Source organism: Corvus hawaiiensis, chromosome 1, assembly GCF_020740725.1.
Source record: "Corvus hawaiiensis isolate bCorHaw1 chromosome 1, bCorHaw1.pri.cur, whole genome shotgun sequence".
Lineage (NCBI taxonomy): Eukaryota > Metazoa > Chordata > Aves > Passeriformes > Corvidae > Corvus > Corvus hawaiiensis.
The window spans coordinates 40,164,657-40,283,098 of record NC_063213.1 but is presented as its reverse complement, the minus strand read 5'-3'; the positions used below and the strand labels follow the sequence as shown (position 1 = coordinate 40,283,098).

General features: G+C 38.1%; 1 protein-coding gene, 1 non-coding gene and 1 pseudogene across 12 annotated transcripts; 2 read left to right on the top strand and 1 right to left on the bottom strand.

The window, feature by feature from the left end:
- Window positions 1-4,916: 4,916 nt before the first annotated feature.
- Window positions 4,917-99,014, bottom strand: SLC4A7 (solute carrier family 4 member 7). Of its 11 annotated transcripts, none has more exons than XR_007203162.1 (28): window positions 98,803-99,010; window positions 62,980-63,061; window positions 51,661-51,804; window positions 49,308-49,443; window positions 48,129-48,289; window positions 45,723-45,911; window positions 42,639-43,007; window positions 37,123-37,238; window positions 36,285-36,344; window positions 35,537-35,694; window positions 33,485-33,572; window positions 31,763-31,909; window positions 30,259-30,362; window positions 28,549-28,723; window positions 25,998-26,131; window positions 25,194-25,439; window positions 22,782-22,887; window positions 20,813-20,974; window positions 19,765-19,878; window positions 19,149-19,310; window positions 18,640-18,891; window positions 16,352-16,420; window positions 15,746-15,919; window positions 15,264-15,395; window positions 14,425-14,516; window positions 12,563-12,670; window positions 7,422-9,374; window positions 4,917-6,508 (listed from the first exon to the last, which is right to left on the bottom strand). XR_007203162.1 is itself a non-coding variant. In XM_048301550.1 (27 exons), exons 1-27 carry the CDS (start codon window positions 98,848-98,850, stop codon window positions 9,293-9,295), a joined length of 3,810 nt encoding a protein of 1,269 aa, XP_048157507.1. In that variant the 5' UTR covers window positions 98,851-99,010; the 3' UTR covers window positions 4,917-9,292. The 11 variants fall into 11 exon arrangements, 9 of the variants coding, with proteins under 9 accessions (XP_048157507.1, XP_048157526.1, XP_048157561.1 ...); XR_007203161.1 differs by having other exon boundaries at window positions 4,917-7,496; window positions 7,657-9,374; XM_048301550.1 differs by having other exon boundaries at window positions 4,917-9,374.
- On the top strand, window positions 78,410-78,843 carry LOC125321496 (annotated as a pseudogene).
- On the top strand, window positions 78,925-78,995 carry TRNAG-GCC. The gene has a single exon. It is a non-coding gene; the product is annotated as a tRNA-Gly (tRNA).
- Window positions 99,015-118,442: the final 19,428 nt, after the last annotated feature.

Sequence of the window (118,442 nt, the reverse complement as noted above, 5' to 3'; positions counted from 1 at the left end):
CCCAGAGAAGCTGTGGACATCTCTGGAAGTGTCCAAGGTCAGGTTGGATGGGGCTGTGATCAACCTGGTATACAGTGACAGGTGCCTCTGCCACAGCAGAGACTTGGAACTCGATGATCTTAAGGTCCCTTCCAACCCAGACCATTCTATGAATCAGTGATCATACAGTCTGCCAAAGAATAACAGAAATTTTCGGCAGTTTAGAATCTAGGTCTTCTGAATGCCTTAAACCAATCGTGTCTGCTTTCCTTGCAGTGGGATACACAGCTTCTTTTCACAGATGAGCAGAGCTGTATGGCACGGCCTCATTAGGGCCATTATCACACAATAAATCCCTGCAGACAAACGTTCAATCTGTAGGTCTGACTTTCCACAAAAGCCCTCAGCTCGTCACTTGCACGGTACACAACACCTGTTCGCTGACAATCTTCTAAAGCCCTAGAAACATACAGAAAGACACAGAAAGAAGATATTCAAGAGGAATCTCTTGCTGCACCAAAAGCAACTACACTGATGCAGATCCTTCTCTGAGTAAAAAAAAAGAATGGTCAGGAGCAGGCTAAGGCTGTAGAATTATCCTAGAGAATTACATATAGCTGTAAGCATATTGGTCGAGCACTTCCAATTTAAAAAACAAGAATATAATACCACTGTCTGATCCTTTCTACCTATTTTACTGTTCACTAAACATAGACTGCTTGGACATTCCCTTTGGTGTATCTTTAATGGGATTTTCTGTATCAAACCTGATGGGCTCCTTTTCTTGCCGTGCAGCATAGAATTCCTCTACTACTGATTTTTATTTGTCCTCCTCCTAAAGGCAAAGCAGAAGAAAACTGGCCATGAAACAAAAGCGTTGTAAACTACCAGAAGCTGCTCCTTCCCAAATGAACATCATTTTCCCAGTTACACAATCTCGCATCACAGAACTACCCAAAATGCAACTGTTGACAGTATGAATTCGTGCACTGTATTAAACCCCTCTCAGAAGTTGCCTGTGAGCCCAGTCCACCCATTTCTAGTCTTTTAAACAAGCCTTTATCCTACCACAGGGAATCATTGATCTGGATCCACAAGAAACTTCTCTTGTCTCTACCATGCATCTGCTCAACAAAGTTATTAAAAAACACCTCAGAACACTTCTGTGGCACCAGTTATTACCAGGGAATGCATATAAACAGGATCTACTCTACCAGTCAGCAGACAAAACCACTGAGTTCAAGCTAAACCAAATGCAGTTTGCTCAAAGCATTTATTTCCTTTGCTTTAAGACTATTAAAAGTTAAGAGAAACCAGGTACATCACTAAGCACATTAAGAATCCTCATGCGTAAGAATTTCCATGTATTGTTTCAGTGATATAAGAATATCGTCTCCCCAATACCCCATCCATTTGGGATATTTCTGAATCATGACATAATGCAGTAAGTACCTTACACTTGCACAGTAGGAAATACTGTGAAACTCACAAATTGTCTACTTGATCATGAGTACATGTGCACAAAGAACAGATTTCAGCCAATTAAAGAGCAACCAAACCACACACAAATAACTTGTCCATGAGCAAACAGAGCTAAACCTTAAAATTTGCAGCATTCTGTGAAATCCTTGGGTTAAATCTCTAAACCACAAATGAAGGATTCCCAGTATGGCTAGGATTTAATCCAGAACTGTTAGGTCTTTGTGATTATTTAGAACATTTTACAACTGTCGACCAACCTTGTTTTAGGGCTGCCATTTCAATTCTTTTGCTGTTTGCTCTACCTTGGTAAAGATAAAACAGAGTAACAGATGACTAATATTTTAAATGTTTGTTGTCATTACAGATCCAGAAGACACTGTGCAAAATTGAACCTGATAAACATCAAGCCAAATTCCCTTCACTGCTGCTGAGAATGAAGGGACACTGCTCACTCAAAGATACAGCCCTCACCCAGCTCTGCAGACTCACCCTGAGGTTACCTCTCTGTTTTCCTAGAGGCCAACGAGTCAGCACAAGTCAGTAAGCCCTTCAAGAAAGAGGCCAGCTCTGGCCACAAACTGACCCTGCACTGACCTCTTTAGTCTGTCCTCCCACCATCATCTCAGATGCACAGCTCACTGGATTGGGAAACCTGATTCTGGTTACAAATAATCTCTCCTACTTTAGCCCTGATTACCTTGTCTCCAAAGTACTTCTACTGTACAAGGGCAGGGACGATATGCAGAAAGGAGGATTTATCCATGCAGCTTAGAGTGTTATGTCCTTCAACTTACTATAGAGATTAAACTAATTAATTAACAGCCAGCTGCCAGTGAAAATGGTTTTCCCCTTTCCTTCCCTTCCCCCAGCAATTCTTCTTCTTCAGCTGATCTGACCCCAACCTGAGCCAGTTTAGAGAGCTAAACACACAGAAAACAATATACTTCCGTTTATATTGTTACTTTCCTACCAATTTAGCTCATTGTTACAGTGTCCTGATGAGTGTCTCTGCTGACAGGGCAGGAATGCACAGGTGTAAATCGAGGGAGAAGAGCAGAAAGACCCTTTCATCAGTAGCCAGTCATTAAATCAGGTATACTAGCACCATATCCTGGGTGAGGGACAGGGGTAGACTAACAGAAACAACTCCATTTTCCTTCTATCAGCCAGAAACCTGAGAGAAAACAGACATTAATATTCCCTTACCTATTCTCACAGTTATTTGACTCTCTTGAAGTCACCAAGTTCCCACCCCGTGTTTCTTCTTCACTCGTGCCAGCAGAAATTTCCATAGAGCCAGGCTATTCACTGTCCTCATAACTATCCCCCTGCTATTACAGCAGCCATGAGGAATGTGTAAGAAACACACCAAACAACACTCACTCAGTTGTGCCGGATAATAACTGAGATCAGACAACTCTTTTAAGGGACAGAAACACATTAAAAGAAAAACGTCTTTACAGCACGGTCTCATTTAATTCCATTTAAAGCAATGAAATTAGAGCAATATTAATGCATTCATTTTAATTGGGGATAATTACATTTAATTAGTTATGTTGATTCAATTACATAGGAAGAGAGATGCATTCTGATAGCACTGGAATGCAGGATAGGACAAGAAATGCTCCAAGAGCCCTGTCAGAAATGAAAGAATCCACATGATGAGAAACAGGAGACAAAGGTATTACCCCAGACTTGATCTGTGGCCCAGTCTAGTATCTGTCCCAGAGACATAAGCACATAAGCTTCAGAAGGTAAAAATAAGCCCCGAAATAAACAAAACCAAAAAGAAGTGTTGGAGGATAAATCTACCCCCACCGACTACAGGCTCTTCGATAAGATGATGTCCCACATTCCTTATAATCTTTATTAGCAAGAGCTACCACATATGGATAGTTTGTAAGCCAACTATTTGCTCAGTGTTCCCTTGAACTCCTTTCTTAATCATTCCAGTAGCCAAATTCGACTGTCTAATCATACACAGGATAACAGGCTTAAGGTGGATAAAGCAGCACTGGATATGTTGGCTTTAATAAGACTTTTGATTCTCTTGCTTAATAGGAATGTATCGAATATCCTATCTAATACCACAAGCTGGGTCAGATGAAGGTCAGGTGAAAATTCACTCCTTAAAAGAGCCATTAAAAATATATTATTGTCAAAACAGAAATGGATTTCAAACACAGTCAAAATGATAGCAAAGGAAGCATCAAAGGTGACGAAAAATTCCCAAATGGTACTTTTCCTTATCCAGTCTGACAGAAAAAAATTCTGACTGGCTTCCCCTCCGTTCTCAAAGACCACGGCAGTCATGATAGATCCCCACCAGTGATAGCCTGTGTCTAGGAAATTGTACTGAAGAACCCATACAGACAATCTTTGAAGAATATTCCTTTCATTTTATTAACTGAATCGATATGGAAATCTGTTTGCTATACACAAAAACTTCCACACACATATATGTATCTCAATCTTTCTTTAATAACTTCTTTGGAGATTCTCTAAAGGTTAACTAGTGTAAGGTTCCTGTTTTCCTGACAAATGAAAATATTCAAGCTACTGCTGTTTTGACGTTGTTTGGTTTTTTTGCTTTTTTTTGTTTTCCCTCTGTACCAACCAATTCCATAAATGGCCAGGCCTATTCTCAGATTCCTGGATCCACCAAATGTCAGTCTCTGGGCTAATTTCCAGAGCATAACTTTTCTCTGTTCAGTCTGCCTAAATCCACCCCGTAAACCTGCAGTTCACACACGTAAGAAAAAAAAAACGAAAAAAGAAAAAAAGAATAGGGGATTTCTGAGGTCTAGTGAGCAGCTCAGCATCAACTCGAGAGTAACACGGAGATCTTTGAAGTTCACCCTCTCCACCCTCGCTACCAGGCAGACCTTTATAGGGATTTATATCGCTATGACTTAGAGCCTCTGGGAATCCGAGATTGTTCAATGCCTCCTGAAAGCTCAGAGCTGCTCAAGGTGCAGGGCCGTGGAACACGTCATTAAGTGGAACGGGAGGAGCATGCGGACATTGCATCGCCTTCCCTATCGTTCCCTGCCCTCGACTCGACCCGCCCCTCCCTTGCCTTGCTTTGCCCTGTGTTCCCCTTCCTTCCCTCCGTTCCCGGCGGTGCCTCAGTGGCTCCCGCGCCCGCCGCGCGCTGCCCCCGCCCCGTCCCCCTCACGCCGAGGCGCGCGCCCGGCTCTGCTTCGCGGCCCGGCTCCGGCGACGCTCCCTCCGCCGGGACGGGACCTTTCGACCAATCGCCTCCCCTCTTCTTGAAGGCGCCGGGCCCGCCGGCCAATCGCGACCCGCCGTGCTGCGCAGTGCCGGGGTTCCCTGGCGACCGCTTTCGCCCGCGCCGTTGCCATGGGCACGGGAACGCCCCGGCCGGGCCCGCCCCGCAGGGTCTCACCCCAGCACCCCCCGGCCCCCGGCAATGAAAACAGAAGTGGCCTGAATAGAGTCCAGGAGATTGTTTATTGCTTTTACCAACTTTCTGAAACGTTACAAAAGATAATTTTATTCTAGCAGTAATTAAAACAACACAAAAGGCTGAATTTTTCACATTAAAGACAAGTCTGAGAATTGTGATTTCTGTATAAACTGAATATTGATTCTAGAGTTGGAATAATGTTTTCATTTGTTTTGGATTTGTTTATAAAGTAATAAAACGGCACTGTAATTAGAAAAGCAGTCATAAAAAATTCGAACCATACAGTATGTAATCACATTTCAAATAAAGAGTATTAAAATCAAAACTGCAGTTCAGCTGCAGAAACTGAACCTGGAAGACACCTTTGCACAGGAGCATCAGCAACAATAGAAAGGAAAATACTATAAATGATGTGTCTTTCCAATAAAATCATTTAGAAAAGTATCAATTTTCAAACTCATTCATTATTCCAAATAAATGTCAACAGATACTAAATTCAATATGGAAGTGTCTTCAGGTAAAGTTCAATGCCAACTACAAAGTCCTTTAAGTTTTCACTAAAAACATTATAAAATAAAATTGACAAACTTACTGAGCAATTTGCTTTATTTATAGCACTACACTTATGCTGACTCAAAGCTGTGTGCATCTACAGTATTAAAATTTGCCATAAAATAAATTACTGTTGGTATAAACAAAGTATTTCCCATGTTTTACTGTACTTGATAATTTTGTCCTAGATGAGTAATTAAAACATTACTAATCATAAGAAAGCAAAAAGAAAACTAAGCTCGCTGTGGTGCTCGCCTGACAGATGACATTTGTGAACTGAAAGTCATGAACCATTTACTTTATGATTTACAGAAGCTATGTACAAGACAAACTCTTTAGAGCGGTGCAGGCTCTGCGACGTGACACCCATTTGTTACAGATATATTTTACAGCCTGTCAAACCCCCTTTGCAAAGGGCACGAATTAGGAAGTGACCATATAAAGACAGAGATGCAGGTGAAGCAAATGATAACTTACGGGAGAACTTCCATTAAATGCAGAAAAAATGGTCAAGATACTTGGCTGAAAAAGATCCCAAACCATTAGGGCACCAAGTTCTACCCTGACAGGTTTTATGATGACAAACTTGGCAATTTGGAACATTTCAAGGAACAATCGTATAAAATATTATGTTATAGCTGCAAAATTAACCTAGGAGGAAACTCTCGTTCACTTGGGCATATGTAAACAGAATGAAAACATGTCACTGTAATACATATGAAAATAGTAAGAATGAGTTTTCTAGAATATAATTTAAACATAAAACTGCATTTTAAGTGATACATTTTAGATGATAATTTAAATGGAGTGGTCAAAATTAAGACCTACATTTAATGTAAACATTCATATTTATAAATAAATTAGAAAAAAGAAAAAAAGGAAAAAGAAGAAGGAAAAAAAAAAAAAAAAGAGGGACTTCCTGAGGTGGCTCTGCAGCCAGGTACACAGTAGCAACTAAGCTCCATTCCAGGAAACCAAGGCATCTATAAAAAGTGCAGGGTTGTACGTTTTCCTCTAACTGTTGGAATGGAAATCCATTGGCGTCGTTTTTACAGGGCTTAAGCCCTATGAAAAAAAAAATCAGTGCACAGCAATTATCACTGCTCTTTTGCATCCATTAAGGCAAAACATGTATCTACATACAATACGCTACATTCTTAGCTGTTTTAATACTATGTGTGATTTTAAAGCAGAGAAGGTATAAAAGGAGCAGTGAATCACTTAACCATACATTATCAACAGGGATTTATGCACTTAATACCAGACCTTCTCCTGTTCATATGGGAAGAAAGTGCAAATGTAACTATTGCCCAAGAACACTGGAACTAAAGGTCACTGTAAACTGGTTTGCAAGTCATGGTATTTCTGGCACTGATTAAAATATCTACACAATTAAATAAATACTGTGATTAGACTTGTGGGGCTTTGGTTTTGTTTCCTTTCAACTTTACTCAAAATATACCCACTTCCTGTAATATTGACTGAAACTTAACCCTTCTGAAGCAGAAGCCAAATACAAGGTGTACAGTACCATGGAACCCTGATTTCCAGCATTAAAGAGTTAGAAATCCAAGAAGCTTCTAGTAATTTTTTGGGTCTTTGGAAACTGTTGCAAGACTGTGAACACAAAGCGTAAAATACTACTGAGAGGACAAAAGTACTGTGTTGTGGGTGATGCTACATAAAATGCTCAAAATATCTCTTCCCTCCATGATTCAGAGCAAGAGGTACTTAGTAGTCAACTACTGACATGCAGATGGTGTTGTGTGGGGTTTTTTTAAATAAGGTAGAACATTTTGAGAAACCATGTGCTGTAGTTTCACTGTATCTCAGTTTGATCAGAGGGAAAACATGGGTTATTTTCTGAAAGAGCATGAAGTCAAACTAAGGCACAAGCTACACTACTATCTAAGAATGCAGGTCATTACACAGTGTTGGTCAAACTGGTAATGCAGACCTCACTTGCTTTGCCACTGACCTGAGCCTTTGTTATGACAGTTTGGATACCATTATTTGTATTGCTGTACACTACGATTTCCTTTCTTTAAACTGTCTTCTCAGAATCCAGTCAAATGAAAAAAGGAAAGAAAAAAAATGTTATATAATTGCAGCACATTTAAAGGGAACAGTAACAGTCCATGTAATGTAAATACTATTTTTAAATGTTTCTATTTATTCCCACTGATTGCTTTATTTTTGTAATATACAATTACCTTCTCTACAGGTGACACTTGGCTGAAGAGCACCAAAATTCCACCCCAAGTGGTAGTTTCAGATAAAGTCTGCCCTCCTCCAGAATCAGCTCCTTTTGCAATAGTTGAGAATTTTATCACTTGGTCCATGGTAAAACTCCCAACTCTGCCAAAAGCAGAATTAAGTAAACAGCATCTTCTAATATTAAATGAGCACAGATTCTAATTAAAGCCATTGTAATGCATCCAGAAAGGGCTAGTGGCAATTCAGAAGGTAAAGATATAACATTGGAAATTAAAGCAAAAAAAAACTAAGGCATAAGGCAAAAAAGAATTAAGAATGGACACTGTGCAGGTAAGTGATCAAGATTTTCATTTATATATAAAATTCTCATTATTTCAAATATTATAATGTTAAACACTAGAACTTGAAAATGTAAGTACAATAAATGCACTGACTGCATCTTTATCAGTGGAGTCCCCAAAAAATCCCATTTACTTTAATAAATGAATATTTATTTTTTCAATTCATCTTACATGATAAAAATTTATACTAATTAAAATAAATAAAGTGTTTAAAAATAAGTTGGTGTGCTATCATATATGCCCTTTACAATGGAGAGGATCAGAACTGTACATACAAATACCACAAGCAATTAGTAATTCATAAAATAATACTGATCACAAACCTATTCCAGAATTGAACTACAGCTAATTTAACCAAATACACAGTAAATTTAAAGATTTATTAACCAGGAAATATATTTGATGAAGATATGAAATACTCTAAAATCTTAGAGGTGAGTAAATCAGATTCTGAAAATCTATGGGAAAAAGTGTAAGCAAAAACAGGAAGAAAAGAATTCAAGAGTACTGACGTGGTGAGTACTTATAAATTCCTATAGACCAATTGCTGCCTGTAAATCCAATTTATATTGTGTAAACATGGAGTGTCCAGAATGGCAAATACTGACTTGGGACTGTAACTACCATTACTGCACTCATACTGCTACTGGACAATAATGAAAACTCAAGAGAATTCAAAACAAGAAAGAAAGCAGCACACCAGGGTATTTAGATACATTTTAAGGCTTAACTAACCACCTGACTTAGGGCTCTACGCCATTTCTGTAGAATAGGAGAGACATAATCCAGAAAACACTAGCATGGAGTGGAGACATAAAACACAGTAGTTCTTGTCAACAGCACATTAATATTTGTTCTATGAAACCATGAAAAAGTATACCCTGCAAAAACAAGCACTAATTGCCTGCATGGAAAACAAAACTTTTGTAGCACACATTATAAACAGAGGTATTGCAAAATTTTAAGCAATGTGGACCAGTAATCATCAGCAAAAGCTGATGTAACTTTTATGCACATATTGATTATTGAAAATAATAAGCATTCATTACAGTCTTCCTATTTAAAAATGAAAATAAAATTTCCAATAAAATAAATAGCTGAAGTGTGATTACCACTCATCTTATTTGTTGGGAAAATCTTTGCATTATGCAAGCATATCTACAGTGCCCTAAACAATGGCAGAAATTAAATATATGATGCTCCTTAAATTGGAAATCACACTTCCATGGTATAATATCCTACAGTGATATATATACACACACAAATACACGCAGTTCCCATTGGTTCCATTCTATAAAGATGTTTCAGCATCCACGTATCTCACAACACGTGAATTTTCCACTTCGATTTTCACACTTTCTGGTTTTTCAGGGCTGTTTGAAAACAAAGAAGAAAATGTAAGGTTTGGTTCACTTTACGAAAGATTAAATTTCCAACATTTTATACTTCACAATGAACACTAAAAGTATTTACATAAGGATGCTTTGATGATGATGCATTTCTATTGCATTCTAGTAATTGTTAAATACTCTTCACAGGAATAGTACAAACAAAGAGAGAAAACACCAACATCTCATCCATAAATGCCGTATCTAATTCCACTGCTTTTATTGATTAGAAACTGTTAATGCAAAGCATCTTTAAAAACAAACAAACCCCCAAGACAGCCTGCAAAACTGTCTAATTAAAAATACCAAAAAACACATAACAAGCAATATTACTAATACTTCTTTATTCTTGGGCAGGGAAACCATCTGTTCACAAGAATGGGAGAACATTTCAGTCTGTTCAAAAGGGGAAACCACATTTCCAACAACAGCAGAGGACAGTAAGAAACCTGTGTAAGTGTCCATTCAAGTGAAGCAGAAGACCCTAAAGACAACTGACACTCTTAGGGACACAGACACTGAACAGTCCCTGACTGAAGGACAATAAGGAATGTCCCAAAGTAGTTGCAAGTCAGTAGAAGACGAAATGGAACAGCATAACAGGGAGGATGAGTTTCAAAAGAGATGACACATCTGTAGAGTTGCTCTTTAAGGAAAAAAAAAATATTAGAAATTCATGCAAAGAAAACTTCTGAGTCTCCTTAGAAAATACAAGTGTGCTGGAACTCCACAGAGTCTGTAAACTAAGCAAGATGGCTGAGGTAGAAAGACAAGGCAATCAGGATCAATTCAGAAAAGGCAAAAAAAATTAGAAACTTATCTTTTTAAAAATATATTATTATTTATATATATATATATATATATATATAATAAATCATGCCAACCCACACAACACATCATCTGGAATTATAGAAGACATGCTTCCTTTGGATTGCATTAGTATTTGAATATAAATCTGAAAAAAGCAGTGCCTACAGAACCATTTTTACCACAGCACTAAATGTCTGTCTGTACCACCAGATGAAGACAGTTATGCAGAGAAAAACCTTAGCAGAACTGATATAGGTAATTTACTGGGAATTACTTTTGACTGACCAGTAGTGATGTCTCTGAATCTCAACAGCCTGAAAAGTGTAGCAAATACCTCAAAAGAGCAACCACTTGAGTTAAGGTTCAAGAAGCCTGCCTTTCAACATTTTCCAGATTAATGCAATATCAGACTGCCAGTTAAAAAGCTGGTTTCTGGCACCAGTAGTTTTTATTTTCCATTTGTGGTTTTAGCAAGTTCCCTACCAAGATGGAATTTTTACTGTACTAAGCTCAAGCAGGGTATTCCATAGAATCAAAGGGAAATATCTTACAGCAAAACATAACAAATAGATAGTATAATAAAGGCTAAGAAGAACAAAAACCACTGCAAACCAGTCAGAAGCCTGATTTGCTAGTGTTGCATATAATTCCATACTAACTCAACCTACTCAGGAAACAGGAAAGTGAGAGATGAAATTGTACTAACTTATAACTGCCTGAAAACCAAATCTCAACATCTTAATTCTCCTGGAAAAAGACATACAGGCCTGTATCTCTTCAAGCCTTATATACCAATGGCTTCCCAATGGCACTAGAGTCATCCACAAATTCTGTAATGGCTTTCTGAGAATTTAGCAAGAAAAATTAAATAAGGAGGGTATACTGACACACATGCTCTATTATCGCTTTAATGCCTCTATTATTTGTCTTCTTGATGGTCTTGCTTGTGTGGTACTCAAGTTTTAAAAATGTTTTAATTAAACATGTGTTTAACATTTTAAAAATGTTTAAACAATACACCCTAGACATTCACTGGAAATAGTGCCTGCACTGATGAGTCTCTCAAGCTTTTCCTCTTACAATACCTCAAAACTCTGTCTCCTTCACCCTTGACTGACCTGCTGTCTGGCCAAAACAAAGCATCCTTCCATGCCTAGTTCAGAGCGATGCATGTGGTGAACAGACAGATGATATACAAGCGCTAAGTCACTACTAGTGTTTCCAAAAGTACCACAGATGGCTTGAACAGAGCCATGAACAGAGAGTATGAACACTCCAGCCTTGGACAGAGTATGAACACTCCCTCCTCACCATGAACGTTTTCGCTGAGATGTAATTTTATACAAAACCTGACAATTTTGTATCTCTGAAATATGTCTTCCTCCGACAGAATTGGCTGAAAGGGATCAACCAATAGAAAATGTATACAACAGACAACAGAATTGCTTAGGTTTAGTTTTCTGAGGCAAACATGCCCATTCTCCCCTTCCCTACATAAAAACTACTAAGCAACAGCTGCATGGATGTGGAACAGTCCAGAGATAGCAGTCCCTATAAATTACAAGCCTTTCAGGAAGTTGGGGATATTCCACTTAAGTATTCATGTTTTGGCTTGTTTTCCTTGATAAATTCAGGGAAATTCTTCCCTTGATAGATTCAGCCAGACAGGGAAGAAATTAGGATAGAATAGCAGAATGATTCATCACACACAGACTTTGTTCTTTGACGGGGAGCTCACGAGAGAAAAGGCTACTGGCCAGCACAGAAGATGCATGTGAGTTTACAAGGATTGTTTACAGCACTGAGGACTCATGATCTGTCCAGGTACTTCATTCAAGTATATTTCATATTCACTGAAGATAGTATCTGAGACAGGTTTAATTTTTAGATATTGAAAATGAGTTGAGGAAAAGCAAACCAAGCAACCTACCCACCCACAAAAACATTGGGCAGATCCTAGGGCAGCACAAAGCAACAGTGAAAGTGCTGGACTTACCTTTTATTCTCAGGGGCATTTGTATTGTTGAGGATCAAACCACTCCCATGCTCATATACACTCTAGTACTTAGAAACCCTAAGCTCACCAGAGTAGAAAACACTTGTATTAAGCAAATAAATAGTAATTTTAAAATTACTATTTAAAATAATATGTTTAATAAAATAGTAATGAAATAATTCCTTGTAGAAATTGATCAACTTCAAAGTAAAGAGGAAAAATTAAGCTCAAATTCTAAAGTAAAAAGTCAGTAACTCAGATTTATAAACCACATATACTCGGTTTTTTTTAGATACATTTCAATAAATACAAGTACAGTGCTAAACACAAGACGATAGTTAGACAATGTGTGAGTAATTATAGCTACCTCAGGTTAGCTCTGGTTACTTTGGCATTCTCAGTATTCATGGCAAGAGCCTTCCACTGTGCAGTTTTGGCCATTTCGTCTGATATGTTTACAACTGAGGGATCAGTGCTAAAGAACAAACATACTTTCTGGTTAGTATTCAATTCCTTGCAACACTATTATACTTACTGTCACTCATCATTTACATCAGTTGTGCCTTCTTTCAGTATTTACACAGCCACAAGTTGAGTTCATCTTTTAAAAGTATACTTCAACAAAAAACTGAAAATTTAACACACTAGCACTACCATAATTACATAGCATCTCAAACCAGTTTTTTACACAGATACCAGTAAGATATTGAAAATACTTGAAAAGTAACCTATACCTAACTTCAGAAAATTATTTTGCATGCCCAGAAATAATGGATTGAATCAAACTGCTGTGCTAAGGGTTTCACGAATCAGTTAAAACTTTAATCAAGAGCAAAAGAGCAAAGGTTAATGAGATTTTTTAAATTCAGGTGAAATTTGAAACTACTAAAAATCTAGACATGCAAATTATCTGGACAGATGACAAGTTTGTTTTTTTTCTTCCAAAGCCCTTATTAGACATTTTGCAAGGTTCTTTTGCCAGACCACTCCCCTCTCAATTGCTGCAGAAGATAAGTTTACCCTCAAAGATGGTAAGTTTTTAAAGCCTACTTCCACTTTTGTCCTCCACACAGTTACATGTACAGCAGACTTAGGTGTTGCCTGTAGGTCTGTTTTCTGTTCTGTTGCACATTTAAACTTCATAATCTACCCCAGGTCATCTGTAAGTTTTTCAAACGGCAGAAAAAACTTTCAAAGCCATTTTTCCTCAGGGATCCCCACAAGATACAAGGCAGCAGAGTACATACAAAACACATGCACACACAGTTGATGAAATCACAGTTCTACTGTGAGAGCAATTAGCAACTCAAATATGTTTTTTCAAAAAGCTTGAGCATTTTCATTTGAGTTGCTTAAGTCTGATTAAGCCTGCTCTCAGAATAGACAACAGCACTCGGCAGGAATATCTGTCTAATCCAAATTTCTGCCTATTCCCAGTTCTCATCAGGGTATATCTGGTACTACCCTAGATCCATAAGGAAGGCCAATTTTTAACCTAGGAACCCTTATTATTCAAGAGGAAAAGAAAATGTGTAAGCTATTTATCTGTGACATCTTCAGGTTGTGTTGGAACAGTTGAGAGTATCAGACAACTCAGCTAAATACAACCCCAGTAAGGGAGACACCAACTGAAACAAAATGCCTACAAAAGCTGAAAGAATTTCCATGACTGGAACTCCAGTACTTCCTTTTCTGGAAGAGAACCCATTCTCACATTTATGTTCAGAAAATAACTTTTAAAAGTAAAAATGGTTGCCTGTAAAACAGATTTTTTGTACCACAGAAATTACTGACTTCAGCCCTCACTTAGGTAAACCAAAGAATTACACACTTAGATTTCTTCTGAAAAATCCAAGTGGCTGGTAAACACATGGCTCAACTGATGCTATTAGTTGCTTAATGCTCAGTATTTCATGCACAGTAGCACACAAATATTCTGTAGAAACTGACCAAGGATGCTTCTTCACCTCTAGTACAGCTGGTCAAAATTGAGTCATCTGATCTGTTCAAGATGGTCATGTAAATTTATAGTTAAGATGCAGTTTTAACAAAAAATGCAATATAAAAGTACTAATGTAGCACCATGAGATAGATCTTCATATTTCCTAATCATGGCTAAGTTACAAGCTCAGGGAAAAAATTATTTCAACTCATACACAACCAACTTAATATAAAGCAAATTACAGCATCTGATACAAGAACCTTTAACAGACCAACATTATTTTATACCTGTATTTCAGGCTTTTTACAGGAAAATCCAGATTTGCTTCTCCATATGCGAGGTGTACACTGTCATTGTCTGAAAACATTCTCTCTGCTTCCTGTAAATTCCAAGTAAGAAGTTTGTAAAATTACTCGCAGAGCAGAAACCAAAGAAGTATCTCATGCTGACAGTTATTCCATAGGGGTAAGAGGCACTTCCCTGTAGGTACCACAGTTGAATGCAGGAGACAGAGCTTATGACCTTTCCTCTTAGAAGTGTTTTACTAAGACATGGGAGACTGGGGAAGGAGGGTGTTACAAGCCTCGCAAGGAATTCAAGCTAGGTGGTGTACAGCAAGGCAGGACTTTTATAGAGAAGTTACAGAAGTTATACTACTGTATTACTAGTAACTAGCAGTTGCTTTTTATGACAGCTTCACAAACACACATGAGCAAAATGTCCCTGACACTATGAACAGTTTTGTAACTGATCTAAGCAGAATAAAGAAACCCTACTCCACTATGTCACTCTCCCTCTCCTTTCTCTCCATTTTCTCTCCTTCTAATCTGATGAAAGACAAAAACCCCAACTTTTTTGTGCTAACAGCTGCTTCTTTCCACTTTGCTTGCTATTCATCACAAATAAGAATCATAGTTCATAATAGCATAATTGAAACAGTGACTTAATTCCTTAACCACCAGCAACGGTTCCTCTAATAAAAAATTTCCTCTCATCAGTGAAGAATTTCAAAACGTGTATCTGGTATATAAGGTCATATGCTCAGGTCACATAAAATTCTTTTAAATTGCTTTAAGTATTTCCTAATAATTCACAACATGCTCAGTTTGATTGTTTTCACACTTACTTCTTTCTCTTTTATCTTTTTGTCATCTTCTGTCTTCTTTTTACTTTCTGGCATAAGATCATCAAGCCAGCTAAGCTCTTTTTTGGTGAAACATAAATCCATGAGCTTGCGAATGAACACTAATGCTAGAACCTAAAGGGAACCACAGACGAAATACTTTATGTTAAACTGTTTAAATGAACAAAAAAGCACACACACTTTCAGTACACTTAGAATCTCTAACTGAAGCCCTTTTTCTAGTACTAGATTTTATCTTACCACAAAGTTAAATCATTTCCACTTTCAGTAGCTAGTCACAACTGAATTGCTTATTTTCAGGAAATCATAAGTCTTTGTTTCAAAAGTGAACAGCTTGTACTACAGGGTTTTTTTTTTTGTTTCCTTCCCACTCCCTTCTTTCTTAGGGCAGCAAACATCTTCTGAAGAGATCCTGAATACATGGAGTCTTGTTTTTTTATTAGCTGGCAAACCAGAAAACTTACCATCATAGGGAAAACAACAGCAGCTGCAGAGGCTTTAATCACCCACAACAAAACTAGACAAGTGAGCTGAACAACTGTGAAGATATGGACCTTCCAGAGTGGCACATAACGTAGATAAATCAGGTCAGGTTGATGTTTGGCAGGCATTCCAAACAGTTTTATACGGTCAAAAAACTGCATGGAAAATAAAATCATTCTTCAGTTAATTATTTTCTGCCTTTCCAGAAGAAAATAAACATTTTTAGGGGACTACAGAAATATAAGCTAATCCCAAATAAAATACTAATGGAGGACACTGAACATTCAAGTGGATGGAACTGGGGACTGTTTTGCTGGTGTTGTCCCCCCCTCTCACTAACAATAAAAAATTCCAGAATATTTCAGAAAATTCTTAGCTACACTACTGAAAGAATAAATAAAAAAGAACTGACAAGACACAGTATTGTAAGAACAAATACCTGAACGTGACACTCAGGAAATTATCCTACATGCTATTCAGACAATATGGGATAACTTTACTGTGGCTCACATAATGAAGGGTGTTACAGTTTCCTTTTCATTCAGTGTTAAACAAAAGCAAACTGCTCACTAAAAATCAGACTTTACCTGAATGCCTTTTAATGAAGATACTCCCATGTAAAGAAAGACACCGTACAAAACTGGCATTGGAATAAACTGGGGAGGAAAAAACACCCACAGGTAAAAGTGGAATCAACATAGCATAAGAGAGCAGTCCATATCAGTGAAAGGCACAGACGAAGTCATTTTTTACTTTATATTTTACTTAAGTGAAATCTGAGGGCCTTTAATTGAAAAGAATACATATGTATCATTGAGCAGCAAAAAAATCTAGAACTAACATGGCTATCACTAGGATACAAAAGAGGATAAAAAAGTTCTTCTGCCTTGACTGCCCATTCACTCAATTTCCTAGGTTGCAACCAAGATTTCTATTCATGCTAAGTATACTGCTTTATGTTGCTATTTGATAGGAACTGTATCAAGACTACTGTATTCTGTACAACTTCATGAAATTGCCATATTAAGTTTTACTTTTGAACACTTGTGTATCTGGAGCGGACAATACAAAAACCTCACCATACCAACTGAGCTATGAAAATCTGCTAATTATTCAGAGCTAAATTTTGCTCCAGTAAGAAGATCAATTTAAAGCTTATTAAAAATAACATTTACAATAATTTAAATTATAATATATAATAGACAGCTTATATAATTTTGTACAGTATGATTTTTATATTTTTATATAATTTAAAGCTTACTAAGATAACAAAGTTGTCCACTGGTTTCAGTGGAACTTGCATCAAACCTCTGCAGGGAAGCCTTCCTTGCTCCTGAATTCATTAAGCTTCCAAGTAAAGGACAGCCAAGCTACAATGGGAAATCTTAATAAAAACTGCTGCTCTCGAGACTGAACAAAAACCTTTATTTAAACAGTGTGGAATAAAACTATGCCTTAGGGATTCATTACTGCATGTGTGTGTGAGTGGCTAGTGTCTTCACTGTAAGTTCTATACTTTGATCTAGTATCTTCTACTGCATTAAATCAGTACAAATCCACACATGGAACAAAAGCACAGCAATGGCTCTGTTCTCCTTACTTCTTTTAAACAATAACAGTCATTCACACTGAAAAAGAAAAACATTTCTTAAAGAGCAAAGAGTAATAACTCCATTCCTATTAGCCTGGGTCCATAAAAAAAAGTATTAGTTTCTAAGAATCAGATGTTAAAATATGGGGTTTAAAACACTTTGCTTCAGCAATCAGCACTTTTAATTCCTGCTTTTGAGCAACAATAAATCTACTTCAGTATTTCTGCTTTTGATTCTGATTATTTGCATTATACAGCTGAGCTCTTGATAACTTTTTGATGAGAGATTGTCAAATCTGAATACTTAATTTTAGTAACTGCTATGGCCTTATTCTTTTCAGACCTTTACATTCTTTAATAGACATACAAATGGTCAACTATTTAGGATTTATAATATGTAACTACTTATTAAACTATAGCTGTATGTTTACAGGATTATTCTTTCCCATCATCTAAATTTAAGAAGCTACATTTCTTACGAAATTACTCGTGATCTGTCTTTGTTTAAATAGACTTTTACAAAGTTCTTTAAAGGTACCAGCAGTTATGCAATATCTGCACTTCTGGCAACAAAAAGACAGTTCTTTTGTTTCTCCTTTTAACTACTGGATTTGAAACAACAAAGCAGAAGTTGAACAGATTTTAGTAAATCTGAGCAAAAATCCAACTGAACTGAGTAATTTTCTTCCAAAAGAGTCTTTGAAAAGTGACTAGGAATATAAATTAAGAGCTAAAGTGTAATCTGATGCTACAACACAACCAGCAAAATCACCATTACACTGTGATGATGCATAAAATAATCTTGACACTCTAAAAATCAAAGGAAGTTTAATAAGCTGAAGAACAAGAAGTGAACAATGTCATTTCTCCCTTTTAAAGCAATGTTTCTGTTCCTTCTGCTATATTGTATTACTTCTACTCAAGTAACTTTACATCTTTATCACACTCCTTTTCTCTCTCCATTTATGTACCCACATAAAAACCACAGTTTTTAAGTAACATGAACTCAAGAAACTAAAAAAGAGCTGGCAAGAAAATCAGGTAACACAGGAAAAGCTGTTTTCTTCACTACTCACTACATTCCTAGCTGTCTCAGATTTCATTTTCTTGCATCCTTCCACATTGTTTGTATTCAACTAACATCTGTTGCTAAAAAAGCAATTTGAGAATGAGTCCAGGCATATCTTACTTAACATAACAGAACTTCCTAGCATTATGAAATGCTAAATCACAACATCGAAATCAAAGGCACAAAGAAAATATTTTGGGAAAACTGTCTTTTACCTTTAATACAGAGGTCATGAACACTGACATCCCCATCAGCACAAAAATCATCAATCCTGTCACTCGCTGTTCCCGGATTCCCAAAAACTTTGGTTGTTCTCCTGGTGCTGAGCATTCAGATTCAACTTTCAGGCTGTTAACATGACTTATGGACAGGACAGTTGCAGCAACAAACCACGGCAAGCCCATGAGAGAACATATTCCCAACATAATACCAACCATGAGCAGATCAAGATGATAACCACAGCCTTTCTGTAAAAATAAGCAAACAAATAACTTGATAAACTTTCTATTTATATGATATCATATTTCTAACTCAGCAGGTGAATAACCTACAACTACAAAAGTCAGATACTTTGAGAGTCTCCACAAAATTATATTTGCTCTTTATTAGTCCATTTATACATATATTTAGTAGCTGATGGTAATTTCACAAATTTGCAGAATGAATCTGATTTAAAATAAACCTGACGTACACAACATTAGACTTCCGTAAAAATTACTTTTACCTTCAGTTTATGCTCTTTCCTGTTTATAATAACGGCTGTTATTTGTTGATCCATGAAAATGAGAATGGTACAGAGTAAAGCAGGAAGAGCAGCAATCAAGAGTGTCCACCAAGGATTGCCTCCAAGAGGATCTATGAACCATCCTCGGTCTTTTCGGGTGGGCTGAAAAAAAACCCCAACCCATCAACAGTGAGAATTAAATGACTAAAACAGACTGCAGATTTTATCACCACAAACAGCTTAAATGAACAACAGATCATTCTCTTAAATATACATTTAGGTTGTTTTCCAGTGGCTTTGACCAAAAGACTGATTTGGCTGTTGCAAGTGAACATGACATTTATATGGAAAAAGTAAAACAAATCCATTCAGTTCCTTTATTTTTGTACATTTGCACAAAAGAATGCTTCCCTTTCATATTATTTCAGTAATAATATGAAACATAGTTTCTTCTGTCAGATGAAACATAAATCCAAAACAGAAGAGGAACTACTTGATCAACTGCATTGTAATCAAAAATGAGAAATTTCTGTTTCTATACAACTCCGTTTTTCTACTGTTCATAAAACTGCAAGCATTTTAAAAGTTACATTTTTCAAAAGTTTTTATTTCTTACTTCGAACTTCTCTGGAACAAGAAGCTTAGGAGAAGGTACTCCTACAAGATAGTCAATCAAAACCATGATTACTATGGTCAGAAACACTGCAAAGTCACTGATGGTAGAGCGCACCTATAAAGAAAAGACTTGTGTTAAGCCTTGCTTTTTCACCATTATAATTTGCAAGTCTGGAAAGTCGATTTTTTCCCCCATAAAAGGAGAAGTTTATTTATATTATACTACACCACTGAACATTATCCATTTTTTCTTGTTACTTTAAAATTCAGGGTGCCTGCCAGCATAGTATGAAGTTGCAGAAGACAAGTATTTTGTACAACTGTTCACTCATTTAAAGGTGGTCTACTGCAAGAGGCAAATTACTTCAAACAACTCCATCATCTTCCTCTCCCTTCAATCCCACTAGGAGGCTGGGCCATCACAGCTAGTCCTTGGTACCTTAGGTCAATAATATTCATACATTTCATGTTTTAATTGATAGCAGGTGGATAATTTGCAATACATTCAAATTACCAAAGATAACTTTAGTAAACATTAAAAAGACATTGTGGGGATGAGCTGAGGTTTATAGAAGACCTAACCACTTCATTTTGCCTAGCAGAAGTTACATAAATCACTATAAGAAGAATCATCACATTAGCATCTATTAGAAATAGTAATCCCCTGAGGAACCACTCAAAACCCAATAGACATCAGTAGTTTGGGGAAAGCAATCAACTGTTTTGTACGGCTAGGTGAGGAAAAGAGCAGTAATATTATCTCTACTAATGATACCTGGCAATACCCATTAATGTGCAGAGATGGACTACTTAGGTCCTTCAAAGTTTAGAATACCTTGTTGTAACTCTACCAAAATACAGAATAAGCACCGAATTTTCTGCAGATGATTTCTTTCCTCAAATGTCCTAAATTTTGTAATTATTAAATGATTTTTGGGTTTTAATTTCCTTTCCTGTCTTAAAAGAAATCTCTCAAGACAGAATTCAACTCCATTAAATTACACTGAGGTATGTATTACAAGATAACAATAGTCTCTAATCAGAATTACCTTAGTTGGGAAATAGCGTTTGGTCTTGAATTTCTTAAGGAAAGAGGAGAGGAAAAATGTTGCGAAAAATAGTATGACAGACCAGAAGAGAACATCTGGAATATATGGTCCGTGATGGCCACAAGCTGATCCACGAAACACACCATGAAATTCTAAACATTCCTGCAAAGAGAAAAACTCTTCATATGTCTATGTTTTACTCATTCAGTGCATTCAACCAAGCTTCCAACTTTTCTATAATAAATACACTTGAGAATGTTCATAATTCCAAAAAGGGGGTTCTTTCCTTTATCACTACCTCACCCGGAAAAAACCAAACGTGTGCTGTCTGTTCCAGAAGAGCCACAGTAGCCACCACTGATCATTTCAGGATGCCAAAATGCTGGGAGATGCCCAAGAAGAAAAAGCTTATTTACAGTCACAGTACTCCTATTCTGTTTTACAAAGCATTGCAAGATTGCCCAGGAAAAGCAGAATATCCAACATCGACTTTAAGCTAACGAACATAAAAAAGGATCTCCTCAGTTTCTCCCAACTCTTTGACTTTGTTTTGCTCAGTTAAAGGAAAAAACATACTCTTATAAAATAAGATTACCCAAACTATAAAAAAAAGTTTCTAGCAAATCATAAAGAATGGATTTGAATAAAAAAGGAAAACAAAGTCAGATGATACCTATCCAAAAGACTTACTGAAATGCAAAGCAAAAAGTTAAAGTAGACACATGGAGTACAAATAAACAACAAGCCAATAAATCAAGTAACTGGAAGCAGCACTGCCCCAACCTAATTAATTAATTAATTTATTGAAAATTTAACTTATGACAGAAATTCTTGCTATTACCAATCTACTTTGATTATAAGATAACACCAAATCCTGGATCAGTTCTGTCTCTCAGGTAAGACTAAAGATACTTTAGAGGATGAAAAGGCATTTAAAATAAATAATAAATATAAAGGAAATACAAAAACTAAGTTCAAAAGAAACTGCCATCCTAAGTGATTATGGTAAACTAGGAGCCATTGGTAGCACACAAAAAACAGTACTACTACAAGTCAAGTAAAGCACTGAGGTTTTACATGGAACTTCTGCTGTGACATTTCAGTGTGAATGTCTAAGCTCAGACACAAGGGGAGCCCATACGCAGCTCTCCACTGCCATTTTAGACAGCCTCAGATGGCCAAAGTAGGCACACAACCCAGCAAGCGTAACAAAAACCACAGCAGATCCAAATCATTCAAGATGTGTGTGGGAATCAGATGCCTGGGTATGCAAAGTGGCTGCACACAGCTGCATTTATTCCACTGCAGACCACCCAAGAAACTACTAATCAGCAAAAGCGTTTCTCCCCAAACACCTTCCAGAGCACTTCCACATGGTAACTTTCCTCCTCTTCACCTACCCAGAAAATTAGATATTGGTATAAAATATCCACTTCAGAAGTTAATGCTTTCAAGCCTATTCCAAACAGTTATTTTCAATTTCCAGTAATTATTTTCTTCCAAACAAAGGTAGTTCCTTTGATTGTTGCAGTTTTATACCAACATCTAACAAACTAATGAAACATGTTTGCTGCCACACTAACTACAAATTCCATCATCACATCATATTAAAAATATTTCTTTCAGAAACTGGAAGAAAGCAAACTCCTGTTTATTCACTGCATCTTATTCACCTGCAGAAAAATGACTGGTGCCTAAGAGCATTAAGGTAGCTACCTCAAGCAGACATTTACATTAGCATTTACTTCCCTGGACTCACTTATTTAGTCCTACAATGACTGTTTAAAGCCTTATGGAAGAAAAAAGAGAGTTCAAAAATACAGTTTTAAGGAAAACAGTGCAGGTTCAATTAAAAAGAGAAATCAGATGAAAAAATATTAATCAAAACTGGTACCATGCAGGTATTTATTTTTTATACATATGTACATACACACACACAGATACCTACACACAGCTTTCAGATACTCACGGAAACTGTAAGGTTACTCCATGCTATATCTTCCCTAGACATATTCATACTCCTCCACACACGCAATGTTTCATTACTTGGTTTCTCAGGCTCAGAACACACACATCTGAAAGGAAGAAAAAAAGTTTATATGCTTTTAAGCCATATGTGCCAAAATGCAGCAAAGTGAAGCAAATTCAAAAATCCTGAACAGTTTAAACCAGACTTTATCCCAAACTTCTATGGAAGAAGCAGAGAACAAGGCTTTTCCTTATATCACATGGCCTAGGACTATTGGGAGGGTGGCAGAAAAGAAGAATCAGGTCGCCCTCAAGTAAGACACCATGTTTGAGTATGTAGTGAGCTAACTGAAGATATAAATGCTTACAGTGCTCAGCTTTAAAGCGACTGTATACATACTTTTTAGCAATATTTTTGTAGAAGTAAAAATGCCCCTCCCTATTGCAGCATTCTGCAAACTTGCGCTGTGGAATCCTTCTGTCAGGCTGACAGAAGTACACATCAGATTACAAAAACCCCCAAAACACAACAGACTGAGTATTGATTTAATGGGATGTTTTCAAATAAAGCTAATCAAGTACACCAACTGGAAAGCTTAACATGTTAACATTTATGTAGAAGAGGAGAAAAAGGTAATAAGCAAGAAATAAGTCTCCTTTTTCTATGAGATTCACTGAAGACACTGAAAGCAACCCCAATGAACCATGGAAGGGAAGCTCTGCATCCTGATAGTGTGAAGGTAAAGAAGGACAAAACTTAACGTGCACGGGCAAAAAGAACCTAGATTTGAAAAGCACAGTGTTTGGGGAATTTTAAAAATACTAGGTAATCAAATTTTCTTTTGTTAACTGAATTCTAAAGTAATAGCAAAAGGAAGTGGGAAAGGAGTGGAAAGCTGTAATTCCTACAAAGTAGTTGCCAACACAGAATCATCAGAAGAGAAAGGAATTGCAACCATAAGCATGATGTGACAGAATGCATCATTAGTTGTTGGTCAAGGCAACAACATAAACAAGCATGCTGAAGGAAAACTGACAAATTTCTCAACAAAGGCAATGAAGATAAAGTATGCCACCATGTAGATAAGCAGAAATCCAGAAAAAACCACGGAGAAAAATGTAAGAGTATTTGAGATTGTCTTGTGGCTCAATTAACTGAACATGCTTGTTCTGCACCCTTTTCCCCACTGGAAGTTACAGACTGGGGAGAAAAAGAAAGTGAAAGGAGGAAAAAAGCAATTGTGAACAGCTGGATCCCCTACAGCTTTGTGAGAGAAAAAATACAGAACAAACCCAAGCTGAACACTGTGGCATGTCCCAAAAAACGTGTGACACCACAGAGCTAAACCAAATTAAAATCCCATCTTCCCCTCTCCACCCTCGTGGCCTGCCTGTGGCAAAACACGATCAGGTGGCAAGTGCCAGAAGACCTACAGTACAGTTTCTGCCAGATCAGTGAATTTACCATGCTCATACAGGAGTCCAGTGAGGACCCAAAGCCACTGAAACAGAGGGATGAGCAGCCAGTAGAAAGGGGAAAATAAGGAAATGAATATATTCCCACAGCCCACTCCTGGCAACGTGGCCTGCTCTTAACAGCTGTTAAGACAGGAAAGTGAGTGTAAATCTCAAGTGTGAACAGAATACAAGAAGCAGTCTGACAGGGTGTTTGCCCTTTTCCCCTGAAGGAAAGTACTGAAGAAACACTGAATGATTGTAAAAGTGACCAGAGATCTTGGAGGGGAAACACAGTAGTCCAAACCTGGTTTGACACTGCTAGAGGTCATGCTGTGTGCAAGATGATCACTGTCCTGGCCAGGCAGAGCAGCTGCCCAGGAGGACAGTGAGTCCTGCTCTCCAACTAGGGAAAAACTGCCCAGTGCAACAAGCAGGGACTCTCACCCCAAGTGCATGGACATGACCTCGTTGGGGGTCCCTCACCCATATTTTGACCACACAGGTACAACTAAAGCTGGAAGATGCACATCTCCAACAGGAAGGCAGCACTAGCATTTATATGATTTCATTTAAACGACGAGAAATTAGCAGTTTTTCTGAGCAACAGTAAGCAGGATCTCCATCTGGCAGGTGTGAGCTGGCAACCCAATTCATCCTATTTCATGAAACTACACCTCCTAGAAGTAGCAAGGCAGAAATCCTGTTCTGACCCTTAGTAAAGCTGCAGTTAAAGCGGGCTTTGTCATAGCCCCTTATCCCTTCCAACCACCCATAGCTAACACAGAAAATTCAATTCCACAGCATCCTGAATAGACTTTTTCTGAGGTTTCTCATGCCCATACCACCCTTAGCATTCCTCCTACCCTTCCTGGAAGTGGCACCCACTGCCATTCAGTAAACAATATGTCTCTATTTTCCTATTTATTTCACTAACAGATAGAAACTTGGTACTTACGAATATGAAGTCAGTTTATCCAAATCATTGTGCATATTGAAGGCATACACTTCTCCCAAATGAACAAGCTTTTCCAGTGCCTCATAAATAAATATGATGCATATAAGTGCTGCAAAAGCTTCCTCAGTAAATCGAGTGATGTAACACACGAGGCTGCTGGCATCTGTGGCTACAAGCACGATGCATAGAAATGCAGTCCACAGACCAATGCTAGTTCGCAGGGAGAGGTAGGAAAGACCATAATCCCTGTGTGAAGAAAGAAACAAAAGGCATTAACTGAGCCAAAACCCATCTGTACTATATTCTCTTTGAAAAGACACTGAGGCCAAGCTTTACAGATATTTAGCACGTTTCTCATGCTTGATATTAGCTCTGAAGGAAGCAGAAACTTTTTTTTGTCTCATCTCCCACCAAAGCAAAGCAACACTGCAAGGTGTTTCTAGGATTGACAGTGCAACTACCTAGCTTGAGAAGCATCATGGGGATGGATCTCTCCAGAACTACCCAGATGGTTTCTCCTAGAGGGCAGATCGATCTCTGCTTACCCCTGCAGAAGCAAAGCCAACATCTTCACACAGTCAGAATATAACTTTCATTTAAGTCCTTGCCATTTCTTATTACTGATTTTCTCATTCAGGTTTGCCAATGCCTCACAGCTTTACCAAACTGTATCAACTTCTCACTCTTGCCACTGTATTTACCTTCACGGACATACACATTTACTGCACACCTGCTTCCAATTACAGCCATTTTAACAGGCTAGAAAGTTAAAAAGTGCATCAAGCCAATATAAACATCACTTACCTGCAAAATTTAAATAATATTTTTTCAAATACTAGAACTGGTCCGGTGCTTCCCAAGATAGTAAGAGGTTGCCCAGCAAAGAGAGAATAGGCAATCCCAGTTAATGAGGCTCCAAAGAGAGACTCTATTGCACTCTGTTTGGGGGAAAAGAAACTATTGTAACTATGCTGCCTTTCAGGTTAGCATTTAGCATCATATCTGCATAAATACAGTCTTAAGATGCATTGACTTAGAAACAAGACAAGATGTAAACACATTGCAGTTAATATCCATGTTTGAGACAAAAATAACTTAACACAGTTTTGCAGTAACAATACCATGGACAAGATTTTGAAAACTTCACTCCCAAGAAACATAAAGCCATCCAAAACCATGAAAACAAGTTACTAGTCCTGCTAGCTATGGAGGAAAAGCATACCAACAATTATACAAATTTAAAAAAACTAAAAGAAACAAAAAAGAAAATAGTTACTTAACATGTTGTTTACAGAAAGAACTAATGGCCTCTGTAAAGAAAATAGATATATATATATATTGCAACATACCTGTACCAAAACGTGATACAGTGTGCCGTATCAAACCTGCATCAGTCAACCAAGCATTACAAAAGGAAAAAAAAAAACCAAACTGACAGGCATAGGTGCAGGGGAAATTACTGAAGAATACTGGTTTATGTATACATGACACCAAAAATAGATGAGCAGTAAACCAATGTCCCACCTGGTAATGCATTTCTTTTCAAGGAATTAAGGTATCTACTTCAGTTCTTGAATTAAATGTTTTACTGTAACATTTTCTGCTAAAAAACCCAGTTACAATGCACCTCAAAACAGAGAGGCCAGAATTTTAAATACTAAAATTATACTAAATTTACTTGAAAATAGTTAAATACACCACCTACCACTATGAGAAGTCATGGATTACAGATTCCTGTAATGGAATTACAGTGTTCCTGGTGGAACTTTTAAGCATTTGCTATTTTGAAATTATGCAAGCCTAAGAAAACAGTATTTATGCAAACTTGAGCTCCAGTTCAGGAAAGCATCTGAAAAATGTCAAAATGATTTGCTGAACTGGGGCTATTAAAAATGAAAATGAGTCCTTTGTTCATAATATTAGGAAAAAAAATATATAATCCCAGTCTCTTGTTCTATTACCTTTGAATTAGTGTTTTTGGTTAGTCAATGCATTAACCTTGGGGCTCTCAGTCAGGGTGGCAGGGACAGGAGCACTGTGGAGGTGATGGCCTCTGAGAATGCGAGGGAAGGTTTCAAAGACAAGCTGTGTACCTTACAATGTCAGCTACTGTGCTTGAACATGTGTGTGCAGTAACTAAATGTTTTATTCAATGATGCACACCAAGCATCTGAAGGCAGGAACAAACCCGCAAACAATTCCAGATAGCTAAAAGAAAGAAGGTGTTTGAGAATAAAGCTTTAAAAGGAGGGTACTTTCATTATTATACATGTTGTACGTTCAAAATTTACACTGACATTTTAGTAATCATTCCTACATTTAGAGTTGCAAAACCAGCACGCAGAAAAGACATAATTGAGTTCTGTATTTTCTATCAGCTTGAAGTGCTACATCAATAAACAAATATCAGAGTCAACAGCAATACTTGAAAGAGATAAAGCAGTTAACTAAATTTTAATATAATACAAGTTTAAAAACTTCATCTAAGTATCAAGAAGGATTTTGTAACACTATAAGCTTCAACAGAACCTCAACATTTGTAAAGGACATGTCTGAATACATCCGTCCCTCCCACAAAAGGATAGAACCTTGTTTCTTTGTGATAGATTTAAAAACAGAAAATACGCTTCACACTAGTTTACTCAAAAACCAATTGACACTAAGTTACTAACATTGCTGATATTAAGTAATTTTTCCCTGCTTCAAAAACTAAAGTGCAATGATATTCTGGTGAAAAAGGTGGTGGTTTTATCTACTGCCCAACTTAACACTACCAAAATTTTGTATGCAGACGGTTTACATTTGAGACATTTACAATGAAGAGTATTTTCTGCTGATAAACCTCAGACACTTTATTTTATTGTGAGCAACATACCATTAGTGCAAGCACAAACATATCCTGTCCGTTTCATAAATGGACTGCTGGCCACACACTGTAGGCATTATCATCCTCGTAGGCCTACTACTCAAGGCCAGTACATGTTCTTGGCTATCCACCTTGAGCCTCTGACTTTGCCTAAAGTAGGCCTAGTGGGATGGTGCACCTTTACTGCTATTTACTGCTCTTAAGCAGCCAAAAAGAAGGCAATGCAAGCCTTTTCTCAATTCATGAAGCCATTCATCCAATAAGGCAAGATAAACATTTTTTACCTCCCCTGTGCATCTTCTCCTGTTCACATGGGTTCCCCACATTTTCCATAGCAATTACCTTTTGGGGAAGATCTGCTTTGGGGCAGGCTAATCAAGTGCTGTGGGTAAATTCTTCAAATACAAGTATAAATAAATGAGACAAATGCACACAGTGACTTGCCTCTGAAGGTCTAAAAGCCTGGCCACTACCATTCTTTGTACTCACTATTCTGCCTTGTGTAGCTTCTCCCAGGAGCCCTCCAAAAGTGATTACAGGAGACATACAGGCACAGTATAGGAAAAGAATCGAGGCCAGGCACTGCAGGCTTAATGCATCCTTGAAGTCACTCAAGAAAAAAGGTGCTTTCCTTTGGATGTCAAGTATCAAACCACCAAAAAGCCTAAATAGGTGAGATGAAACTCGTCAAACTGTACACTAAAGGATTCTAGCTAGTTTAAAACTATGGGCTACACATGACTGCCAGTGCCTATTGCCGGCACAAATTAGCTATTTCATAATCCAGAATAAAGCATAACAATTAAAAACGTAAATGAGAATCTTATCTATTCCAATTCAGCAGTATTCCAAATATAATCAAGCACTTTACCCACATTTTTAAAAGCTGACTAGGTTTTTTTTTATATATATATGGGCTAGATACTGAAAAAATAACTTCGCAAACCATTTTACCTAAATGATGTTTAAGTCAAATCTGTCTTAGAATATTCAAAACAAGGAACAGAAAAAAATATACTAAATCTCAACCAAGATCACTGCATTGACACATTTCAATATTACTACTCCAACATATAGTTGTAGCTTTTTAATTTGAATTCTCTTCATACATATGATTATGTGCATAAATAAATTTAGGTCTATCATTTTTAACAGTGTTCTTATCTGAAGTACACAGATATTCTATAAATATAAGTATAAAACCAAACATATATAAGTTAGTTCAACTGGGTAAGTTATTACCAAGAATTTAAAAAGCAATTTAAAAAAATCTTAAAGACTCCAAAATACTAGATACTCATTTGCACTTAGAAAAATTTATTTTTAGTTATTAAAAAAACCCAAACATTCCAAAGAAAAAGAAAAGCCTAATCTACAGATAATTCTGTGAGCAGAAATGAACTTCTCAGCTCCACATACTGTCTACACAAACAGTAAAAAGTAATTAAAACAAAGCCACAATGGTAGAATTCAACACAAATGTTGTAAAGTCTTTCTCAGAAAAGTATGAAAAAGATGAATTTGATTTAGAAGTTTATTATTTTGGGATAACAACACTGTATATATATTCCAGAATTCTTCAGTTGATTTTAATCTCTACTTTCATTTCAGATATTAAAGTTTAATCATAACCAGGTATTTTCAATGTTGGAGACTTCTTTGGCAAATATTTCGGAATTAACAGAGAACAACAATAACTGAAAGAAACTCCTTCAATTTTATTTTATCTCTGCAAGAAACCTAACCAAAACCCAAAGCTAATCAATACCAAACTACTTTTTGCCACTTTTTATTTCTTAATTTTCCATTTCCTATACATTTAATAAAACAGATTTGCATTAATGGGATTTTTTAGTACCTAGCCCAATACTGAAAATTGCATATTCCTGCTTGTAATTATGATAATTGCATGCTCCTGAAGATTAAAATTTAAAACCCGTCTCTTAAAAGTCAGTTAGTTAAATAAGGCAGCATCTTATGTGAAATCCTTCGCAAATGTGTTGAGAAACATTGCCAGAGGCTTGAAAATACTTTAAGCAGATTGGCACTTATAGGCAAGAATCCAACACTTGAAAAGGACAAAGGATGCACTCTGACACTTACACTGTGACTTTTTAATGTTTAAATGTCAATCATTAAGGTGAAGATTTATCACTTTTATTTCTTTATGGTAGCTAACATTTAGGGAAGTGAACACACCTTCCAGTTCTCTGAAGTTCAGGTCCAGCATGATGGCCTTCTTCTTTAAGACCCTCTCCTGGAGGAGTAGATCCATTTGGAAATTTAGGTGCCTTCCTTTTCTCCTATAGAAGAGACAGGGGGAAAAAAAGAAAAAGGAAAAAAAATACTTTGAGACTGCTTTTACACTAAAAAGTATAACTAAAAGACAGCATGCAGAAATTCTGTGCCTTCCACACCCTTTTTCATATTCCCAGCTCATCACCAGTCCTCCATTTTCCAAACTAATCTTTAGCTGAGTGCAGGTGACTAGAACTGTACAACACTGCCCAAAAGACCTTATTAGTACCTTGCACAACAGCATTAATCTTCCCTATATCTACATGAAATAGATTCCTGAAATACAATGAAACAAAGCCTAGATTTTCAACATACAGTAGGAGGCTCAACCATGAGACAGAAATCTTTAGATCCTTTTTTTTCTTCAACCATTTCCAGAGCAGAAACATTTAACATGTAGCAGAAACTTACCTCTTTTTATGATAGACACAGTATTTAGTTGAAATATAAATGAGAAGTCATTCCCCTGCTGAGCAAGCTGCTTACCAGCTCCTCATAAATTTTTCAGCTGCGCCTGCCTTCCAAAAAAGCATGAGCCCTGCTTATTTTGAACACAAGTTACATGGTAACCTCAGGCTATTCATGAATAAACTGCACTGCTGTTACCCCCTTCTATTCCACCCACTCTGCCAAACCACCACTGGTCTCAACACCAATGTCAACCTTCTGAACCAAAAGCACTGGTCTCTCCCTTGCTTTTGATCCTGAAGGCTCAAATTCCTCTAAGTTGTAAAGAGGGAGAAGGGGAAGAAAGAAGAAAGTCTTTCTAAGGATCCACTTTCCTTAGCTGTCATTCCAAGCCTGTATCATCACAACCGAGCAATATGATCGATTTTTATCTATTTCACAAACATTCTGTGAACAGTATATGCTAGACAAAATACATTAAAGCATTGCAATCAATGCTGCATGCAAACAGAAGTTCTTATAAGAATTAAAATATTCTTTCTGATCATTGCTGGACTAGTAGTAAAATTTGGTAACATGAACCTCAAGTACAATTTCTCACCAATTCTCCCAGTTCTCACACGAACTCATTTCAGTATTTCAAAGGAAATATAGTACATAAAATTAACAGAAAACTGATTAACAGAAAACTGATTAACACCTTTTTTCCCCTTCTTCTTTTCCTTTTTTAAAATTTTTTTCTAACTTAAATGGACAATCCACTTTTCCTTGCAAAACAGATGTGGGGACTTTCCTGATGCTTTACAGCCATCTGGACAGGAGCCAGCAGTGTGGCTAGGTGGCAAGAAAGGCCAGTGAGATCTTGGCACGTGTCAAGAAGAGTGTGACCAGCAGGACTAGGGCAGTGATTGTCCCTCTGTACTCAGCAGTTCGAATGTTTCATTCAGTTTAGGTCCCCTCAGCACAAGACAGACTGGACCTTTATCTTTCCTTTTACCTGGGAAGGAACGCTTTTTGGTGGCTCAATTCGTATAGATGGATCCCACTCTCCTGGAGGCAGGACTGTCACTTGGTCTAAAAACTCATCAATTCCTGACAACAAATCATTTCGGTCTTTTGCTTTATAGGCAACATCATGGAAAACCTACAAGAAGAAAGTACTCAACGTTCATTTTTATTTTATTTTTCTGAAAGAGGAACTGATTATCATTATATAATGATTACACATGATTATTTTTAAAAAGACATGGAAAATATTTTGTGGGTCCTCAAAAGTTTGGCTTTTACTTTACTTACATACTTTTAAACTAAAAACTACCGGTATGCACATTCCTGTGGACCATAAAATATGGAATTTTTTTTCAAACTCAAAATTAAAATCAAGTTAATTTCTAAAATCAAATAAAAAGTTAATTTTCAATATTCAGAACATCAAGTTCATGTACTATTGTCTGAATAATTCTGCCCCACAGCCACTGTACCACTATGCTGCGCTAAATCATGACAAAAAATACTTCAGTTAAGCTTCAAACCAAATCACAAGTTTTTATTAAGAATAAGGACGCATTTTTACATATGTAGCTTAATTAAGTTTAGAAGACTACTTAAAAAGCACTTGAAATCAATCCTACTAAAAAAAAATGTACTGTTTTACAGACTACTACAACATGAACTCCAAGATGCATTTTACACACACAGAGGAAAAAAAAAATGCTATTTTGCTATAAAAAACTGCTTGCAGAAGATGATCCTAAATTGTTTCTGTACATTTGAAGCCTGAACTGTTTTTCTTCAAGTACCATTAAATCTGACCATTAAATCTTCTAATCTTAAAACAGATCTCTGCAGTCTATTCACGTGTTTTTAGACCATTGAATAATTTTTTTTTCTATTTCTGTGATCTAGAGTATTCCTAAAAATCAGATCAGCCTACCTAAAAAAGATCAGAAGCTGCAACTAAAGATTTTAATATTCAATTCTCACACTGAACAAGAACTAAATTCACAGACTAGTTACCAACTGCAAAATGACAAATTTCTTGTTTACATTCCCAAACTTCAAATTGTTCTAGAGTAAAAAGTACTTGCATTTCTGCTAGATAACCTTAAAAATTATCAGCAATTCAGCAGGTGGCGCTCAATGTGCAGTCAAAATTAAAACATCCTAATTTTGCTCAGTATGATGGCAACACTCTTAAAAAGTCCTGGTTCCTCCCTGAGGTCTTTAAAACCAATAGGGTTCTAAGCATATGACTTCAAAAGGCTATTAAAATTCTAATTTTACTTATTTGACCTTGCTTAGATTAAAAAAAAAACCTCATCATCAACCTATGATGACTCAATTGCATGCATTTTTAAAAGTTTGTGTCCTGAGCACTTCTGCTGTTGGTTCTGTCCTTTCTGACATACAGTGACTCATCTCAAATGCAGTTATATTTAATAGCTCTGTTAACCAATTTAACACAAAAATGAAATCTATACATCAAAGCCAAATTTTTTTTCAGAAATACATTTAGGATTTCTTCCAGATAGATAAGGAAGAAAGCTAATTTACCATTATCTACTTCACTAACACAAAAAAATAATGATGTTTACAGCTCTTCATTTAACTGGTTTGTGGTTTTTTTCTTTAACCTACTGGTCCAGATCATTTACTGCAATCAGTTGGTAAATACATTATTCTAGACTTTAACTACAAGCATTTAAAATAGATCACTCACATCATCTGTCATAAGTGTTGCTATTGATCGCCCAATTTCATGGTACTGTGGAGCTTTCCCTGCTGGTCCCAGCAACAAAAACAAAAATCTGTGGAGAAAGAACAGAGATAAGTATGGCTGACTCATTTGCATACACTCAGAGGAGGTCTTTCAAATTAATGTTTAAAGAAAATTTAGTGATGAAGTAAAAATACCATTTTCACCACTTCAGATCTTAAAAGACTGCTGCAACACTGAAAAGACTAATTTTAAAGTCATTATTGGAAGGAACTCAAACCCTGAAACAAAATTACTCAGACACCTTCTTAATTAAGACTAATTTTTCAATTCTTCTAATGCCTTAAACATAGTAGAAATCCACAGACTAGAGCTCAATGAGTATTTCCTCTGGATTCTAATCCTTTCTGACATTCCCAGTAGCAAAGACCCCTTAAGTGGCAGCCTAAGAGCTTTATGACCTGTCCTAGGCTCCCTGATGATCACCTTTTCATGGGAGTTAAACCCCCTCACCTGCTGTGACTGGGTGTGTCACACAGAGGATGCACCTGTGTACTGCTTGCAACGCTCTGGGCATACTCATATAGTCATATCCTGGTCTTGTGTCAGAGGAAAGGAAGGGAACTCGGATACTTGAACACTTAAGAAAGTAAGTGACATTCTGGGAAGCTAATCCAAGCTGGGGGTTGGGTCACAGCATATGTTAGCGGTGTCCATCTCCTTGCGCAGTAACAGTGCCTAACATAAAACCCACCAAAACCTTGAACAGGAGCAGCATTTTATAAATTCAAAAGGATACAAACCAAAGAGTAAACCTCAGGAATTTGTTTCACAACTGTCTTCCTGTATTCCATGAAAATGACATTCCCAAGCACAACACATCTGAAAAAAGTAGCGCCTTCTTTCAACTCATAGTACAAAAAGCTCAATTCTGTCTCCTTTGCAGGTTTACTACCCTAACTGAAACTGAGAGTGCATCTTCAGAATCCAAGTATGCTATTTCAGATCTGCAAGTCTACACCATTCTGAAAAACTTAGGACAGAATAATTTTAACTACAGTAATACAGTAATCTGTATGCAGAAATTTTAGGATTTCCCAATAAATATTATGAGCACTCCTGTCAACTACCCTCTGAAAATTCTCACATATATGTATTTTTGCCCTTCAAAAGAGTGCATAAGCTGAAAATCATGAAGATAAACAAACACTTTGACCATTTTAAAACATTAAAAACCCACCAAAAAACATAAATGTACAAATGTATGCCAAACACCACAGAACAGCCCAATACATCAATGTGCACAGAAAATGAAGCGTCCTCTGTGATGACTGATGAAATGATCTTCTACTTTCATCATGAGACCCGTATTTTGATATTTTGAACATCTGGGGTAAATATACCCACAGCATACTGGCAAGATCCTGGGTTTGAGGGAACAGTGGTGACTGCACCAGGTTGGATAGCATATCGCACACTGAAAACTGCTTCCATGTATTAGCTGCAGATTGATTACTCCAATGTCAATCATGTAGATTTGGGCATACAATAAAGAAATAGTTTTCCACCTAAATCATTCATACACAGAGCATTTGTAGAGAAAGAGCAGAGCTTCAGATTAGACAGACCTTCAGACTTAGTGTGCTCTTCCCCACTGACAAGCTGTGTCACACGAAAGGAACTATAACTAGCTTCATGCCCATCTTTAAAATGTCAACACGAAGTTGGAAGACTCATTGCTCTTACTTCAAGTCAGCTAGCAGTTTCAACTCCTGTACTTGCTTAAGATACCAATCTTTACATGTATATATACGTATATATGTATGTGTGTGTGCATACAGAGATACAGAGATAGATATGTATCTATTTTACGCATTCAGAGAATTTTGTGAATCTCATTCCTTCAAATTTTGCAGCAAATGACTGACAGTGTTAAACAAAACTCTACATTCTTGAGCTTAATACAGTATATATAAAAATTTACAGCTATTTGAGATCTTAAATATTATTATCTTATTGCAGAAGTAAAGCCAGACTTCTCAGGCATTTATTTACCGTGTAGGAACCGGAACCTCTGTGAGACCCGAGAGAAGCACAGCAGGGGAGAGCCTCACAAAAGCAATAATAGGTCTTTCTAAAAAATCTACTTCTCCCACTAACACATTTGATGCTTCTGCTCCTGAAGGAATTTTCCTCATGAAGTTCATATCAACCTATTCATACAAAGATGAAACAAGCGTTTATTCCGTTACATTTCTTAGCAGAAATTCCATAACATAATTATCAGAATTTACTAGACATTTATGCTACAAAGAAAAATTAAAAAGCAAATTAAATATCCCACAATACAGAAAAGACAAACACATTTAGAAGATGTCAGCCAGCCAGCCAAATAATAATAAACTATTTTCTATAAGTTAGAATTACTAACACCTAGTATATTCTAGAAGACTCCAAACTGCATAATCACCTTTCTAGTATTATCATGACAAACATTCCGTGATAGGACATAAATTAACAAAATCTATGCACAATTAAGTAAGGAGAGTTCATGTAATTACACATGGTTTCTAGAATGCAGTAAGTTATTTCACAGCTGTGTATTTCAAATATGTCATAATTTTGAAGAATAATTTGTATGTTTATCTTTTCATCCATAAAAAATATGACAGCTGAAAATGTTCACCTCCATTTCTGTACATCATTACAGAAGTGCATTAGAAAATGGTACAGCACATGAACTCTGTGTTCACATACACACACACACACAAGCACCAGTGACACTGCTAGCTAGAGAACTTACAGATGGCCTCTTGAGTCCCACACCAAGTGTGCCACAACTACAGTGCCAGGAGGCTGACTCCTGTCCAACAGGAGACAAGGCAGGTGTACACAAGGACAGGCCAAGCAAAAATATAAAAAACTGTGACAGAGGAGCAGGAATATATGGCAACTGCCATGATTAGATCAGAACTACAGTTTAAGTTAGCTTTCCTTATACAAAATTATTTAACTTGACAGAACAATTTTCTTACAGTGTTTCACAGTACAGATGACACTTCTGACTGAACTTTATAGTATCAGCCACCATGGAACTTGCCCAGCAAATTTAAATTATGAAAGAAATATAAGAAATTTACAGTCGATTTTTTTTACAAGGTTTCTTTCAGAAAGTGGTATTATATGTTCCTAATGATTAAGATGCACAACAACTTTTGTAGAGGAAACTTGTAATTCATATAAAGTAAATCCTTCTTAAAAACCCTCTTCACAAAAAAAAAAAAAAGAAAGGAACCAACAAAAAGTCCTAGGAAAAAAAAGTTACAACACAATCTACAAAACTGTTTTCATAAGAGCCTTAATAGCAGATGTGAAAATATCTCCATCTGCATGAGAAAGTACAGCAGCTCCACTCTTATGTTACCAAAATACTGAGAAGATCATCAAACAGTTCCCCCTGGGAAGAATTTCAAAACGTGTGACACATTTAGCCTAGATGTGACACAAGTTATCTCTCAGCACCTATTTCTTGTGTACACCAGTACACGTCTTAGTTGTAACTAAGGGGGAAGTTACAAGTATCACAATTTTTGTTACACAGTTAATTGATGCTAGAGACTGAGGTATTTAATGTTGCTTACCTTACTAAAATCAACTGTGCTGTTTTCTCTGCTTCCTCCTGTCCCCGTACCTTTAACATCTCCACTCTTCCCAGTGTCCAAATTTCCAGGTGCTGACTGTGGAGAAGCCAATAGCCCTAAATTAAAACAAAGGAGATAAACTAAAAATGGTGTAGGAAGTGAACTGAGTGTGCAACACTACCAAAACTCAATGTGGCAGCTTGCTTAAAGCAAAAGTGCACGTTATTCAGTAAGTGCCCTACATTAGTATCATAAATGCAACATTAACAAGTTGCTGTGTTGTCAAAATAATGACATAATTTTTAGAAAATTAAGTATTGCCCAAATGATGGCCATTTGCAGAACAGTCACCAGAAAACATCGGCTACTTTAATTGCAGAAAAAATAACTGCTGGCATTTCAGTCCTAACTGATTCAGTACCTAGAATAGAGCATCTTCACCATACTAAGAAGTCCTCGGACACCAAATGCAAACACCTCTAGTCTGCTGTATAGCAGTTACTGCAATTGTAAAAAGTGTCAGCAAGCCTCAGGCTACAACTACAAGGAATGTAGTCAAGTAAGTTAACTAAGCTGTACAAGTAAGTAGTGTACGACATGAAGGACAGACAGCTTGCAAACCACGGTTTCAATAAACAGACCAAAGCTCCCACTATTCATCTGGCCACATGTTACTATATGGAATATATATGCCTGAGCTGAAGAGGCACACACAATACTTTTCAAGTTCAACATACAGCTTCCCTCTAACACCTGCACCAAAACAGAACCATGTTCTGTATCTTGCTACACTGCCAGCAGCACTGAATTGCAGGTTCAGTAAAGGGTGCAAAAGGCAAGTAACCCAAGTGTTCATGCACACTGAATTCCATGTTGCATCATGGTTCTCTCTACCCAATTAACTTTTAAAAGCTGGTCTAGGCATGCATAACCAAGCCCAAATCCCACCTTTTGAATTACAGAACTTTTACTTGTTCAGTTTAACATGCACTAGAAGTGCATTTGCCCTTCTTGTCTACACTAGACCTTTCAGCTGCGGTGACAGAACATGCTTTCACATGCTTTCAAAACCACAGCTAGATAAAGACTGAAGCCTAAACATTGGAGAAACATGGAGACTGAAGCCTAAACATGGAGAAAGTCTGTATTTAGGTCAAGCATCTCTCTAGTCAAGAGATAAATGAAGCCCTCTCTGGCTACCATTAGGCTACTGTTCAATCATAACTACTGCCACATAACTACTTGAATACCCCCATGTTTATAATTTCTCAATTTTGACATTTTTTAGCATTTCAAATAACAATTGAATTCATTTTATTTCACCTCTGTATTTGTTTCTAAAAAACTCTTTCAAAAAGTCAACGAAAAACATGCAGGTACAAGCCTTTACTACTAATTTTCATTCTTACAGTTCATAAGGGACGTAAGTGGTGTGGGTAGTCTTTCCTGAAGCAAAAATCAAATTAAGTTAATAGGCTGTCATTTCCTTCATAAATCCTAACACACACAAGTAATGAGCTAACATAACAAAAACAAAACAAAAACAAAAACAAACAAAAAAAAAAAAACCCAAACAAAAAAAACCAAAAAACCACCAAAACAAACAAACAAAAAACCACCAAAAATGCATTCTACTCTTCTGCTCCAAGTTTCATGTGTTATTCACAAGAATCATAGCATCAACCATCTACAAAATCAGCTGACCAAAGTATTTAACTGCTTAGGAATTACTGCATTTGTAGAACTAGAAATAAATATTTAACAGTTGTTGCAGAAGAGCCGCATAATATAGAGTTTAGACATACAAACTTTTTTCACTTTTTCCCCTTCTCTGTAGTAATACAGGAAACTTAAAATGTTTTTAACTGATGAAAGATGAGCCATAATGCATCATTTTTGACTTTTTGGAAAAACACTGTGAACAAGAGCAAGCAGAGACTAGAACAAAAAGTGGAGAGAATCAAGGAGAAGGACAGAGAATAAGGATTCTACATATTAGCAGAAATATTTATTATTTCAGTACTAAAGTCATATTGATTCTTCTACAAGGTTTGCCTTCAAAATTTCTCCAATCAGTCACAGTTAAGGCTCACACATTTTGGCACTGACACAGGAACATTTCTCTGATCCTAAACTGTGTGTGAATAGTTTTCCTTTCTGTTGGCCCTGCAGTCGGACAGACTGCTGCTCTCACAAGACAATACTGCTCACAGGTTTTCAGACCTGAGCAAGCATTTCCACATTAGACTGCACTTCATTATGCATATCCATCAATCTGCTATTTGCAGGAAAACTCTGAAGAAAAAAAATTATCTTTGTTAATAGTGAAACACTTCTATTCCAATCTCACATTAATAAAATAACTTAGTTCCCTCTCTTCTACAGTTCAGTAGATGCAAACTCAAGGACAACTATGTAGTAGTACTTTTCAGACTGTAAGACAGAGAAATTCATTGTTACCAAGCTATCGAGGTGATCCTTAAAAACACAGTACTCTTCCTGATGTTAGTTAGGCAGATGTACCACTTGTCTCCTCCAAAAGACTACAGTGGATTGAGTCTCGAGTAATTTGGAATAAAACCTCATAAACTCAAGTTATTAAGTACTTACAACTACACCTTCATTGAAGATCATGTGCTTTTTCTAGCCAACTACAATTAGTACTAAAAATCTAATCAACAATATCTACAGAAAAAAGAAAGCAAGAAGAATACTTACATCTGTTTCATATAAAAACATGAGTAATATATGAGTTCAACACCTAAGCATGACTATTCCAAAATAATTGTAATTAGAAAAGCAAAAATTATGTAATACAAACCTTCTAAATATGAAGTTCACCATATTTGTATTTGAGGAAATTAAAATCAATGTTAAAATTAAATCCAATATAGCTCTAATGCGAAAAAAAACGTTCAAATTGCTACTAGAGAGCATATATGCAAACCTTTCTGAATTACTATTTTCAGTAAGCAATTACTGTAAGAGGAAAGCTGTTGTAAATGTTATTTTGCTCAGTTTTAAAGTACATTTATCAGTGGACCAAAAGACCTCTTAAAATGGGCTTTTTTGCTGTTGTTCACAGACATTATGAAAGCTCAGTGATGCTGGTGAATTAATAGTGTTCATTTTTAGCTGTGACACAGGTCACTTCCTAGCCCTTCCTATGGAATTCATTATTCAACAGTTCAAAGATGGGAAAACAAACACTGCTCTTCAACTAATGACAAAATTAGAAAAATTAAGACAAGCCTTTGTCTGGTTGACGTACTATGAACTGATGACTGGCTGATTGAAATTAAGTGGTAGGCCATAGCTATGTCTCTTCTCCCTCGTTTTACAGTAACTCACATTAAGTTCAGTAACCTTCCAGCTATTTATGAAGACTAAAAAATAAGTCTGAATAACATAAGGCCAATGACAGAGGCCTTGTTAAACAGAAGAAAGCCACTTACTTGAAAATTATCAGCGTTCCGAATGCTTACAGTAGGCAAACCCAACTCAATCATGCAGACATGGAAAATGTATTCAGATTGCAACGTTCTGAACTACCAGAGAGGTGATACAGACCATAACTTTTAGTGAAATGGACCAGGAAGATTTTGTTAAATTTAATTAATACCAGGAAGATTACTTCCTTGTCAGGGTTTTCTTTTGACTCTTGTCTCCCAAGACAGAGGTTGGTGCAGTGGCAGCCCAGAAGTCATAGTCTGAGAATGTCTTCAAAAGCATCTCTAAGGAAAAAATGTGTCTTTCTGCGGTCAGATGATTTCTTGAACTAAAAAAAGGGGGGAAAGCCCAGGAAACAAAAATATCTTCATTGTTGGTGTTTATCGTTCTCCAGAAAGACTTTTACTTATGGATTAACTGGGAAATCATCCCTTTCAGACCTCTTCTTTATGAGAAATATCCCCATGAGGAACAAAAGCAATTTGAACATGACTTGGAGATTCTAGCAGAAAGCTTTAATAAGCGATAATAATAGCATCATATACTTGGAGCTTTATTTATTTGCCTTCTCCTGGATTCTAAAGATCTTTTGTCTGGCATGCTGTCATTCCTGTCAGAGAAATGAGAACTGGAAAAACAATTACAGCTGTTATTTTACTTCTGATTTCTAAGCACCTTTGGAAGATGACCTTGAGAGAGTTATCGTCATGTGAATTCTCCTAATTTCCTATAAGGAAATCAGAAAAAGATTTTTGTTTGCTTTTCTGAATTTAAGTAATGATGAGGCCTCTATACTTCAACTGAAGATAAGAAACTATGACATAGTTTGGTCTTTCCTTTTCAGCGGCTTGGCTGACAATGTGAAAAGGCAGATAACCACAGCCTCTTCTCTGTCAGCATATTTTCACTGCTATATGTAACAGTGTATTCTTATTTATTAAACAAGTGAGGAAGAAACCAAGAAAAGCCTCAACTGATGGAAGAACTGAGTGAAATCAGCCCCTCCACTTCCAACACACACAGGCCTAAAGCAGACAAACCTACAGGCTAGATTTTGGCAAGACGAATTTCTAGGAAAGGGAGAAAGAGCCTGAAGGCTAAAAAGAAAGATGATCACTCCTTAAAAACAATCTGCCAAGAAGAATTGTGAAGTTTCTAAATAGGCGACAATTTTTCAAAACTAAAGAAAGTATAACAGTACATATGCAGAATGCATGAGTTATACAACTTTTACTAAAAACATTTCAAGAAAGGATGGAAAGTTCTAATGGCTTCTTTCAACTTATCTATACACCTACATACCTTTTTACATATAAAGAAGAATAGCTTTGAAGATAACATAATAATAAATTGCTGAGCTCTGACCTACAATTACAAGCTCCTAACTACTGTCTCCAATTTTGCACACCAAACACAAAACACTAATGGAGTGTCTGATGCCTGAAGCAGTGCACTAATGGAGAACTATCCAGAAACAGCTGCAGGTGAACTGAACCTGACAATTTCATCAGTTAACTACTGCTGGTTTTAACAGTAATGGTTTTTAAGAGAACAAAAGCAAAAATAAGAAGCTAATAAGCTTGAAGACTTCTTGATACAACTAAATTAATAATGCCACTGATAATTGTATCCTTCCTAATTCTTTTCATATTCACCTCTAATACTTTACCATGTTTTCAGCTGTACCTATCTCAGGATATCAAACACTGTTTTAAAACATTAACCACCAACAAAACCAAAGCAAAACCCACTATGGAGTAGGTGAGTGAAAGGAAAAGGCCACCATTTTTGACATTTTGCTTATATATTAAATATGAAAACCATATTTCTTTTTAATTACACAAATGAATGTTAATTAAAGAATTTTTTGCTTGCTTTAGTTAAAAGCTAAAAAGTTAAAAATGCCAAACAAGGAGACAGTCACAACTGAGAAGAAATAAACATGCAGGCAGAGGTAATAGTTATCGTATTTCTTTGTGCCCAAGTTATGTGCCAAAAACATCGCAATGCAAGTGATCCAGATGCAGAGAGCATCACACATGGACAGCTTAAATTTCAATAGTTGCCTGGTGTTTTGCCAATATTTTCCTCTGTCTTCTTTTCCTGGCTTTCCTGCACTTCTAAGTCCTCCTCAGGTGGGTGGATTACTACTGAAGGAATATCATCACTGGCAGGTGACACCAGCAATTCCTTGCCCTGAAGTGGACTTGGCTGGGCACTTGTGGTTGGCGGGAGCCTGCAGGTAGGACTGGAGGGTGGTGTGTTTTGAGGGGTGGTTACGGGGGTTGTACACCTTGAGGCTGCCGGGGTCCCAGCTCTTGAAGAAGGAAGAAGGTAACTGAGAAGAACTGACAAACGGCTGTCTCCTCTCAGGGAAAGATTTGAGGCAGAGAGACCTGTTCGCAAAGAGTGGCGGGAGGCTGAAAGGCCTTCCCCTGAGATAAAACAAATGGAACACCATGAGGCTTACAAAAGGGATATATTATATTATATTAAAACAAAACAAAACAAACCCACACAGATACAAATATGCATTAACAATTTACATAGTAAATTGCAAGCTTTACGGGCCAAAGTGTCATACTCATGCAAGTAAGATACAAGATAAGAGCAAATCTGATTTCAGACATTAGAAAAGTCAGAAATTACTGAGGAGTACTAATTAGAATGCCAAAGATCTGAGGGAGAAGATATTATCTTAAGTCAGAGTTAGATTTGTTAATAAAAAAAATTTATCTCCTGAAACTGACTCTTAAATTTTTCTGGAATTTCTTATTCCAAATTGTCCAGCAGCTACTGTTACTCCATCCAAAAAATAAAATAAAAAATCATTAGCAACCAGAACATTACAAGAATTCAGTTAACTCTATCCATTATACACAAAGAATTATTAATTTTTAAAAAGCGATCATGACCAAACATATCTAAATGTGTTAAATGCAACTGTCCTCCAATAAAAGTCTTGTTTTACTGAGAATTTTCCCAGGCATCTGTAGCCTACTGTGTATTTTTGAAGAGGGCACAGAAATCAGATACACAGCCCCTTCTCCATACCCTCTTGCTATGACTTACCAGTAGCCCCATATGCCTTAAACCACACATTTCTCAAAAATCCCTTTTTAGTTTTCTTGCTCTATTTTCCAAGTCCCACTAACGTCATACGAAGAGAACATAGTCTTGTGAGGGTTCCCTCAGACTGGAGTTTGTAATGGATTTCAGTTCTTCCTTAAGCCGGAAGAGAGACTGTTTGTGCTCATATTAGTGTTTCCATTAAAAGGTTTTGTGATACCATTTCTCCTATTTGCCACAAACACTTTTCCTGGGACAACCAGTCTCCTTGAAAACATTAATGATGACTTCTCCTACAATTGCTGAAATCCAAAACATGCCAGTTTCATGTACCATGCCATCAAGCAAGAAAACAGCAAACTAGACACATTTACTCTCACATTTATACCAAGCACTACAGAGACTAGTCAGTTGAACAACCCCAGAATAATTAACAGGAAGGAGGTGCAGAAAGCATGCCTAGGTAAAGGTCACATACATTCCCCTCCCCACAAATAATGAAAGAGTGGATCCTACAGATACAAACCTGATTTAAGAACAAAAGCCTCAAAACTCAACTATTAAAACATCAAAACTGCAGAGCAGTAAAGAAAATAGGACCAATAGAGCAGACTTGGTTGATTTTGCCTACATTCATCACTACAGTAATAACTAGACTTCCATCAGTATACCTGTGATAAATCATGCACATGAGATGTCCTAACACACACATACCCCCAAGGAGCCTAAGAACTAATATGCACATATGCATGTTTGGTTTACCAGTTTATTAAATAGCATAGGATTATAAAGAGAAAAGTAAATCAGTATATGCTGACAAGGAGTTCATCATACTATACAGTTTTCTTATTTCAGCATATATCCCATAACTTCTTGTAGAAAGTGTATTAATAATAAAGTGCCCTAAAAAGTGGAAGTGATACATGAAAGGTAACTGACAAGAAAGAGATCCCAAATACAAAATTTGGGGATACAGGTGTTCAAGGATAGGCAAAACCAAGTCTGTGTGTGTGAAATTTTCACATTTGCTGAGCAAAACATGAAAGTCAGGAGTTACAGAAGACATTACGCTCCTACATAAATTAGCTGCATTTTCATTCCTGAAAAAAATAATTCTGAAACTATTAGAGAAATATTTAAGCACATATCATATATTCATTGGCTAACAAAAAATATCAGCAAGCTCAGGCATTCACGGGAGAATACTCCAGCGTATGTAGCTCCTAACAAGCACTTAACTAAGTCAAACGTAATCTAAGCAATGAGGCATCTTTCAAGACAGAAAAGGAAGATCACTTCAAGGACTAATTCATGAAATCAGAATTAAGTTTTCACCAGACTAAAAAATTTCATTTGAAATTCTGTATGTCTAATAGAGGCTCCATAAAAAACACAATACAAGTAAGCTGCTCTGGAGTACATATTCCTATTTGGGATTTGAGACTGGATGTCTAAGGCAAATTTTCAGGAACTGGTTCAAAAAAGGTATGATGCAGCTTCTAAGAACATTGCTAATACCCTTCTTGGGTTTGGGATTTTTGTTTCCATTAGACCCTTCTCTACAAAACAAGATAAAAATAAACAGTGTCCTAGCTAACAGTACTACCTTCACCATTGGCATAGCGAACTTCTTGTCAAACAAACATACAACACTGGCTTGAAACACAGCAATTGTCAGTATCACTGAACTCATGACATGATCACTAACTCTCTTGTGCAAAGACTGTATAAGCAAGTAGGATCCATCTGACACATGGATAAAGTTATGCCATGATGCTGAAATTCTTCAAACATTGCACATTTTATTTAAGCATATACTAAAAAAACATTAGGACCAATGTAGGTCTATTATTATACTTCAAAATAATAATGCATGCTATGGTATACAGGCAGGAGTAGAATATTTGAGTAAATTAAAAAATAACATCCACAGCCACACATCACACACACTCTTATTGTTAGTTCTTTGCTCATCAAGAAGGAAACACTTATCTGTTATTACCAGCTGACCTTTCCTTCATCTCCAAGTGAGAACATCAATTACCAGGTTAGTAGGAACTGGATGCTACAACTTATCTCACCATTTCGTTCAAGCAAGTGAGGGTCAGAATGTTTCTTGCCTATATCTGCGAAAGACCGAACCAGAGGGATCCGACTGCTGAATTTTTTCTCATTCTGATGATGGTGCCTCTTTAGAAGAGCCTCTCTCACATTCTCTCTCATGGATTCATCCAGCTGGCCAGAGGCAATCATGCTGTCCAAAACCATATCTACATAATAATAACAAAAGAACAAAGAAGAAAATTATATAGGTAGCTATCAAATCTCTCTTTCACCACACTCAAGCACTGTAGCTGCATCAAACAATAAAAGAAAATTAAATCTATCTGCTGAAGAAAATTAAATCTCTATGCTAAAGAAAAGTCTTTTCTTTAGCAAAACCATCTTCAAGAACCCACAGGAAATTTTCAAAGATGTCACTAAACAAGCAAATGTGAGAATAAGAAAAGCACAACATGCAGATTCAAGAGAGAGTATTTATTATTAGCATGATTTCAAGAAATAAATTACTTAGTATCTTATAATTTATAGTCATTTACTTCAACTTTCAATGGAAACTCACATTCAAAAAAAGTATTTATTGTATTCAACAAACCTGCACTGGGAGTGAGTACACAAAGAAAAACACAATGGAAAACAGACTTTTGACAGTCTTAACCTGGTGTTTCCTACTTTTAAAAGTATATTTAACTATATAAAAGTGAAAGTTGCTATAGAATGAGATGAATTACACAACTCCTGTCATCTTCAGATGCCCTAAGTTCCTGAGACCCTCTATCAAACTTCATGTGATTGACATGCTTTAGAAAATGAAGTACAAAAAAAAAATCTAGGTATATCATCTAACACTAACTACTCATCTGTCAAACAATATCAAGTTTCAAAAGGGCATCTCAGCAGTATGCTCACACCAGGAAAGAAAGCCTACATATCAGGGAAAACATCTACGGTTTCTTAGGGGTCCTTTTTTTTAAATAACAAAAAAATAAATTCATGAAAGACCCCAACCTGCACAAAGCAACACAAACCTATGTGACAAATTTTTAAAATATATTTTGCCAGTTTTTAACTAGTGTATTGAGACTTAACTGCATTGTTAAACTGAAATTGCGTAGAACTTTTCACAATGAAAAATGTTAGGGCTCAGGATAGGGCTCTGTCCTTACTAACAGAACAACACGCAGCCAAGTGTCTGTCAGTAGAGCGCAGCTTCTTTCTGAGATCACTGGGAACACAGCCTCTCGTTACAGGCTCTCAAAAGGAAACCTGCCACCCTCTCCCTCCTCTTAAGAAACAATAACACCTACTGGGTATTCCTGGCTCGTGGAAATAAGACAACACATTTGTATACCAAGCACTGCTAGCCCACATGCTTCACAATGGCACCTAAAATTAACTTGAAACCAATTCATACAATCTCTTAAGGCAACCTAGTTCCTACTAAAATACCTGCTACTGAGAATGCTGATTACACAGAATAAAGCAACTACTTTCCTTATGTACTAAGATTATTGATAAATTAAATCACAACTAATAATATTAGAAACCAAAACATTACATTTACAAACAATGTATTGAAAACTCTTGCTCAGTAAGTCATAAAAATAGGAAGGGAATACCATTTTCCTGACTGAATATCAAGGATTTCAAAACAAGAAAACATTTCCAGCACTGCCAAAGATTTTTAGGCCAAAACACCTTGTCCTTCACACACATGTTAGTCAACCCTAAGTCTAATATGATTCCTGAGAAAGCATTCCACTATGTGGTACCTGTAGCAAGAGATACTGGGAAAATTTTGTAGAACTAATTCAAAGGCATTTAGAGCAAGCAGACATATACAATGTATATATATGTGTATATATTTTATATATATATATATATGGAAGTCTTCAAAGCTGCCTGCATAGTATCCAAAATGACCATGTGATTAGTGAGGACACTCAACACAGTAGGTTGAACAACATGTACAAAATTTATTTCTGCTCACCTCTTATAAAGGTGAAAAAAATACCAGATGTGCAACAACCAACTGCACTAATGGCATCAAGTTAACATCAGCCAAAATATGATTAATAATTATGGTACTAAAGGGCACAAATAACTCCTAAAATGTTCTGGCAGATATTTACAATTCATCTGTAGAAACAAAGACAGAGAACATGTTAAGGGATTAGAACATAAAGGCAAGTTCTGGGCCTCATCCTAAAATACATACTAAGGAGCTCCTACTCATCCAGTGTAGCTTTCTTAAGTGAAGTTTGTAGGACCAGGTCCTCAAAACCAGATCAAGAAAAGTGCAAAGAGCATGCACATACCTGTTTCTTCAACACAGTATTTTCAAGAACATTAAGACATGACCAGAAACACCTCAAGTTATCGATTAAAAGTTAGGAATAAAATATTTTTAAAATTTTTGCTGCAACCTGCTATCTCATCAAGTGTGTTTGCTCTCATGTCCAACATGACCGTCCCATTAAGAATACAGCTCCGCAGCTCAAACAGACTGTGCAGAGACAGAGTTGCTACATAAGGCTTGCTCCATCGATCACCACCATCTTCAACATCTTCTTCAAACTTCAGCCACCTGAAATGCATTCACATACACATATTTATGTTTCTCCTGGAAGGAAACTTTGGCAAGCAATCCCACTCTTCCATGTGGCTGAGGCACGACACAGAACAGGAAATCCCATTAAATCATACCAGCTTTCATTTTCTCAGACAGCCCAACTAATTAATATTTTTATCAGGCCTTAATAACCACACTCAACTTTTTTAGTTTTAGTTTATTTTGTTTCTTTGGGCTTGACAAATACCTGTCCATTCACATGTTCTTGTGAAGAATATGGCAGTCTGCCTTGTTACGATTTGCATCCTCGTTTCATCAGTATTTTAGGATTAGAAAGCTGTCTGAAACATACCATATAGCATGTTCAAGTCTCCTAAGGGTGCTAAGTCAGACATTTAAGGACTAGGCAATATTAATATGTGAAACTATAAATTGATCTTGATTCCAACTCACAGGCATTATGCAAATTGAACTTCTACAAAACCTAACATTCAACAAGGTAGCTGAAGTACTGAATGCAGAAGAATTCATCACAATGTATATGTAGAAAGAAGCAACTAAACCAGTAAGGGTCAAAAAGAATCATGGTATCCTGTAATGTTCAGGCATGCAGTTCGCCAAAAGCTAATCAAATACTACTCAAGAAAAACATAATACCCAATTTTCTTTGTATTTGAGAAAAAATGACACTAATACATTGGAAATAATATACCAAAGAGATTTCTGAGATTGCAAATACCACACTCCATGGATGAACACCTGTGTTTATAACTCAGCATACTCCTACCTTTCACAATGTTTGGTATGATCAGTTTTAGGAAAGTAAACACACTACCAGAAAGACTGAGGGTCTCTTGAGAAACCATATTTATTCTTTCAGAGTTGGACAAAAAATGAAAATTTTGGGTTGCTGAGCATGAATTGGGTACACAACTCCTATAGATAGTGAAGATTCTAACCTAAACCTGGCTTGCAGGTCTCTGAAGAAAAATTACTGTAAGATATACCTTGAAACAATCTATTCCAAACATACCTAGCAGTTTCTCTCCATTCATATTCTTCTCCATCCCTGAAGCAAAGTTCATCCATTTCAGTGAAGAGATCATGAGGAATGTGTTCATCATCATCTTCAGTACCCAAGATAAACTGCACTCGTTGGGATGGTGTGTCTTGAAGAAAAGGAGAAACGGAACAATTAGAAGAATTCATACTTCTATTACACAAGGACCACTACATAACAGTAAAATCTCCTGCTCTCACCCAGAAATACGCAGGACAACATCCTCTTTAAGAGGGAAGAGGAACAAAAGAAACATACACATTTCCTTAAAAGAAGGCTCGCTGAAAATTTTGCACCATTTCTGAAAACAAAACATCTGGAAATGCATATTTATGAAAATTACTCAACTATTTTTGGCTCTTCTATAGATTTCCAATATGAAAATGAACATCAACAGCAAATTTGGTTAAAAAAAAATCAAAATTAATATACCAAAACACTAGAAACCTTCTTTTCACTTTGAGAACAAAATAGTGAATACCATCATGACACAAGACACTAAAGGAGAAAAAGTGAAAACAAAACAGGCTGATGGAAACAAACAGCCTTACTTACACATCAGCTGCCCAAGCACTAGTTTATGACAGTCACCAGTGAGTACCTAGGCACTCACTGTTAGAGCAGCAGATTTTTCTGTGGTCTATTGCTACTTTGTAGGATAAAATTTTTTCATTGCATGGTTGGAAGACTATGTATAAATTAGCATAGGAAAGTTGAAAACTATGCAGCTGAAGCATCCAGAAAATATTTTAACTTCTCATAGTATAATGCCTAGTGGAACAGGCTCAATAATAACATGCTAGAAAATTTAACTATCTTTAATGATTAAGTAAGTACTGGATTTCAATTAATACAGGCAAAACCTTGAAAAAAACAATAAAAACCACATCATTTTAGAGATACTTTTAATATTATACAAAGATTTTGTTTCAACTTGAGTGAATTTTCATATTATAAGGGTTCAATAATATACTAGTTGCAATGTTATCACAAGGAAGGTCAGAGACAGAAAATTCAGGTAAATCTCAATTTAAATTTTTTTTTTTAATTTTCTCAAATTTTAAAAATTTTACTTTGTTCACTGAAACAATCACTCTCAGAGCTGTTAGATATGAACATGTATATGGTGTATATATATACAACTGTATGCTTCTACTGTAGAAGGAAGATGGCCTTTTAGATTTAAACATAAAATCTGAATTACTAACAAAGCTCATTCCCAACTGAATTTTGCTTTAGCATTGTTTTTCTGGTATATACCATCATCCACTAGCCTAATTCTGAAATGTGCTCTTGAATGCAAAGAAGGTTCATTATCAATTAATATCTATAGCAGACTGTTTCCATCCCAAAACCAACACACCCCAGAATCCTGCCCAACCCTGTGCATCCAGTATACAGAAGAAACCAGAACAGAGAACTGAATTTCTATCAACTTAGTATCACTTGTTTCTTCAAAAACTGTACAGCAAGACTCTACAAATGCAACATCAATTATAATAATTTGTACTTGGGAGGGAAGACTTGAAGATGGTTGAAACCAAGAACTGCAGGAGAATGGTAAAAGGAGACTTTTCAAAGCATTTCCATTTGAAAACTCCTTTGTTTCAGGTACTGGTCCCATGTAGAACATGCTGCTAGTCATAGAAAGGTAATCGTGTACAGCACGGTGTCTGCACTTAAATTCAAACATTGCACCATAATTTGCCCACTCATGGCAGTCTAGGAATAAAAGTGGACTTAGGGTCTCGAAGAAAAACTAAGTAAGCTAAGAGTACTGCCAAATAATTTCATTCCAGAGAATGGTATGACAAAATCCTCATCTCTTGAGGATCGGGGTGGGGGGCCAATTTGTGATCCAAACCAAAAACTTAGGAGGCAGTACAGTTCCTTTACTAACGGACAGCAAGAAGGCTGAAGCAAATATTTAAATAAGATCATTGATCAAATTACCATGGCAAATGCTGCTTTTCACAGTTACATGCTTACTTTCAAAAATCAGTGGAAGAAGCATACACGACTACACAATCTGAAAAAAGGTGTCTAATTTAAATAACACAGACTTTCATGCTACAGAAGAGCATTACAAAGCTCTAGTCTAACCTATTCAGTGCAGGCTGCTGAACATTCATGCAGACAGCTGGACCAAGTCCAACAGCTTCTGACTTAGATAAAACACAACCACAAAATCCTTGTCTGATTGTACACAGAAAGACATTAATTACAGTGAGAATAAAAGAAATAGCACAAAACAAACAACATTTAAGTACAGAGTAGCTGCTACAAGTTTATTTTCAGGAAACATGAAGAACAACAAATTTCTTACCATATGATGGAGATTCTCGGCCATCCTCTCTATCAGTTTCTTTTTCTTTTTTTCTTCTGTGGTGCCTGTGCCCACGATGTCTATGCCGCCGACGGCCTGGCTTTCCAAGTGGGACGTGAACTCCAATATACACAGCTCTGTGGCCTTTTCAAGAAAGTTTAAAAGGACAAAAGTAAACAAAAAATTACCTACTGACGAAACTTAGTATCTAAAGGCAAGGGGTTTAAGAAATAGAAATCCAAAAGCACTTGACAAAATTACCTTTAGTGAACTAACATAAGCACTTCTTTTCTGTCCTTCCAGAGTGTCAAGGAACTAGTGCTAGACTCATTTCTCTGATAAATTAGGTCATATTCTTATTCAGTTTAAGAATTCAGTTGTGAAATAATACAGATAGTACAAGTATAAATAATACAGAAGTACAAGCTTGGCCTGTAACACTGAAAGCAGCTACTTAATAAACATGAGGTCAAGGCAGAGAAATTATATTGTATTCCTCTTTTCTTGCAGGAATTCATATCAGGACACTTGTAAGAATGGCAAAATAATCTCCTGGTTCAGCCTATTGACTTCATTAAGAAACTACCCTTTGTTTAGAGTCTGCAAGTAGTTTTCTCTCCTTGGAAGAGCTGCCAATATTTCCTCAAGTAGCGCATAACACATCATGATGAAACTGATGCTTGATTATACCATTAATTATCAGGAACATAAAAGTAACTTCTATTTTGAAAAGTATGTCGACACTTCAAATAACTTACAGAGACGCTGGGGTGGAGTTTTTTCCTATTCTGGAACTTTTTAATAAATTTAGGAGCACATCCTCAAGTGAATACATACTGCTTCTTTAAAACATGTACTTTCAACATGTTGTTTTTACTTTGACCTTTCACATTAAGACAATACTACCATCAACATCTTAGCAAAAGAAATCAATCAACTGACTGTTATGAACATATTACTACTATGTCTCCTGTAACAGAGATAGCATATACAATAGCCTTTTCAATTCCTATTTAAACAAACAATCTCAGGAAGAGACAAATTAACTATAACACTAAATACTCTGTTTCATGGTGCTGAAGAGTTATTACAGAAGACAGACATTAACCAAAGGAAAAGGAAGTGGTCTTCCAGCTCTTAGACAGATGCAAATTCAGCAAATTTACATTATGAAGGCAAGCCCTAGGAGTTGTGACTGTACACATACATGGACATATTTGTGTGCATAGCACACATATACTAAATTAAAGACATTGAAAATTCCTGGTTATTACAGAGCTTTAAAGAAGAAAAAAGTGGTTAGATGTCAAACTTATTTCCCAAAAAAAGAATCCCTAAGCCCAAAAAGATACTGCCTTATAGAAGTTTTGTGTATTTTTACAGTGCTACCTGACTAAAAATACAAGCAAAAGTCATTATTAATACGAGTAAGTTCAATATTTAATTAATTTGGTCAAAGATTCCTTTTCACTTAACAAGACCCAATTCTTGACACACTTCCAACACTAGTTTAATTAGAGTCAACTGACTGGCACTATGATCAAATCTGAAATTAAGCATATTAAAAGCTATTTATTTCCATATAAGAGCGGAAAAGAGGTTAATTTCTCAAAGCACTCATTAGTCCTATTTATAGAGAGAGACTTGTCTTTTGTGAGCTTCTTCCAGCAACAATACCCAGCCACTACCCAGCAGCCTGACCTCTGCCCTCCATGACTGCTATGCACAATGCAATTGCCAGAGAAATCAGTGCCCATGTGATCTAAACATAAATCACTGCACTGGGTATATAATATGATCGGGGGCATCATTAACAATGGTCATGTTGTTGATGCCATAACAATACAATAATCATATGCATAGGGAAAGCAAAAGTATGAGATTCAAAAATAACTGCATTACTCACCACATCCCACTCTCAAAGCTGCAACAGAGTGAGCCACCACTCATTGCAAATGCTGTTACAATGCCCATTAGGGTGTCTGTTTTATTTTATATATTCAATTAGCAAGTATCAAACTACAGTTTATATACACACTTGAACAGTTCTGTTTGTTGCCAAAGTGTTGGATTTTTTGCAGGAACTATTTCTTCCTAAGAGAAACTCTAGCATACTTCTAGTAATAGAGCATTTTATATAATTACTTTTTTTAGGATTGTTAGTAAGACTGTTTTAAGCATGTTTTGATCACTGCACCCCAAGAAAAAAAAAAAAAAAAAAACAACCTTGCAGGAATATGAAACTGTTCAGGATTTTACTCCCTGAGAAATAGGGACTTCCACGTTTTGGTCTCTTGCTGTGTGTCCCCAAATTAAAGACAAAAATTTCTCACAGATTTTCCAAGGATCTCCATCTTAAATAATGCACCTTGCTATTGCAAAAATTGGCATTTTTAATAGTGTGATCATTTCCTTAATCAAAGACCATGCTGCTGCATGGAGGAGAGGTGGAAGAAGCAAACAAGGAGTCTATCTCCTTTTACGTAATTGCACTGAGACAGAATTTTTTTTTTTCAGTAGAAATGTTTGGAGGAGAGCAGATATGTTGGAAAGATACAAGTAAAAGCTATGGAAAACTGAGGAGAAATAATCAACAAACAGAAGGTGTTTTTAAACAACCTGTGTCCATAGCAAATGGCTTTTACTATGACAGAACCACAGAATCGTGTCCAGGTGCCTCATAGCTGCCTGCAGCACACCAAGCAGGCACTGCCAAGTTAGTAACCCAAAGAGTCAGTCCACAACCTACAACATTTGATACTGCTTTTCAACTCCAAAAGGAAGATTTAAAGGAAGCATTTTCTCACTACCCAAACAAACAAGGGTCTCACAGAGACACAGAACAGTCTAGCCATGGGTTATCCTACCCTTCAGCCCACACTGCCCAAAAATGACCACTGTATGACTATTACCTCACATAGACACAGTCTTGCAAGCAAATGTAAACCAAGAATACCTTCCCCAAAGCACTTCTGTATATGCAAAGTGTTCAGACTGCTACATCTGCAATGGTATTTTGGGGCTAATATGAAATGGTGATGAGCAAGATAATTTTCAGCGTTTATTAAGTAAAATGGATCACAATCCAATATAATCCCATCAGAGTAACTTCAAGAAATAACCTAATGTTGACAAAGAGCCTCTGAAATTTTTTTTCTCTTTCAGAGCAAGCAGTCGGTGTGACAGTACAATAGACTAACCAAGAAAATTTTATGTATTGCAACAGCAGCTTATGAGTGCACCTGACTGTTCCTTAAGAAAAGGGACCTTCATTCTGGTATCACAGTCATAAATAAAGACATTTCAAATACTACCAAGAAAATCTGAAACTACTGCTGTTGAGTATACTGCCATGATTACCCAAAAACATGTTACAGGCATATTCAACTCCAAAGATGGGACAAAACTAGATAATAAAAATCGGACAAGCTTAACTTTAATTCTAACTTAACAAAGCAAAGCACTGAGAAGCCTTCTAAAAATAAGACAGCTGCACTGAGTAGGTCTGTGTTTCCTTAAGTTTCATTATTCAGATAGGAGTAATAATGTTTGCAGATGGACAGATAAAGATTTACTTATAAATACAATTTACAAGGAAAAGCAAAACAAAACAAAACCATGGCCATTTTTTTTCCTTCATTCCCAATGAACTGGGTCAAACAACTTATGATAATCCTCAGGCTGGCCAAAAAACAAAAAAAAAAAAACACCTGCAAGACAAGTAATGTAAAATTAATATAATATCAGTGGAAGCAGTGGAGAAAAATTTAACTCTAAAAAGGCTGGGATTCAAGTTGCTAGCACTGGATGTTATTTTTAAAAGGAACATAATCTTTTACTTGAATATTGTTTTTAAAAGTTCAAAAGGTACATTATGTGACCTTCAAAGCTTTATTCACATAAATGTCTGTAGCACAGTACCACTTTCAAACAAAGCTTCTTACAGAATTACTATAAACCAATAATCAATTGAATTAGTAGACTGCTCAATACTAAATTTAGCAATACAAAGCTCAAGAGATAATTGCTCATTTTAATCCAGCATGACTTTATCCAAGCTTAGCTGTTCAAATCCACTGAGAGTATTTACTACTTAAGGCCTTTATCGATATGAAACAAACTTAAATGTTAGGAACTTGCAACGTGTCTCCATCACATGGCTGATCCCCAATCACATGGTTGGTCTAACTCCAAAAGTCAGTTTGGGTAAAGTCTTATAACAATTAGAGGAAAGAAAATGCTTCAAGTTGCCTGATTTCTTGCCAGAGCTCCTATGAAAATGGCAATACAAGACTTCTGAAGTATGAGAGAGATCAAAAACATGTATCCAAAAGTGCCCTGATGTCACAAGGCTTTAAATACAATTCTATACAGAACCTTTTTTCTTTGGCTAAATGCCTTCTAAGCTTCATAGAAAGGACAGTGTTCTCCATCTTAACATGGAAAAGCAAAGAAAATCGAGTTTATACCTATGTCGATTCTCAAATCCTGTTACTTAGAAATTTGAACTAATAGTGATCATATATTAATAATGGACGTAAGGACCATCTGGACATGAGCTACTTAGTCCAATCTTGCTCAAAGTACAGCCAACTTCAAAGCTGAAGCCATGGTTTTGATCAATTTAGTTAGGATGACAGCCATCCTTTTTGTATTTTTAAGGATATATGCTCTACAGCCTATCTGGGCAACCTATACCAATCTACAGCAGCACACTACCTGAAAAAAAAAAAGTCCTAATATCCAAATATCACTTCCAATATAGCATTTTATGTGTGATCCCCCTCACCCTCTCGCAATGCACCAGCGTGACTTGACTCCATCTTCTCGATAAGCTCTCAAGTCTGCTGAAGACTAAAACTCTGTGACAAGAATTAACTATTTTTTCTGAAAATCTTCAAATAATAATCTGAAGATGGATAATTTATTTTCTACAGAAGCCTTTCTTTAACTAAATAATGTCATAATCTATCTTGTCCTAGCATGGAGTGCTCCAGCATGGAAAAACTGGAGCATCTGCAGGAGAGATCCTAATCTGTTCCTCAAGATCATAAAATGAGGAAGAAATCCAGCTGTTTGATGCCTTAACTCACATCTCCAAGTGCATTACCCTAGTAGGAAAGATCTGGAACACTGCATCTCATTCCTTGATATTAATTTCCCTTACATCACAGAGAGTACTTGTATGCACAAAAATAAGCTCAATGCAATCTACGAGCACAACTTCTTGAGACCTTTTCTGTCACAAGACCATTCCAGGTGGATGGAAGAAGTAAGAGAGAGAACAAAAGTGTCATTTCTTGCTCTTAAAAACTTCACAACCCATAGGACTTCTCCAAATATTCTCGGTTCTGGTAAAACTTAAGGAACAAGAACAATGCCTCTGCGCATACACACACACACACACACCCCCTTGTTTACTGATAATGAAAAATTACTCAAGTCACTAATACACTAAAAACACTTCTGCTATGCTAATTTTCTAATAAAAATAATGCCCTATTTCTGAAGGATGCAATAAAATGCACAAATTGGTATTGATAGTGAAGTTACTGGCATAAGAAAGTAAGTATTTCAAAACAAACAACATTTTTCACTTATTTTATAAACTTCACACACATTCCCAAGAAAGAGTCAAATTATTTTCTATGGAATCAATGTATCAAAAGTGAATATAAAGTATTTTAGTATAATCTTAGTCTTCCATGCATGAATTGACTACTAAGAAGTCCTTTAATTACCGAGGATTCTTCTTGTTAAAGAAACTATTTGGCAAGAGCTATCTCTCGCTCTCAGAATTAAACATTTGAGATAAAATTTTCTAACTGAACCTGCAGAAAGAAGTAAAGAAAATTTTTTCAAGGGATAGCTACATGCCGCAACTGGAACTCAAAGGCTCTTCACAATACAGCGTATTTAAGAATCCATTACACCTCCTGGGCTGTACTCAGAAACCTCCTGCTGTTCCTAGCAATTAGGTCTAACTGAGATACACTCTTTACACTTGAACTGATAAAACTAAGAAGCATAATCCCAAACCGTAGTAAGCATAGAAGAGGGTAAAGCAGTTCAGGAAGAGTGTTTTCTCACTACATGACAAAAATTGGCGTATTACACTCACAGAAGCAGTAAATGCCAGATTTCTCATTACAAATAGAAGTGATTTTTTTTCTGACTTAAAACCAAATGAGTTTGTAGGGGCAGTCATAGAGAAAAATGCACCGAATATTTCTCTTTGACACAATCAACGATATTCAAGAAGGCATTATGAGTAATTACATTAGACACGCAGGTAGGATCAGTAATAGGAAAAGCTTAGTGCTGGGTGGCAGTGCCACACAGGGATTCTGGCACAGACTTCCACCTGTGGCTCACTGCCAGCACCGATCTTCCTCGCCTGGGAAAGGAGCCAGCCGTTGGTCCCCACGGGAGGGAAGATGAGCTGTCCCTGCACTGCACAGCCAAGCCAGACCAGAGCTGGGCCCCATGCTTTATCTGAGCTCAAGATCCTTGGTCCAGCCTGTCTCTGCAGCAGAGCTCAGGAAAAAGGATACACATATAAGATAATTTCAAAGAGTTGTTTCCGTTGGAGGAGAGAAAACCTAGAAACAAGCAACTCAAGAGGAAGTCCCATTAAGATTCAAGACTAGCCCTTTGTCCACTGAATACAACATAAAACCACAGAATGGTTTGGGTTGGAAGGGATCTTAAAGATCATCAGTTCCCACTCCCCTGGTAAAGACACAAGGCTTCCACATTCATAACACTGTTCATGTAAAGTATTTCATAAGAAACTTTTGCAAAGAAAATGTTCTGACTTCATCAATAGGTCAAAAATACATTGTCATTACGAATTTGATCATACCCCTCTCTTGTACAAGTGTTTAAACTGATTGGTTTGCCAAATGTATCTACTGATATTTTAAGATATGAAAAACATTACAGAAGGAATCTTGCTTCATAGAAGGGTGACCCCTTCCTGAGAAAAACTCCAACTCTCTCCTTTTTTTACTTCTTATTTTGTAAATTAAAAAAAAAGGTACACCTCACACTTTAAAAGCTTAAACTGCTATGAAACACTAGCTTTCAGTGAACTGCAAATGGAGAAATCATCCATTCAGAAATAATTCTAATATCCAACAAGGCACAAGTTTAGTCAATTTTTGGAACAACTGATTTTTAAGGGATTAAAAAAGGGTAAATGTTATGAAAAGTCATCAAGAAGTAATAGGTTGCAGAATCAAGTAGTCTATTTCTTTTGCCTCATCTCAAAAATTTTTATATTTGAATGATCTGGGGCTATCAAGTTTACTGCAAGTTTTAAGTTTTAGTTCATGCTGTTTGGTAAAACTTTAGTTTTATGACCTTATTACTTTAATAATAATTTTATGTATGTTTCAGATTATAAAACTATTATAGTTAGCAGTTAGCTGTCTTTTTATAAAATTTCTGATGCAGTCAGAACAAAAACACTACATATTGCTCTCTCAAATAAAAGAAGTTTGGGAAAAAAACCATTAGGACAGTTTACGTCAAACACTTTTAAAAAGTTTTAAATTGCAAAACACTTGTACAGCAAGTTTTCTACGTAGATACATACTATTCACCTACAGAGGGGAAAAAATACAGGATTATTTGAATTACCTGTCCTTGTCAACTAAGATTAAGTGAAAACCACAGCTCTTTTCTTAAATAAAAATTAAGGCTCATCATGGTATAAGAGATAATAGGGTCACTTAAAATGTAAACATTACTTACACCTGCCACAGGACAATGTGACAGTAGATAGCTATTAAACCATCTTAACTCTTGAAAGCTGGTGCTTGGATTTATGCCACAGGGAAGTAGTCTACCAAGACACACATTCCTGACCTCAAGATTGTTTCTGGAACAAAACCTCTGTTATGCGTAAACTTCTTATCTTTGCTGTGTCTGCTAAGAGTAACAGAATGTATACCTTTTCCCTTAAACTGTATCTAGTAAATGTACCCTCAAAACAAGGTTGAAAAGTAGTTACACGTTTTAAAAGATGCATCCTGGTAGTATCATGACAGACAACACAAGTTTAAGAAAGTTTTCCTTATACATCATTTAACAGAAAATACCTTTTATAAGATCTCATTAAATACCTCTGCCATTAATATTCTTGCCTTACTTCCAACTCCTGGCTTGTTATTATTCTCATTCACTGCAGCTCAAAGAGCCTGGCATCAAGTTAAGAACATTAGGTGCTCTTTAAAAAGGTTATTTTAAGATGTTATTCCGCTTTCTAGCTCTTCCGTAAACTGACATTTGTTAATTCAAAATAAGGCCTTACAGCTTCAGAAAACTGCAGTACCTTTATTTAGTACAGACACAGTCTGCCCACAATTGCAGTTTACCATCTCTGACCACTCCTCTTTTATGGGAAGAGTGTTACAAAACAAGCAGCCTCCACCTAACCTTTCTAACCTAAACACTATCACTCCAGACAGGTACCACACTCTGTCAGCCACCATAAATAGAATACAGAGCTTGAGAAGATCCAAGTCCAAGATCTATTTTCCCCTTAAGCATTTGTTTCTCTTTCCATTAATATTTCATCACAAAATTTCCAGAAAATACGAGTATCCAATACTGACAACACCAAGAAACTTTCCCTTTAGTATTAGTAGCAAAATTATGCCTTCTACAGTATCAAGCCTATCAACATTAGTTTGCACATGCTTTAAAGTGGTTAAGTATCACCTGTCCATGTGGGCTCTAAAAGGTGTGGTGCTTCGCACCACAGATGAACTCAATTCACTGCTTGGTGAGTCTCCTTGAAAGTACATTGATGCACACTTCTCTAAAGGATCAAAATTCCTAGAACTCCTTTTCAAGTCACCAGAAACACATATCAAAAGACTAGACTGAAATAGTTTAAAGTCTTAAAACACTTCCAATGCCTAATGCTTTAGTACAGGTCTTCCCAAGCTTACAAGAAAATGTTCATCTCAGAAATGAAGAATAATACTAGTTGGAATTGTTTTACTGCTTGCAGACATCAATTCCATTTCTCCCCTTGTAGTATCTTAATACCAGAATTAAAAACAAAATCTAAAAATTCCACATACCTACTTTCATCATAATAACTTACAAATAATGAACTCTTAAACAGAGCTGTAAGTTCACAAACATTTATCCTCTAAAACACCCTGAATTTGAAGAATCTGAGTTGAACAATCACACTTACATACCTTTTTCTCTTTCATAAAGGAAGAACTTTTTGTTCTTACTTTGGAATAGTTTTCACTTTGATAAAAGTCAAACGATATGCTGCACCTCCCTTGTCCCATTCTACCAATAAAAAATTAAATTCTTACAAATATACAAGATACTAAAAATATATGTGAACACCAAGAATAATTCCTACTTATGTGTGAAAATATGCGCTCATATGCAACTTCAGGTCTGTGATAATCCTACTGGAAAACATTTTTCTTGTCAGGTATTTCTTATTAGTTATTTGCTGAACATCTGTATAGCCAGCCCCCTCTTGCATTGAGACACAAACACTGGGCCACTCCAGAATGAGTAAGGGAGCAAAATAAAAGATGAGGCTGCATGGCTAAGAGCAAGGTGAGGATAAGTGAGATCTCAACTCCTCCTTTCAAAAGCACTTATGTTGACTCAATTGCTCATTGGACAGCAGTCTACATTTCACCTTCATTTACTCTTTCACTATGGGTAAGACGGGTATTTTCCATAGCAGTCAGCCAAGTGCTTAAATTGCCTCAAGCAGCCTGAACCCCGCTGCCTTCCCACCAAGTATCTTGTTTAACTACAGTGTCATAGGAGCTGAGGCACTCCTACAAGAATGTGCTCCAAAAGAGACTGGGGAAGTGATCTGGCTGCACATTCCCATGTCATTCTTTGTGGTCGAGGTATTACAGCTGCTAATGCTGCTGCCTTGAACACTACTCCAGCTGGATGCCTGCTTCCCCTTAACCCCTGCCTCCCTGCAAAACATACACGTGCTTTTTCTGGGTCATCCCCTGAGAAAAGTAAGACAAGGAAATTAAGCAGGAGACAGCTTAAATCTTCACTGAAGATTTAACTGCAGAAACAGCCAGTGCAGTGGTTTCCCTACAGCAGAACCCCATCTAAACTGGCATTGTCACAGCCTCCACTGCTGCATCTCTTAGCCTCACATCCACACTTCCTTCCTCTGCTCAGCTCTGGCACATACCCATCTGTGTTGCATTTTGGCTGAGATCTTGACCATCTTCCTTTGTCAGACTGTTACATTTTCTGATGACTTAACACATGTAGCCAGGCTTCTGGTTTGGTCAGGCCAACAGAAGTGTTAGCACAAGACAGAAAACAGTAACAGAATGAGCAGGAACAGAGCAAGAGTGCAACAGCAGCAAACAACTTCAATCACTTTAAACTGTCTCCCGTTACACCACAGTATGAGAAAAATGTGACAGCAACCTAAATCAACTTTTCTTAGCCAGAAACTGCTGTCATTATGGTTCTTCAGTGTGCTGAAGCAGTTACAGTACAACTCAGTGAATCTACTGCCTTCTAGCATTCTGCAAACGTTAATTAAGTTTCAGAGCATTCCATGTGAAAGGCAAATAATGAAGATTTTAACACTGGATCTCCCTAGTCTTTTCCTCATTCATTAAATAGCATTCATGAATCCTCATGCCAAACTAATTTGCTTTCAAGTAAGAAAAGAAGTCATGTCTTAGATGAAATATCTGATTTTACATTCTGCTATATGAAACTAAACTGCTATTTTTTTTGCTAAATGTGGGAACCCGAGTCAAATAATGAAGACTACCATAATGCTTTACTGACAGCAGATTGTGGAATGTACAGTTTACTATGGAACCAGAAGGACAGTTATATGTCTGTTCAGACTTTCAGTATTTGAAGTGCATGACCACAATCACAAGGATACTTAACTTTCAGAAAAGAAAACAAACATCTCCCTCATGACCCCTGTTTCCTGACTTTTAATTCTGCAGAACTTGACATCATTCATACTGGAAAATTACTTACCAACAGGAATTATTTTTTTTTAAACCTAAGTCTAAGAAGCAAACTTTCCTTGGAAAGTTTCAATAATTTTTTTTTTTTTTCTTTTGGTAACGGATTAGAACAGTGGATATTTACCAGCATGCACAGAGACAAAAAAACAGGGCAGGTCACCTCTGCCTTTTCACTAGTTTTACTCCCAGAATTTCATGGTAGCCATAAAATTTTGATTCCTTTTAGCAAGGAAAATTCACCTTTTATCCCTAGTCAAAAAATGCATGTTAAGCAAACAGAAAACGACCACAAACTTACTCTCTAGTTCTTCTTTCTCAAAATTTGTGTTGATAGTAGAGCTGATTTTGCCCATATCCACAACAGCTTCTTCATCATGACCCTGAAGAAACAAGACACAAAGTTAAGTTAAAACTAAATAGAACTATTTTTTTCCCAAATTCCTAAGTATGTTCTGAAACAGTATGTCAGCACTGAAAACCTACCCATCCAATCTTTCATTACCCTGTATTGAAAGAAAAAGAGAATAAATCAACAGATAGGCTAAATACCATAACATTTCCTTCTGCAATGCTCTTGATTTCATTGTATCAACCATCAGGACACACATTTCAAAAGTGCAGTATTCTTTTAGTTTTTTATTCAACAGCAATCAATCTACTTCAATAAAATAACTGGTAAATTTATAAAAAGATACAGAAGTTAATATTGAGAGATCTCAAGCTCTTCTCTTTAGGGGACAATTCCTGTGTGAGATTTTCCAGCACAAATAAGAAGCTTTTTGGAACAAAGGGGTAGCAAAAAGGTTACGTTACCCACCCAAGGTCTTTCCTAGATCAACAACTCTGGAAATATCAAAATAACTGCTTCATTCAGGTTTCAACAGCCAGCTTATTAACCTAATTCACTTTTTTTTTTACCCACAGAGTTAAAAAGCAGCAGTTTCAAGCAGACCTATTCTGCTTCCATTACTACTGAAACCACACCACAGTATTTGAAACAGATATAGCCTTATCTCTGAACATGTCCTCTAATCATATTTAGCACATCACTAAAGCAGACCTTAAAATCGCCTTTTGCTCAGTCTTGACAAAAATGAAGTAATTAAGTAGTAGAAATCTCAAGCCCATCTCAGACTTGACATCAAAACAACATTAAAGTTGTCTTTCTCCATGTGTTTGCATTCCTTAGAATAAAGTCCACTTTTCACAACTCACAAATTACAGCCTCCTGACAGAGTTGGTTCTCCAAAAGAATGACTGCCTAAAGGTAATGTTTTATATCCAAGTATAAGGGCAAGGCTAAGTGCTAAAGATTACTGTCCCTCCTCTTTCTGCTCCCTTGGGCACACACTTTTTTCTTTAAGTCAGACCTAACCATCATGAAGTCAGATAAAAAACGCTTAAACAACAAATTTTTTAGATTTTTTTTTTTTTTTTTTTTTTTTTTTTTTTTTTTTTTTGGTAAAAACTTGATTAGTTTTCCATTGGATCAGCTCACCGAAGTGACCTCTCTTGTGGCCATATGACAGCTAGATCCACCACAAGTTTATCTGTTTGGTCACTGCTTCTAGCAGCATTTACATCAATCTAATGCATTTACATCAATCCACAGAAGATCTGTGATAATGGTTTCATGAGGGAAAAACAGAAGCCTAAATTAGGAGTCTTACAGGAACTGGGAACCCTAACAGCACTGACATTCACCTAAACTTTGGTCTTAGAATTATGCAATTTCTTTATATATAGAACAAGTTTGTCACCTCACAGGAAAGTGGCAAGGATGAAAAACAACATACCTGTGTGTAACAGTTACAAGCTAAAACATACTGTATCAACTCCCACCCTCAAAAAATTTTTTTTGAACACGGGACTCCTTGATCTTAACAAAAAATGTCTGTTATAGTGTATTGTGTACGCATACACATAAAAGATCTAAATATTTAACTATTAACTAAAGAATACGAAGATGACAAACACCTCATGCTGGGAGAAAAATTCTAATGAAGTTTAAAAAAAGGTTAGATGCAGCTAGATCACATAAAAAACCAAAAGCAGCAAGCACTGTGTAAATAAGTAAAAATACAAGAGAAAAAGTAGCACATGGCAGAATAAACCTCTGAAAACTGAATAAAAGTAGATTCTGAGCTGTGTCCCTGAAAACAGGGTTTTCAAGAAAGGCATTACACCATAACCTAACTCTGTCACTGCTGCTGCATTGTAGTGACAGTAGAGTTTTGCATGCAGGTTAGAAAAATCAAAATACTGTACTTACTAATAAAATAGTGGCAGAAATCTTTTAAGTGTCATGGTAATAAGATGGGAGGGGAGTATGGGGAGAAATAGAATATTCCTGTCTCCTACACACCAAAATCGAGCATACTGTAGTACAGTCCAGTTCACAGAAACAGACATACACAGTTACGCTGCAGGTTACCATAATACTCCAAGTAGAGATGGAAAGAGATGGAAGAATTACAAATCCTCTAAAATACCTTACATGGTTTTTTTATATGTGAGTGGAAAAAAAACCCCTAGTAATAGGAAAACTGCTATCAAAACCTATTCCACAATTAGTTTCATGGTTACAGCCACAGACTGCTGAAAAATCCTGTACCTAAACACACCCATCCTCAGTAATCCTTTTAGGACACTTGGAATCTTGCCAAACACACAGTTTTTGAGCAACAAAGGGAAGACAAAGTTTTTCTCCAGATTATACAAACAACTGCATACCAGTAGAAAACTACATACACATTGTGAAAAATAGACTCACAAGGAAAGATTTTTATCTCCCAATAACATTTTGAAACTGGATTTGCTGTGTGCCCTATGTCACATTATTAATTTTTATCACCCTTTGCTTTAGTAAAAGAGATTCTCTGCCAAACTCATACATATAGAACCAACCTTCAAAAACCACGTCATGTGAAAGTAACATGTCTTTTAAGATTAGATTACAGGAAGGCATGCATGCCATTGCAAACCGTTCTATCACTATCTCAAAGTACTCCACATATGCAAAGACTCTTCCAAGAATAAACCATTAACAACCGCAAATATCATACATGAAGGAAGCATATCATTTACAGCCTTTGTTCAGAAAAACACAAAGCATCAATTTAACATACCTGTTTTGTGATGCCAAGAGCAAATCCCAGTATGAGACACTTTCGCCTTAGGTCAGGTAAAGAAATCAAAAATATTCAAATACATTATAAAGTAATTCCAAACTGCAACCTTTTCCTGGTTAAAAATAAAGTCTGTAGGGCATAGATTTCCAGTAATTATAGATGATCTATCATGTCAGTTGAAGGCACTGAAGGGAGGGAAATCTTTTACAGTTGCCATTTTAGTTCTCTCGTCTACTTTCTGAACTTTTTACATAAACAAAGAACAGTGGGATTGTGGAGAACTTGTCCACTTCCCTTTTTTAGGCAGAGAATGACTGGAGCTTAAAGCAAGTATTCCTCTGCAGTTTACCATTCACTGCATGTGAAACTTTGCATGCAATACTCCCACAGATGCCCAAATACAGCTGATATAGACGAGCCAAAGTAAAATCCAAGACTAACTTAAAATGCATGTAACTTTCATTTTCAGTCAAAAGACAGGACAATTGAGAAGGGAAAAAAAAACCCCAACATAAGCGGCAACAAAGGTGCCCCAGGGAGAGATTAAGCTTTCACCTTTGGTTTGCTTTTTTTAAACAAGGAGATGGTAATTTATAAAAACAGAACAAATCCAGAGTACTTCAAAGGAAAAAAAAAAAAAAGAAAAATAAAAAGCTTAGCACATTGCATTAAGATGTACTACATTGTATCATGATACACTAAGTATACTTTTTCCTAACACCAGATTTCTGGGTACTCAAAAACATACTGCAGAAACAATCCTCCAGTAAAAACTTCATATTCAGCCAGAGGTGCCTGCATACACCAGAACCTGTCTTATCAGCCTTCTAACTCTCCTCAGCATGAAAATGAAATCCCTTTTCTACTGCTATAGATCAGACAATACTTTCAAATACTCAGTGCTCCAGTGGACTCCCAGTAGGATTCCTCTTGCCACCTCTGGTTTTCAATTGTGTTTCCTGAGTCCATGAGAAAAGGGTAATTCCCCTTTGCAGAAAATCAAGCACCAGAAATTGTTAACATTACTTATTTACCTTCTCAAACATTTGTCATCATTTAGTACAGTACACTTTTTATATCTACCATATTAATGCTACGTGTTTTTTAAAAGTAGTATTGAAAAAAAGAGTCAATCCTAAATTGTGTGAATGTTCAAGGAAAGCACTGAGTTTGGAAGAACTGACAACCTCCAGTGGTCTGTGGTACCTGCAGTGTAGAGGATTAGCACAAATATGACGCATGGAGTATTAAATCCAAAGGCAAGTTTCCACTGTCATCTCTGCAAGCATTTCTCACCATGCAACTCACTTAACCTTGTGCAGTCACACACACGACAGATTTCAGATGGGCACGCTGCCAAAGTGCATTACTGAATAACCACTTCCAAGACAGACAACTTGCTAGAAGCACACTTTTAAGGTACTTGAAATACAGTTCAATCAAATCATTCTGGTGATACACAGTGGTCATAAATGGCTGATACAGCTAACTGTAAACCTTTGAAATCTACAGTAAGCATGTCAAGAATAATTTGAGCTCAACATTTAAGACCACTACTTAGCTAAGTCAATGTTTATATGCTCCATTTACATTTCCTCAGACCAAAGTTCTTCCCCAGCAGAACTAGGGAGTGACTTGCAGCACCAAAAGAAACTGTATTAGTGCTCATGGAAATAAGTAAGTAGGGCTTAAGAAAGAGCACAAACAAACAAAAAAACCTCTACAAACACCATCACCCTTCCAAACCCCCCCCCCCCCCCCCAAAAAATTACATTATGACTTTCATGCTACAAAGAAGCTTCACTGTGGCATTTATTGAAGTAGGTGCAAATAAAGGACAAAAAAATACACCACACAAAAATCAACCATCAAAAACTAACCCCAACTCAGGAGGGGGAGGGAGGAGTGTATGCATATCAACTTTATTCCTTTATACAGCTGTATCTGGCCAACAGTTTAACACTTCTTTTTTACATAATATTCTAATACATCTAATACAACTGCCTACACCATCCCAGTGATCCTACATACCGCTTTGTGACTGTAACTGTATCACAACCTCTCTGGCTTGAAGAGAAAGCTAACAGTTCTCCTCTCCTTCCCACAAGAAGTCAGATACATCTCTACTTTTGCAGGCACAAGAGACCTGGCAGACAGGATTTAGCTCTTAGGCTGGACCAACAAACCATTCCTCTCAAAACAGGAGCACACCCTGCTTACAGACCCAACTGACAAACCTTTGTAGTATGCTACCATAGATTTACCAACTAAGATCAACAGCACGTGGGAACTTGTGCACAGTGCATTTTGCCTTTCACACTCTGTTCTTCCTTCTTTCACCACGAGCAGTTCAGCTGGATCAAACCATCCATCAACGTGCTGTCTGCAAGAGGACACAACAGGAGGGGCCTGCAGCAACAGTGCAAACTGAATCAGTGTCAACAGTGGCCTGACCTTAGGAAGCATAGCCAAAGCAGGTCTTGTTTTATTATCAGCCCTCTTTTGTTGGATCTGCATTCAGAAGACAGATATGACAGCCATCAAGAAAGGCTCCAGTGACAAAAACAAACCAAAAAATTAATGATTGTCAATATTGCTCTGCTTCAAAAACTAAGGTTTGGCTAGAAAAAGGAATTAAAACCTTCATTTGGCCATATATCTCAAAGGTAACCAAAGAGGAACTACAGAACCTCACTTTGCAAATGTATCCATGTATGTGTGTGTATATCTACAAAATATTTTAAAACTGACCTTTTTCAAAAATAGATAAACAAACTCACTTGTTTTATTACATAGGTATTAAAATATATTGTTCAGGATAATTTAGAACCAGCACGGTAATTCATGATACATTTTCACAGCCACATTTCCCAAGTGGTCTGTTTCAGAAGCCTGCACTTCTGTTCTAGGCACACATAATACTCCATGTAGTCAGGAAATAAAATACATCTCCCATTTACAAAATGCACGTACAACCCCCTATCTATCCATTCAACCTCCCAGAGCTGCAAGTTAATAAGAACTAATACTTCAGGGAGCAAAAAACAGAAAAGACCAGTGCTGTAGACCCACAAAATAAGGAGATTAAGTCTACCAGAGACAGCAACTCTGGAAGTGATAAGAAAAGAAACCAGAAAAGCAGTGTATTTGTTTAAGCCATCTCTGTATACTGTATGCAGAGTTGAATGACAATCACTCTACCTCAGGCAATCATCAGGTCTATCCCACAGCTCTCCCACTGCTACCCATACACAGCACCAGGCAGGTTTAGTTAAAAGTGAGTTAAAAGGAAGGGCTTGTTGGTGTGGTTTACCTGCAGAACAACAACAGCAGCACTTGTTAAGCTCTAAATATATTGTTTTACTTCTCTTTCAGACTAATTCTGCTTTTAACCAGTGGTAAGATGAGCCCACAGTGGGCAGGAGGGCAGGCATCTCTGGTTGCTGCCTTCTTGAAGGACAGCCAGGATACAAAAAAATCGGAGTTCTTTCTAAGTAACAGTAAGTGAAGGTATTAGGCAGTCTATCAAACTGCTCAACTTTAGTTGAACTGCACAAGTGGTCCTATAGATGCATCTGAAGTAAGTTCTTTGGGCACAGTCTCTACACAACAATACTGTATCTTCAGAAGTTGCCAGAGTGATGAAACACTACAAGTTCTAAATCAAGCACATCAACCTAACAGCCAAGGAAAAATGCACCAAATATAAATGAGCCCTGTCTCATTTTGTCATCGTACAATTTTTAGCTGGCCTTCCACTCTAAATATATACAGATGAGAGCACAATTAATAATAATTCACAAACAGAACACTTGCCAGGTTTAAAATAGGAAGCATACTGTTGATGGGTTCCCCCTTAGTTGTATTTTCTATGGTCTCTTTTGCACAGGAGCAAAAGAGCTGCTTTCCAGAGTTTTTTTTCCCCTACTGCCTTAGCAGAGGGTATTACTCAAGCAGTATGGGAAAGACTCTAGTACAGCTCAATGGCTTTGGTGTCACCACACACACCACCCCTTGAATTTTATCTGTGCTTATACAATTCTTATTTTACACAACAATCCTCACATGTAAATGACAGCCCCTCCTAATCAAAGCTACACTCAGACTCTCAAAGGAAGGTGTGACACTTAGATTTATTTCAATAAGACCATAACTGTAACAAAAGAGGTCAGGGATACTTAGACTTTTTTTAGCCCACTAATCCTCTAATTAACTGCTCAGCTTACCTTACTAAATACATCTGACCAATCTCCTTCTAGAAGACTTACAAAAAACACAGCAGCTCTACAAACCTTGTTTGGACAAGTATGTCCAAAAGACATCAACAGACTTCAGTCAGACTCTCCAGAAGTTGCACTGTAATTTTTATTTTCCAAAACTGTATGTGGAGGGCACTAAAGATGTGTATGTGTGCTACTTAAACACCAGAAAACCCAAATCCTCTCAGGAAAAAAGCAGTTCCAAACATACTAATGTTTTGCTTCTTACACCATTGAAATCTAATGTTTGTAAGTCGTTTTATCTCAGTTCTAGCAGGCCTTCCTCCAGTCAGGGTCACACTGAGCACCACAACCTGCAAGAGAAGCTACATCCCATCCCAGAAAAATTAAACACGTCTTTGGACAGTAAACCAAGTGTTTGTGTTAATCAGAAGAGAAAATTAAATTGGGAGAAAAAGTCAGAAAGAAAAGGAAACATAATACCAACAAGAGACTGGTTACAATTGTGAATGGCTATCAACTATGGCCCACCATAGCAATTCATAAAAAAAAACTGAGCTGGAATGAGCACAAGAAAAAGGGATGGCTTGATTCCTAGCTAAGTATGACTAATAAGGTGCAGGTGAATATTTGATTAAAATTAGAAGCCCATTTGAATTCAGCCTGAGTGTTCTGCAAGCCAGAAAATCTACCACCATGCATAAACTTAGCAAATACTGTCACCAATCCAACACAAGATATCAAATTGCGTATCTAATATTATACCAGCTATTTTACAAAGTTGCATTTTATCACTGCCTCACAGTACTAGATTTCATTCAAAAAAATCCCTATCTCCATTCACTTAAATGTATTTAAGTGAATTCCTGAGATTACAGGTAAAAAAAGCAGAAGTACTATGTTTACAACTAGTCACCTCGTATCTTTGCCTAGTTTTCTAGGCATATACATGCTTGATAGAGTTCTGTGCCCAAAGCTGAAAGGTGGTAACCAAAAATTGAGCACTGTACTACAGAGACCTTGACAAACAGAAGGCCACTGCAATCTAATGCACTTTAACACATCTAAATCAAACTCTTACTTCTTATGCTCACACAACGGAATAGAAAATTTAGCTGTCGTATATAAAATAATTCAGGGATTTTTAGAGTTTGACACCTTAGGAAAACACCATCCCATAGATTTTAGTTTCCAGGAAACTCTTAAAGTAGTAATCCCTGTTACACGCTGCATTGCAGTTACATGGCAGAGGTAATGACAACCATACAACTGCTAAGCAATAGCTTGTAACACTAATACTAGAATTCACTACTTCACTGTACAAATCCCCACAAATGGAGTTTTGTATCTGTGCCACTGAGGTTTGAAGAAAATGTTACTTCCATAAACATTTTACCTCAGTTACACAGGTCATTAAGTTCACTTTCATTTTTTTGCCAAAAAAGAACAATTAACTGGCTATTTCAAGATTCCCTACCAGAAAGATCTCTGCTATACCAGAAACATCTACCAGAATCAGGCAAAGCCACAGCAGATAACCTTCAAATTAAGACAGGCTGACTCAAAATAATGCAAAAGAAAAAAGAAAAAATAACCCAAAAAAAACCCACTCAACCACTCTCAAAGTCTGGTAGTATACTGCCACAACTGTAAAAGCACATTTTCTTTCTGAATTAAGCTGGTTACTATGATTAAGCAATTGTAACAACACAGCAAATACCTTCCCTAATACAGAAGTCTCTACTCAAACTATTACTTCTATCACCAGATCTTTCAAAAATTTCTTCCACAACTAGTGAGTCGAAGGTAGCACACAATTCTGAGCCACAGCTGCTAAATACCACTTGCATCAAATCACATTTGAGCCATTATTACGTTACACAGCTGCTATTTACATACAGGTTGCATTTTCTTCCCTCGACGAGCTTCTTCCATGCTGATGTGCAAAGTAGAGAATGCCCTTGTACGAGACCCTGTAATGAACCTCCCAAGAGATCAGAGCCTGCGCATACATGACTGCTTTAGCTCGCTGTGCCTGACACAGATGTACTCCAGGAAATTGCTCCCCAGCCAATCGCTCCTGCTCCAGTCGCTCATCTCCCAGGCCACTGATTACAGCTACCCCAGGGTCGCACAGCAGCAGAATGGGCAAGACGGCATGCCTTCAATTCCAGCTCAGGGAATACCAAAAAAGGAACTGAAACTGAGTTCCAGACGTAAAATTTTCTGCATCAACAGCTGCTAAGAACAGCTCCAAGGTAATATTTTTGCTCTGATCCAAGACTTCATTAGCACTACAAAATGAAAACACATTTGTACCTCGGGTCCCAGAACAGAACAACCCAGAAGCCAAACATCTGCTAAGTTTGTTTATAGCTGTACTATCAACCTTTCACTGAGTACTCATTCCAAAGCAGGTGGTTTGTTGTTTTGTTTTGTTTTTTTTTTTTTTTTTACATAAGCTATATATTCTTGTTCAAAAAAATAAACCAAGGTTTCCTAAAAAGAAAAATCCTTTTTTTTCCCCGCTCCTGTTGAAAAAGTAAAAAAGCACTGATGTTAGCTGCAATTAATTTCATGTGTCCTCCCAGAGTAAGACGTCTGTTTCAGGCATTACATGAGTAGCTGTACTTTTTCCTTCCTTAAGCCAACCTTAAAAATGCAACTTCTGCTCCAGCAGATCAAATTCAGAGCTTCATTTTGCTCTTTCCCTCCTCTTCACTGACACACCCTAATCTCCTTGTCCCATCATGTAATGCATGGGAAAACTGGCTCTTTGAGGAGTTATCTGTAACTTAACCTTCAAGACATGCCACTGCCTTCCTTGGTCTTTATTCTTCTATTCCTATGTCTTGTTTGATGAGAATTCTACCAATGAAGCTGGAGTGGTGCCACCTCAACCAACAACTTGGCCAAAATAAAACAAGTAACATACTGTCCATGAACTTGGTGTAAATACATTGTGCAACTGTGAAGATGGTATTTATCACCTAGCTGTAGAGAAATCAGAAGGCCACATTCAGTTCCTCTCATTGCCTCAGTCCAGAAAATGCTGTAACCATAGGCTAAAAAAAGTATTCTCAGATAGTGCTGACAAGAGAGTTTAAAAGTAGTTTGTTTCCACTCTGTAAATAGAAGTTCACTCTAACACACGTATGCATCTTTTCACTTCCAAGCTATTGAAGGCCTCTCTGCTACCATACATAAATGGCTATAAACTGATTCATATAGCAAGCACAAAGTTTAACAAAAATATCAGATACCTTAACTCTTAGTGATCTCTTCTCAACCGTGCATCCTCAATCACACCTATTCTTTCTCTAACGCAGAGCACAAATTCATGTAGTTCTTCTTCAGCTGCTCAGACGAATACTGAAACAGCTATGCTGAACTATGTCCTGATGTCTCTCCCATACTTCAATGAACTGTTACTTGGCATAAATCCACACTAGAAGTAATTCAATTGCTACAAGTAAAAATGATGTTTGTTTAGGTTGGGAGTGGGTGTGTTCAGGGAAAAGAGACTGTCTATTCCTTAGGGATAGAATGAGAGGGGTGGGAATCACACATTTGATTTTTTGATTTTTTTTTTTATTTATTTTTTTTTCTTAAATTTTTATAAGTTTGGGAAAAAAATGCATGCTTGGTTTGAATACTTAAAGAAAAAAAAACCCACCTCTCTGAAGCAGCTTATTGCAATTTCTTTATAGTCTGTAGTCAACCAACTCCTTGTTAACAGTCACTCAGTCTTGGAACAAAACAAACAAAAAAACCACTCAGAAGCAATACAAGCACATTTTTTCCAAGCACATGGAAGTTTTTGTCTTTTAAGTTCCATACCAAAACACTTCGTGGATAAACGTCTGTTCTTCCCTTAGAGTAAATACCAGGAAAAAGCTTCCCATCAAATGGAGAACAGCACAGCAACTTCAAACTGCAACTGTCTCAACATGTTTAACTACAGAAGTATTCTAAAATAAACTGTAGGCAAATACATTCAAAATTATCACATCCTTGAACATGTTCAGTGACAACACTGAGAACTCTGAGCAGAACTATTTGTGCTGGAGCAATATTTTAACCATATGTCTAATACTGCAAAAAAATCTCTATGAAGTGTATGAGAGCTTTTTTTTGTAAATAAAAGAAACATAAGAACCTATCATGAAACATACACTTTTCCCTGCAATCTTTCCTTTATTTTCACTTTTATACCCCTTCAAGTTCTACTTATTTAATCTTATCTCAGTCTATAACAGCATATTTTTGAAAGATGGGTCCAAAAGAGGGTGTACCTCTTATCCAGGCAAAAAAAAAAAAAATTTCATCTGAGCTCTTATGCCTTTGAAAAACTTTTCATCTTTTCCCAAGTGATGTGCAATTCTGATCCCAACCCATCATGAAGTGGCAGTGAACTGCCTTACTGCAGGGTCTGCAGAGTGTCTAGCAGGCAGAGCTGTGCTTAATCTGCCATTCCGAAATGGCAGGACATTTAAAGTAGCTGCAGTAAGCAGGACTGAGCTCTCAGCAGGATTTACCACATGAGCTCCAGCCCAGCTGCTATCAGACAGAGCCAGATATGAGCACAGGGAAACTGAGTGCTTGTTTGCTTGCAGAGACCATACTGACATACCCACACATGCAGCCCTGTAAACTCATATATCTAGTATGAGGTTTCTATTGATACTTTAAAATCCTGGTTTGGGGGTAGGGAGGTGGGGTGTTAAGAGTTGCATCCATAGTCCAGAATCAACCCTTCCTTACATGAGCAAATTAGATCAGGGAGTTGGAGTTGATGATCCCTATGTGTCCCTTCCAACTCAAATTAGTCTATGATTGTACAACTTTTTTAACATTGCAGCCCCAAAAAACCAACCCAGTCCACTGCCACCCTTCTTCATGCAGCTGAAAGGACACCATTTAACAAGCTTAAAGCATCTCTTTTTAGGAAAGAATTAAAAAAAAAAAAAAAAAAAAAAAGAATTATGAGACAGGATGACAATACTTCTAAATGAGGCTTTATTTTGGAGGGGGCGAGGGTTGCCCAGGCCATGGGGCAGTCAGGAAGAAGGCAAGGTGCTAGGGGATTAAGATGATGCAGGGGGCAAATTGTGCGACACAGTCTAAAGTTCATACGTCAAATACCTCTGCAGATGGTTTTCTTCAGCTTCTCATCAAATCAGAATCTACTAAATCATATTAAGAACAGCTTCCTAGGAGCTTCTTATTACAAAGAAATTAAATATAGGGTATTCCTCTAAAGAAACATTACTGCCTTAGCAAGGGAACACAGAAACCTTTGCAGGCAATGGCTCATCATTTAACAAATTAAAACTATCCATAAAACTCAAAAGTCTTACTGCCTACAAGTATTTTTCAGAATACAATTTCTATATAACAGCTAGTTCCCAAGACATACATCTGCACAGCACGCTTCAGCTTGCCTCAGTTTGCATCGGCACGTACACACGGAACTGGGTGTTTCCAAAAAAAGAAAGGAAGAAAAAAGATAGATGTGTTCTGGATAGATATTCTCTGGTGTACTGCCCCAGTAGTGGACTCCTGGGTTTCTCAGCACATTGTGGGACAGCTGTCAGAAGCCACCAGGATGCTGAGAGCAAACATGAGGCAGATTACTAGTTTAAGCCCTCCTGACATTACACAATTGCACATCATTTGGACAGCTGAGTACTTATTCTGTAGAGATACTACTGAAATTTACAACCTGAACCCTCATTAACAGAAAGATTACTACATTCTCTACTGTACTATGTACTACTGCATTAATCACCCCACATCCTGATCTGAATATACTGATGAAGTAGAAAAACAAAAGATGTGTGTGAAGTTTTCCAGGACTTGTTCCTGGAATCAAAACCGTCCCTCAGTATAGACAGATGAAATTCACCATGTTCCAACAGAACCCCACCAAGATTTTACAGCAACATGTATGAGCATGTGGTCAGCATGCAACTGTCACTGAGCTAGGCTAGGAAGGGTTGGGTGATTTGATTTGTTGAGGTTTTCAGGAGGTTGGGTTTGTAAACATGAGGTTTCTTTTTTTGGAGGGGGAGGGGGGAGGGGGGGTGGTAGGGCGACACAGAGGAATTCAAAGCTGCTCACTTTATAACTGCAACATACTGCCTTTAGCTAAACTCATCTCCAAGCATTTTGGCAACATTTTTGAGAGATATTCTAATTTTTCTTTATCCTAAAATAGTCTTAGATCACTGTGCAAGTTCAAAAGAACTATAAACCAGAGCTGTTTCAACACTATTAAAGCTACCTAACCAAGGCCTATGTTTAATTGCTCTACAGCCACTTGTAGAAATATTCTGAATTATTGAATGGTTTGGGCTGGAAGGGGACCTTGAAGATCATCAAGTTCCAACCTCCCTGCCATGGGCAGGAACAGCTTTCACTAGACCAGGTTGCTCAGAGCTCCAACCTGGCCTTGAACACTTCCAGGGATGGGGTATCCACAGCTTCTCTGGGCACCCTGTTCTGGTGCTTCACCACTCTTACAGTAAATTTTACCTAACATCTAATTTAAAGCTACCCTCTCTCCAGTTGAACCTATTGCCCCTTGTACTGTCACTATATCCTCTCATAAGTAGTCTTGTCCCATCTTTCCTGCAGGCTCCTTTCAGGTACTGGAAGGCCACAATTAGGCCACTCCAAAGTCGCCTTCTTTCCAGGCTGAACAATCCAAAATCTATCAGCCTTTCCTCATAGATTATGTGCTCCATCCCTCTGACCAACTTTGTAGCCCTCCTCTGGACTCACTCCAACAGGTCAATGTCCAAATATTAAACACTTATCCTCTAGATTAATCTCCTAGAATAGATGGCACTGTTGTGAACAGCTGATGAGTCCAGATATGAAGAAGCATAATAAGAGACAGATAATTTTATCTTGTTTTTATTGACATTATTTAAAGTGTTTGCACAAGAAGGCCTTTCCCTGACAGCAGATCCTCAGGAGGTAAATAGCAAAAGAAAAAAGAAATTTAAAGAAGTCAAACTATCCAATTATTGAGTTAGGACAAATTGCTCAAATACAACCAAATCAAACTACACCCAAACAGAAGCTCCTTGACAAGACCACCAACCACCAGCAACTAATAAATAAAAGAATTATTTCCATGAATGGTGCAATTTTTGAATGATTATTCACCTAGATGTCATTCCACAGAAAAGTGAAAGACTCTGAATCTCACCAATTCACATGAATTCAAGGCTTAATTCTTCACCTTCAGCTTTCCCTTTGTCTCAAATTCTCTATTCATATAGCTACATCCCAGTCAAATCAAGTATCTGTATAATAACTTACCGACAACACACCTTTACTCTTACAGTGAACAAAAACTACTACCTACAAATCAAAACTCAGTAAGTTGTAGTGGGAGGGTAAGGCAATGTTTCCAATATCAGTAGCAGGCAACTGATACAGAAGGAAGAATCAGCACTCTGCTGGCCTACAACATTTCTTTTTAATAAGAAGGCAGGCAGAATGGGAGTACAGTCTGCTTATGATCTGCTCATGCAATCTGAACTATGGCAGCCATTTCATCATACATTCTTAGCTGTATAAGTGATGTAACATACAGAATACAGGTACTGTCATCTGCAGATTATTTTAATAAAACAATTTAAAAAAAAACAGACAAAAACAAACAAAAAATCCCAAACAACACAAAACAAAAACCAACAAAATAAAAAGTCCACAAGTCATATCTCCAAAGTTATGCTGAGGAACTTCAAGGGACTTGAAATCCTTGTATCATGAATGCCAGTCAGATTATTAGCACTGTTACACATGCTGATTGTCAACCAGCCCCTAGTGTACTAGCAAGCCTCTACCACAACAAATTCACAGCTACCAAAAATAAATAAGTATTAGCAATCCACATGTATTTTATTAATAAGGCAGACAGTACCAGAAAGCTGCAATTCCTGTTTTGTGCTAGTGCTGGCCATAATGTGAACCAGCAACATACCAGATCAGGGAACTGATCCAGCAATAAAACTGCACTGACGGTCTTTTGCCACTTCAATTCGGATGCCAGTCAGTACCAGTGAGGTGCAGGCAGGAGAGACTGCTGAGCCCACAGGAGGTAGAGCAGGACCAAGGGGCAACTCTAGCGAAGTCCAACTTGGACTGCAGTGGAGCCACACTTCCACTGCTGTAGCTTCACATCTCAGCTTGGAGAAATGGTGAGGTACCAGTCACATCACCTTCCATTCTTCTCATAATATTTTGACAATGAAAAATGCTTGCCTTACATTAGATCTGACACTTTCCCACTTCCACCCCCTTTGCTTTCCTCACTCTCACAAGCACCAAGCTCTTTCCTTGCCCTGGCGCATACTGACGCATGCCTTCCAGAATAAGGGACACCCAGAAGCTGAGGGGGCACATTAGCCATGGCCACATGGGCACACACAGGAAACATCCCAGAGGACATGCTGGTGGTATGCAGCATCACAGGACGAACTTTGACAAGTATCACTCTGGTTACTTCAGAAAAGTAGGCATGACACGCTATCACTTGAAAAGAAACCAAAAATTCTGTGCTACTGTCAATTTGGAAACTGTGGACACTTATAAGTGAATAGAAAAAGTTCAATTACATGAAAAATGAGGCTAGACTGGCCCCAGTCACTGATATTATGCACTCAGGCTACTAAAAAGTGCTGGGCAAAGGGAAGCTGCCCAAGCAACTCCCAATTGTGAAAGCAAAGTTCTTCAGTAGAAGAGTAGAGGGGAAAAATCAAAGAAGTTGGTGGTGCCTGTGTGTTCGTGGACTAGAAGTTTTCTTTTTATTCAGTTTTTTCTAATAAAGACAATGTGTAAAATGAGCTGGAAAAAGAAATAATAAAATAACCATCAGCACTGGTGGTTCAGTGGTAGAATTCTCACCTGCCACGTGGGAGGACCGGGTTCGATTCCCGGCCAATGCAGTTGGTACTTTTAGGGAGGTGATTCCACAACTCCACTCCACCTAGAGTGCTGCATCCAGCTCTGGAGTTCCCAACACAAGAAGGGCATGGACCTGCTGGATAGAGTCCAGAGGAGAGCCACCAAGACAATCAGAGGGATGGTGCACCTTTCCCTGGAGGAAAGGCTGGGAGAAAGCCTCTTGCACTTCAAATGGAAAGAGAAGTAGGCTCGCATTAGATACGAGGAAGAAATTCTTTACTGTGAGGGTGGTGAGGCACCGGAACAGGTTGCCCAGAGAAGCTGGGGCTGCCCCATCCCTGAAAGTGTTTAAGGCCAGGTTGGATGGAGCTCTGAGCAACCTGATCTAGTGGAAGGTGTCCCTTTCCACACTAGGGGTGCTGGAACTAGGAGACTGTGCCTTCCAACCGAGACCATTTTTTCATTCAGTGATTCCGATTACAGAATAAACATGTAATTCAGTTAATATTCATTTCAGAAAACTAAAACTGACAAGTCTTGTTTCAGCTCGTAGGGTGGTTTTTAAGGTTTTGTTGCGGTTTTTCAACAGCTTCAGAAGTTGAATTGGCTTATGGAAAAGGAGACAGGATGTAGTGGGAATGACATTTTCCCTTTCAGAAATCAGGAACTAGTTTGTCCAGTTCACCATGAAGCCATATCTTAAGACACATACTTTCTTGCCAAAATTTCTTCCATTTTCCTCTTGCAGTTCTAAAGCACAACACAGTCTTAAAAGTCTGAAAAGCCTGAAATAAAGACACGCTAAACAAAAACTGTCAGAACTTGAAATTTCTAAAAGTCATTCCAAGGTCCTTCAGAAGGGCCACTGAAGGGACATTTAAAAGGGGATCCACTTCTGTTTCTTATTTGCCTTGCCTACTATCTTGTAAAGCTATACAGACAAGCTCCTTCAGTTTTTGTTTTAGAAAAGCAAGTAGCTGATTTTCTGATGTATTAAGGGTACTGCTTTCACTATGTCTGACTAGCAGGTTTTGGGAGAAGTCAGTTTAAAAGTAAGGTGTTGATTCTGACACAACTGATGCATGCATGCCACTGTACATGGTGCTTATTTTACAGGAAAGTTCAGTTGACTAAATGCAAAGGGAAACCGAGATGGATCTAAAATTAGCCAAAGAAAAGAAAGCCTACCTACCTCTTTTGTAGCCACTTCATTCTTTGTCTCAAGGACAACTACTGATACTGGTTTTAGTATTTTATTAGGGGGTTTTTTGTGGATAACCATGTAAAAGACAATCTACAACACAGTACTTCTGAGAAAGACACATTTCTCTTGCAAAGAGAAAAAAATAATGCTGTAGGACTCCTATTGTAAATTTATGACTTGAGAGGCTACTTAGTAAGAAAAGCTGACAGCATCTAACACATGGCAGGCAGATCAGATGCTCTTCATTTGTTTAACACTTAGAATTCTCTACTTCAGACAGCATTAGCATGGTTTGCATGGGAGTTCTAACCAGCCAAGAACTACTAAAATGGCTGCTCCTGAAAAGCCATTTTTCCTTATTTTGAAATGAACAACAGAAGTTACCCGTCTTTCTAATAAAGCCGTAGACCACATTTTCATGCACCTTTATCTGTACACTCCCATCCAGTAGCACAAATACATGTTCAAGGAAAGGTAATTTATTTGAGATAATAATTTTAAGCGAAACTGGAGCACGTACAGCAAAGAACTTAAGACAGGCTTTTGGCTTTCACATTGACTTCTGGAAGACAGACAATTATCTAGCCTTGCATAAAGTCTACCCATAAAAATTCTGCTGCCATGTTTTCCTGTAAGGCAAATTTGAACATGCAGAGTAAACTTACACAAGCCATGCTCCTTGCGGTGCAATTCTGACCAGCCCTAGGAACTCTAAAGACGTCATCAATAAATCAAAGTCATTGCCCTAGACACAAAGTCTCTTCCTGCACTCTCTGCCTGAACTTGAAACAGCTTTAAGATGTCCTTACAAACATAATTGATACCATTAACAGATAAAAAAAATACCAAGTCAAATGCACAGTAAACCAAACATTAAGACAAATACATAAAATACATCATCCAGATATATTATTAGATATATGGAGATCTAAGCAAAGACCTTCCAGAAACACGAATCAAATATGCTCCACTCAGTGTCTATAAGAACTTTATCTTAACATTTTTAATTCAGGATTTCACAGCTAGTAGGGAATTTTTAAATGCTGAAAATGCAAGAGTTATTCTAGTCAACTGTATCAGTAACAAAATGAATTTTCTACACATATCAGATAAGGAGAAAAAGAGAAAGTAAAAACAAAATATAATCATGTTTCTCATTATTTAGAAACCAGGTCTCCAGAATAAGTATTTCTTTCCAATAATATAAAATTTGTAGAGACGGCATCTACACAGAATCCAATACTTCCTTTTACTGTAGCATATAAAAAAATATGAACAACACAGCTTACAGCCCTGGGAATGTGCTATGATATCAAATAAATTTCCGCAATCAGATATCCTAATTACATATGCATTAATACAATTTTAAATGCTCAACTGGGTTTTCCTGGGAGGGAAGAACGTCTTTACATGATGGCTTTTGGCAATCAAACACAGCTTTCATCATTCCATAATTCCAAAAGACTGTTCTGTCTCAAACTGATACAGAAGAGAATTTGAAAAAATAAATGAGATATATGAGAAACAACAGTTAAGAGGAGCTTTATTGAAACTTTCTCACGTACTCCCAAAAGTAACATGTAAAGAAATATTTAAATAGGAAAAATTTGAACATACTTGTCCTCTAGGCAACTGCCCATGTTTCTAATGATAAAGTTCTTCATTTGCCTAGATCATATGCATATTATAAGCATATCCATCTCTTTTTCCAGTGTTACTTCACCTAAGTCTGGGCACACATAAAGAAATCAACCTATCCACCAAAGCATTTGGATTTATTCTCACATTTCTTCACAGGACTGACTCTACAGAAGAAGATCAACTCTCTGCAAACCAGATTGGAAAAGTATCACCAACAGCATGTTGTAAAAATCTCCCCTGTACAAAACAGACAGAATCAAACCGGCTTCCACTGCAATCTAACCTTAATTAAATGAGAGAGTATCTAAATGACAATAAAACATTCAACTTTGGCAGAAAATTGTACCTTTTTATTGACATTTGAATACACTTTCATATTTGGGGCAGCACAACATCATAGCTCTTGGTTATCTTAACACCAATTTCAGAGCTTCTGTCTGAGATGTAATTCATTTAAATAGAAGCAATAATTTCATATCTGATTGTAACAACTTTTTACAGACTTAAAAACAGAAGTTTCCAAAATGACCAGTTTTTTCAACTTGAAACAGTTTCATTGTAGATCATCAAAATCAACACTAGCAGAAGCATTGTTTTGTGGGGTTTTGGTGGGTTTTTTAAAGCATATAAAACAAAATCATTCAAGCACAATGAGACAAATAAATGGCTATTTTAAAATATTTGTAACCAGGCCAAATGTCTACTAAAAGCTTTTTATGCTGTCTGAGGTCCCTGTGCATTGTCAGGAACTCAAAGAAAGGGTAAAATGCCCTTTTCTCACTGGGACAGAACAACTGTGCCAAAAGGAAGCTTTCCCATTAAAGGAAAACTGTAGTTCACTTTAGAATTACAACATCCATACCAGGACACTAGAGGGAACCTGAAAGCAGTCCACTTCAAAAATCTCTTGCACACTCTGATCCTGCCATTAACTCTAAATTTTCATTCATGAACAAGTGATTTGGATATACAAGGAAGAGGACTTTTTCAGACAAATAAGGTCATAATGCTTAAACATTTGAAATGTAGTCATACATTGGGAAAAAAACATGGCATTCTGACAGCCTCAGACAGGAAGCTATTATACAGCAGTACAGGGAACATCCATCATTCTCTCCATTCTTGCAGTTCTTCCAGCCTTTTTTATTGAAGAAAATTATGAAGCTGCATACTCAAATACCAAGAAAAGTATGTTAAACAAAAAGGAGCTGAAAAGGCTGCAATGCTTATTTACCCTTACTGTTTAGGAAATGAAACAAAGCAGCCTGAAGAAAAGTTTGTTCTAAGTATTTGACACTTGTTTCTACTTTTGACTCATTCCATAATGTAACTTTTGGATTTTTGATAACACATGATATAATGTTATTAGCAACTTACACACATTCATAAATATGCCTGCTCTCCTAAACAGTATCACCCGGGGCACATTGCACAACAGAGAACTACACAATTCAGACTTTTGGAACCACTGTGTCAGCAGGCTTCACTTCTACTCTGGGTATTAATTTGAATATGCAAGATAACCCCACATTTCTAAAAGTCCTTTTAGAAGCATTAGGAGACAAAAATAGGCATGCAGTTTTGAGATGATGAGAGATGAGACATGTCATCAGCCACATTCACCGCCTAACAATTTATAAGGAGGATATAGGCAGAGGGTGATGGAAGAGCGTTCACTAAGGTTTCCTAAAATTCCCCATTTTCTTTTTATTTAAATAATAATTGTCTTACCTCTGTGTACTTACTGATACTTTAAAGTAGTATTACATTCCATAACTAAGCTTTCCCAAAAAATCTCATCTTCTTTCAGCTAAGCATTCATGTATTTTCCAGGTGTTGCAAACTAACTTGACTGAAGTGTTTTTTACTAATGTTACCAACAGAACTGTCAATGCATGTTAATAAAGGCACAAACATTTACAGTTGGATTCGAAGATCTCAAAGGTGTTTTCCAACCTAAATGAGTCTATGATGTCTATGATTCTAAAGGAGAGACATCAGTGCTTACACTGCTGAAGTGGAACATCCTTAATATTTAGTATTAATCCTGAAGCATCGACTCAAATTCAATTTTTCCAACACTAACCTCTTCACCAAGATTTTATGAACATATACCAATAAAATCACAACACAAAAAAAAAATCCCTCTGCTTAAGTTGCTTTTATTGGAAACTGAAGAAACCACAGAGGAAAATTCTAACTATTGTGAATTTAGGAAGTCACTGAAGGAGCCATTCACAACAGGATATTCCTAATACATGATCTAAGAAGGCATGAACATAACTCACCCAACATTACACTCTCTTGACAATCAGGCACCACTTCTTTGCAAACACATCGTGAGCAGGCCTTGAATTACAGGCACTCTCTATTACACCACCAGAGACACACACAACAAAAGTCGCCAGAAAGTATTTAAAACCAGAAACCTCACTTAGCCCTCAGCTGCCAAGGAAGACAAATTGCTCAATCCTCAGCTCCTCTGTTGTGCTGTAGCTATATGCTATAGCACTTTCTAGGATGAAGACTTGATTGCTCTCAGGTGAGGGGTTTTAGAACACCATGGCAGGACCACATCCAATTATCCAGTTTAAACCAAGTAATTCTGGCTGTTTCATTGCATCTAGTCTCTGAACAACTTTGATATAAACCATTGTTCTCATTAATAAGACTTCTGTCAAAATACCTGCTACAAGTAAGTTCAACACATTAACATACATAATTAGTAGACTTCACTTAAAGATCAGCTTCCTCATTTACAACGAGTCCCATTGATCAACTGCACCAAAAGCTCTGCTTCTTTTACATGGGCTCATTTAGAGTCTTGTTGCTTCACTTGTAACCAACAGTTTTCAGGTTTGGATTTTCTATGATTTGGATTGATTTAGGACTATTGATCTTATTACACAGAACATAAATCATGTAACTTGTTTTGAAACTTTTTGTCCCCTCTGGTGGTGTCAAATTAGGAGATCACTGCTCCTGACTGTTTCAGAGCATGATCACTATGTACATCAAAGGAAAAACAGGATTATATTTATAGGTTCTTCAATTTCTGGTATTTCTAACAAAGCTGCCTTCTCAGAGCCTAGGGGGTTTAGAAGCACTTTCTTCAGTAATATGAATAGCACATGGCAGAGAGAACCAATAGAAGAATACAGTCACAGCCAGGGCACATTTACATTTCAGCTTTTATTACTGTCTGCCTAGAATTAATACACTGGAAAGCTGCTGTGGGTCTCTGCCTAGAACACACTTTGCTTGGAGCTTAGCAACTCATGCCAAAGTTGAGAGATAGTAGCACAGTAACATGAGGAAGGGCAATGTTATACTACTTAAAAGGAACTCAGTTTTCAGTTATACCTGAAGCAGTATATGAAACAGAAATACTGCTGAGTTGCAAATGCCTTTCTCACTTTAACTGAGAAGCACTGGTCTACAGCCACCAAGAAAACTCTCCATGCTGCAGCATAAGTCACTGTCAATCTCACAGGTATGTGAAGTAAGCACATCAATTTTTCAGTCACAAAGCAACTTTTTTTAATAGAGAATATCCTATGGGAATGCTTCAATATCACAGGAATACAGACTCACTGCTCACACAGAACAGGGCACTCAGTGACAATCCAGTTCCTTTGGAGGCCATCTGTCAATATAGAATCAATTAAGTTGGAAAAGGCCTCCAGGATTATAGAGACCAACCTCTGACAAATCATAAACAGATGAGGTTAAGGATAGAAGTCAGGCAAACCTCACTATAACAATGAAAAGCACCAGATACCAAATAATAAACCACAATAAATGGGGAAAGGAAGAACTACAGCCTTATCAAGACACCTAAAACTTGTCTCTTTTTTGCTTGCTGCTACACATGAATTTTCCATGGAATTCTTAAGAATGACCTTGACCACAGAACCTACAGAAGGACACCACCAAGCTCTGCTTTGCCCCATTTCACCTCTCACAGTAAGCCAGTTTCTTGACCATTACCTTATCTTAATTATTCCTATGTAAGCAAGAAGACATTGAAAGCAGTTCCCAGATTATTCTCCCCTTTTTTATCTTATACTTCAGGAATACTACTAGACTTAAAAATGCTTATTAAGGATCTGTTAGTGACATATTAGATTTGTACAAGACAAAAGTATTTTGATACAGAGCTCTACAGGAGACAAGTTCTCCGTATTAAGGTCATGTCCATTCTTTTCTTTAACAATACATAACTTCTTCCATTTAAATTCAGTACACCTTAAAGATAAACACACACACAAACAATCTGTTCACTATTAAAGAGCCATTGTTCAGCTTTCATTAAATTGTACAGCATATTGTATACATTCATGGTACTTGGATCTTTTTTTAGCAACCCTCAAGACAGGAAGGAAATTTTTTTCTATCTTCACTCAAGAGCCTGTTTTATACCATAGGACAACTGAACCAGGAAACAGGTCCTCCATAGCATAAAGTGGCCATAATACATAAAACTATTTACAGTCTTACTTACAATTCATCCTCTGAGCTTGACTATAGCAGTAATGCAAGCCAAAAGACAGAAGCAAACATGCCATCTTGGGGGTACGTATTTTTTTACTCTTCACTAGAAATTCAAGCATGTTGTACACTTATATTTCATTTCCAGAAACAAACATGCATATAAATACAGATTCCCTTTCCGCCACTTCCACAAGTACTCAGCTTCCCAGCCTCAGCCCCCTTGGGCTCTCAACAGCTTCCATAGCAACTGACACCTCTACTGCCACTGCCCACGCCTCTCCCCAGCTCTTGCCACCTCTGCAGCCTCTAAAGCAAATTTAAACCTCTGTTTGGCAACACTGCCACCATTCTCTAGAAGCCATTTCTGAAAACAGATAAACATTTTCCTGGGTCCCTGGTGCTTTCACTGCTACCAAATTCGTCTTCTCACTACATCCTCCCTGAGCACCTGGAAGTGGACACCTGTGACTTTACTCAGAATATGCACCAGTGGCAATTTCAACTCTCAAGAGTATTCTGCAACAATCTCTTAGAGCTACAAGACTACAGCCTTAGCTGTTTGAAAAGTTATTATCTAAACAATGGTCATTAAGCACTACACATTTCTTCCAAGAACAGCCAAAGACAAAATATGCCTTTTTTCAAGAAGCTGAAGTTAATAATTTGTTAATGCATCAACCCCCAACACAGTTTTCTAAGTGAGACCTACTTTTCCACCCCTCCCCCAAAGAAACATAGCTATAGAGTTGATACACGTGGACTAGGAAGTAGACCTGGTTTGAAGACTACTGTTTTCACATGCAAATACTCACCTTTACATTGCCTCCAGGATCCAGGAGTTTATAATCATCAGACACATAGCCTGGGCTACCATAATGCAAATACAGTAAATATCCGGTCATACAACAAATCACGGAATGCGACAGAGAGAAATTCATTATCTTATTTAACAAAGCAGCATATTTAAAGTTATTTCTGTATTAGGACTAGCTAAAATCACATATACCAAATGACTTACAGTAAGCTGGCCCCATTGCCAGTGAGAAAAGCACACTGAACTTTCTTGTTTGCCTGGCTTTTCAAAATGTTCTGTCAATGCAAAGCACAGAATACAAGTAGTAGGTATATTCTTTGACCTTGAGCATATCAAATTTCCTCAGATCTCTATTTATATTTTGCCCTTTATTTATATCTTCATAGCAAAGGCAATTTACTCATGCTCAAGAACCAAAGTCTCAGACTAACGCTATTTGGCTTCACTCAACAGAATATGGCCATCTTCTTCCCAAGCTATGAGCCAACAGGCTACCTACCAAGTCCATCTGCACTATGCAAACATTAGAAAGAATTTGAATTTATTTGTGTCTATAAATGGACTAACTTAAGTACATTTAATCACATCAAACAAAATGTTCTTTGACAAATAAGGTTTCCTACTATGTCAAAATCATTTGGTGGACAGCTGTTCCATTAAAAAAAAAAAAAGTTAGCATCCTACCCCTATTTAATATTTTCTTTCCTGGTGATCAGATTTTTTCAACCTTTTTTTGTGTGCCCTGCTCTAAAGGCTCAAATCTATAATTTTACTTAGTTTAAAAATAAATGTTTATTCTGTTGACTTTCAGGAAAAATACTCTCAACTTCTCAATAAACTGATCATCTTCAGTTGAAGCTCTACCTAAAGCATCTGTGTATAAAAACAAGGCCAAAGAATATTTATTCTTACAACACACAGAATCGTGTACATTTACATATTTCAGTAAAAGCAGTCAAAGTCAATCTAGCAAAGTACACTACAAATTATGCTGAAAAAAGCCCTCTGGTTATGTTTCTAAAAACATAAAGCAACTGCAAGCATCTTATATAGCAACAGCAGTTAAGGCAGGTAATGGATGGCAACACTGATGCCAACAAGCAAAAGAAAAGGTTGTTCTTCCTTTCCTGACTGACATATATCAGCAGTTTGAAAAACTCAAGGATTTCCACAAAAATCAGTTAGAATAGCTTTAATCAAATTGCTTGTATTTGCAATCTAAAATTAAAGCTGGTTTTGTAAACTTAATTTATAAGCTGAATCATTATCAATCTGCAATTCAACCAAATATTAATTATAAGTGTATCTGCTTTATTAATTTCCTCTTCGATATCTCTCAATTGCACGCAAATGCAGCAAAGTTAATAAAAAAAAACCAAGCTGAAAAAGGAAAGGATCTCTGCTACTCTTGGGTTTTATCACTTCCTTAAATGAGTCATAACAATCATCAGATGCTATCTGTTTGTTTTTATATAAACAGTTTTAAAATTCATGGCTGGTAGGGTGTAGTCATTTGACAAACAAAATGAAGAATTTATCACTATCAGGAACACCAACTGTGGCTATTCAGCAAGAAGTTTCTCATTTCCTTTTTTGTACACAAAGTCTGCCTGGAAATATGTTTGACATGTTAAAGAAATGCATGTGCTTACATAATAGTATATCCTCACAACAGTGCTACACAAGTCAAAGGAAAGAAAAACTCCAAAAACCAGTAGTCTAAAAAAAGCAGCAAGTTTAAATACAACCTTTCCAAGAGCTTTTTTTTCTTTAATAGAAACAAAAAACCAATAAATCTGGCAGTAGTCTAAATAAGCCTACCTTGCTGCTTAGAATGCTAAATATAGAGCTTGCAATCAGTCCTTTGATTTCATGGGTTAGTCAGAGAATCCACAGCATACCTTCTTTTAAACATTCCTTCTGGGGAGCAACTAGAAAAGAAGATCCTCTGGTTTGGTCTTGCCCTAGGAAGCACCAGTAGCATTATTCAGTTAAAATCCCTCATGAAGGTATTCCCAGAACATAGACTGAAGCCACAGTGTTTCCACCTGTAATTAATTATCTTTACAGATATCACAAACAAAAAAGCAAAAAAATTTAGGCTTTTCAAAAACTGATGCATCTCCAATATGGTAGAACAGTCACTGGTCTACACAATGAGGTATTTATTAAATGCTGTTAATTATTTCCAGGTAAGGGAAAGAGATATCTATTATTACAGGCACATGATCTAGCAAAATATGAACATGAAAATCTGCTGTGTTTGGTCCTTCCAAGCTGAGAAGCCAAGAAGTTATGCAACATTGACCAACGCAACAGCACCAGCCAACTAATAATGTTAATGATTATTGTTAATGAATATTTGCCTTGAAGAAATAGCAGTCATTACAAGTTTACAGTACTGAAGTTGTTAAAAGTAATATTGGCATGACATGCCTATCAAAAACAAGCTGCAGGTAGACCAAAGCATTCACATGAACGTGTGTTTTAAATCTATATTGTGAACAGAACCGGATGGTACAGTGTAATATTTTCACAACATAAACCTGGGTGCAGCACATCGATGCACCAGGGCTCAGCAAATAGATGTCACAGCAGGTCACAGCCAAAGCTACAAAGGGCCCTGGAACACCTTTCAAGTTTGCACAACACGTTACAAGGTGAAGTCTCCAACAACAGCCAAATGAACAGGCACATGAGAGATCCCAGTTCCAAGAACTGCACAGGGAGGATGTCACCATCCAGATGCCAGCCTGCAGGAAGCCCCTGCTGCTCCTCCCTGGATCACTGCTGTCAATCACAGCAGCGTCCCCCACCTATGGGAGGTGTGCTATCTTTGAGGTGCTGAGCAGGCCAGGTGAAAGAGCTGCAGGAGGAGATAAACACATGGCACAATAGGAAAGATAAGATAAGCAGGAGGTCCTGGGAGGTCTGCTGTTTGCTGAACAACGTTTTAGAATAACTGAGGCTCATCAAATCTTCAAACTACTGGACTTTCCTGCTTATCCATATGGACACCAGTGACCCTTCCAAAATGCAATTACTGAGCAAATCAAGAATGACTACTGAGCAATGTGAGCAAGGAAGCCCATGTGGTGTTCCTCAATCCCTCCAGTGAGAAGCAAAAGGCTTAGGGCAGAGTAGATGCATCCAGAGGGTCAGTATATGGTTGTCAGCAGAGCTTTTATGCTATGATCACAGAAACCTTTTCCAGGAAGTAGGATCCACCTGACAAAGTGTGGCAAGAGTATCTTTGTTACCAGGCACAACAAGCCTGTGAGTATGACTTTAAACTAGGCCTGGTGGACAAAGGTTGTCACACTGCAAAGTGAAGACGTGGGAACACAAGTCAGGAGGCTCACACACTTCCCCTGTGGAAGTGGCCTGTCTGTGAGCCCATCTCAAGTGCTTGTACACAGCATGGGAAACAACAGGATCTTAGTCCAGGCACCACTGCAGAGCTATAACTTCATGGGAATTAGACAGTGATGGTGGGACAGTTCACATGGCTGAGGTGCTACATTGGAAGATCAGAGGCTCTTTAGAAAAAACAGCCCGGAAAGGGCAAGGAACATAGGTTTCTATCTATGCAATGGGATGGCTGCAACACACCCTGCTTTGCTTGGAATGAGTGACAAGGCATTGAAGACCCTATAGGTAAGGATCAGAGAACAGTCCAACACGGGTAACTTTGTACTAGGTGCCTGCCACAGACCTCCTGATTAAGAAGGGGCCTTAGAAAAAGCCTTCATTTGAAAGCTGAAGGAAGCTTCATGATTGCAGACACTCCAGGGCCTAAAACCACTAGTATCTGCTGGTAGGGTATAGCCAAACATAATCACTCAAGAAATTTTCTTGAATTTGTTGAAAATTACCTCTTGGTGCAAGTCATCAATGACCCAACTAGTGAATATGCTCTGCTGGACCTGCTGCTCACAAACAAGGAAGAAGCAGATGGAGATGTGAAAACCAAGAGCAGCCTTGGCTGCAGCAGTCACAAAATCATGGAGTTTAAAGCTCTGAGAGAGGGAAAAAGACAAATACTACAGCATGCAGTGCACAACCCAGTACAGAGTTACAACATGGCACTTCAGGAGAGCAGATTTCACCTTGTCCAGGGATCTGCTTGGCAGACCCTCACAGAAGACCACAACAGAGGGTGAAGGCAAAGCCTGTGAGTACTGGCTGATCTTCAAGGACAACATCCTCAAAGCACAACAGGAATCATTCCTGCATGCAGGAATTCAAGCAGGCCTGACAATGCATCAGTGCGAAAGAAAAGGGAACCTGCAGCTGAGCTCAAATGCAAAACAGAATACACGAAAGGTGGAAGCAGAAGTGGGAGGAATATACAGACATTATCTAACTGGGCAGGGTTGGGTTTAGATAAGCCAGAGCTCTGCTGTGGTTGAAAGTAATAATGGATGTGAGGGGCACTACAAAGGGGAGAAAACACACTTTAATTTTTTCATCCAAAAGTGAAGTTATACAGCATAAACAGAAAATAAATCTCTGTACAACAAGGTGTTATTCACACCAGCATCTGCTAGCCTTTACTTAAAAATGTAAGAGAAAATCTGAAGAATTGGGGCTTCTAAATGCAACCTTGAAATCTGATCAGTTAGCAATAAATGTGATTTACTGACTGTACTATAACCCTATCTAAAAGAAAGAAAACACACATGCTTCCACTTAGCATGGTTTTTGAGATCCAGAACACAGTAGCCTGAATCTCTTGAAGTAGCAACACAACTTCAGCAATGACAAGCAGTCACAGTTGAGAAATGGGCACCAAATGAGATTCTATTACAACACCTCTGTGAACAGGTTTGCTTTAACCTCTTTCTGTTCTTTGGTAACAAAGATATACATGCAAAGCAGACTGATTAGAGATTCTCCAGTCTTCTGATTATAATATGGTAGTGAAACAATCAGTATGCTCATGATGTTCAGAGGCAGCACTTTTTGTGGAAGCAAATTCTTAACTTTTTCTAGCAAGGAATTACTGGTGTCATTACCCCTGCCATAACCTAGGTATTCACAATAACTTAGCTGCCTTTTTCTTCATCCCAAAATAGATCCCAGTCAAGACACAGCCAGCATATATTTAGTAGATATTAGTCATGGAAAATGAAAAGGAATCAGCCTAGTGCAAAAATGAGTAAGGGAAAAAATAAGTCTTCACATTTTAGGGAAGCATAGTTTTTCAAGACATTGTTTCCACATACACACTCTTAATGCACACGTGCCCCCATTGTAAAAACATAGTAACTGAAAAAAACAGTTGGGTTTTCATATGAGTCCGCAGTTCACCCCACCTGAAAGCAGACCTCAGCTACCAGATCCTCAGTACTATAGCTGCACTGTAAAAGCAACAGTAGCAGAGGCCAGAGTAGGCCAAACAGCACAATTCCAACACACAGGGGATGCTTCTCTGTAATTCCCACTTCCTCTCCATAGCTTCCGCCCACATGCCTCATTCACAGGAAGCTCCAGTTTGTTTGGAGGCAGCCTCCAGCCATTCTGTTAAACTGGGGCAACAGTTTGACAACAGGTGCCCAATCCAGAACCATCTACTTAAGTTTAAAAAAAACCATCAAGTCTGTTTTTAAGTTTAAAAATACTCTGGTATTTCAGGATACTATCTTAGCACTAGTGCCAAGGAAGTAAGACTAGATACCTTGCAGCACAACATCATCTTATGAAAAATATCAGTATTCATTCTGTATACATCATAGAAAACTTAAACTTCCAGTTAGTTTGAATAAGAAAAAAACCAAACAAACAACCAACAACAAAAACCCTGAGCCATAAGAAATCTCAAAATCTCTCACAGTAGGATTCTGGGAAAGAAGATGATTCACCCATACTTCACAAAGTGAGAGTTCAAATGAAGATCTGAATAAGGTCCTCCTCTTCAAGTTGGCATTGTGTTAATCTAAAGTCATCTTCAAAGGAGAAGACAGAAGAGTGGGGGAAAGGGAAGGTCTAGGTGGTACATTACTAAGGTTATAATGCAGGGGCAGAGTCAAACTCAAAAAAAAACTTTTAGAAAAGAGGATGCTGAAGGAAGATACAAGATAATACAAGGAGTACAGCACTGGGAATGCTTCTGCTAAAATAGGACTTGCTAGAATTAATAAGCCAGGGGTATTTCAAGGTTATGAAGCACTCCAGCAGTACTGAAATAAGACAACTGATGCCAGTATATCCAAACAGGACAACCATTTCATTACATAGCTTTGAGTCATTTTAGTTTAAGGGACTGGAGGAGGAAAAACAAAATCTCACAAGAGCATCCAGACTGTCAGATAATACCACTATGGATCAATATTCTGAAAAGTTACTTCGGTCAACACAAGGTGTACAAAGGCTATACAGCTCTACCCATGTGACACTGGACCATTTACACAGACAACTGTAATTCCCATAAAGAACAAGCATTCACTTTTTTTCCACATTTATGAAAATGGAATAGCCTTCCTGCTCTACAGTCCTGGCACTGTTATTGGAAGAATAAAACACTTAGTCTTCTCTGTAAGTAAAGAAAGTATAAAAAAAACTGTAAGCCATCCTCTAAAGACAAAATGACTGAAAACACTGTAAGAAACAAAGTTTTCCAAACTGAGGCAAATAGGCACACTGATACATAACTAAAATGGCTCCATCTACTGGTTAAAATGTACATTTTCTAAGTTATGACACTAGTGCAGAGAATTTAATTCCCAGTGAAACAAGGAACTCTGAGGATGCCACACACAAACAAACATAAGACTCTTAGACAGGAAATCCCTTCTAATAACTGTTGTGATATGCTGGCAAGGTAGATTTGGGACATTTTAAACACACGTTGGTCTTTTTAAAAATAAAGTAATATTTTCATCTCGTAATTTTGCAAATGTAAATTTGGAAACGCAAATATTTAAGAATACTGTAAGATCATCTGTCAAAGCATCAAAATTCTCATTTTACCATTCAAACTTTTTCTGATCTACAGGGTTAAGTAATACTTGGTGCTCATCTCTGTGTCTTTATTTACAAAACACTCATTTGAATTTCACTATTCACATCACTATTTCAAAACATTACCTGGACATCTATCTTCATTTAAGTGAAAAGTTTAGGGACACATCAGACTTTATCATTCCAGAATGCACTACACCAAAAGCATGACAATATTCTTTGGAGACCTTCTCCAGCTAAGTTCGAGTACACTCAAAGTCATACTCTGGTCTTTTATCTACCACTAGTTATAGAGCAGTTCTATTTGATAAGCACTACTGCTGCTTCAGGGCCACTAAAGTTCCTGTGCAACAGATATTCTTGCATAAAGGGCATCAATATTCAAAGGCACACAACAAATTTGGTCACATGTCAAAGGTCACCTGCAGAAGCGGATCAATGACATGGATGTAAACCAACAACTACTCAATTTGGTACACCTCGAGCTTCTTCTGGACAGAAAACAGAACTACTACAATGAAGTAATGAAAGTTCTCAAATAACACAACAATATTTTGACAGCCATGGTAACTTTTCAAGAACTCAGAAAGACTGCCAGATATACTTAACAGCTTACACAGGCCCACAACACAGTGCAAGCTGTACAAGGTACGCACCGTACCCAAACAGCACAACACAGAAAAGCAGCTTGTCTCTACAAAGTCACAGCTTCAAGTCTGCAAGGCTGGCAAGCCAGTACAATTCTATCTGATCAGGGCTATTTAGCTAGGGCACTGCCACACAGCTGTAACTGTATTGCTTTAACTTGTGGAGAGCATTTGTTCAGCCAGATGCCACAAACTTGTGGGGGAGGAGAGTTTCCTGCACAGTCCTCAATTATGCAGTACAAACATACCCTCAGTTACCCTTGTCCAGCCATAAAGAGAAAACACCAGTTCAAGCTTACTATGTTAGTAGGAAAAAGAATTTATATGCACAGCATAATATTCTTCAGAGACTCGTCGTTTGACTTAACATCACAGAAGCCCCATGTTAAATAAGATGACAGAAGAGGACAGTGACTGTAACCCACCTGATCATGTGCATGCACAGCTGTTAAAAAAAAATTAAAAAGCTGTAGCCAACCATGTAGCCACTTCAGAAAAAGCACTGTGACACTATAAGGCAGACCGCAGTACTTTACTGGTTTGATTAGGAAAGCCAGGAGGAGATCCCTAGAAATATGCCCTTCTCCAACAGAGCCACTTTCAGTTCTATCATCATCTACAGTAGAATTAATGATAAAAGCAGATGTGTTTCATTGAAAGAAGACACAAACAAATCCATTACTTAAGTATACTGCATGGTCTACAACCTTGTGAATGTTTTGATATACATGAAGTAGTATCAAATACTAACAAATAAAGTTTCCATCTACTTTAAGATAACAAAGTATTTTGAAAATATTACCTGCAAAACATCTAGAGACACAACTGCAATACACATTCCTTTAAATGCTACTTACAGCTGCTGCAAAGAAGCCCACCAAACTATGTGGTAATGAACACCATAATGACAAAACCTAGAAGCTAGAACAAAGATCATTCATATGCAGTATCAAGCGTTTTTAATACCATAAGTGTAACTGTCAAACTCACCACTGTATAGAAAACAAACTACCACGTCCCACCCCTATTTTATAAAATGCAACAAGAATTACTGTAAGTAGCTGTTGAGGGAAGAGGAAAAACAAGACAAGCATACAACTCCTCCTCCTCCCTACACTCACAACCTCCAGCTGTTTTCAAATCAGATTTCCTGAGGCTGCTGCTCATCCATTTACTAACCTCAATGTATCTGTCTTCCAACACTTGTCCAACCTCCCCTTAAGTTCATACTGTATATATTGTATAGCAAATATACCTGTGAATCCCTACACTGAATTTCTTTTGTTTGTTTTGAACTTAGCATCTAAGTCTGATTTGACAGAGTGCCTCCTCTTCCATGTTCACCTACTTGCTCCACAGGAGTGTTATACAGCCTTACCATATCACTGTTCCATCATCTCTACTAGGCTGACAAGTCCTAGACTGTTGAATTCTTTATCATCTTTGAACTAATTCATATCTTCTTGTTCTTCAGTTAACCTTTCCCAATAATAATGCATCTTTTCTAAGGTGAGGGCCAGAAAAGCTAACAGTATGTAAGGTATGAAAGAACTATGGATTTATGCAGTTACATATCTTTTTGCTATTGTATTCTCTAGTCATCCCAGATGCTCTGATCATCAGTTGCTCTCTGACTGTAATAACTATCAGGCATTTGTTTCACCTCACCCTTCCAACTTTCATGTACATATTGCTACCAATCAGGTTCCTCAAAACACCAAAGTCCTTAACACTTACTCATTCTCTTCTGTAAGACTGCACCTAAAATACAAAACAAGCAAGGTTAAAGGATTTTTTTGTATTTTTGATTAACTAAATGGGAGGGGGGAGGGGGCAGCATATGACTGACAGAAGTGCTTCTTCATAAGAGGCACCAGATCTTAACCCATTACATATCCAATACTCTATGAACACAGAAACAACACTGGAGGAAGGAAGAAAAGGAATTTTTAGGGACTCCTTTGTTTGATTACACTTCTGTATTTTTAAGCCACAGCAACGAAGTTCTCAGACTTAATCTGCACTTTTTTACAAAGTCCTTTCATCTTATTGAGATGTTTATTTCTGAAAAAGTCACCCACATGTAAACAGTTTCAGCAAGCTTTGCTAACAGAAAGGTAGCCTATACTATCAAGAAACACAGGATTAGAAAAATTAAGTCAAGATCTATTGTCAAAAATACTCATACTTTGGATTAAGTAGCTCTCTTGTACATAAAATTACACCTCTTGCATATGAAACCCACAACAACTCCAATACTGCTTTACTATGTAATTGCCGAAAGTTCAGCATGTTCGGTCTTTTCTGTAAGCCATTTACTTCATGTGTTTTCCCCAGAAATTCCTTTTTTCTAGCTCCTACCAACTCTTCTGCCCTCTCACTTTTCTATCCATTTCAACTCACCTGGAATTACCTCCCAAATACACTTTGGCACCAAGGCCAGGTATTGCTGTTGCAAGGAAACCAACCTGGACCACTCCACTGAGCACCTCTGTTCAAAACACCTGTGTCAAAAATGACCATGAAATAATACAGCAGGACTTTGTCCCAAAAAACTCAAATTAATTTGTGTTACAACAGAACCTAAATGACTGCTGCCAGACCTGACAAATGTGCTCAGGGCACACTGACTGTCATGACATCTGAAGTACTCTTCTCATTTGGATTCACCTGAGGGTAACCGTTACCATCTTCCACTTCAATCCCACACTTGAAGCCCAAAGTTTTTGCAACTCCCTCCACACAGCCTAGCATTTCTTTACTATATGGGAGTATTCTCCTGCCAGCTAAGAAGATATAACTCATACAGAGAGGGGTAAGGTAGTTTCAACATGAATTAAATCTATCAAGCAGTCTGCTCTTACACAGAATCTACCTTGAACAAGTTAATATGAATTGGGAATACACCTTTTTTTATGGCAGCGACAAGGTGGAGAAATGGTCTAGAGCACACCTGCAAAGCCTTTAGAGGTGAGCACAATCGTTTTCTGAAGTCAACAAAAACTGTAACATTTGCAAAATTCATGGCCCTTTGAACCACTAAGTTATCAATGCTACTGTTATAACAAAGGAAAAACACACTGAACATACTGATGTCACAGGAAGCGAGCACTTCATTAGACTGCCAATTTTATCAAATGTGACTCAAGTCTCTCCTTGAAGAGTAACGGAAAGATGATGAAAACTCATGTGTTTTCAGTGCTATTTCTCTGTCCGTCACACATTCTTTGTGCTACAAGCTACACATCCCTCCTCTTCAGGCACTGAAGACAAATCCCTGTGCGACACCTTTTTGGAAAAGGCCATGAAGGAGAACATCAGAGTAAGAGCTCAGAGGCTCATTAACAAAATCCAGACCTTGAGTCATCTGAAGGGAGGGGAAATTACAAGCGTGGAACCACATGTATTTTTCAGCAGCACAGGAAGGCAACACATGCCTGCTCCACTGAGCCACCCGGCCCGAGAAGGAAATGAACCCAAGCTCCGCAGTTTTACCCATCTCCCCCCCACCAACACTCCCACTGCCCAGGACTGGAAAAGCGCCGGGGAACCGTGCCCACCACCCGACCCGACCCCGCCGCCGTGCAACACGAGGACAAGGGGAAGCTCGCCACTTGCCATGTGTGCGCACTTCTCCCTCGCCCAGGAACTCGTCAGCCGGCGGGGCAGGGAGAAAGGCGAGGCCAGGGGCGGCCGCGCCGCCCACCGCCGCCGGCACAAGCCCTGCGGGGCTCTCACAAAGGAACGGGGGGGGTGCATGGGGCAGCCGCGGCCGCCGAGCACACGGAGCCCGCGGCCGAACAAAAGGCTCCGGCCCCGCCGCCGCACCCCGGGGATGGCGGGGGGGGGGGGGGGGACACGGCCGCGCGCACGCGGCCGGCACGCGGGCACACCGGGCGAGAGGGGCCGGGACCCCCGGCCCAGCGGGACCCGCCGCCGAGGTCTGGGGAGCCACAGGAGGGGCCCCGCTGTGCCCCTCGTTCCCCGGCAGGAGGGCAGCGGGACGGCCCCGGGCAGGACGCGGGGCAGCGCTGTCCCGCGGCGGCCCCTTTGTGCGCCCCCCACCGCACCGCAGCCCCCGTTACCGTGGTGAGCAACGGTCTCATCTGCTCGCCCGCCCGCTCCTCTTCCATCGCGGCCCCGCCGAGATCGCCCGGGAGACAGAGCGACACAGAAGGGCGCGGAGCGGCAGACGAACGGCGAGCTGGAACCGGACGCGGGGGCTGCGCTGCCTGGCGGAGGCGGGCGGCGCCGGTGCCCTCGGGACGGGGCGGCCGCGACTGCTCCGCCGCGCCGGGGGCTGAGCCCGGACCGCCTCGGCGGCGCGCCCGCTGCCCCCGCCCCGCGCCGCCGGCCGGGCCAATGGGAGCAGCGCAGCGCGGCCGCGGCCCCGCCCGCCGCCGGCGGAGCTGGAGCAGCGCGGGGCGCGGGGGCGGCGCGGGCGGTCCCACGCGGAGCCGCGTGGCGGGCTCGGCTCCCCGCGCCTCAGCCGCTGCCCGAGCCGGGAGCGCCGCCGGACTCAAGGGATCGGCGCCCGGCGGGAGCGGCGTCCCGCGCCCGGGAGGGCAGAGAGCTCCCACCGCTGCCGGTGACTACCTTTGCCTTTCTTTCCTTTTATTTTTTTTCTTTTTTCTTTTTTTTTGACACCCTTCGCACTTGCTGGTAACTTCTGCCACGCTTGTACCACGTAAACTGAAATTTTCTATGCCAGGTGTCTGCCTCAGGCTGATTTTTTTTTTTCTTTTTTTTTTTCTTTTGGAAAAAAGTAACGAAAATAATTCAGTCATTTCCAAAAATAATGTTATTTGCCCTTGCATAAATAGTCCAACAATCCTTTATTCAAAAGGCTGGGGGAGTGGGAGGGAGCAGTGTCAAGGTTGTACTTTTGGCTGCCCCTGTAAAGCTTTGCTCCAGTGAAAGTTTTCAGAAAGAAACAGCTGTTAACACGTATCTAGTAGAGCTAACTTTTCCTTGCCTGCCTCCGTAAAAGTTACACCCTCCTTAGGCTCATTCAATTGTAAAACACCTTGTGCTGATGGGAGTGAGCATCCACATACAGCAGGTGAACCATCCCTTCATGCTTCCTGTTCTTGACTACATGCTCACATTGCCCTGGGGATTCTCCTTCTAACTATGCCCACTACACTTTAGGGGGAATTGCATACTGTGGCTCCTTTTTCCACCCTGACACTCTGCCTGGCCTGAGGAGAAAAGTCTTTATTTGCCCACGGCTTCCAGACTGAGCTGCCACTGAAGCTCTAACATAAACACAGGGAGTTGATGGGCACCAGCAGGGCAGAGAGGCCACACATGTGCAATACAACCAGTTCTCTGGATCGCTTTTGGGATACTTTGGGCTTAGCATTTATTTGTTACCAACAGTGAACTCTGAATGGCTGGCAAGTGTCAGGAAGAAAATAGCAGTGACTTCACTGCGACAGGGCCAGTCCCAGCTTGACTTCTGAAAGCAGCAAAAAGTCTAGAGTCACTTGATGAGAGGCACAGAGGTTTCAGGATCAGACCAGGATCACAGGAGATGAGTGTAAAAGTGAAGGCAGGGTGAATGACGCAGATACAGCATGGTCAAGACAAATCAAGGCAAGGGGATCAAGATTGGACTGGGTCTCAAACAAGCCCTCTCAAATGGAGACAAGAAGAGCTTCTGGTCTTATCAGCAGTTTTGGAAGCAGCACATGAAAGGAATGCATGCATCAACAAATCCCATGCTGAACTAAGAACACTATAAAAGGAGGCTCTGCAGAGCCTGCGGACAAAAATATAAACCTGGCTGTGGAGGCAAAGCAGGCCTCTGGCACTGCCTACCAGCAGGAGGCTTAGCACAGCCTCAGAGACCTGCTTGCTTTGGAGGCTGGCCACAGAAGAGTGAATGGCTCCGGACCTTTGCCTGAGCCTGGCAGGAAGAGCTGATTGGTGACCACTAACCCATTCTGTGCTTTTCAGGAAAGGCGCTGGCAGAGCCAGAACAGTCTGCAAACGAAATCAGTTCCCTATTTCTCTGAACAGAAGCAAATGCCCTGGAGGGAATAGCAGGTGCACACACTGTGGGATGGCACTGGGCAGACGCGATCCTTGCAATCCTGGCCAGAGCTCCTGACCCATACAACCTGGAGGGAGCTTTCAAATGAAAGATTTGGCATGGGCCTATACCAAGTCACTAAAACCTGCACTTTGAGGAATGCATCATTAGTGTAAACTACACCTGCCTAATTGTACTGAGAAGATGGTATCAGGCAAGCTGTGTGGATCTGATTGAACAGGGACCAGTCTTAACACGTTCTTCAGTCAAAGATTATGACCCGGTCAGGTCTCAGATGAGTTTTAACAGATAATAAAGCACTGTGCACAACCACCACAAAATAATAACCTTGATATAAAGGGCCTTTATACCTGCAATATAACTGTGACCTATTCTGTCCTTTCCTCTTCCAGGAGCAGTACTGGCAGAGTTTCAGCCCAGATAAACCATTGAAAATGGCCTTGTACAAAACAGCATGGGTATAATAGGGATGGATTGTAACTTCAGGTCCCACATAATTGGTGCTAAATATGTCTTGGGAGGCAGATTGCAGTGGTCCTCCATTGATATTGCGATGAACACAACCCATCTTCACAAGCACAGAACTTCTCCATTCTCTGGGGACTCAGCCCAGAGAACAGTAATATCTAAAACAGGACTTCCCGTAATGTGCAGTGAACTGCAGTATTTAGTGAGGTTTCTCAGGGGACAGGAGATGAAGGGCTAGAGTGAGAAAAATGTTTGGTCCATCAAAAAGGAGCCTACTGACATGAATGCCAGTTCGGTTTTGGCATAAAAGGACGTTCCTTTCCCCTTGATCTCTGAGGAGGGATCTCTGTCAAGATCTTCTAGCACTTTTGTCACTGCAATCAGAGAATGCCCAATGGACAAATCAAGGTTCAGTAGGGCAATAGGGCCCAGCATTCCTTCACCTTTAGCATCATACCTTACTTCCTTTAGCACTCTGCTGAAAACAACATCTCCAGGTGAACACACAGTCATTTGCTGAGCTGAAAAACTCCAAAAAATTTGTTTGGTCACTGCGTTCCATCTGGTCACCATATGTATAACTATAGCAGAAAAGGCCAACCTAGCTTCCCCATGCCATGCTGCCTGAGTGAAAAGAAAGTGATGCCACTGTACACACAAGTTGACCAGAACTTCAAAACATTCTAAACTACCAAACCTCCTAGAAGTCATTATCAAAATAGAAGTAGGTCAGCTTTGTGCATATGAATATAAGTACAGCTGTCACTGACACACCACATTACATATGAAAGGAGAGGGGTAGGGCTTGTGGGGCACTGAAAAGATGGACCATCAGTATCTTTAATGAGATAGTGTAACTGGTCCATTAAGAGTGGCCTGATGGTGCTTTTTCTCCACTCATCTTCCTCCCTTTCCTTCCCCACCCCTCCCTAAACACATTCTTGAACATAGATGGAAGAGGCAGAAATTGTTGGATAAGCCAGATCTCTGATCAGGAAATTGCCTGTCTCCTGTTTCATTAGGACAGTGCCATCAGAGTCAGCTTTACACTTCATTCTCCTGCTGTTTAATTTCTTGCCAACTACCAGGCACTTAAAGGTCTCAAAGAAAGGAAGTTAGAGCCTGACAAGAGCACCTTCCACCCCGCCTGACACCAGCATCAGATCCACTCCAGTCATCAGGTGCTCTGGCAAGTAGGACTTCTGATAGGAAGTTACCACAGACTTCACAAACAGGATGAAAAGATGATGTTTGATGGGATAACTGGAACAGCCATTACTTCTACCAAAGTAGATTCTTTCTCAAGGCTTTTATCTATTAATACTGGCTGTTCTTACAGTGTGACACAATATTACTAACAAAAACATAATCAGCTTTAATGGTGCAGAGTACCTGGTGCAGGGAATCACAAGAGGAGGTTGTTTTAGCAGCAGTAGCACCCCTAAGAATGGCAAAGGAGGAAAATGCTAGGAGTCAGTATTCCATGGTCCTTGTAACCTTTTCCTTCCAGACTACGCAGAAATCATTTCCATGACTAGGACAGAGTTTCAGGCTGAGGAGCCATCAATACAAAAATGAAAGGAAGAGCTGAGGGGAGAAGAAAATGAGGGGCCTGGCCCCTCTTTCTCTTTAGAGCATCTGATGCTGGCAGAAGCAAACAAATTCAAGAAATTGCATGATGAGGAGAGGGAAGCAGTATGCAAACAACCAGTTCCTATAACTCCAGTAGAACAAAGAACATTTAATTAGGAGGAACAAAAGCCGAACAAAAGCCAAACAAAAGGAGTAAGGGCAAAAAGACACAAATATTAGTGCAAACAATCACAGGTACAGAAGGAGACAGGCAAGAGAAACACCTGGGTAGGTGGAGAAGACTGGCTCCAAGCAAAGAAGTGGAGTAAACTTGGGGAGAAAGATGCTGATTTCTTGGGGATCAAAAAGGTAAGTATCAGATGTTAAACAGGGTGTGAGGGGAAGAAGGGTGAGGAAACAAACACAAATTAGAGCTACAAAAGGAGAAAGAGGAATTCTGACCTAATGCTCTTAAAGAGAAGGGTCTAGGGAAGGAAGATTCTCTGCTAGGAGGAGTATAGGAGAAAACGGAAGAGTCTCAGGACCCCTGCCAAGGTAATTTCTATATCACAGTTTTAAAAATGAAACTTTCTCCTATGTGCTCCACTAAACAGTGCATTCTTTACACTCTGAGTACCTGTTTGCCAGGTTCAGACTGAAAAAAAGCCAAAGATGTTTGCAGAGAAAGCCAGATGATGTTACATTTTGAGGACAAGTGTCATACAATACTTAGCATGTAAAAAAATTACCAGTTGAGGCATCTAAAATTGGATACTGAAGATCAGTTGAAACTTGACATTGTTTGACTATCTGTGAGAAGATAAATCCCCCTTCCCATGCTTGTGAAAGCTATGATGAAAGTCAGTGCTTATGAAAGAAACAGATATATAAACCTGAGTATTAGTAAAAAGCTAAAAAGAAAAAAGTCACTCCAGTGCAGTAAATAATAAATAAATGCATCCTAAGTCTGCGCAATTAAAATAAAACACCTAGAAGTTGTTCATTAAGTAAATGCTGTCATATTTTCTGTGATGAATGCAGTATGTGTGATCTTGTAAAAAAAATAATAAAACCCAAAAGACCTGAAACAATTGTGTAAATGAATACCATCTCATAAGGCACATGAACGACAGGGTCAAATCAAAACTAAGATTTAACCTGCACATTCTAGCAGATCCTTAACTAAGATTTACAAATGTTGAGTGCTCATCTCTGCACAGTTTGTGGGTATAATATTAAATGCCAAATTGTGACTAAATATTTATTGTAAATTCATATGGTCAAGGATCAAAGTTGTTCTTGTTTCTTTCCAGGAGATTTAGTGTACTATGTGGTTTTTAAATGCTTATGAAGAAATAATAACAGGCCTGATGAGTTCATAATCTAAAGCTAAGAAAAGCAGACTTGAGAACAAGTGCAGCATGTTTGAGGTGTACCAAAATTACCAAATTCCAAAGCTGACGAGTAATCAATCTCCTAAAACAATCTCTTTTGTGATTGTGCTCAAAAGAGATTTCAGTATAAACAAAACAATGATGTCACCATCATTAGAGTCACTAGCTTGAATGAGTACAGGTTCAGATGAGTAAAGTAGATTTGAAAGGTATATAGCAAGTCAAGACAGGGCTACTTAATGAATAAAATCACTTCCAGTTAATTTTCTCTCCTCAATTCTCCTTTTAAAAGATCAATTGTCTTACAGTTTCTTTTTTTCTTCCATGTAAAGAAAGAATACACATTTTAAATCAGATGTGTGTTTGAACTGTTACATAGCTCAAAACCAAGTTTTAGTCTAGGGAAATTTATTTCACCTTGTCTTTAAAAAAAAAGAAAAGAAAAAATCTGCTGCTTAATAGTTTTCTGGTACAGACCTTTGACAGAAGGAAAATATTTACTAACTTCAGTGTATAGAACCAGGCCATTTTAGAAGGCATGGTCAGATAGCATGAAAGGTCTCTAACAAACTACCAAATGTCTTGACTGTGTGTCCATCTGTTACTATTTATCCCTCCTTAGTACCTACATGGTAATTACCTTGTCCAACTACACCAACAGAAATAACAAATTTGACCATCAACAGTAGCAGTAGCAGACTTCAAAGAAATTTTCAGTCAAATGTCCATACAAGTCACAATTATATGCACCTGATCTTTAACACCAATTTGTATTTCTTACCCCATCCAGCTTGTGTAGAGTATCTAAAATGTACACCTTGTATAGAAAAGCAGTGAAATCCATCCTCAGACTTGACCATGTGTTTAATGTTCAGTGCATCACCGTGCTAACTTAGCATCACCATGGCCAGCTTGGGAGAAGGAGAGGCCTTCCTGACATTCCAACTTCACATGATTTAGCTCTGTGGTAGTCATGGTATTTACTTTTTCCCCAGGACAAAGTAAAGAATAGTCGTTTAGCATAAAAGATAACATTGGCACAATTTAGGCTGGAAAAGGTTTCTAGACATCAGAAGAATGAAATCTAGGGAACCCTTTTAGGACACGTTTTGGGCAAGCTTGAGAAAGCTAAAATCTTAAGATAGTCCTTGAAGTAGTAATTAAGGACTTTAGCATGTAAATGCCTGCAGTAGGAGAAGACTCTTCCAAGAAAAGATTCCAAGAAGTTCTTTCCAATCATGTGGTCTCACACATTTCACAGCTGCACTTGTTCCTTGTTTTCTATACAGGCTCTCAGTGTAATATTTTAACCTCACCCATGCAGGCCTTCACATCACCAAAACAATCAGTACCCTTTATTAAAGCCCTACCTAGCCTAAAGTCATGAGTTTAACCTTTAACCTGTTCCTCAGCCAAGGAAGAATATTAAAGATTAGTCAACTTCTGCAAAAATTTTTCACATGCACAGAAGGAAGACAGTAAATAAACACCAAAGATATTCATATATCCAGGGTTCCAGGTAGCTGAGGCAAGTTGTGCAATATGGGACACCAAATCTCTTTTCCCATAAGGCTCTCCAGATGATCGTATTCTTCCCACACAGTTTCTCTTCCATCACCCCAGGGAGTTTAATCATACCTGTTGTGATGAAAAGCCAAGTTCTAAATGAGTTTGGGCACCCTCTGGACTCAGTTCCAAAACGCCCAATGCACCACATGCCAATTATCTACATATAAAAGGCCTTCAGAGTTGGCATTTCTGTTTCAAAATGTCCTACCACAAGGTCTTCACCCAGCATCTGGTGACTATATCTTTATAAACAATTGTAACATCATCTGCATTAACATAATTTCCCTTTTTTTTCAATAATCAGTTGGGATTTTAAAAAAAAATCAAAAATAGACAATACATTTATGCAATCATTGCCTGTCCAAATGAAGTATCTTTACTTCATACAAAGTTTTCAATTTTCTGTTGTGGTCTTTGTTTTCTGACCAAGAACATAGCCAAAAAGCATGCCTAACTTCAAATACTTTTCTTCTATATTTAAGAAGTTTCAGCTCTTGAGAAGTAAGGTACTTAGAGATAAAAAACAGCGGCATAACAAAGTCATAGTCTTCTAATATTTAAATAAACAGTTAGAATAAATCAAAATATTTAATTACAGATTGCAACTGCAGTGTTTTACTGAATATTATCAGAATTTTTTAACATTGCCTTTTTTCTCTTACATTAAAGCATAACCCCATATATTTCTATTTCCTCCATAAGAGATAGGAAACCTTTACTTTAGAAGGGGAATTAAGCAAGAAGGTGCCAATAAAACAGGAAGGTAATTCTTTCACTCCTGCCCTCCTGGGAGAGAACAGATTTGAATGTTGCTCCTAACAGAGCATGATCAGCATAGTGAAAAATGTGTTTGTGGATGAAGAACTCGACTGATGCAAATGAGGTTACACATCCCACTAGGCACAGCTTTGTGATATTTTGGGGGAGGAAGTGGGTGGCCTACTTTGCTTCCCCCCTCACTTAAAGAAAAATACTGCATACATTGTCATCCTCACTATCTCCCGTTTGCTGGCACTCTTAGAGGACCATGGATATATGGAACATTTATTTACAAGTCAAATGAATGTCCCACATTTAGTTATGTCGTAATTAAGACAACAGTGCTGCTAATGAGCTGTATGTATTCCCTAATGCAAATCAGATTAAGAATTACAGAGATTATAAAGTCCCATGGGGGAGCTGTTGTCCAAGTCTCCGTGTAAACATGACTTCTAGAAAGTTCAGATCTCCTATCTGAGACTTCTAAAGAACAATTACCATTACAACATATTACATTAAAGAGTCTTAACTGAAAGGAATAATCATCAATGGCAAATGTAGGTGCAGTGTTCACGAGAGAAAGTTATTACAGCATAAATTCAGAGATTACTGTCCCTCAGAATATTCTTCTTAGCAAAAAGCGATTCATCACCAATAGATAACATGAAACAAAATAATACTTTCCAGGTCCTTAATCTGATCTATCCTTGTATCTTTTTCTTAATAAAGAGGCATTCACCCGATTGTATTAAGAGGTAGGATGTCTACCAAAAAAGCCTAGAAAAAAACAGATCAGAGCTGAAAATTTTCCTGAGCCATTATCAAAATGCACTCTGGTTCTTGTCGTTCAGGACTCTTCCACATGTGTGCTTTCAATTCTAATGACTTACTCTACTTCAGTCTGGAAATCACCATGGCACAAATCCCACCCATTAGACAATTTTGGGCAAAGAAGCTGTGAGGCTTAGAGCAAGAAGAAAGCAGCTAAAAATGAGAATTGCCGGCTAAGGAAAGCAAGGTACAGCATGACCTGTCTCAATTCCTAAATAGCCTGTACTCCAGTCTGGAGGATTTGCTGAGTGAGCTCGCAGTGATCTTAGAAGTGATGGCCCTAGGCCATCGCAGTGCAAATGGAAACTTCTACCTGCACTTTCTGTGCTGTACCACATAAGTTCTTAGAATATTTATGAAAGTACCAAATTGTAACTAAATGCTACCCGGGACAATCGTTCTGTCAACAAATGGAACACATGTTTCTGCAGCACTCTGGTAACTGAGTAGGAGTCAGATTACAACCCATCAGCCAGCTGGGAAGCTTAGTTTTCCCTTGTGATTGCGAACCACCAAGTTGTTTTTGGCAAGATACAAATAGCTGTGGCCCTGACAGACATCTAGTCACTGAATTTCCAATTATGGAGAAGTTGCATTTTATAGTTTCAGATCTGAAATATGGACTTCACCTTAATTCCACAGCTATTGCAAAATAACTTGCCTATGAAGTTACAGGCCAATCTTGGCAAAAAATGCTATAGAAGTTCAGAAAAAGTTTGCTAATGCACTTGTATTTGTCTAGCAAAGGATTAAAATGCCTATAGCCAGGGCACATGGATTTCCAGTTTTAGTAAAATGCAATTATTTTACCTCAAAATTGGCTTTTCTTGACTGATTGATACTATTGGTGGATGAGGTGAGAAAGCAAGTTGGAGTCTATTGATACCAAAATTTCGACAGAAAAGAGGTTCTTGGATTTTCTTCCTTTGAATTTGCAACATTAAAATTTTATCCTGTCTTCCTGTCTTCAAAAATCATCTGACTATACTGACACATTCAGCTTCCACTTAGGTGCCTTCAAAATTCCTTGAACTATGAGTTCATTTCTTGTGTATTTTGTATTGCAAAAAGAGTTTTCTGTAGAGGTGTATGAGTAGATGGGGTAGGCACTTCTTTCTCTGTGCTGCTGAAGTGCCCTTTGTACTCTTCACAATGCTACTTCTTTAGTGTGGTCTCTTTTAAAGGCGCAACATAGTTGGACAATCTCAAATTCCAATCTGATAACAGAAAAGTCAAATTTCTTGAAAGGAAAAACTTCTTTTTGTGATCATGCAGGCCACCTAACATAGCAGAAAGTTTCATACACAACATTTGCTCAGAAATTCATCCAAAGGACTTTAGTAACATCAGATATTAGATCATATATTAAATATATTAAAAAGGGAGCAGTATCTAAATAAATTATTTTTAAATAAATAACAAGGAAAGAGAAAACTTGTGGAAAAAGAATAAGGAAGTAGATTTTTGGGAAAGATATTTACAAGACACAGTTACTTGCATCTTTTAAACTGGGCTACTTAATATGAAATGCTTTACGTCAGTAACCAGATGTCTTTATTAGTGACCACATGATTGCCACCATGTGCTAAATGGGTTACAGCAGATACTCCAAAATTTAGGAAAATCTAGATTCTTTAGTTAGTGCATATGTAACAATTTAAATTTCAAATAGCCAAACCTGGAAAAAAAACCCCAAGAAAATAGGCACAAATCTTGAACCTAATTCATAACTCTCTTTTCAAGTCCCATAGCTCCCAGTTACAGAACTCTTGCTTACCTTGGTGACTGTTGCTAAAGTATTCTCAGTCTTAAGTGAAAGCGAAACAATTATCCCTGTGTTACTTCTTCAGATGTGGTATCACAGAATCATAGAACAGTTTGGGTGGGAGGGAACCTTAAGGTCACCTCCTTCAATCCCCTGCAATGTGCAGCGACATCAGCCCATGGGGTAGCTCAGAGGCCCGTCCAATCCTATGACTCTGTGATTCTTGAAAGTGACATGAGTATTATTTCCGTGGTAGGAATATTAACTGAAAGCAGTGGCTCTGAGTCACATCAGCAGATTCACTAGTGCTTTGTAAAGACTTGCACAGAATTTCTATTCGTCTCTAATTTTGATGCAGATTTTCAGATTCTTTCTTCTTAAAAAAAAACCAACACAATGTTCACTATTCTGATTTAAGCATTTTATCAATGGATATAAGAGGATTTTTGGAAACAAGTGTTATCACCACATCCAGGATAATGGAAGTTCCTATGGCACCAAAGGAAGAGTACTGCCACAAGTACAAAATGTCATAGGAGCAGTATTACGTAAAATGACCTAGACTAAGCTGATTTTTTTGGATGCTGACTTTGATGATGTCTGCAAGTGATCTAAAGGCATATTTGCAGTTAAAACTAACACATACTCACTTCCAAGATCCCATTTACATCACATAGCTCTCCTGAAGCCTGTTTTATTTCAGCTTAGAAATTATTTTTTTCTTCCATATTTGTAGTTCTAATACTCCAACAATATTTGATCATAAAGACCTATACTAACTGCATCTAGCAGAAAAATATCTTGGCCTGGATGCAGAAGGGGTAGAAAAAGCCAAATACAGTCTCTATTGTTTCATTCTTTCCTGAACAAGACATACTCGGAACAAGACTCTTCCTTACTAAAGATTTGCAGCTTGTGTAAATCATCTTGGCTACCCTGGCTTGGCTGCATCTGTGTCAAGCACTCCATGTACAGCCTAAGCAATAGCAGTATATCATCTCAAAAGAGTGCAGGAAAAGACAGAGGGAGAGAAGCTGACCAGGCATGAGCCACTTCTGTCTGAACTGAGAACCAAGTTGGCACATTAGCATGGAACTCTGTTGGGCTGCTCACTCTGGTGAGAAAGTGTCCATAGAGATGTAACTCCAGATAGCTGCTGACATTTTATGACTCTCCTTTGCCTTTTATGGGAGCTGCCATTTATAGCCAAGAAATGGTTCTTATTTTATTCCTTCCCAGTTTCTGGATCTAAACCAGTACTAGAAGCCTGTTCAACAAACCCACATGAGACTTCCCAGTTTAAAGCTGCCACCACCAGCCTGCTGGAGTTTGAAGGTAACAGGCACTGTGGTTTGGCTTTCCACCTTATCTTCCCATCAGCGTTTGTCTTAAGCTTTTATTTATATTGTTCTGTCACAAGTAAAAACATACAGAGACAACTCTTTTATCTTCAGCTCTGTGGTGTGGTTTGGAGTGATTTTGGCAGTTTCATTTATAATCAGACCTGCTTAAGCTGTGAGTAAAACATTCATTTACACCAGCAGATACAGAAATCATGTTTACATATTCAGTTCTGACTTAGTACAACCAATAATTGTAACATACTTTTTGATCCCTAATTGCAAGGTACAATAAGAACATACAGTCTTGCAATCATTATACACACTTATTTTCTTTCTACTTAATAAAAAGTTATTATGATAGCTACAGAGAAATATATCCCAGAATTTTAGCACACAAAAATTGCCTATAAAAATAAAGTTTCTAGGATTTGGTTTCTCAAAGAAAATAGACATAATAATGACAATGTTAGGGCCCCAAGTTTGGCCTCTATTCTCAGATCACCTAAGATATTTAAGTGTTACTGTTGTATTGCATTTCAGTAAGAAATTTGCTCTCCACCTTCCTCTCCATTAGCGTTTCATTTGAAAGAAAAACAAAACACTACTGAAAATAGTTGTTAATTCAGTATTAACATAAGTTCAGCAAACCTCTACACAAATCTTCTAGTACAGAATATGGCTTTCTTTGCTTAAGCTTCTAAATTACATTATATAAAACCTATTATAATTTATATCACCCACCCAAAACCCTGTATAAACCCTAAGATCTGCAAAGTGTAATACAAACCAAAGATAGAAGATTGTAGAGGGAAATAAAATGCCAAACATAAGCTTCACAATTTGCCAAGGAAACTGCAGATAAAAATAAAGCTCAGAGTTTAATACTTGGCTGCAGGAAAGCTTACTTTGCTGAGGACTAGAGTATAGAGTAATTCCCCAAAGAACTCTGGCACTAGGAGACTGAAAGGACTTACGTTATTTAGAAAACAATTTCTTCTGCAGAGAGAATGATTAGCTTTCAAGAGCATATCTGGCTTTCCTTCTTCTTAGCTTTTAGTTAAAATAAAATCCTTTTGACACTAGTCTTTTTGGAGAAGACCCAGAGTGGGTAAAAATGGTTCCATTAAAATAGGACAGCTTTGCAACAGAGATGTCTCCGGGCAGGAGCAACAGTAATCAGATATTTTTGGCTACTTTATGTTCTCTCTGTCTACAGAGGAAAGGATATTCCCCTGTGAGAGGCTACACCCCAGATAACTCAAGTATATCACTGTTCTCTCAAGATGCCTAGGCCAGAAACAAGTTACAATTCTAGAGCCTATTGCTACTACCAAGTTTCGAGTTTTGCACATTGTACCATACAAGGGAGTATATCCCACCATCTACTTCTACTACTGAAATGCTCTGTTCAAATCTAGTCCCTGAGAGCAAGATTATATTAGCTCTTTGCAGAGCTCATGGCAGTGAAGAAAAATCAGCTCTTAACTGCTTCCCTTGCGCCTATTATTTCTGACTCAGAGTCAGAAGGTTGGTGTGTGATCCTATAGCTATGTGGTTTAATCAGAACCTGGGGCTGCTTGCAGTCTTGCTCTCCTCTGCATGCTACCATGTAATTCTCCTGTGCTAGCACTGCTGATTCTGCAATTGTTTGGTGAGGAGAGCCATCTGAGAACCAATCCTGAAAAAAGGGATTCATTTTTGTCTGGCTCAGCCCTCAAAGGAGAGAGAACCACGGCAGCCCCCAGTAGTTCAGCTACAATTGCTGCAATACTGCACCTTTATTTGCATCTCCAGCTTGCCTATCACATCAGACTCTTCTATCTCCTCCTTTAGAATTTCTAACTGGAGCCCTGTGCTTTCTTCCTGCAGCTTTTCATTTAGCTGAAGCTCTTCATAAGCATCCCCCAAGGTATCTTATCCTTCCAATCCCCTACAGTTAACATGGGTGAAATTGCTGACGTGCAGTGACAACTTGTTATAAGCATAGATCAAAAATATCCCCCTTGTTTACTTACCCTGCCTATTTGCAAGACTTGTTTATGCGACAGTCCTTGAAGTACTGGTTATGTCTGTGCTATATACTGTTCAAATACAGAGCAAAAATTTCAGCTGGACACACAGGGCAATAAAAGTTCCATGTCCTAGATCCAATAGAGCAGTCGCTCACAGACTGTGTGATGTATCAGTACCAGGACATCCAGCGCTGGTACCTGTTGCCTTTGCCACTACTATCACTGATACATAGAAAAAAAATAAAGTTAAACTAAATTTTAAAAAAAGAGTTGTGAGGTAAGGAGCACTTGTGTTACTTGGGCTGCACATTACTAAATAAACTACCCATTATGCATGCTCACTGTGCCTGCACTTGTGAGGCTCAGCAGAGAGAAACAGGGTTCCGTAATGAAAAGCTCCCCCAATTGCAGCTGCCTTCAGGAGCAGCAGAGCAACCCAAGCCAGCAGGACTTACTACAAAAGAGAGGAAGGATGGTGCTTAAGCTATCATACTGACTAAACCCCACAGACAGCAGCTCTTCCACTCTGTCGTCAGACATGTTTTAACCCTGAGTCTGTTTTCAGCCCGGTTGTAAAAAAGTTATTTGGCTTTGGTGAAAGAGCCCCGAATGTCTCCTGCACACTGCTGACACAGGATGTCTCACTGCTTCCCATGCTATTTCAAATGCAGAAATTCCTCTCAAACACCAAGCTTGCAGGATGAAAATGTCACTCAGCACTACCAGCATGTTTTTTTTTCAGGCAAGAAGGTAGGGACAAATCAAAGGCCATTCCTTCTATCCTTCCTACAGTCCTCAAGCAAGCTGCATACTATAAATCTGGGGCACCTCAAAGTACCTTTATTAACAGGCCCAAACATGATTCCTAGTAACAAAGTCCAGACTGTGTTACTAAAATAAGACAGTAGAAGCTAAGTACTCTTTGGACATACTTAGACAGTAGATTGCCAGCACAGGTTCCAAATGACTGGTCCTGATAAGAACAATCCTCCAGCAACTATCCCATGGTGTCTTTGTTCTTCAGGTAGCATAAACTGCAGTTGCTTTTTAGAGCTCCACCACCCAGGAACTCAGATACCATAACTCTTTTCTGAGAAGCTAATTTCCTAGCCCACCTTGCTACACAAAATCTCCATCTCAAAACTGTACTGCTGCCTGGGAAAGGATTCTTGGATCCCTTAGGCCTGCAGGTTTGTACTGCCTCTTGGATCCCACTGCAGGACACATTTACATGGTTGCTGAAGCCTGGAAAGCAAGAGTGAGCTCTGCTGGAAACACATTAGGTAAAGGTACAGCAAGAGCCTTACTGAGAAGTGAGGAAAACATACAATCCAGGCTGCTCTCCTCCAGAATAGAAAGGTTCTTGAGAAACCTGGCAGTGATGCCGCTCCAGTGTTGTTACTCCTGTTGTCACTTGTCACTGGTCCCTCCTAAGATCCAGAAGGAGAACTGTTGGCAGTGACCACTGAGAATGGATTTGAGGGATTATCCCTGATGGAAGATATACATTGAGGAGGGGGATATGGACTTCATTTACAGCAGGAATAGCTCTGTCCTAAGTCAGGTTAAACCTACACTTGGAAAGAGACACAGTAAGAGCAAGGGAAGACAGTTCAAATTATTCTAGCACACATTTTTCTCACTCACAAAGTCTATAATCGACATTCCCCCTCCTTTTCAATGTACAAGATGCATGCAGGTATCTAGAGAATAAAAAATTTGACTTTTTAAGACCAACTTATTCCAAGGGCATGTCCTAAGGAAGCAGACTGAAGGAAAGGACTGAGAATTTCCACTGAGGAGCACACCAGGAGGCTAGGAGAACACTGAAAGTGGTCCTGATGGTCCTGACTCTGGAAAGTAGCATATGACAGCCCATTGGCTCTCTGTGTTATGCAGCTACGTGCATCCCCACTGCACCAGAGTGAGCAGTTTAAACTTACACCCTTCACCTCATGGCTGCAGCTAGCAGAGGCCACAGGTGCAGCCGGGTCCCGCAGTGCAGCTGACAGGCACGTGCTAACACAGCTTTGCCAGTGCCCACACCCAAATATGTTTCTCAGTCAAGGAATTTTGACAAGATACTCATTGTATGGCATTCATACCTCTTGCAAAATAAAAGATTAAGTTTTCCATGGACACAGAGCACAGCAAAGGTCCTACAGAACAGGACTTTGGATGCTGGTAGGATGCCCTTCACAGTGTCTGTGCATTTAGTGTTTGTAGCCGCTCATAATGATGGCAAATCACAAAGACCCTGAGCACAAACATAACAGCCAAGCAGACAAAGGCCATTATCCACTCTAGCTTTTAGTGTCAGACCTGGCTGTAGTCACGTTGGCCAAGGCTAGTGACAAGCATAAAGAAATTGAACAGCTGGCCTGAGTTCGTCTATATGGAATTAGCCTAAGCACTACAGCCTCTCTCTTTACTTCTGCTAGCAGAGATTGATCTGCATTCAGTGTTCTATATTGTACCTAAGGACATAGCTTCATGCTGGCAGCCTGAGCCTGTGTCACACAAACCACTGCTGCTAGGTTGAAACCAACCTATTGACAACTGTGCCTATAATGTTTGCTTCTTATGTTATCTTATTGGAACAGCTTCGCAGAAACAGAATTCATTTAATAACTCCTTATCAAAGCTTCAAGCTGGATTTTATCTTTCTGCTCTTCTTGCAAAGCATATTGTTTGTGCAAAATTAATCTGACTGTGGACTTCTTTCTGTTTGTCTCTATGCCCATCAAAGCACTTATACTTAATTTCTTTTCCTATATGTATTCAGTCAAGTTTAACTATTTTCTAACTTGGCCAGTAGATATGTTTGTACATCCTATCTCATGGTTAAATGTCAGTTTCATTGTTTTTAATGCAATGTATGATTTATGCGGCCTCTTCACACATGAGTGTTATACGTTGGATATACTAAGTATGTATTTTGGATCTCATAAGTGCAAGTGACTACAATACTCCAATACTCTTTATAAGCTCAACACTCTTGAAGAACCAGTATTAGACACACATTACACTATTCTAATGAAGGAGAAAGAGAGCAGAGTTGGACTTAAAAAAATATCTTTTTTCCTGGAAATGTGTATTTGGCAATGTGAGGATGCTCTTTTCAGTTGAAGGTGACTGAAGATTCACAATAAAAAATGAATAAAATTTATTATCAGAGAAAGGGGGAGAGGTTGCAAGGGAGAAAAGAGACTGATGGCTTTCCATAAAATGTTTCGATTCTTGTTTTGATTTCCTTTAGCCTTTTGTTTTGCTGTTGCCTAAGGAAAACTCTCTGATCGAACACGTCACATCTAATGTCAGATAGAGTTAATCTAATTCTTTGCACGGAATACTGTTAGTTTACCAAAACGATGCATCAAATCCCTAACTACTTCAAAGGCTGTATGCACAAGTTATTATTTCCCTGGAGATAGGACAATCCAAATAAAACATTGTTTCTGCTCCTTGGACCAGAAACAGAAAAGGCTAGTTTTGCAGTAACAGGGCCTCCTAACATTAGGCCTATTTTGTCTGACAGAAATTACTTGAAAGATTGTCAGTTTTATGCCTAAAAATGAGGACTGTAAAAAGATTGAAGAGTATCACCCAGATGCCAATGAAGGATTTTTTTTCTTTTTTTTTAAGATTCCAGTGAATTTTCTGTACTTCTAAGTTTTCTAAATTCCACTAAGAGGAAATGTGATTTTTTTCAGTGTTGCTGTAGAAAATTCCATTCATGAGAATTGGATTGACAGTCTCTGTATCTCACACTATCCAAAAAGAATCTCCCATACACATATTAGCTCATTTACTGTTATGAATTGTAACTGCTTACAGCAGCACAAACAGCTCTGGGGACCATTTGATGTAAATTCTGCAATAGCTTAATTCAGTGCAGCTCCAATGACTTCAGTGCAAATATGTTAGATTTAAATAAACACAAATAAGCAAAATTAGAACTTGGAATCACACTCAGCAAAGTTTTCTCACAGTCAATCCTACTTGCAGAAAGAATTATTTGGTCTTTCCTTTTAAACGTATTTGGCAAGCCTTAAAAAAACCCTTCCTCCCTACAACATGCACACAGGTACTGTCACAATGTTATGTCCCACTTAAAGCGTCTTCTTGGCTTTAAGAAGGAAAGAAAAGATGCAAGTCTGTATTAAAATTATGGTACAGAGTGTAATTTTTGGCATAAAGAGAACTACCTCAGATTGGCATAACTTAAGCTGTATGTCTCTGCAGACAGCAGCATTCAGAGCAGACATGGCTGATTTATCATGCTTTCACCGTGTCATGTATTTATGATCCCACTGGAAAATAGAACTAAAGAAAAAGGAAAGAAGTGCTGAGTCCAGTTACACCTTTAAAATGAGAGCAGGTACAAACATGCTCTGCTTAGAGCTGCGCCAAGAACAGCTCATTGAAATACACGCAGCAAACACATTCACTCCTATTCCAGCCTCCCAATGAACTTTCACCAGCATGCCTATCAGCCACCAGAGCAGCACAGAAAATCAGTACTTGTCAGTAGTATTTTATCCCTCTCTATTTTCAGGTGCATAATTCCTAATCTGAGGAATTTGGGCAGCTGTGTATCTTTGAGGATCCAAATCTAAACTTCAAGTAATTCAACCTGAATCATCAACCACATATTTGAAAAAAACCTACCCTGTCGGGAGCACATCCTTGCCAAATCCCAATGCCAGATTTGGATTATTCACTTTGCTCTCTGCAATCCACATCCCACAATTCCCTGCAGCAAATAACTAAAATGCTTACACTTCCAAAGAGCTGGCACTTCTAAATGCTGGTGGTAATTCATACCTGAAGTGGCTCCTTACTAGACAGCTGGTGAACTAGTGGAAAATGTCTGGTACTTACAAAAAGCGTGAAGTCTTTCCTCTGAGGATTGCCGGTTACAGTCTTTCACCTTCTGCATGTGTTACCAAGCGCTAGAACAGGGTAGTTGAGTCACCATTCCTGGAGATACTTAGAACATGTGTAGACGTGGTGCTAAGAACAAGATGTGGACATGGTGGACTTAGCTGTTAGGTTTACGGTTGGACTCAGTGATCATAAGGGTCTTTTCCAACCTAAATTATTCTATCTCATGGCTGCATCCCAAGAACTTACAAAGTAGGAGAGATGAGAAGAATTATTAGACTTACTATAGCTAGTCAAGGCAGCATCTTGCATACTGAGCACTGTGTATCAGCTGCTATTGATGTCATTTTGATCTTTTATTCCTTCTAGGTTAAGTAAAATCAATTTGAAAGCTTCATGGATTAGTCTAACACACAAGATATACCACAGGGAGAAGACAGAGAATAATTCTCTACAAAGTCATGAATGCTGATTTCAGCGAATATTCTGAATCAGGCAGACAATCATTGGTCACCAGAAAATGTCTTTAACAGTTTTATGGTGTAAATGTCACTGTTCTTCAATATGTTCTTCTTGGATCTAAAATTTTAAAAGGTGAGAAGTCTATCATACATAGATTACGTATTTTGCATCCATCTATTACGTAGCATGTATGTTTCTTTTCCTGTGGTTGTTTTCAGGTTCCATACCTCTGTCTGCTGGAGCCAAATACAGGGAGAGGGGATGCAATGTCATCTTACGGATTTCATGAACAAAAGCACTGAAGTTGTGAGCTCAGGCCTCAGGAAACAAGCTCAAACACCACGAAGTTCAACTGGCAATTTTCTCTCCTGGAAAAGACTTGTTAGTGGAGGAGGAAGACTTAAACTGGTTACTTACAAAGAATGTGGGCATCACCTTTCACAACACTCACATGTATAAGATTAGCTGATTCCAGCCCATCCTCTTAGCTCCTTCCTTGAAGTAGAATCAAAGTGCCCCAACAAATTTCAGCAGGAGTCCTAAAAATATACTGATCTGACAAATGGCAAATAAGGTTATTTTTTGTTTGGTTGTTGGTTGCTGTT

Bases quoted from the DNA above. Each gene is read 5' to 3' on its own strand.
- SLC4A7 (XM_048301550.1), bottom strand. From the start codon at position 98,850: ATGGAAGAGGAGCGGGCGGGCGAGCAGATGAGACCGTTGCTCACCACG. The intron at 26,132-28,548 runs GTGAGTACAAAG...TCCCCCAAACAG, and splicing joins AAGCTACACAAGGCAGAATA to AGTGCAATAGAGTCTCTCTT. The intron at 16,421-18,639 runs GTAAAAGACAGT...TTTCCTCCCCAG, and splicing joins TCATGACCTCTGTATTAAAG to TTTATTCCAATGCCAGTTTT.